At 41.8% G+C, this 144,179-nt stretch overlaps 2 protein-coding genes across 2 annotated transcripts; one reads left to right on the plus strand and one right to left on the minus strand.

The window, feature by feature from the left end:
• Window positions 1–13,466: 13,466 nt before the first annotated feature.
• On the plus strand, window positions 13,467–90,541 carry LOC126249539 (guanine nucleotide-binding protein G(f) subunit alpha). Its single transcript, XM_049951202.1, has 11 exons — window positions 13,467–13,627; window positions 20,673–20,798; window positions 50,247–50,319; window positions 50,904–51,078; window positions 53,505–53,602; window positions 53,685–53,739; window positions 57,835–57,981; window positions 68,549–68,679; window positions 84,602–84,729; window positions 87,696–87,754; window positions 90,019–90,541. The coding sequence occupies exons 2-11, from the start codon at window positions 20,687–20,689 to the stop codon at window positions 90,220–90,222; spliced, it is 1,182 nt and encodes a 393-aa protein (XP_049807159.1). The 5' UTR covers window positions 13,467–13,627; window positions 20,673–20,686; the 3' UTR covers window positions 90,223–90,541.
• A 25,473-nt stretch (window positions 90,542–116,014) lies between these two features.
• LOC126248125 (uncharacterized) lies at window positions 116,015–129,670 on the minus strand. The gene is made up of 2 exons (XM_049948811.1): window positions 129,509–129,670; window positions 116,015–118,552 (listed from the first exon to the last, which is right to left on the minus strand). The coding sequence occupies exon 2, from the start codon at window positions 118,535–118,537 to the stop codon at window positions 117,608–117,610; it is 930 nt and encodes a 309-aa protein (XP_049804768.1). The 5' UTR covers window positions 118,538–118,552; window positions 129,509–129,670; the 3' UTR covers window positions 116,015–117,607.
• Window positions 129,671–144,179: the final 14,509 nt, after the last annotated feature.

A 144,179-nucleotide genomic window follows, 5' to 3' on the forward strand; every position in this document is an offset into this window, starting at 1 on the left:
TACAACTTTGAGGCACAGGTTGACTTCCTCATTTCCTGGTTTCTGAGTCTTTGTATTTGCTAGCTAGCATTGGTATTACACTGTTGGGCTAAGTGTCCTGGTTCTTCACAAACATAATATATCATGAGTCTCACCTTATCACACTGACCTGAAACCCTTTAAGATTGCATTGATGATACACCATCAGTTGCATGCTTCCAATTTTTCTGTGATGACCTCTGCTTAGTGTTTCATCAACCCTTTTTGTCAATGGTGGAGGATGGAGTACCTGTTTCTCTGCTCCACTACAACATGGATGCACGGCATCTATTTTCCTGACATTTTTCTACATAGTGCAGTTCCTTGCATGATGACCACATCTACATCTATGTGTGCATCTACATCTGCAAGCCATCATGAGGTGCATGGCAGATGGTACATCCCATTGAACTAGTTATTAGGGTTTCTTCCCATTCCATTCATGAATGGAGTGTGGGAAAAATGATTTTCTGAATGCCTCTGGGTGTGCAGTAATTATTCTGATCTTATCCTTACGATCCCTATGTGAGTGACACATAGGGGGTTGTAGTACATTTCTAGGGTTGTCATTTAAAGCTAATTCTTGAAACTTTGTTAATAGACTTTCTCGGAATAGTTTATGTCTGTCTTCAAGAGTCTTCCAGTTCAGTTCCTTCAGTGTCTCTGTGACACACTACCTTGGATCAAACAAACCTGTGACCATTCATACTGCCCTACTCTGTATACATCCAATATCACCTGCTAGTCCTGTTTGGTATGGATCCCACACACTTAAACAATATTCTAGAACTGGTGTCATGAGTGATTTGCAAGCAATCCAATTACATTTCCCCAGTATTCCATCTATTAAATGAAGTGTACCACCTGGTTTACCCACAACTGAGCCTATGTGATCATTTCATTTCATATCCCTGCAAAATGTTATGCCCAGCTATTTGTACGGGTTGGCCGATTCCAAACAGTGATGCACCTACACTTACACTACTGGCCATTAAAATTGCTACACCACGAAGATGACGTTCTACAGACATGAAATTTAACTGACAGGAAGAAGATGCTGTGATATGCAAATTATTAGCTTTTCAGGGCATTCACACAAGGTTGGCGCTGGTGGCGACACCTACAACGTGCTGACATGAGGAAAGTTTCCAACCGATTTCTCATACACAAACAGCAGTTGACTGGCGTTGCCTGGTGAAACATTGTTGTGATGCCTTGTGTAAGACGGAGAAATGCGTGCCATTACGTTTCCAACTTTGATAAAGGTCGGATTGTAGCCTATCGCAATTGCAGTTTATCCTATCGCGACATTGCTCCTTGCGTTCGTCGAGATCCAATGACTGTTAGCAGAATATGGAATTGGTGGGTTCAGGAGGGTAATACGTAACGCCATGCTGGATCCCAATGGCCTCATATCACTGGCAGCCAAGATGATAGGCATCTTATCCGCAAGGGTGTAACGGATCGTGCAGCCACGTCTCGATCCATGAGTCAACAGATGAGGACGTTTGCAAGACAACAACCATCTGCACGAACAGTTTGATGACGTTTGCAGCAGCATGGACTGTCAGCTCGGAGACCACAACTGCGGTTACCCTTGACGCTGCATCACAGACAGAAGGGTCTGCGATGGTGTACTCAACTACGAACCTGGGTGCACGAATGGCAAAATGTCATTTTTTCGGATGAATCCAGGTTCTGTTTACAGCATCATGATGGTCGCATCCATGTTTGCTGACATCGTGGCAAACACACATTGGAAGCATGTATTCGTCATCGCCATTCTGGCATATCATCCGGCGTGATGGTATGGGGTGCCATTGGTTACACATCTCGGTCACCTCTTCTTCGCATTGACGGCACTTTGAACAGTGGACGTTACATTTCAGATGTGTTACGACCCGTGGCTCTACCCTTCATTCGATCCCTGCGAAACCCTACATTTCAGCAGGCTAATGCATGACCGCATACTGCAAGTCCTGTACAGGCCTTTCTGGATACAGAAAATGTTCAACTGTTGCCCTGGCCAGCACATTCTCCAGATCTCTCACCAATTGAAAACGTCTGGTCAATGGTGGCTGAGCAACTGGCTCGTCACAATACGCCAGTCACTACTCTTGATGAACTGTGGTACCATGTTGAAGCTGCATGGGCAGCTGTACCTGTACACGCCATCCAAGCTGTGTTTGACTCAAAGTCCAGGTGTATCAAGGCCGTTATTGCGGCCAGAGGTGGTTGTTCTGGGTATTGATTTCTCAGGATCTTTGCACCCAAATTGCATGAAAATGTAATCACACGTCAGTTCTAGTATAATATATTTGCCCAATGAATACCCGTTTATCATCTGCATTTCTTCTTGATGTAGCAATTTTAATGGCCAGTAGTGTATATTATAGTCATAGGATACTATGTTTTTTTCATTTTGTGAAGTGCACAGTTTTACATTTATGAATATTTAAAGCAAGTTGCCAATCTTTGTACCAGTTTTAAATCTTATCAAGTTCTGACGGAATATTTATGCAGGTTCTTTCCAACAGTACTTTGTCTTAGGTATCTACATCAACTGAAAAAAGGCTGAGTTACTATTACTATTGTCTGCAAGGTCATTGATATACAAAATGAAGAGCAAGGGCTCTGATGTGCTTCCCTGGGACATACCTGAAGATACTTCTACATCTGATGACGACTCTCTATCCAAGATAACATGCTGCATACTCCCTACAAAAAGTCCTCAGTACAGTCACAATTTTCACTTGTTATCCCATTTGATCATTCTTTTGACAATAAACATAGGTGTGGTACCGGTTTAAATGTGTTTTGAAAATCAAGAAATACTGGATCTACCTGACTGCCATGATTCAAAGCTTTCAGTATGCCATGTGAGAAAAGTGCAGTTGGGTTTCACATGATCAATGTTTTCAGAATCCATACTAGCTGGCACTCATGAGGTCATTCTGCTCAAGATATCTCATCATGTTTGAGCTCAGTATATGTTCTATGATTCTACAACAAATTGATGTCAAGGATACTGGATAGTAACTTTGTTGATCACTTCTACTACCCATCTTATAGATGGCATGTAACCTGTGCTTTCTTCTAAGAACTGGAAAGGATTTTTGTTTGAGGATCTATGATAGATTATAGTCATAAGAGGGAGATAAGTCAGTCACATATTCAGTTGGGAACAGATTCAATCAGTTTTTAACAATTTCAGCTGTTTCTCAACACCTCTGATTTCATTCATATTTCCAGTGGTCCAAAGATTAAGTTGGGGCAATTTTTCTCAGTTTTCCTTTGTAAAGGAACATTCGAAAACAGAGTTAAGTATTTCACCTTTTGCTTTTCTACCCTCAATTTCAGTTCCTGTTTTATTCGGTTGGGACTGGACATTAACTTTACAATGACCAGAATTTCTTTGGGTTTTTGTGAAATATCGTTTGACAATATTCTGCTACAGTGGTCACTGAAGGCATCACACATGGCTCTCTTGACAGCCAAATGTATTTCATTCAGCATCTCTCTATCTATAGCCCTACACTTTGTTTTACACCTACTATGCAGTAATCTTTGTTTCCTTAGAAGTTCCATAACAGTAACTGTATGCCTAAGAGGTTCCATCCCATTACGAACTGTTCTTCTGGGTACATATCTATCCAGTGCATGGTCAACTATTCTTTTAAACTTGAGCCATAGTTTCTCTACATTCTGATGCCCTGTGCTCAAAGGTTCAAGTTACTCATTGAGGTTTGACACTATTGACTTTTTATCTAATTTACTGTACATATATATCTTTTTGCTTGTTTTAGTTGAAGGACTTATTTCAGTAGTGGTAAAAGTCCATTTTTGTTCATATTCAAGTACATACACTTGAATATTTCTGGTATCTCAACTGCAGATTTTTCAGTGCTCTTTTAACTTTAGGACTCTGTATCTTAGAATGAACAACAATGGACTTGTGCCACTATTGAAATAAGCCCTTCAGTTGTCCTTTGTAAGATGGTAATCACAACTGCATCATAGTCATTGATGCCAATTTAGATGTGGACATCCTCAAAGAGGTCAGGTCTGTTTGTTGCCATTAGATCCAACGTATTTTCATCATGAATGGGGGTCTTCATTATCAATTCTAGGTTGTTTCCAGAGAAGGCATTTAGTAATGTTTCACAGGATGTGTTGTCATATCCACCACTAACAGAACTGTAATCTACTCAGTTAATAGTTGGATTTACTAACTAACTAACTCACCACATCTTTTGGTCAGGTGGAGCCCACTACTGTCTCATGCAGACATAACATTGAAACTTTGTGTGGTCAGCATGTTCAGGGTGCTGATTCAGCTATCGATAGTGCTGGAAAAGTGTCGTCTCTTCTTACTCATGGCAGTCCCATAACTGTGCGATATGTGATTCTGGATGACCTCCCAACTTCTTTCTTCCTTCATCACGCTTTGCTCCTGCTGCAAAACAAAAAGAACTGCTCTGCCTGTTTACTGTACTTGAAAGCTCAAGATAGTTCATTCTAAGACTACTGCCTTTCAAATTCTAAAGCAGCTTACTTCTTAGTAAAGGTACTCAGCCAAGTATCGAAGGCTGGACCCCACATCTGACACCAGTTTATATGTTATAATCTGACATGGGTCACAACATACTTAGTTAGAAGCTTACGCTCAGATCAGAGGTGATGCGGGTTTTGATGTCATCTGTCATTTGGAATTGACTTCATGAGAGGTGAGATGGTGATGGGATCAAGCTGAGATTTTCCACTTCTCTGTGGTTGGTGACAATATGGAATAACTTGGATGTCAGGCTAAGGAGGTAAATACAGTGATGATAAGGAAATGAGACTGTGTTCTTCCTTACTTACTTCTTCATATGTTCACAGTGAACATGCTGAAGAGTATAGACACTGGTTTATAACTTCAGTAAGTGTAAAATGTGTGTGGGGCTTACCAGATTTTACAGTCAATTACCAGAACAAGTAGCAACCCCACCCTGAAATGCTGAAACCGGTTGTCAAAATAAAATAAAATAACTTATTTTCCTTGGTAAATATTTGACCAGCTGCTGTCCCACATCCACAATGCATCAGCAGAGATAACTGCATGCAGCTAGATGTACAATGGAAACCAATGTCCCTAGTCCACAGGTACATAATACCAAGCTTTACAAATCCTTTTTAGTGTACAAACTTAATTGAGTATAATGCTTACTCACATAGTATCTACTATAGGCCACTCTCCATTGAAGACTGCTGTCTAGAAATCTTCTCTATTTGGAACTTATGTCTGTCTGGAACTCTGCTTGCCTGAAGTTTAAGGACCTCTATATATGGCATTTGGTGCTGTTTGATTATAGATGCTAAGTGACTATGTTGCCCTTTACCTGAAATTCACAATCAGTGAGTGTGAAATCGACAGTTCCTCAATGTGAATGACACATTGAATGGACAAAAGTTGTTTGCACTGTGTGTCTCTAAGTTAAAAGGCTTACTGCTAATATTAATACCATACTTAGATGATTTTTCTGACAACTCTTTATGATTAGGTTATTACAGTATTTATAAAATTCTTTCCAGTATTCACTGCTCAAGTAATGGAGGAAGCAATCTACATTTTCATCACTGTAGCTCCTACTGGTTGATGCTAAGCAATGGTTAGGGTGCACTTGATTCCTAGTTGAGAAGTAACTTTTTGGCTGTGTGATCTCCAAAGCTGAGTTCAGTGGTTCTGTGGTATATTTCATTTGTACATTTATGTGCATATGAGAATGGATAGGTGAAGTTTTTGTGATGTGTGTTCCTGTTTATATGGTAGGTTTCAAGTTAAAAGTTGACAAGGGATTCAATAAATCAATTGTTTGCTTAGAAGCCTTTGCAAAATTAATATTAAAATCACCACATTGAATAACCCTTCTGTTTCTTTGTATTGATCTGGCGAGTGATGTTTCCTAACCTTTCAGTAAAATATTGGCCCAACAAGTTGCTGCTCTGCATAAGCAAATTATGGCTAACTTTTCATCAGGTATTTCAATTCCTGACAGCTCTGTACATTTTCCCTTGGTTCTCTCTTGAGGAAAATATATATTAACTAAATATATATAATTTCTTACAAAGATATGGGTATTGCCATATTTATAATTGCCGTATGCAATTTCTATTCATCATGCTAATGTTATTTTAGGAACAATTTTTCATTAATTTTCTAGAAAAATCTGAATTTCACTTTGTTTATTTGGAAAGGGTTGTAAATTCTGATGAAATAAAAAACAGGTTAGTATTTAATTTTGAGATCTGCAACATACTTGTATTTGGAACTGCTGTGCAAAACTTCTGGAACTGACTATTAGCTTTGCTGATTGCAGTATTTACATACAGAGAGGATATGAGGTCATAGTTCTTTCATGGTGTAGCTATTTTACCAAAATAAGTATAGGGAAGATAGTGAGAAATTCTGAATGGAGTGTGAACAACACAATGAGTAAAGACATCACTCACTATACAGTTCAGATGCTGAGCATGTGATACAAAAATAGTAAAGGTGAGACAAAGAAGCCAATGGCAGGTCATGTCACTCAGTCTGTGGTCATCACAAACGAGGATGGGGTGACATCCATAAAAACTGCACCTGATTCAGGATGAGGAGGAAGGGGTGAAGCCCCCTGGGAAGCTGGGGAAGTCTCAACCTTTTACTTGCATTGCTTCTTCTCCGTCAGATGGAGGGAGGAGGCATTATCAGTAATGAAATAGGTGGCAGTGATGTCAGGATTGGATAGAGAGTGAGTGGCTTTGGAGCCCTCAGAGTGCAGGTCTCTTGTCTGACCTGAGGATGCACTCCCCCACAGGGGGTAGTGTGCACTGAAGTCACCAAGAAGGAGATACAGGAGCAGGAGTTACTGTATTAAAATAGACAGTTCAACATAAAGAAGTGGCCTATATGGAGGGAAGTAGATTGCTATTCCCAAAATACATAAATGACCTTGTGGATGACATCGAAAGTTCACTGAGGCTTTTTGCAGATGATGCTGTGGTATATCGAGAGGAAAATTGTACTGAAATGCAGGAGGATCTGCAGTGAATTGATGCATGGTGCAGGGAATAGCAATTGAATCTCAATGCAGACAAGTGTAATGTGCTGCGAATACATAGAAAGAAAGATCCCTTATCATTTAGCTACAATATAGCAGGTCAGCAACTGGAAGCTGTTAATTCCATAAATTATCTGGGAGTACGCATTAGGAGTGATTTAAAATGGAATGATCATATAAAGTTGATCGTCAGTAAAGCAGATGCAAGACTGAGATTCATTGGAAGAATCCTAAGGAAATGCAATCCGAAAACAAAGGAAGTAGGTTACAGTACATTTGTTTGCCCACTGCTTGAATACTGCTCAGCAGTGTGGGATCCGTACCAGGTAGGGTTGATGGAAGAGATAGAAAAGATCCAACAGAGAGCAGCGCGCTTAGTTACAGGATCATTTAGTAATTGCAAAAGCGTTACGGAGATGATAGATAAACTCCAGTGGAAGACTCTGCAGGAGAGACGCTCAGTAGCTCGGTGCGGGCTTTTGTTGAAGTTTCGAGAACATACCTTCACCGAGGAGTCAAGCAGTATATTGCTCCCTCCTACGTATATCTCGCGTAGAGACCATGAGGATAAAATCAGTAAAGTCCACACAGAGGCATACCGACAATCCTTCTTTCCACGAACAATACGAGACTGGAATGGAAGGGAGAACCGATAGAGGTACTCAAGGTACCCTCCGCCACACACCGTCAGGTGGCTTGCGGAGTAAGGATGTAGATGTAGATGCAAGCTTCCTGTCCTGAGAACACTGGGCAGGGGCATTCTGTGAGAGAGCCCCATCCCTAGCAGGAGCCAAAGAAGAGGATATCTTCCCTGGCTGAAGAGGAGGAGGAGGAGGAGGAGGAGGAGGAGGAGAGGTTTCTGCAGGGGAAGGGACAGGGGCTGCTGAGTGTGTGGAAAGGGAAGGGAGGCAGGATGGTGATAAGGGTGAGGGGTGAGGAGGGGAAAGACGTAACTGAGGCAAAGGTAGAGGACAGATTTACAGGGTGATGTCTGTCAAGCTTTTTACAGGCCTCAAAGTAGCTGAGACAGTCAAGGATTTGATTTCCTGAATTATTTTTTCATTCACATACACTAGACACTTGGGTGAGAAGGGAGAATGGAGAGCAGATCAGTTAACACAGTTAGGTGGTGTGGTGTAAGGGCTGCCCACATGAGTAGTGTGGCCACAGTCACCATAGATGGGAGTGGCACCACATTGTGAGAACATGTGGCCAAACTTGAGACAACGGAAGCAACACATGGGAGTTGGAGTGTATGGTTTCAAGTCCCATCTGTACACAATTGCCTTGACCTTCTCAGGCAGGATATCCCTCTCAAAGGCCAGGATGAAAGTACAATCGTCCTTAGCGTCTTTCTGGGCACACCAGATAAAATGAACACCACATCATCCCAGATTAGCTCAAATTCATATCGAACTGGAGGAGATGGTCCTTATGGAAAGTTACACCCTGTGTTACATTGAGTGACTTGTGAAGAGCGATAGTCACAGGGATGGCTCCTAAATGGTTGCAGGCACAGAGGGAGGCTGAATAACTGGCAGAAGTTGTCTTTAAAAGGAGAGAGCCAGATCTCATCTTGCTTAACGACTCAACTTCACCAAACTTATCCTCAATATGTTTCACAAATAAAAAGTCTCCCTGTCAGTCCTGGTACAGACCAGGAACTGTGGAAAGTATTTCACCCCAAGCTGATGGGTCTGGCCCTCCTCCCCAGGGGTAGCCAAGGAGGGTAACACCAGGAAGGCAGAAACAGGAACTGAGACAGAACTGTGTTGAGGAATAGACACAGCCACAGAAGAGCAGATAGAGAATTTAACATGTTTCATGTGCAAAATGTCCACCCTGGCAGCACAAACTCTGAACAGAGGCTAGCCTTGTGGGTGCCACCCAGCTGCAGCAATGGCCACCTGGCAGGGTGCTCTTTGCCAGGAGTTCCAATGGCCCGAAAAGATGGGCAACCACTCTTAGGCTTGCACAAGGCATTCACAGCACAGGTACCAAGAGTGTGATCCCTTTTGTGTCAGGGAGCTCAGCCAGATGGGTATATAACAGCCCCACCACATAGACTGGCTGGGGAGGGAGTTCTTCCCCATCTGGCTCACACTACAGACTTTAAATTTAGAGATGGATGTTAAACCCCTGAGGGACACCAAAAAAGAAAAGCCAAAAAGAAGGAGGAAAAGCGACCAACCAAAGCCCAAGAAAAAGCAAAGTCATGAGGATAGCTGGGCCAATATAAAGAGGAAAAGGAAGGAGCAAAGAGAAAGGAAGAAGGACAGGGAAGGAGAAAGAAGGAGAAGGTAAAGCAGCCCAGAAAAGAATAAATGCTGGAATAGCTTGGGGACCTGCGTGCACTGCAAAAGTACCCACAAAAGAGCTGTGGGCCCAATGGGGCATAATTATGAAGCAAAATATTGCAAGAGTTACTAATGAAGATATAGTTCAAGACAAAGTTTAACAGTGTTTTTACTATACAAAATAATTACGTTCACACATGGGGAACAAGTATTTTGGGTTTAGTTTAAGACTTCCAATTGATCACTGTTCCATACCTAGCATTGAAGCTCCTATTCCAAGTTAAACAAAAATATTTTGTAAGCACCAAATGTCACTAATACTGCTTGTTCAGTACAACCAAAATTATCAGATTGCGTGTAATGTCCTGCTGCTGATTTGGAACACACCAAAAAGAAAAACACATCAGAGTAAAAGGTGCCCAAACACTCAATCAGTACATATTGTACCCCTTTCTGGCAGCAACACAGGTGTGTATTCTCATATACAAATAATCATAAAGGTGCCGAATGACATCCTGTGATATTTTGTCCCAAGCATCTTGGCCTTTTGTTGCAATCTGACAATGATTCTTAGGGACCTGGAGAATGAGAAGTTCCCACTCCACCATGTCTCATACATGTTCAGTTTGTGAGAGATCTGGTGACAATGTTGGTGCGAACAGTCATTGTACACCACAAAGAGCACATTGCGTGGCAGTAGCCATATGTGATGTGCACTGTCCTTCTGGGGGGGGGGGGGGGGAAAGAAAAAAAAAACGCATCAGGTTCCTGTTGAAGAAATGGCAGTAGCACAGGGATAACAGCCTGTATTATATAGCAGGCACTGGCTACTTTACCCTACAGAAACACCAAATGTGACTACGACTTGTAACTGGTGGCCACCACACCGTAAAGCCTGGGATGGGCTCTGTGTGTCATGGGCAAATGCACTCTGGAATACGCAGCTCCCCAGGTCTGTGCCATACAAATGTACATCCATCACTCACATACAGACAGAACCTATCCTCATCACCGAAGACAACAGAGTCCCATTCCACTTTCCAGTCTACTCTTTCATGAGATCAGAATAGCCACGCTTAGTAGTGTCATGATGTCAGTGGTAGACTGGGCAGTGGCACAAGTGATCTTAATCCTTCTACAGGCAAACAGTTCCAAATGGTTCCTGATGGCACGACAGTTGAAACATGCACTGTGATTTTGTTCCTGGATGATACTTGATTGGCCACCACTTGTTGCACAGTGCATTGATCTTGATTTGTGTCTGTACTATGCGGATGTCCGGAACTTGTTCTACGGGTGTAGGAATATTTCATACCACTGTTTAAAACAGTGACAAACCACCAATACACTGTGTCCAAGATGTGCAGTGACCAGTCAATGCATCCATCCAGCTTCCCACAGAGCCACAGTGTGACCCCGTCAAATGGCTGAAGCCGTTCAATAGGAGGGCATACTAGACACTGGGGCAAGGTTGTTCCCTAGAATTAATATTGAAAACACTGTTCACATCTAATCTCAGCACAGTTATTTCCTGCAGAGCCAAAAAAAAAAAAAACGAGGGTGAACAGACAGGCCTCACTGATGACCATGTCAAATTAATCACTGACACTATAACCTATCAGTATGAACGTATTGTACCCTGTTGTGTCAGAACACAGTCCTTGAGGGTGTTACATTTTTTCTGGATAGTTTATGTAAATGTTACCTCTTGTAAAAGTGTAAACTTTGCATGCAACAGTATGTAAATGACACATATGAAGTTATTTGACATTGGTTCTGTTATGAAGTAGGGAGGTAATGAGATGTTGCTGAATTATGCTAGTCCTAAAGATGATACTTTTCAAAAGAGTTACAAACTAAAAACTCTGCAACTGCACATTTACAGAGTCCATACAAATTTATGAATAACATTTCCTGTGATACATAAAGCTAGTGTCCAATATTGCTGAAAACTATCTGGTGTAGAGCCTTAGAACATATTCTAAGCTTAAGTGTAATGAGGTACCTTTAACAGAATAGTCTCCTCCATGCCAATAATCATGGGTTTTGTAAACATTTGTCATGTGAAACCAAATTCGCGCTGGCCGGAGTGGCTGAGCGGTTCTAGGTGCTACAGTCTGGAGCCGCGCGACCGCTACGGTCGCAGGTTCGAATCCTGCCTCGGGCGTGGATGTGTGTGATGTCCTTAGGTTAGTTAGGTTTAAGTAGTTCTAAGTTCTAGGGCACTAATGACCAAAGAAGTTAAGTCCCATAGTGCTCAGAGCCATTTGAACCATTTTGAACCAAATTCGCACTTTTGTCACATGAGGTCCCGAAAGTCATAGATCGAGGGAATAAGGTAGATGTAGTATTTTTTGACTTCAGAAATGCATGTGACTCATTAAAATATCAATACTTATTAATGAAATTATGATCATATGGGGTATCAAATGAAACTGGTGACTAGGCTGAGGATTTCATGTTAGGGAAGACGCAGCATATTAACTTGGATGTAGAGTCATCCACAGATGTAGAAGTAATTTCAGGTCTGCATCAAGAAAGTGTGTTGGATTATTGCTGTTGATGTTGTATATTATTAACCTGGCAGACAATGTTAATAGTAACATCAGTTTTTCATTGATGACACAGTTATCTACATTGAATTAACATCTGCAAAGAAACTGCACAATTTTTCAGTTATATTTTTATAAGATGTAAAAGTGGTCCACAGCTCAACAAATTGCTTTAAATGTAAAATTACGTGCTTCACAAAACATAAAAGCACAGTATCCTATGACTATAATATCAATGAGTCACAACTGGAACCAGTCAATCATACAAATGCCACAGTGTGATAATTTGTGATGATATGAAATAAAATGGTAATACAGGCTGAACTCTAGATAAAGGTGGTGACAAATTTTGGCTCATTGGTAAGATTTAACCACTCTACAAACAAGATTGCTTGCAAAGAACTTATACGACCCATTCTATAATATTGCTCAAGTGTATAGGATCTACAACAAAGAGTACTGATGGGGGATATTGAATGTGAATGAAGAAGAGCAACACAATGGATTTATTTAACTCACAGGAGAGCACCACAAACATGATGGAAAACTTGAACAGACAGATATTTGAAGAACGACATCAGCTAGTGAACAGAATCTCATAATATATTATAGCCACCAATGTACATGTACTGTTCCTGCAGGATCTGGAAAGGGAAAATAAAACTAATTATGAGGGTTGGAACTTAAATAGTGGCAACTATTTATTCACAAATGATACAAAAGAGTTACATGTTTGCACCTGTTGCTGTCTTTCAAAGTAGTCACCAGTGTTGTGTAGAACCCACTGTCAGCGATGTGGAAGGTGTAGTATACCGTTAGCAGAGCCTGTTTTGTTGATGGTGCTGACTGATTTCTCACTTCTGAAGATTTGTAGTGATTCTGAGTGTAAATGTGAGTGAACTAAGTTGTGTAAGGAGTTTTCTGTCACACACTATCATTACATACTGCAATGATGAAAAGAACATTGAATAAATGCACCTGTGGTCTTTCAGTTTATAGGAAACTGTCTAATAAACTGGTACACAAATGGAGAGTAAAACTAAAACTGCATTTCCTGTCCATTATGCAAAGTAGTAATTTCCAGAAACAGTATTAAGATCAGTTAACCATGTGATCGAATGACCTGAAATTGGTACATGTTTTACATTAATTTGTACCTAGAAACTTACCATTAAAATAACTGAATACAAATCAAAGTTTAAAAAATTTTGTTTCTTAGTGAAGTTCTGTATGGTTGTAAGTCCATACAGAACCATTATGAAGGTGCTGATAACATTCAGTTACGCAGCACCTTAACTTATTTTATTCTTGCATGGTTGTTTTTCACCTGATATTTAATTTATTACTATTGTTATTTTCAGTAACTATGACTTAATGGAATACACTTCTCTTCTTATGACTCATTATTGGCAAATGGCTGTTATCTTTGTATGGACTTGAGGCTTATATCTTTAGAGAAACATATCTTATCTTTTATTCTACTGTCATCTTATTTCATTTAAGGAGCAACACTGCAGATAAGAAAGAAGTGTGTGAGTGATTGCTCCAACTGTTTCACTACTTTCAGAGTTGTATGTGGTGTGTGTTGTGAAAATTGGTACTGATTTATGAAAGAGATTGGTATTTTGGCTCTAATTTTGCCCATAGTTTGTCAATGTAAATGCACTAAATGAATCCAGTAAGTAAACTTATATGGCATTAATTTTTGGTAGAGCTTTTTTTATAATATTTATGTTTGTATCTTTGACTAACTGATCACATTTATCTACATTAATCCATAACACTACAAATTCTAACATGATGAGATGATTGATGGAGTAGTACATTTTTAAAAAAAAGATTACCACCTTACTGTATGCATAAATATGTCACAAACAAATACAGATATATAGAGCCAAATGTTACTGATTATATTAGAACAGATTTTTGCATCTTGCTTTATAAAAATCAAAGTAGCTAGGGATAAAAGTGCCAGGGATCAGAATTTCTTGGATGCTTTTTATTGCAAACTGCAAATTGCGATGGAGCAAAATGTCAAAATCAAGTGTTAAAAATACTCTCAAGACTGTTTTGAAGAAGAGAAAAGTGTATGAAAAGTTTATCCTGTACATTTTGATTACAAAACATAAACAAAAACTGATGATGCCTGCAGTAACTTGATTGAAATGCAGAAAATGGACAATTATTTTCTGAAAAAAATCATCTTGAATGATGAGACCTTGTAATAATACTGTATGGTCACTGGCCTGTAGCAAATCATTTGGATGCCACCTGAGCAACTTTCATTTCCTGAGTCAACAGCACTTGACATCCATCCAACTACTAACCAGGCCCAACATAGCTTAACTTTGATAATTGGAAGGGAACAGGTGTTTCCAGCGTGGCAAGATGATTAGTCTGAGACTAGGTGTTATAAATAGAAACCTATCACAAATGAGAAAGTCCAAAAATTCACATGAAGAGTCAATCTTTTAACGACACATCTGACGCCCAGCCAGTGTGATGCATGATTTTAAAATATGCCCAAGAAGGACTTTTTATAGCTTTTGATAACAATCAAAGTCAAAATATGTAAGTCATATTGGAAGAATAAAATTGCGGTCAAGACATCTCAAAGTGTTTAAGTGGATCCGGTGACTGCTTTTTCTCAAAGTGCTTGTATGCAAATTGTAACTTTTATGACCGTTTCACATGGTTGTATGAACATTCTGTGCACTGCACTCAAGTGGGGGGTGACTACGCAGAACATCTGGGGAATTAAAACCACCATCTTACCTGTTTTCACTGTTTAAACTTTTTAAAGTAACTGAGGTAGCTTAATAAATGTTAGATGGAAGCAAGGCAACTGCTTCAATAGAAAATTACACTGTGATACTCATACAGAAAGACTCTGTGGTAAATTGGCAGGAATTTTATATCCCCTAAGTAAACTGAAGGACTGCATGAGTAAAGAGCTCATTATTAAGGTATACTATGCCTTTTTCCATGTACGCATACATTATGGAATGTTCCTTTGGGGAAATTCTGCCAGGGTAAAAGAAGTGTACCTCTTACAGAAGAAAGCCAATAGGTATAATGTTAGTATAAGTAACTTAAATTCTTGCAGCCAATAATTTATTCTGCACAAAATAATTACAGCCCCTAATCTGTCATGTATTTAATACTATACTTTACCTAACTTTGTTGATTCCATATACTACACAAGAATACCAATAAATTTTTATCTTTCAACATTTAATATTGATTGACTCATTTATTCAACTTGATGAAATTGTGTCAGATTTGTAAGTGAATGTGATGAGCTGTTTGAGATATATTAACTATCAGCATTAGAATATTGTGGAAAAATTTAACATTGAATACTTTTCATCATTTCACAAGAGATGTCTCTGTAAAAAGTTTGCTCACCAAAACTGAAAAGAAACAAAAATCTGTGTCATTCTCATTATTTTTGCCAGAGCTGTGAGTAACCATAAAAATAATTTCAGTTTCTGTTTGCATTCTTATGGGAAATTATGAAGCACTTGTATACAAGTCTATTTTTATAAGACCTAAAATTTTTAGTTTCATTCCGTAAGTAAACATTTTGGTGGAAAACATGTAACAGGTCATCTGTCCCAGTAAATTATATAATAGCAAAATGTTTAAAACGTTAAGGCCACCATACAGACTATGGCAATGATAGATCTAAAACAGAAACTTCTGGAGAACCCATTTAGAAAATGAATAATTTTTTGAGGTCTCCTCCTGAGAATTTCCAGGACTGCAAATGCTATACATGTATTTTATGGGGAAAGATCATTTTCATAGTGTTTTAATATTATCAATAATGCATCAACTAACCTGATTTCACACACATCCAAACATGAACTTTGCAACAGATATTTCGATATTTTGAAAAGAAAATGAGCACAAACTTTAAGTAGTTAGAAAGAAACACAGATTCTTCCAATAGAAATTTGATTACTGAACATGTATTACATAGCTTTTACTAACTGGATGTCTAAAATCCAAAAGCCTATCATCATCACTATACTTCTCTGCTTACCACAACAGAAATATGACTCTATGCAGCAGTAGAACACACTTCACTTAGAAAAATAAGGAAAGCTGTAAAAATATTTAGTTGGAATACAGTTTATGCTTTAGCAGTGTAATTATAAATTGAAGTATAATACGAAAAAGCTAACAGTGATGTTTATCTCAGTACAGTAAATAAATTTTGGAAAGAGGAGTTCCTCTATCTGAAAGATGGAAGATCAAACAGCTGTGATGCTTGTTATATTTTACACATCTGGTATCTGAGTAGTTATAAACGATTTTCAACTGTGTATTCAGTACAAGTTGCCAGATTCCTCAACTCTGCCTGTAGTATGTATTTTATGAACACCATCAGTACAATAAATGTTATGTTAATTGTAAGGAGTTAATGCAACAGACACATATGAATTTATATGTCAATCAGCCATGCTCATATTTTACAAACTTCAAAACCAGACGCTACTCTTCTGCCTTCAATACTGACCATACAAACTTATATCAAGACTGACAATGGAGCAAACTTCACAAGAAGAAAAATGAAAAAGAAATTTCAGTTTGATGAATGGGATGTAGTAAAGAAAATGTAAACAATGTGTTAACAGTATATTTGTTACAACTTTGACAGTTGAAGTGAAAAGCATAATAATAATAATAATCAGTCACTTGATGCATACAGTCTATCCCACAGAATTAGCAGTCAGTTGTTACATATTTTTGTTGAATGTCAACATGCAGGTTTATTTCACTCATTTGGTACTTCTTTTTTTCACTCACAGTTATGCCCAAGTCAGCAAGTGTATATATTGCATGGCTTGTTGCTCAAAAAATTAAGATGTATAAAACATTCTAGAGACAGCACAAACTTTAAGTAGTTAGAAAGAAACACAGATCCTTCCAATAGAATCTTCTGGAGCCACATACAGAATTTTGTCTCAGCTAGTAATGTAAGAACTGCTGGACAATTTTCTTCATAATATATGTGATTAATCAACTATTTCCAGAACCATAGTGAAGTGACATTCGCTTGCCAGGTTTGTGCAGGAAAATACAAAAAACAAGACTCTATTTTATATTTCAAGCAAACTTACAGTGATTTTTGGTTGAAGCATGACATGTGGGTTAACACCCATACTGGCATGGAATGCTCAGCAGTAGCAGTGAAACAAAACCTAAAGTGGAAGATGAGTGTCGATGTTGGTGTCATCCACATGACAATAATGTTTGTCTTGCTCCTTACAGAGTACCCTGGATATTATAAAATTAAGCAGAACATACTGTCAGTGAGATATGGATAATATTATGTGCTGTCTTTGGAAAGGGTAAAGACAAGAGAAGCTATATCAACAAACATTACAACATATCAACTGACAAAAAATGTTCTCATTTTAAATCTAAAAAAGAGAAAAAATGTCACTTTTTTTTGGTAGCTGGCACAACAATTTGTAAAAATCAGTTAAAATATGTGGATATTTCACATAAAATTTTGCATGTCAAAAAAATCAGTTCTATGGTATTTTCAGTTATAATTTATATGCAAAGGTGTTGTGGGTCAGTCTGTGTGGTTGTTTGGTTCAGAATGCTCCTCGTCTCAAGATGTTACAGTTTTAGCTTGGTGGACATCAAAATAATCCTCTTGCAAGGCAAGGCTGCTAGGGGTTCTTAATAATTGCAAGAAAATTCAGTGTGATGCAATTTTTATTTCTCATTTTAACCAAAGGAGGAACTTATCTGTATGTTAAACCTCTTGTATACAGCCATATTGTAAAGTATATTGAGATATGCAGGAAGAATAATACCATGATTCATTTTCCAGAGGCCTTGCCACAGTGGTAACACTGGTTCCTGTCAGATCATCAAAGATATGCACTGTCGGGCTTGGCTAGCTATAGGTTGGGTGACTATCTGGGTTCTGAATCTGACGAGCACTTTTGGCAAGTGAGGGGCACTCAGCCCTTGTGAGGCTATTTGAGGAGCTATGTAACTGATAAGGAGCAGCTCCAGTCACGGAAACTGACAATGGCTGGGAGAGCAATGTGCTGATCAATTCCCTCTCCATATCTGCATCCAGTGAAGCCTATCTGTTAAGCATGACACGGTGGTCAGTTAGTACCACTGGGACTTCTGTGGTCTGAAGTACTATGATTTGTCCACATTCAGTCAGAAATATGATTTGTTTAACCAGACAGCACATTCAATATCCCCCATTGACCAATACTTATGTCTCTCCAATCCACTGTAATGAATAAATGTCATAGGTAGGAATGGCCTGGGTTCTCTTATCTGCAGCTCTATTTGAAATAACTATGCAGTGCAATTCTCTCTGGAGTAATCATTTCAAAATGAGTAAGAATGTTCAACAATACAGGAAGGATAGATTGATACTTGCTGAATAGAGTACACATTCAGTTACACAATGAAAAAGTAACACTGCAAATATTTTCAGCTTTTGGACAAAGTTCTTCTTCAGAAGAACACAGGAATGTTCAAAGTTGATTTCCTGCTTCATATCAAAACAATTTTCTGCAATGAGGTGAGATACAAGAAGGTGGTATTAGTCTGTCATTAGCATCTCTTCACCATATATCTGATGCCTATTATGTATCTACCACTGCTGATAAACCAGTAGCAAAGAGAGATCTGACACTATTACAAAATCTGCCAGATCTCTCACAGACTAATACACTTGAATTCTGTAATCCTCTTTTGCTCCTGTGTCGCCTTAACCTTCCACTCCAAGCTACATATAGTGAAAATAAATGGCACTGCAGTACCCTAACTCTGCTGACATCATGTGTATTAGGGTACACTTCTGAAATTTGTGGTCACTGTTGTAGCTTATTCCAAACAGGTTCTTGCAGCTAGTAATAACCCCAGTGTATCATGTGGCTAATTTTTTGTCCAACAAATGTAGGCCATTTACTGTACAATATTATAAACATTAATAACAAATCAGCTTTTACAATGTGCAATGAAACATAATGCATCAGCCATATGCCATGAATTCATAGAATAGTACATGCTATGTTGAGTAAAATCCTTAAGACATCCTGACAGCCATAATATGAAAAGATTCTTATCTTGACAAATATAATGATGAGAAAAAGATGGTCTGACTCTTGCAGATATTAATTTCTAGATTCATCCCAACATTTTCATGTTATGCAGTAAAATTATTAGCTAACACTAATTTGAGAATGGAAATAAACACACTATTTCACACTTACAGTAAAAATAAAAAGGTACACTTAAGACTGAAACCTACTGAAAAATATCTTAACTGCTCTATCACAAGGTTAAAACAAACTCCAATAAACAGTCAATAATGCATCTAATATGAGAACAACATTTAAAGAATACTCCTGTAGATGAAGATTTACTAAGACCAATGGAGAAGTAGGATAACTTAATGGATTGTGTTATGCAACAAAATGTTCTTTATCCATAAATTTCATCATCATCGACTTCTAAATGCTATGTCTTATTGCTGCAAAACTCATCTCTATTTTGTGATGTCCACTTCATTTCTTGATTTCATTCCCAGAATTTTTCCTTCAGATGTAGTTATCATGTCTAAACAACCAACCAAAAAATATTCTATATTTTTCAATAGCTATGTGGTCTCTTGGCACACTGATTTATTTCACAACATCATTAAATTTTCTTTGTGTCCAGCTTATCCTCATTAACCACATCTAAAACTACAATTCTATCACTTAGAAGCTCAATCTGTGCTCAACAGTGTCCAGGTTTCATAGCAGTAAAGGATCACATTACAGTTAAAAATACTGGCTTTCATTGTTACAATACCCAATAAAGCACAGCACTCCATATACAGTGAACACAAAGAACTTACACACAAAGGCACATGAGCCGTATTGATATTAAACTTTACAACAGACTGCCAGTATGCACAGAAAATTTGAATATGAAAAGAAATTTCAAGCAGAATTTAAAACAGTTCCATTTAAGCAATGATTGTACTGTGTAAGTGAATATGTTGACCAATAATATTTTGTAGATATGTTTATGTAGAGCCAAAATGGAAAAGGCTGTCCTTTGGCCCTTAATTATTTTGTCATGTTTACATACCTAATGGACAACTGTTAGTGATGTAAAACTTTTAGATTATCATTGTTGTATATAAAAGGATTTGATGCTTAAGGAGGGCAAGACTTATGATGAACAGACTATGAATCTATTATGTTATGTATATATTTGTATGTCCCATTAACCTTGGAATGAATTGACATAAAATTTGTATGTATATTTGTTCAACATCCATACAACATTTGTTGCCTACAGGTAGATAAATAAACAGAAAGAATACAATTAAACACCACAGTATGTATTGGTTCACCACCAGCATCTTCTGTATTAGGCATTTTGCTTACCATTATAAGCTACTGTGTCTCTCCGGTTACTTGATATTCATTTACTCCATTAGCATCTGAAAAGCAGTTGAAGGTATACTCTCTGTATACTGAATAATCCAACAGAACTAAATAAATAATCAAAATCACATTAAGCACATTACATTCTGGAAGTTTCCTTGGATTTTTTTCACTTCTAGGTGATTGGTTTCTTATATTTGGAACTGTTACTGTCATCAGAAACATGAATATAATTATTCAAGCTATAATACTTACAAGTATAATTATTTTTATTTTTATTTTTGACAACAGGGACATATACCACTATGGCCTGTGTGAAAAAAGTTAACGAAGCAAAAAAACACAGTGATGAGCTGGATAAGCAGCTGAAAATATGGCACAGAAAGTATGAAAAAATAGTGAAGTTATTGCTTCTTGGTGAGTGACCAAACTATTTCAGATAGAATCAACCAATAATTACAACAAAATGTACCTTAGTTAAAAAACTGAGCCTTCACTGGAGATGTTTCACCTTCAAGTAACATTTAATGTGACTTATGTCCTGCACTTTATTTATAATTGCTTATTGGATCTAGTACAAACACTCAAATTCGTTTCCACCATAATTAAATACCTCTGGTAAAACAAATGCTTTCTTTAGCATACACAGGATTATTTTAGTACATGTGAGATGACAGTAATAGAAAAACCGTCACTGCCTGAGGGAGCCATTTATAGACTGCAAGAAAATTTTCCCTACACAGTGAGTTTCTTGCTGTGAACATACACTTCCCTATAGTAAATGAGCAATGCAGTTATGAGAAGTTTCTTCCTGTGAGACTTTGACTTTATATTATGGCAGAAAGAATGAATATATCAGATGTGACAAGTGTTTAACTGTGTTTTTATGGAGCTTTCATTCAAAACCATTATTGCTTTCCATAAACTGTATACTTATTTACTTGTTTTTTCTGAGCATGTTTCTAGAGTAGTTTCTTTAAAAGAAAATATGACTAATTCCTCTATTAGAGTGTAGCAGTCCTCGGAGACATCTTTTACATAAAATAATTAAAAAAGGCAACACACTGATATGCTGAGTAAAGAACCTAATTTTTCTTGCTTCATACTTGCATATATCTGCCAGTATATCAACATTTAGTAAAAACATCTAACATGTGGTACCCTAAATCTTTTCATTTGTTGCTGTCTTATGGGATAATTTCTTTGGATGAATACACTATATACTTAGGAAATGTTGTCCTGAAAGATGTGAACAGTAAGATATTTTGTAAAGTTGATAACAGATTGGTATGCAGAGTCTTTTTCAAAGAAATCTGACATCTGAATTGATACATCCATACATTTACTCTTCAATGACATTTTCAATACATGATATATACAGATAATCAGTTGCATAAAGTTTATTTGTAATAAGCCTTGACCAGGTTTTAATACCACTAGGGATAGCTTCTTCTGAAGGAATAAAGTCACAATACATTAAAATTATATGTGTAAATATGAGCTAAAATTCTCAAGTCACACATGGTCAGGTGGCTTTCGGAGTATGGATGTAGATGTAGATGTAGATAGATGAAGTCCTCCATGAAAAACAGCAAGAATTATTACACAGATATGGCTTGTTATAAGAACAGACATTGTACTTGATGCTGAATGTCTGTTCTTATAATAAGCTGTATTTGAGGAGTAATTCTCGCTGTTTTGCATGGCAGACTTACTCTATGATTTCTGGTATCTGACTTGAGCATTTTCTCTCATAATATTTGGAAATGAAATGAGCGTATGGCATCATTGGCCAGGAGGCCCCATTCAGGGATGTTCGGCCGCCAAGTGCAAGTCTTATTTCAGTTGATGCCACATTGGGCAACTTACGCATTGGTGATGAGGATGAAATGATGATGAGGACAACACCCAGTCCCCGAGCAGAGAAAATCTCCAACCTGACCGGGAATTGAACCCGGGCTCGCTTGCATGGGAGGCAAGCACGTTACCACCCAGCTAAGCAGGTAGATGTAATATATGCTTATAGTTTTGACAAAAAATGTGACTGTATTCCTTCTGAAGAGATACCCCCAGTGGTATTGTAAACTGGTCAAAAGGTATTACAATAAACTTTCTGCAACCGAATGGCTGTAGGCCATATTTAAAATTATCTTCAATGACACTTGTGACTACTAATTGAATTGCACAATTAGGTAGTCAACTGCTGAGTACTGAGTAGTACAACTGGAAATGAAGACCTGTGTGTCTGTTGGGTTTTTAATGTAAGATTTAAGATATTCTTTATGCTCACTTTATTAAAAAAAGAAAATACTCATGTTTGATATCACTGAAGCAAAACTGTTGTTAATTGTGGTAGGATGTAGCAACTTGTGTACAGTGCTCTCCAAATCCAAGGAAAATATCTGGTTTCCACAATTGCCATTTGTTGCAGCAATTTATCTGAATAAAGTGTCTGACAGAAGATACACACAAGTAATCTAACATTGTGCTACATACAATAGCATTTGCGGTGAAAACTTACCAGTAAATTCTCCTGAATTCACCTTGAAGTTGGTCTTAGTCATTGTCGATTATGAAATGTGTGAATAATCACTTTTAGTGAGGTGAGATCACCTATAAAGAATATACATGTTGGAGGATGGCTACATGGCATGATATCAGTGAATATTATAGTGGGAAGGCCACTGGTTGGTCTTGAGACAGGCCTCTCGTTCACCATAGTTGCAAATATAATATGATTGGAAAAAGGGTAGTATCACAACAGAACAAAGCTGTTCTTATCACAAAACTAGCTGTGTTTGTCCACTGTGGAGGTAATAGGAAATGTGTTGTTACAACAGTATTCATTCAAATGCTGAATAGAAAGAAGTTTCCTACTCTTGCTCAAATTACTTCAGAACTTGCTAGTGCTCCAGATGTGCAGGAGTCACACAGAATCAATTAATGATAGTTGCACAGTATAGGTCTGCAAGCCCCAAAAAATGTCGAATGCACTCTAATGACTCACTCCAGCTGTCATGTCAAAATATGATGCCATACCTGTATTGTGCATCCACAGCAGTGCATTAGGGTGATATTTTCAGTTGAACCCATACAATTGTATACTCTAGTTGCTGAAAGTAACACAAAGACAGTAACTTGGTCTGACAATATGACTCTGAACAGTAATAAGGTTGTGGGAAATGAGGACTGAAGTGGGTTCTGTTCAGATTGCCCTCTCTGTGTAGAAATCCACATGTTTGTCAAATGGCACTCCAAACAATCACACCTGTCATTTGTCCACAATGTCATTCAACAGTAAAAGAAGTCAGATTCTGGTCATCATAGTAACATCCAGTCATGGAAGGGCCATGATATTAGGACATGCTGAAGCTACATCATGCAATGCAGCATGCCTGAATGGCATTGCCATGCCTATTGTGCCCACATGTTACACAGCTCCTCCTCGATCTATGAGAAGACGAGTGGGTAGGATCTTGTCTTTGTTTCTGGAAGGAGGTACACCATAGACATGTTGTGACTTCAGTATTAACAGTTTTTTGTCCATCACTTTCAGCCCCTCTTCTTTCCCTCTGTACCTCAGCAGCAAGGTGACGGCAGGTAGCAGGGGGAGGAGGGCGGCACACTGACACATTAGGTAATTTGTTTCTCTGAATTCTTGAGATTTTTTAGGTGGAGAAGGGCGTTCTGCATATTCTGGATTACTATAGTTTATGGGTATAAGTGCTGTAGAGATTGGAGGGCCCTCAGGGCTTCGGAGGTGAAGAGGCAATTGGCAGTCTGAACAAATTTCATCTGCTCCAGTGCCCTCAAGATTCCGCATCAAACACAGTGACTTCTCTAGGTATGCAGAGCAGCCACTATTTTTAGTTCCTACTGAGTAAAAAAGAAGCGCTGTGTCAGTGGTTACAAGAGGGCATTCTGAGTAGGCACTTCGATTTCCACATGGAGAGACCAGCTAGGGGTCAGCAATGCAAAAATGTTGGTGGAGCAGAAAGGTAGTGAGATGGTGGGGCCAGCAGGCCAGTTACTACAACCCTGAGCTAAAGGCTTTTTTTGGTGTATGTGTTTGGAAGCGGTGCTTTGGCAAAGCAAGAAGACACTGAACCTGTATAAATACCCAAAGGGATCTCAGCCTGACAGCACTATTTACAAAGGGAGAACTACACCAGGCACTTTAGCTACATGGATCCGCCAGAATCCACCACGAGACCTGATTCCCATCAACAATGCACCGAGTACTTGTTCCAAGCCCATCACAGTGGACATAGCGCCTTCTAGTTGATAGGTCACCTCTAAACTGACTCCACCCACAGCCAGTCTTCTGCACTGAGGGGGAGCTTCTTTACAACCTATGCCTGGGTGGGCATACCGATGCTGTACACCTCCGCTCACAAGGGGGACGAGGGAGGGATGCCAGTACCGTGGGTGGTCTACTGTTACAGAATCACGGCGGGTCTCCACGTCTATCAGCACGTCCTCATCATGTTGCTGAGGTGGTACACATGTGCCACGGACTCCACATGCCAGCATTCCCAACCCCACCACACAGGTGCTGTACGCCTGTGTTCCCAAGGGTGGGCACCACTGTTGATGCCTGTTTTCCATTGTAAGAATCACAGCGGATCTTCGCACCTATCTGCACTCCGTGCGTGCCTGCCCTAAATTGCAGGCCCAAGCTAAGAATGTACTTACATATCACTGACTCTGCATGTCAGCATTCCTGCCCCATCACTGACGTCAACCCGGCCACTGGCCACCCGTTACATCAGTGCCGCTGTGCTCACTGCTGACAGCACGGACCTGGGGGGGGGGGGGGGGGGGGGGAGCGGCGGCGTTGCTGCTGCAGAGCATCACTACAAGAAATGTAAATTGCAGTTGTTTGCTAATAAAATGTATGACTATTAATCACGTTTCCTTACAATTACCAGTCATCATTTCGATGTCAACCCACTGCCTCGCTGGCCGGTGTGGTCGTGCAGTTATAGGTGCTTCAGTCTGGAACCGTGTGACCACTACGGTCACAGGTTCGAATCCTGCCTCGGGCATGGATGTGTCTGATGCCCTTAGGTTAGTTAGGTTAAAGTAGTTCTAAGTTCTAGGGGACTGATGACCACAGACGTTAAGTCCCATAGTGCTCAGAGCCATTTGAACCAACCCACTGCCTCAATTCAACACTGCTACCATAGCGGTTAACCACCCACGACCTTTACATTGTTTTGTCTGATGAATTAACCGTCACATAGAACCACCTTCAAGTTTTTTCCCTATCGTTCCACTCTCTCACAGTGTGAGGGAAAGAGGAACTGTTCAATCTTTCCATGTGAGCTATGATTTCTCTTAGTTTATTATGATCATTTCTCTCTATATCGATGAGTGACAAGAAAATATTTTCATACTATGGGGAGAAAGGTGGTAATGGAAATATCATAACAAGATCTTGTTGCAACGAAAAACGCCTTTGTTTTAATGATTGCCACCCCATGTCGCATATCATATCCGTGGCACTCTCTCCCCTATTTCGTGATAGTACAAAGCGAGCTGCACTTCTTTCTTTGAACTTCTTCGATGCCTGTCTGATGCGGATCCCACACCGCACTACAATATTCCTGTAAAGCGCAGACGAACCTAGTGTAAACGGTCTCTTTAGTAGGCCTGTTGCATTTTCTAAGTGTACCGCCAATAAACAGCAGTCTTTGCTTCGTTTGCCCCAACATATGATTTATGAGATTGTTCAATATAAGGCATTCGTAATCACAATCCATAACTAATTAGTTGAATTTACAGCCTTTAGATGTGTGTGATTCATCTTGTAGCCTAAATTTAGCGGATTCCTATTAGCGAAAGACTTCATGTTTTTCATGACTGAGGATCAGTTGCCACTTTTCGCACGATACAGATTTTTGTCTAAATCATTTTGTAATTGGTTTTGATCATCTGATGACTTTAGAAGATGGTAAATGACAACATCGACTGCAAATTATCTAAGAGGGATGCTCAGATTGTCTCTTAAGTCCTTTATGTAGATCAGGAACAGCAGAGGACCTATAACACTTCCTTGGGGAACGGCAGATATTACTTGTGTTTTCCTCGATGACTTTCTGTCAGTTACTACGAACCGTTAGCACCGAGAGTTACAATGAGGTAAGTGGACGAACTGTTTTGTTTCCATTCTCCTGTTTTAGTGTCCAGGGGAGATGGGTTCAAGGTGGGACTCCCATCGTAATCTGAAAGTAACATTTATGAAGCTAGAGGAATTGGCTGATTTGTCGCAATTTCTTGGTAATAGTAAGGAGCACTATTTTCGGCCAGTACCGGTACGTTGCTCACAGTACAACCTACTAGACTAAAATCCACCAAGTGTGTGTCGGAATTGGTGGAGTGTTTCACAGAGCAGAAGTTAGTAATGATTTGCTGTAAGGTGTAAGTCAGTATCCTACGGCTGTGAGTGTTTAAGCCATTAATATTTCTTTTTGTTCCTGTTCTTAGTGTACTTGGTTGTGGACTGAGGATAAAGTTTGCACAATGACAGAGTCTGGGACGCATATTGTTTCTGGACAGGAGGCGATTCAGTCATCAATAAATCAGATAGCTCAATTGAAGGCAGTTGCTACGAAGGACGATGGGGCATCATCCAGTGTGGCTACTCCATTGGTGGGTCAGCTGCCGCCAGTTTAGTTACACCCTTTTCTGGCAAATCAACTCAGGATACACACTGAGCTGACAAGTCAAAAAAAAAAAAAATGGCTCTGAGCACTATGGGATTTAACTTCTGAGGTCATCAGTCCCCTAGAACTTATAACTACTTAAACCTAACTAACCTAAGGACATCACACACATCCATGTCCGAGGCAGGATTCGAACCTGCGATCGTAGCGGTCACGCGGTTCCAGACTGTAGCGCCTAGAACCGCTCGGCCACCCCGGCCGGCTGACAAGTCATGGGACAGCGATATGCTCATATACAGGGGGTGGTAGTATAACATAAACAAGGCATAAAAGGGCAGTAAATTGGCGGAACTGTCATTTGTAGCCACGTGATTCATGTGAAAACGTTTCCGACGTGATTATGGCCGCACGACGGCAATTAACAGACTCTGAACGCGAAATGGTAGTTGGGGCTAGTCGCATAGGACATTCCATTTCGGAAACCGTTAGGGAATTCTGTATTCTGAGATCCATAGTGTCAAGAGTGTGCCGGGAATACAAAATTTCAGGCATTACCTCTCACCACGGACAACGCAGTGGTCGATTGTAGGGCGTACGACGAACGCGTCTGTTGGGAAAGTGCGGCGAAATCTGGCGTTAACGAGCCCCGGCAGCAGACGACCGACGCGAGTGCCTTTGCTGACAGCAGTACATTGCCTACAGTGTCCCCCTAGGCTCGTGACCATATAGGTTGGACTCTAGACGACTGGAAAACCGTGGCCTGGTGAAATGAGTTCCGATTTCAGTTGGTAAGAGTTGATGGTAAAGTTCAGACCCCACGAAGCCATGGACCCAAATTGTCATGGCACTTTGCAAGCTGGTCGTGGCGCCACAACGCTGTGAGCTGTGTTTACACTGAACTGAGTGGGTCCTCTGGTCCAACTGAACGGATCATTGGCCAGAAATGGCTATGTTCGGCTACCTGGAGACTATTTACTGCAAAACATGGATTTCCTGTTCCCAAACAACCTTGGAATTTTTATGGAAGACAGTGCGCCATGTCACCGGGCGAGAACAATTTGCGACTGGTTTGAAGAACATTCTGGACAATTTGAGCGAGTGGTTTAGCCACCCAGACTGCCCGACATGAATCCGATCGAACAGTTTGGGATGTAATTGTGAGATCAGTTTTTGCACAAAATCCGGCACAAGGAACACTTTCGTAGATATGGACGGCTATAGACGCATCATGACTCAGTGGTTCTACAGGGGACAGGACATCCAACAACTTTTTGAAACCATACCACGTCGAGTTGTTGCACTACGCTGGGGAAAAGGAAATCCGTCACGATAATTGGAAATATGCCATGACTTTTGTCGCCTCAAGTGTACAGGGTGATTATAATTAAAGTTTCAGTTTCAAAACACTGTAAAAAGAACTACTGCTCAGAATGACATCTAATCTGAACAGCATATTAGTAACTCAGAGGAAAGCATTATGAAAACAAAAACAAAACTAAGGAAATTTTCGCACTAGATGGCGCTGTAGGCGTCGTAAGGTAAATGAGTTCGACTAAAAAGACAGATGAATCACAATACGTTCAATGAGTTGCACATTAAACCAATCGTACTATGCAAATTTGGCGTTCAACAGTTGTGGAACTGTTAGTGATGTAAGCCCATTCATCATGGCGGGTTCGTATCACATCGGATAGGAAAAATCGGTTTTTAATTGTTTTGCGGTCAAAACCTGCATAAAAAGCAGAAATGACATCGTATTTTAGCTGCACTGAGGCCGAAAATAAGAATGTAATCATTTTTTAACTGTCGTTGGTTTGGCGCAAGACATGCTCAATATGCTGCCCACCGTTTTCTGCAACTAATTGAAATAGAGGCAAAGCATGTTCCACAACAGATCGGAGTCTCTCAGGGGTCACGCTCGGAATGCGTTGTGCAATGCGTACATTCATTTCGTCAACGTTTGGAATCGGAGAACAGCATCTTTCGTATAACACCAGAGCCAGAAGTAATTCGGATTAAGATCAGGTGGTCCGGACGGCCAGGCTGTAGGGGAATGGCGACTGATAATTCTAACATTTCCGAAATGCCTCTGTCGCACCGCTTCAGTGGGTGCGCAATGTGCGGAGGAGTGCCATCTTGCATAAAAATGATCCTACTCACTCAACCACGTTGTTGAAGGGTTGGGTAACATGATCTGCAGGACCAAAAAAAAAAAAAAAAAAAAAAAGTGTCCCTACGATAAACGACTCCGTCAACCCACACCACACAGTGAAGCGGCACCGGTTGATGTACAAGAGGGTTTCCGTTGCCCATATTTTACTGTCTGCAGCTCGTGGTTTTGCAGTATCATTCTCGCTTCCCACGCACGGGGTCCCGCGCTCGATTCCCGGCGGGGTCAGGGATTTTCTCTGCCTCGAGATGACTGGGTGCGTGTCTTTAATCATCATTTCATCATCATTGACACGCAAGTCGCCGAAGTGGCGTCAGCTAGAAAGGACTTGCAAAAAAGATGAAATGGGCTTCGTCTGATCACAGTTCATCATCATTACATTATCATAACTGATTATCATTGATCGGCCGGCCACTGTGGCCGAGCAGTTCTAGGTGCTTCAGTCCGGAACCGGACATTGATCATCATTCCATTGCTTTTTATTGTCCATTTCCACGCCAGCAAGAAATTCTAGAGCAAGTGTTTGTCTTCCTGGCGGGTCAGCGTCAAGCAACTCCTGAACATGGGAGATCTTGTAAGAGTAGCAATGCAGGATGTTTCGTAGAAAATTATGCATCGTTCTCACAGACATGTCCAAAGTTTGGGCAATTTCGCGTGCACTGCATATCTGCACACCACCGCTCGATCTCTCGTGCTATGCTGTGGCCATATCTTCCACTGACGTCGGATCAATTGTCCCCCCCCCCCCCCCCTTTCCCTCTGCCACATTGCACTTCAAAAGAAAGTGTCTTTTCGAATTCGTAATCATTTTCTCCAGACCACTAGCAGACATCGGACCAATACCTTTTTTCACACCCGTGAGCGTCCGGAACTTTTGCACAGCTTGTGGTGCACAGTCACCGTTCGTGTAAAAGAGCTTTACCAGCAGCACGCAAACCTGCATTGAGGGAATCATGCCGAGCGTCTCAAGACTCAAAATGAGGAACAGCCAAGTACCCTGTGTCTTTTATTTTGGATATTCTGCCGCTTACAGTACCATCAAGTGATAAAGTTTTCGTTAATTTTCTTTTGTTTCCGTGATGTTTCCCACTTCTTCGATAATATTACGTTCAAATTTGACGCCATTCTCAGCAGTGGTTCGTGTTTTACAGCGTTTTGAAAGTGGATCTTTAATTTAATCACCCTGTATTAGCTGGAAGCAGCAGCAAAGTCTAGGTGTTGCAAAAGATGAACAGCTGTTGCAAATGGCTAAGTTACGATTGACAGGGAGGCAAAAGCATTTGTTACATATAATGAAGAGTCGAGAAGTGCACTAATATATGAGCAATTAAAACAAGGTCTCCAGCAACGCTGTAAGTAGTAGAATGGCGTGAAGTTTTTCCGGGAGCATTTAAGTGGACTATTACAGAAGCACAGTGAATCAGTGGAAAGTTTCATTGATATGGTAAGAAAAGTCAGTGTACGTACTTACTAGTTAACGGGGAGTGATGAAATGAATAAAACTATCCTCCAGGAGGCCGAGCGTAGAGTACTAGATGCCTTGCTGAGGGGTCTGCTGCCTGATACGTCTAGGAGGGTTTGGGCAGGTATCCTGAAAGACCTGAACACTGCCAGTAGGATAGCAACGAGGCTGGAGGAAATAGATATAGTGACAGGGTTACACAATAGGCGAAGTATTTTATCTACTGGCATCAGGCATTACAGGTGTGAATCTTCAGGGCACATCTAGAGGCAATACTGCCACCCACAATTTGAGATGTGTGATGTGGTTGGGCACTGATGGAAGGATTGTGGAAATAAGGGAAGGAATGGACAGTGGCTAAACAGTCAGATGTTAAATGCAAACGGTAAACCCAAGACCACCGAGTGGTGTTCCCATTAAATTTTAATGCTACAGAGATGTACGCAGAGGTAGAGTGTGGCACAGTAGGAGTTGTAAGTGGTAAAGAACATAAACTTTTATCGGACACAGGGGCACATGTGTCAGTGGCAAGTCTCGACCTCATAGGCGGGAAACAGTTAAACCCATCGCTATGTAGTTTGTGTGGAGTGGGAGTCAGATGTGGAGTCACTAGGTTCGGAAGTATTGAGTTTCCAGGAGTATGAGAAAGTAGTGCCTCGTGTAAGTGAAGGTTGCTGAGCAATCCTGGGACTAGACTTTCTGTTCAAGCATCATGCCAAAATTGTCCTTCGACGATTATGGTGGAACTCACTTCTCGATATCGGTCACTTTCCACAATTTTTAGCCCCAAAAATCGTGTTATACGTTCCCTCCAGATGCGAATCCGTCGAGAATCATTCTCCAAACCAAACCGGGACTCATCTGTGAAAAGAACATTGGCGCACTGTTCTACTGTCCAGGTGGCGTGTTGACGACTCCACTCGAGACGTTCCCTTTTGTGAAGACGCGTCAGAGGTACACATACAGCAGATCTCCGACAATAAAGGGCACTCTCCTGAAGCCTTCTGTACACCGTTTGCGTCGATACAACACGTCCAGTGGATGCTGCGACGTCAGATGCCATTTGCCATGCAGTACTAGGTGGGACTCTCGCGTCCTTACAAACAACAGTCCTCTCTTTCTGATGTCACACGTGGTCGTACTGGTATTCGGGGTAGAGTTTCGGTCTCGATACTCTGTCGACACATCCGAGAAACAACAGAACGATTCACATTAAGCCATCAGGTCATATCAGTTTGCGACTGTCCTGCTTCCAGTCTTCCTACGGTCCTCCACGGCAGAGAGTCTGGCAGGCGTCTATAACACCTCTGTCTGCTGTTATTACTGCACCATAACCTCAATGCTAGAAACAGGTTGTGACATAAAACTATTTTGTAAAAGCAATTATGGTACAAAGCAGCAGAGCAGTGTTACCCTCTGGGAGGAATTTTGTTAAGTTGACCGTGTTGTACCTAACGGAAGTGGCTTATCGGAAATGAAAGTCAGAATTACGTAAATATTTGAACAGTACCAAACAAAATTTTGCTTATCTGCACTGTTCAACGGATAAAGAAAACGGCCGCCAGCCTAACTAGGCAAGAGAATGATTAACATTCTCGTTTAAGAAAGTAGGTATAAGTAACTACAACGGACAAACACAACCTAAACTTGGCCACACGCGAGTGCAATGAACTCTGACACACACATATGTTTTAAGATTGAAGCTAACAACTGGAGCAACACAAACTATTTGCAAAATTATAGGAGATACCGAAACACCCTATTACTTTCAGGCTTACATAAAGTGAATGGTCTTTATACTGTTAATATGCACACAAGAGAGACAAACACTTAGTAATCATGAACATATAATTTCCTACTATGCAATTTTCCACTTTTACTACCATGAGACATAAAATTAACATTTATGTAAGATACTAACTCACTTTCTGCGATTAACAACAGGTAGTAATGTGATCACTTACTAAGCAAAACTTTATAAGCCTCAGTCTTGAGAAATTTTTAATTTGAATTTGGCAACAACACATTAATAATCAGTTTTACTAGGAAAATTATTACAGCAAGCATCATTAACTCTAACTCACTCTCTTGCCACATTAACTTTAACTTTCTCTTTACTATGTTCAAAGGGCATCAATTATAAAACTGAGTTTTAATGTACTTTCAGTAAGGACACTCGGTAATCACTTTAGTTAAAACGGAGAGGACCCTGAGAGGTGTTATGATGAGGAGAAAAGTCAAGGTAGGTACATAAATTCAAATATAAATTACCTTATATTTCAGCACAATAACACATCCATTAAGCTGATCCTTCACTGTACATCATTATAGTGTTACGTTGCAATGATTGCGCAATGTGGTGGCAACTGCATGTTGGTAGGTGGAATTGCAGGCAGAATTGCTGGACTCTGTCATTTCTTGGTGGCGATGATAGATACAAATTCCAGAATAGCCCAGCTGTTTATCCATCCATCCGAGGCATTGGAAAATAACAGAAAAGCCTCTCTCGAAACCAGCACTATGCAACTTTTACACGGCAGTGCACGGACTCGTAGCTCATCTCTGACTGCTGGCTCGTCCCCGACTGACTATCAGTTCCACCTTTTCCACCTAGGCCAACCACAATTTGCGCGCGCTACACAGTTCCGTTCCCGGGGGGAACCACAACAACTTTTACACATAGAATAACTAAGAGCCCTAAGTGAGGATCAGCAATTTAAATAACAGCAACCAAATACATTAAATAAAACAGAACATTTGCACATATTGACATTTCTACCAAAAATTATTCACACAAAATTACAATCATATACAGTAAGTTTTATTCCCTCCAAATGGGACAAAGCATTTAAACGAGAGATATGCTACACAGCATACAATCAGACCATGACTCAAAGTTTGTGCAAAGAAAGACATATACAGTTTTATGTTATCGATTCAATCGCACACAGTTACAGGAGCTCAGCGATTTAACATTAAATGAAACAAAAGTAAAAATAAATCAGCATAGCAGTAGAGCTATGGTGTTACACGTCTTCTCTGTGTTATACTGCACCGTCTGTGACTGTGGACGTGGGACTACCCAACAAACATTACCCCATTGGTAGGTGCCCTGGCATCATCGTTGGCGGGTGGTTATGCGTCAACTGGGATGCTATCTTCCGCCCAGAACACGATCGTTTGGCAGTTTGTATGATCTTGTCGCGAATTAGACAGAGGACGGGGAAGTAAGGGTTTGTTGCTTTAATTTTGGACGCCAGTATATTCAGGGTCGTCTGTTAACATCTGTATGATAGAGCCACTACAGTAGAATGATATACTGAATGCATCGCGATGTTTTTACACAGAGAAGTATTGTACATGTATAAGAAACGTACATTGAGCGAGTATACCCATCAGTTTCAATAATTTCGACACCAGTGAGAGAAAGCTAATCAAAAGATTGTTGGAAGCGAGTTTAGACAGTTTGGACAAAGATGATTTGGGCATGTCATATGTGGTACATAGTCGTACACAAGCCAACACTACAGCTGCGTTAAATGCAAAGGTAGAGCATTTGAAGGGAACAGAATGTGTAGAAATGGAGAAACTCTTACCGAAATTTGAAGATGTCTTTAATCCTCAGTGTCCAATATCAGGACACCCATAATGTAACATAGAATTCCAACAGAAAACGAAGCACCTGTACCGGTATATTGAAAACCGTATTCTGTACCTTGGCATTTGCCCGCAATTATGGATGGCTTCATTAACTAACAACTGAAAGATGACATAATACAGGAGAGTGCTAGCCTTCGGGGAGCAGCTGTCTCTGTCATACCAAAAAAATCAGTAGTTGGAACAAAAAAGTATAGATTTTGTTGCGAATATCGACATTTGAATAGTAACTCGATAACAGATTCATACCATATACCAAACATTACGAAAACCTTCAGTAACTTAGAGCAGTACCAGTAATTCTCTATGATAGATTAAAGGAGTGGGTATCATCAATTGGAGGTGGTCCCAGGGGACTGGCCAAGGACAGTGTTTTCAGTCCCCTGGGGGTCATTACCAGTACTGATGTCCCCTTGGTGTCATTACCAGTACTGATGAATACAATTCAGATTAAAAAATGCACCAACGCGTTTCATCGATTGTTAGATGGAATATTGACAGGGCCTGAAACCTCGTCAATTTATAGTGTACCTTAATGATATCATTATGTTTTCAATGGACATGAAAGAATATCGACAATGGTTCAGGGAAATTTTGAGGAGATCACATTTCACACAACTTATGTTAAATGGGGAAAAGTGTCATTTTCCCTGGAAGACGTGAGTTATCTCTGACATGTGATTAGTTGGGAGGTTGTCAAAATGGGCTCCATATTAATATAGGCAATGGGGGATTTTCCAGCTCCTCAGACAAGCAAGGAGCACAATTGCTCCTGGGATTGGCCAATTATTATAGAAAATTATTGAAGGAATTTATGGATATTGCAGAGCCCCTTACGCAGTAGTTGAAGAAGGGTGTAAAATGGCAGTGGTCAGCGGAATGTCAAGCCACATTGGAGAGGCTGAAAGGGGCTTTGACATCAAGTCTAGCGTTGATCTTTCGGGATTATGAGAAGGTGATTGTACTATCAAGTGACGCTTCCAACCAGATACAGTGGTGTATTCAGGTAACAAATAGAGAGGAACATTTTGTGACATACACCAAGCTGCTTGTGAGATAATCAATTTCTATGTAGTATTGTGGTGGGCAAGGAAGTGATAGGTTCTTGTGATGGTTAATGCTTTTCAGAGTTGTGACAGTTCCATGTTTGTAGCGTGGAATGTTTTCGCATTGTAAATTGTACGTAGTAGTCCACGTGTTCTGGCGAACCAGTGGAATGCCATGGGTGACTTATATGTTGACAAGTCTGTACAAATTTCGAGGTGCACCGCTCGCTTGGTAGCACATGCGAAAAGATCAATATGTGATTTGTGCATTTCTCTTCCCACTTTGATGAATAATGGTCCGGAAAGTCTATCACCATGACAGCAAATGGTATAGGAGGCATAGCTCGTTCCTATGGCCGTGGTGCTTCAATTTTTTGCCCTTGTGGGTTATTCAGGACCTTATACCCGAATCAAGAGTGTCGGACTCTTTCGATTGCCTGGCACTCTCTGGGGATCCAAAATTCAGTTCAGATTTAGGAAAGTACAGAACGAACGCCAAGGTGAAGGGGGCGGATGTGTGTCTCTATAGATACCAATTGTGTGAAATGGTTGGAACTGTCAAGGAGCACTAGATGTTTTTGTTCCTTGTCATGGATATCGCACTGCAGTCGACCCCCTAGGCGTATCAGTCCGTCTTCCACGAAAGGGTTGTACCATGTGGTCTTAGACTCTCTGATCAGTGGTTAAGTTATTCTGAAGTGTGTGTAGTTTTCCGGCGAAGGATTCTCTCTGGACTACTCGTATCCAATACATTAAGGCAGCTGATAGTTCAGTGGTCATAAGCTCTCCCGAATATTTCTCTTTCTGGCGAATGTCGTATAGAAACGGAGAGACCATGCTCCAGTATGGATGAGCCTCCAGTACGACCTGTATTTAGATAGGTTCATGAGGCTGGTCGGTATAGATATTTAAAAAACTTGGTTGTCGTTTTTCTTCGTCTTCTTCTCATGAGGCAGTCGGTCGACTGTCACATTATCAGATGGCCAGCACTCAGGAAGAGATGTGTGACAAGGCTATGAGTGAGAGACTATCTGTTTATTATTTGGAGGAATACCTCTGACTTGTTGATATTTGTCGATGTATGTTCTTCTGTTACAAGAACTGAAGTTATTGTTAGTACACTCTGTCATTACTACATTTTCAAGGCACAACACTTTTTGGTGCCGAAACCCGGGACGGAGCAAGCCGAGAAGAACAGAACTATAAATATGGGCTGGAGAACGCACGCATTTATCCTAGATTGCAGAAACGTAAAACTACAACACTGTAACACTTTTGGAGTACTAGCTACCAACAGGCTGGACTGTGTCGAAAGAGTTTGCCAAGAGGAAATACTTGCCTAGCATTGCTTTTAATTTGGTTATAACAGTTGGTTTGGTGTTACCCATGAGCATTTGATATGAATAGTGGTAAGAATAGTCTTTTCGGTGGCCGAGATGTTTAATGGATGAGAATGGAGATTCTTTTGGACTATAGCGCACCTGTGAGAATAATGGCAAAGTGCCATTAAGCGATTTATGTGTGATGCTAAATAGAGGATTTACGCAATTTACGGCATGGTGAAGCTTTGTCAGTGGTTACATGGATTAGTTGGAGTCAGTATTAGCATGTGGATTCTGTTTTGTGTAATTTTGTGGAAAATTTATTAAGACAATTTACTGTTAAATAGTTGTCAAGGGATGTTCAAGTGGAATTAACAAGTTGGTAAGAGTATTCAGTAAGTTTGTAAGTGGACTTTTGAGGAAGTTACTGACCATGTATAGATGAGTATGCAGTCAATGAACCCCTTGGTTAAAACTAGTTAATTTTAAGGAAAAGTACTGTATACAATCCGTTTCTGGAATCGATTGTCAACGGTAGTGAGTTACAACTACATCATTATTATCCTTAAGGAAAACGAGCCAGGACAGTGTGACAATCGCCAGGTTCTCCTAGACCAAAAAAGGTGAAAGTTGTTCCATCTGCAGGGAAAGCGATGGTGATAACACTATTTTGAGTATAATTACCAGCATGCAGTTCCCCCTCACACTACCTGTTACAGTAACGCACTAAACGTTAGTATTGGCTAAACTGAGGAAGCACATTGGAAGGAAACGACCAGAACTTTCTTGGACTGGATGGCAACTGCATCATGACAATGTACGACCTCATGTTGCAAATCAAGTCATGCCGTTTCTGGCTCTATTCAACATTACCAGTGTACCACATTCTCCTTAAAGCCTCGATCTCGTACCGTCAGTCACTAAAGGAAAAGCTTTGGGGCATTTGATTTGAGAAGTCTGAAACAAATACTCAAGAAATGTGAGGCGATCCTCAAGGTCCTGACAAAGAATGGCCTCCACCATGTGTTTTAGGACTGGCAGAGACGCTATAAAAAGTGCATACAAGCGGGAGATGAGTACTTTGAAAGTGATCATGTAAACACGAAGTCTGCGCTGCTGACCACTAATACAGACTCCATTGGTGGTGCCTTCCTTATGGACACTGAATTTATCATCCAAACCAGAAGCTTGACACAGGCAATTGAGTAGCATGGTTATACATCCTACTCGCTGTTCTCGCACCCTGCCGTTGACGTCATCTAAAATCATACTGTACGTTGTGCTGCAGTGATCGGATACTGAACCCGAATGTGAGGGTAAGTGTGTTACAAATCCCGGCCCGATCACCCAGATTTAGGTTTTCCAGTGCTTCTCTAAAACGATTAAAATGAATATTGAGATGATTCCTGTTTACAAGATTTTCCTCCCCATCTTTCTCCTATCCGAGCTTATGCTTTGTTTGTAATGACCTCGTCGTCGACGGGACGTTGGAACCTCATCAAAAAAATTGCTCTGAGCACTATGGGACTTAACAGCTGAGGTCATCAGTCCCCTAGAACTCAGGACTAATTAAACCTAACCAACCTAAGGACATCACACACATCCATGCCCGAGGCAGGATTCGAACCTGTGACCGTAACGGTCGCGCGGTTCCAGACTGAAGCGCCTAGAACCGCTCGGCCACTCTGGCCGGATGGAACTTCATAATCCTCCCTATTTACTAGAGTGCTATCTCAGCGCTCTGAAACAACCGCTTTCTAAAATAAAGGAGTGGTTTGATTTTTGTGTGGATCATCTGTCTCCTAAATTCTGGCTAGGGGCCAAGGACTTGTGGAATACCCGACTCTAAATAACGCCGCTGTTTCGGTTGCAAAGATGGAGGAACAAGCTGCTACATATGTGGCGACTTTATTTGGATAATTAGTGTAATATGAAACACCTACACTGCGCAAGCCACCTTACTGCAGCAGAGAGGACTTCCGTGTATCGTTATCACTTTCCCCCTTTCCCGTTCCAGACATGTATGGTGCACCGTATGATCGAGTGCTGGCAAGAATCCACGTGAGACCAAATCCCTCTAGTTTCACTTTCAAGGTTTCTTCGCGGGATATTGGTAGGAGAAAGCAATATATTGCTTGACTCTTCTAGGAAAGTACAGTCACGGGACTTTAACACTAAAGCACACCGTGATGCACAACGTGTCTCTTGCAGCGTCTACCACTGTAGCTGGATGAGCATCTCCGTGATCCCTTCGTGCGTAGAAAACAAACCTGGGACTAAACACGCCATTCTCTCTATATCTTTTGTCAACCATGTCTAGCACGAGTTCCAGACTGACGAGCATTATTCAAGTAGTGGTCAGACTACGGCCTTGTAAGCCACCGCCTCCGTGGGTCGATTACAGTTCCTGAGAATTCTTTAAATGAATATCAAGTCTGCGAACTGCCTTTCCTAGGGTTAATTTTACATGGTCGTTCTACTTTAATCCGCTCCATACACCTGCTACCAGGTATTTAATGTACACTGAAGAGCCAAAGAAACTGGTAGACCTGCTAACATCGTGTAGGGCCCCCGCGACCACGCAGAAGTGCCTCATCACGACGTGGAATGGACTTAACTATTGTCTGAAGTATCTACATCTACATCTACATCCATACTCCGCAAGCCACCTGACGGTGTGTGGCGGAGGGTACCCTGAGTACCTCTATCGGTTCTTCCTTCTATTCCAGTCTCGTAGTGTTTGTGGAAAGAAGGATTGTCGGTATGCTTCTGTGTGGGCTCTAATCTCTCTGATTTTATCCTCATGGTCTCTTCGCGAGATATACGTAGGAGGGAGCAATATACTGCTTGACTATTCGATGAAGGTATGTTCTCGAAACTTTAACAAAAGCCCGTACCGAGCTACTGAGCGTCTCTCCTGCAGAGTCTTCCACTGGAGTTTATCTATCATCTCCGTAACGCTTTCGCGATTACTAAATGATCCTGTAACGAAGCGCGCTGCTCTCCGTTGGATCTTCTCTATCTCTTCTATCGACCCTATCTGGTAAGGATCCCACACTGCTGAGCAGTATTCAAGCAATGGGAGAACAAGCGTACTGTATCCTACTTCCTTTGTTTTCGGATTGCATTTCCTTAGGATTCTTCCAATGAATCTCAGTCTTGCATCTGCTTTACCGACGATAAACTTTATATGATCATTCCATTTTAAATCACTCCTAATGCGTACTCCCAGTTAATTTATGGAATTAACTGCTTCCAGTTGCTGACCTGCTATATTGTAGCTAAATGATAAGGGATCTTTCTTTCTATGTATTCGCAGCACATTACACTTGTCTACATTGAGATTCAATTGCCATTCCCTGCACCACGTGTCAATTCGCTGCAGACCCTCCTGCATTTCAGTACAATTTTCCATTGTTACAACCTCTCGATATACCACAGCATCATCCACAAAAAGCCTCAGTGAACTTCCGATGTCATCCACAAGGTCATTTATGTATATTGTGAATAGCAACGGTCCTACGACACTCCCCTGCGGCACACCTGAAATCACTCTTACTTCGGAAGACTTCTCTCCATTGAGAATGACATGCTGCATTCTGTTATCTAGGAACTCTTCAATCCAATCACACAATTGGTCTGATAGTCCATATGCTCTTACTTTGTTCATTAAATGACTGTGGGGAACTGTATCGAACGCCTTGCAGAAGTCAAGAAACACGGCATCTACCTGGGAACCCGTGTCTATGGCCCTCTCAGTCTCGTGGACGAATAGCGCGAGCTGGGTTTCACACGTTCGTCTTTTTCGAAACCCATGCTGATTCCTACAGAGTAGATTTCTAGTCTCCAGGAAAGTCATTTATATTCGAACATAATACGTTTTCCAAAATTCTACAACTGATCGACGTTAGAGGTATAGGTCTATAGTTCTGTACATCTGTTCGACGTCCCTTTTTGAAAACGGGGATGACCTGTGCCCTTTTCCAATCCTTTGGAACGCTACGCTCTTCTAGAGACCTACGGTACACCGCTGCAAGAAAGGGGGCAAGTTCCTTCGCGTACTCTGTGTAAAATCGAACTGGTATCCCATCACGTCCAGCGGCCTTTCCTCTTCTGAGCGATTTTAATTGTTTTTCTATCCCTCTAAAAAATGGTTCAAATGGCTCTGAGCACTATGGGACTTAACATCTATGGTCATCAGTCCCATAGAACTTAGAACTACTTAAACCTAACTAACCTAAGGACATCACACAACACCCAGTCATCACGAGGCAGAAAAAATCTCTAACCCCGCCGGGAATCGAACCCGGGAACCCGGGCGTGGGAACCGAGAATGCTACCGCACGACCACGAGCTGCGGAATTTGTATCCCTCTGTCGTCTATTTCGATATCTACCATTTTGTCATCTGTGCGACAATCTAGAGAAGGAACTACAGTGCAGTCTTCCTCTGTGAAACAGATTTGAAAAAAGACAGTGCTGGTGGGAACTGACACCATGAATCCTGCAGGGCTGTCCATAAATTCGTAACATTACGAAGAGGTGGAGATCTCCTCTAAACAGCACGTTGAAGATATGCTCAATAATGTTCATGTCTGGGGAGTTTGGTGGCCAGCGGAAGTGTTTAAACTAGGAAGAGTGTTCCTGGGGCCACTCTGTAGCAATTCTGGACGTGTGGTGTATCGCATTGTCGTGCTGGAATTGCCCAAGTCCGTCGGAATGCACAATGGACATGAATGGATGCAGGTGATCAGACAGGATGCTTACGTACGTGTAACTTGTCAGAATCGTATCTAGACATACCAGGCAGCTCATATCATTCCAGCTGCACACACCCCACACCATTACAGAGCCTCCACCAGCTTGACCAATCCCCTGCTAACATGCAGAGTCCATGGATTCGTGAGGTTGTCGCCATACCCGTACACATGCATCCACATGTTTCCAGTCATCAACAGTCCAATGTCGGTGTTGACGGGCCCAGCGGGACGTAAATCTTTGTGTCGTGCAGTCATCAACGGTACACGAATGGGCCTTCAGCTCCGAAAGTCCATGTCGATGATGTTTCGTTGAATGGTTCGCACGCTGACACTTGTTGATGGCCCAGCTCTGAAATCTGCAGCAATCTGCGGAAGGGTTGCACTTCTGTCACGTTGAACGTTTCTCTTCAGTTGTCGTTCTTGAAGGATCTTTTTCCGCCCGCAGCAATGTCTGAGATTTGATGTTTTACCGGATTCCTGATATTCACGGTACACTCGTGAATTGGTCGTACGGGATAATCTCCACTTCATCGCTACCTCGGAGATGCTGCGTGCCATCGCTCGTGCGCCGACAATAACACCACGCTGAAACTCACTTAAATCTTGATACCCTGCCATTGTAGAAGCATTAACCGATCTAACAACTGCGCCAGGCCTTGTTGTCTTATATACGCGTTGCCGACCGCAGCGCCCTATTCTGCCTGTTTACGTATCTGTGTATTAGAATATGCATGCCTATACCGGTTTCTTTGGCACTTCAGTGTATGTGACAGCTTCTTCTTTTTTTGTGGTTTTAGGGCTCACAACTACAGTGGTCATTAGCACCCAGACTAAGTTATGAATGCACTGCGAGGCACAAGGTTAAAACAGCAACTATAAAGGACAACACTATAAAAGGCACATTAACAGGCAAGGGATTAAAAGAAAACAGCATAATCAAATGCCCTTAGACAGGTTTGTCAAGTGGATAAAACGAAGAACGCGAGCAGCTGCTCCTGGGTCATCCGCTAAAATGTCATCCAGAGTTCATGGCAGGCCAAGATCAATGCGCAGTGTATTAAAATTCGGACAGGACGTTAAAATGTGGCGTACCGTCAGCAATTGCCCACATGGGCAGAACGGTGCCGACGCAGCCATCAGCAGATGGCGATGGCTGAACCGGCAGTGTCCAATCCGTAACCGGGCCAAAACGACCTCCTCCCGCCGAGAAGGGCGTGGAGAGGTCGTCCAAGCCGTGGGGAGAGGTCTCAAGGCCCGAAGCTTGTTTTCAGTAAGTGTAGACCAACCGGCATGCCACAGCGATAAAATGCGCTGACAAATGACCGTGCTAAAATCAAATGAAGGCACACAACAAGAAGCTGTCCGAGGCTGGAGGACCGCAGCCTTGGCCGCGCGATCTGCAGCTTCGTTCCCAGGGGTACCGATATGGCCAGGAACCCACATAAAGGTAACCGGAGAACCGTCGTCCGCCAGCTGCTGAAGAGAGCGTTGGATCCGGTGCACGAAAGGGTGGACCGGATACGGATCACTGAGGCTCTGGATGGCGCTCAGGGAATCAGAGCAGATGACATAAGCAGAATGTCGGTGGCGGCGGATGTAAAGAACAGCCTGATAGAGGGCAAATAGCTCAGCTATGAAGACCGAACAATGGCTATGGAGCCGGTATTTGAAACTGTGTCCCCTAACAATAAAAGAACACCCGACACCGTCATTGGTCTTAGAGCCATCTGTATAAATGAAGATCGTATTAATGAACTTCGAACGAAGTTCGACAAACCGTGAGCGGTATACAGAAGCTGGGGTAACTTCCTTTGGGAGCGAGCTGAGGTCAAGGTGAACGCGAACCTGAGCCTGGAGCCAAGGTGGCGTTTGGCTCTCGCCCACTCTAAAGGTTGCAGGGAGTGAAAAATCAAGGTGCTGCAGGAGGCGGCGAAAGCGAACTCAGGGGGTAGCAGGGCAAATACATGCAACCCGTATTGACGGTAGAGACAGTCGTCAAAAAAGGAACGATAAGACGGGTGGTCGGGCATTGACAATAACCGAAAGGCATACCGACAAAGCAGTATATCGCGCCGGTAAGTTAGTGGCAATTCACCGGCTTCAGCATGAAGACTCTCGACGGGACTAGTCTGGAACGCTCCGATCGCAAGACGTAACCCCCGACGTTGTATAGAGTTGAGGCGCCGTAAGATGGACGGCCGTGCAGAGGAGTATACAAAGCTCCCATAATCCAGCTTTGAGCGTACGATCGACCGATATAGGCGAAGTAGGACGGTTCGATCCGCTCCCCACGACGTACCGCTGAGAACACGGAGGACATTTAGAGAACGGGTACAACGGGCAGCCAAATATGACACATGTTTAGACCAGCTAAGTTTCCTGTCAAATGTAAGACCTAAAAATTTTGTTGTCTCCACGAATGGGAGAGCAACGGGACCGAGATGTAAGGACGGTGGGAGAAACTCTTTGTAGCGCTAGAAGTCAATACAGACCGTCTTCTCGGCAGAAAAACGGAAGCCATTGTCGACACTCCAGGAGTAAAGACGGTCAAGACAACGCTGAAGACAGCGCTCCAGGAAATGTACGCTGCGCGCTGCAATAGATGGTAAAATCGTCCACGAAAAGGGAGCCTGATACATCAGCTGGGAGGCAATCCATTATTGGATTGATGGCTATGGCGAAGAGAGCGACGCTCAAAACTGAGCCCTGTGGCACCCCATTCTCCTGGCGTATCAGCTTCGGTAAAGAAGGGTATTTCTGCCAACTTATCGCAATACATTAAGTTTTTTTATGTTTAGTGCCAACTGCCAATCCCTCGTCAACCGTCGATCGTTTTCAGCTATTCCTTCATTGATTTATGATATGGTTGCATACAGCAGCATAATTTGTGAACGTCTTCTTACAGTTTCCGGCATACGTCACTAGGTCATTCGTGTAAATTGATGAACTAAAACATTATGGCGACCTGCTTAGTAGTGTGTTGCTCCATCTTAGGGAAGCAATACTTAGTTATCCTGCCAAAAGGTGTCATCGCCGTAGGAGAAGACTTCAGACATGGAGGACTACTGGTGGTCCGCAATAATACCAACATAGTCCACAGCAATCGTGCTGACTTCGATGCAGCTCCTATGGAGTCCAGGTGAATGCCACCCATAACATATAAGAGGCAGTCAAATGAAAAATGAACACCCGCCACAAAGGGACCATGGAATGGTTCCATTCTAAAATCACCGCACGCTTTAAGACATTTTTCCCCACTGAGAGACGAGAGATGAATTACTGTTTTGTAGAACGCGGTCTGCTGAAGACGGATCCACAACCGCATCCACTCTTGCACTTCCTCTATCGTCTGAAACAGACGTGCACGTATGTCTTGCTTCCGATCGCCGAAGACGTGAAAATCACACGGAATAAAAATCCAGGCTGTGAGGAGGATGTTCCTGTGTTTTCCAACCAAATCGCTGAAGCCTACCTTCGTCCGATTGACAGTGTGGGGGCGGGCATTATCGTGCATCAGTATGATTCGGTCCGACAACATTCCGACAGCTCGAGGGCAAACCGTGAGCCAGCAGTGGAAACATTCCATTTCTCCCACGCCGTAGGAACCCAAAGCTGTTCACGTCCTCCCCCATACAGCCCGGATCTTTCACCGTGTCATTTTTACATTTTGGCAACCTGAGAAAAGACATGCGTGGACGTCGGTTTCAGTAGGACTAGTAAGTGCAAGAGTGGGTGCGCTAGTGGATCAGTAAGTTTCCGGCCGCGCCTTCGAAACAGGAATTGATGGTCTCGTCTCCCAGTGGAGTAACTGGCTTAACGTGTATGGTGATTACTTTGAATGACACCATTCCATGGTCCCGTTGTGGCGGATGTTTTTCATTTGACTAGCTCTTATAATGCTGTCTGTGGCGCAGTGCATGCTTCAGCCATTCTACATCTACATACATACTCCGCAATCCACCATACGGTGCGTGGCGAAGGGTACCTCGTACCACAACTAGCATTTTCTCTCCCTGTTCCACTCCCAAGCAGAACGATGGAAAAATGACTGCCTATTTGCCTCTGTACGGGCCCTAATCTCTCTTATCTTATCTTTGTGGTCTTTCCGCGAAATGTAAGTTGGCGGCAGTAAAATTGTACTGCAGTCAGCCTCAAATACTGGTTCTCTAAATTTCCTCAGTAGCGATTCACGAAAAGAACGCCTTCTTTCCTCTAGAGACTCCCACCCGAGGTCCTGAAGCATTTCCGTAACACTCGCGTGATGATCAAACCTACCAGTAACAAATCTAGCAGCCCACCTCTGAATTGCTCCTATGTCCTCCTTCAATCCGACCTGATAGGGATCCCAAACGCTCGAGCAGTACTCAAGAATAGGTCGTATTAGTGTTTTATAAGCGGTCTCCTTTACAGATGAACCACATCTTCCCAAAATTCTACCAATGAACCGAAGACGACTATCCGCCTTCCCCGCAACTGCCATTACATGCTTGTCCCACTTCATATCGCTCTGCAGTGTTACCCCCAAATATTTAATCGACGTGACTGTGCCAAGCGCTACACTTCTAATGGAGTATTCAAACATTACGGGATTCTTTTTCCTATTCATCTGCATTAATTTACATTTATCTATATTTAGAGTTAGCTGCCATTCTTTACACCAATCACAAATCCTGTCCAAGTCATCTTGTATCCTCCTACAGTCACTCAACGACGACACCTTCCCGTACACCACAGCATCATCAGCAAACAGCCGCACATTGCTATCCACCCTTTCCAAAAGATCATTTATGTAGATAGAAAACAGCAGCAGACCTATCACACTTCCCTGGGGCACTCCAGATGATACCCTCACCTCCGATGAACACTCACCATCGAGGACAACGTACTGGGTTCTATTACTTAAGATGGATGACAGCGTAACTGGGCTCGATCGTCGACCTAATGTAGCAAAAATGTGAATCATCTGACCAGGTGACACGTTTCCATCGATCCACGGTCCGGTCTCAAAGGTACCACGCCATCTATAATCGCAGTTGACGAAGTCCTTGTATCAAACATGGGTACATGTAGGGCTCGTCTGCTGGGGAGCCCCGTTTTTAACAATGTGCGCTGCACGGTGTGTTCGGAAACACTTATGTCTGCTCTATCGTCAGATGCCACTGATGGCCGTCCATCCGACTTCACAGAGCGGGGAAACCTCCCATCTGCACGTCCTGTGTTGAGCTGTGGACGTCCAACGCTTTGTCGCCTGCTCGCGTTCCCCCTTCTTGAACATATTTCCAGAGATGCTCACGAAAGTAGCCCGCGAACAACCGACCAACTTTGCCGTTTCCAAGATGATTGTTTCCAGGCACGGAGCCATAACAATCTGCTTTTTGTCAGATTCACTTATGCCAGTGGATTGTCCCCTATCTGCGGTCACGTCGTCGCTAGAATGATTCCCCATCCGTCCCTGATCCGCTTATTTGCTTCCGTTACCACGTTACGTTCCCGAAACGCCACCAGGTGACGTTTAATTTCGCAGTGGGCAGTGGTCATAATGTTTTGTCTCATCACTGTATATAGTGAATAGTAATGGTGCTATAACACCCCCTGTGAAGGTTGTAGAGAGTTTCAGGGAGAGCATTAGGGAACGATTGCGAGGAATGGGGGAAAGAAATACAATAGAAGAAGAATGGGTAGCTTAGAGGGACGAAATAGTGAAGGCAGCAGAGGATAAAGTAGGTAAAAAGACAAGGGCTAGTAGAAATCCTTGGGTAACAGAAAATATATTGAATTTAACTGATGAAAGGAGAGATATAAAATGCAGTAAATGAAGCAGGCAAAAAGGAATACAAACGTCTCAAAAATGAGATCGACAGGAAGTGCAAAATGGCTAAGCAGGGATGGCTAGAGGACAAATGTAAGGATGTAGAGGCATATCTCACTAGGGGTAAGATAGATACTGCCTACAGGAAAATTAAAGAGACTTTTGGAGAAAAGAGAACCACTTGTATGAGTATTAGGAGCTCAGATGGAAACCCTGTGCTAAGCAAGGAAGAGATAGCAGAAAGGTGGAAGGAGTATGCAGAGGATCTGTACAAGGGTGATGTACTTGAGGACAGTATTATGGAAATGGAAGAGAATGTAGATGAAGATGAAATGGGAGATATGATACAGGCGAAATACCCTCAGATTTCAAGAAGAATATAATACTTCCAATCCCAAAGAAAGCAGGTGTTGACAGATGTGAAAATTACCGAACTATCGGTTTAATAAGCCACGGCTGCAAAATACTAACGCGAATTCTTTACAGACGAATGGAAAATCTGGTAGAAGCCGACCTCGGGGAAGATCAGTTTGGATTCCGTAGAAATGTTGGAACACGTGAGGCAATACTGACCCTACGACTTATCTTAGAAAATAGATTAAGGAAAGGCAACCTACGTTTCCAGCATTTGTAGACTTAGAGAAAATTTTTGACAATGTTGACTGGAATACTCTCTTTCAAATTCTGAAGATGGCAGGTGTAAAATACAGGGAGCGAAAGGCTATTTACAATTTGTACAGACACCAGATGGCAGTTGTAAGAGTCGAGGGGCATGAGAGGGAAGCAGTGGTTGGGAAGGGAGTGAGACAGGGTTGTAGTCTATTCCCGATCTTATTCAATCTATATACTGAGCAAGCAGTAAAGGAAACAAAAGAAAAATTTGGAGTGGAATTAAAAGCCATGGATAAGAAATAAAAACTTTGTGGTTCGCCAGTGACATTGTAATTCTGTCAGAGACAGCAAAGGACCTGGAAGAGGAGCTGAACGGAATGGACAGTGTCTTGAAATGAGGATATAAGATGAACATCAACAAAAGCAAAACGAGGATAATGGAATGTAGTCGAATTAAATCAGTTGATGCTGAGGGAATTAGATTAGGAAATGACACGCTTAAAGTAGTAAATGAGTTTTGCTATTTGGGGAGCAAAATAACTGATGATGGTCGAAGTAGAGAGGATATAAAATGTGGACTGGCAATGGGAAGGAAAGCGTTTCTGAAGAAGAGAAATTTGTTAACATCGAGTATAGATTTAAGTGTCAGGAAGTCGTTTCTGAAAGTATTTGTATGGAGTGTAGCCATGTGTGGAAGTGAAACGTGGTCGATAAATGAGATGGCTCTGAGCACTATGGGACTTAACATATGAGGTCATCAGTCCCCTATAACTTAGAACTACTTAAACCTAACTAACGTAAGGACATCACACACATCCATGCCCGAGGCAGGATTCGAACCTTTGACCGTAGCAGTCGCGTGGTTCTGGACTGAGGCCCCTAGAACCGCGTGGCTTCCGCGGTCGGCAGACGATAAATAGTTTGGACAAGAAGGGAATAGAAGCTTTCGAAATATGGTGCTATTAAAGAATGCTGAAGATTAGATGGGTAGATCACATAACTAATAAGGAGGTATTGAATAGAATTAGGGAGAAGAGAAATTTGTGGCATACCTTGACTAGAAGATGCGATCGGTTGGTAGAACATGTTCTGAGGCATCAAGGGATCACCAATTTAGTATTGGAGGGCAACGTGGAGGGTAAAAACCGTAGAGGGAGACTAAGAGATGAATACACTAAGCAGATTCAGAAGGTTGTAGGTTGCAGTAGGTACTGGGAGATGAAGAACCTTGCACAGGATAGAGTAGCATGGAGAGCTGCATCGAACCAGTCTCTGGACTGGAGACCACAACAACAACATGAATACGTCCCAAGTTCTTTTGCTCCTGCAGATTTCTCCCCGTTAAAAATGACGTACTCTGTTATATTTGCAAATTTGCAAGGAATTCTTCAATACAGTCACTTAGCTGGTCTGATATGTCGTATGCTCATACTTTGTTTATTACACGACAGTACAGAACTGTGTCGAACGCCATCTAGATCTTATGAGGTACGGCATCAAGTTGGGTGCCGGCATCTACTTCCTTTAGGAAGTATACGCCTATAGTTTTGAGTGCCTGTTCGACGAACCTTCTTGAAAACGAGAATGATCTGCGCGTTTTTTCAATTAGTAAGAACGCTTCGCTCCCCATACGACTGTTCTTTCACATGAAGTGAAGGAATTTAGCTCGTACTCGACATAGTTGTAGTTGCCCCTCTTTATCTAGAAAAAAAGGAGCTGGTGTGGTAGATTGTTGACCCGAGACAAATAGAAATCCTGGAAGTAAAAATTGGCGGCACGGAAAAGCAAAATATTTGTTGGAGGAAACCTGCTTTTACTGGCGTGTCCTTGCACAAAACCGAACCATGTGGGATCGTGATTGAAGCATTTACATGGTATACGGAAGGAGAGGGGTTGAAAATCCCTTGTGGTCTTCCAATTTAGGTTTCCTGTGGTTTCCCTAATTCGTTCGAGGCAGCTACCGGATGATTTCTTTGAAAAACACACGTTCAACTTACTTCTCTGTTTTTGCCTTATCTGAGCTTGTGGTCTGTCTCTAATGACCTCGATGTCGACGAAATGTTAAACCCTAATCTTCTTACTTTGCTCTCGTTGCCGAGAGGACTAGTTATGGATTTATTCGCGATTAACAGGCCACTGAACTGTTTTTTATAACTTTTTACACTTTTCCTTGCCCTCCTTATGTTTAAAGTCATCAGTTTTTATGAAAAACATGTTTGTGCCACTGACTGCTACTGAAAAGTACAGGCAGTTTTAAACGTTTATATTAGTCTAAGATTTTATTGCCACTGAAAATCTGTAAAACGTGATAATAATGTCTTAATTTGGTTTCATAATTTTTGTTTTCTGATTTGTGTCAGGAACTGGCGAGTCTGGAAAAACAACAATTTTAAAGCAGATGAAAATCCTTCACATCTCTGGCTATACTGTGAGGTATGTTATATAATGTGTTTCCTAAACTGACTAACCATTTTATGTATAGTACTGCGTGTAAACGATACATGCCTGATTATTTATTCACAAAATCTGAAACCTTGTGAGTAAGCTGCAGTTTCAGAGCATCGTGTACATTGCATAAACACATAAAAATCATTGAATAATGGTGGAAGTACTCACCTGAAGAGAAAAATTGTGGTAGGACTAAAACCTGTGATTCGTAATAAAATAGGAGAAGCACACTGTTGTATCTTTAACGTTTTGGTGCTTTTAAAAGAAGTAGAAACAATCACTGTTTTCGAAGATTTTTGATGTCTCATAAGAGCAATTTGTTAAAAGAATATTGTAACAGATTAGTGAAGCAAGGACCTATTTGTATATTTAACTTCCCAGTTTAATATCTCATACTGAGACTTATATAGGAGTAGAATCGTTTATATTATTTTGTGTCGCTCATTGTTTCTGTTATACTTGTCGTTACACTATGTGCAGTGTGTATTAATCGTAGCACTATTGACATTCATTGCGACTGGGTCCAAGTAACAAAGTAAACGTAACGTACTCGTCATACTTCTGTGCAGTGAGCGACGTGAAAAAGTAGCGGAAATTCTGCAGAATGTCCATGAATCAATTTATGACATCGTGAGAAACATGAGGCTCTTGAATCCGCCACTGGATCTGGAAAATTCGAACAACGAAAAGAGTTTAAAATATATAGTACAACTTGGTCCTGATGGCCCATCTACTTTTTCTGAGGTATGTATTTTTATAGTTATCCTTGAAGCCAAACGTGGAGAGCGTTCTTTGTGTTATATGTACTTAATTATTTTGAAAACGTGTGTTACGTGGCGTATGCATCAGCGTACGTTTTGATCAATGTCATACTACTAACAAATGCATTAAATCGTTACAGCTGAGGTTCTCTGCTTCTAGATTGGAATACATTCCATTTGACAGAATACTCAATGGTAACTGCGTATATTTTGCCCCAACAGGTCAGCAATATCGGATGGGAGTGTAAGTAGGTAATAGGCTTTGGAATTGTTTCAAGCGGCCTCACTCATTTCAAATGTCTGCAGAGGCTACAAGAAAGGAGCTGGCATAGCCTGTGCCTCCCCGGATCAAACAGGAATTTCAGCACAATCATTCCTTTTGTAAAATGACAGCAACTCACCACTTATCACTCTCAACTTCACGGTTTATAATAAAGCGTTGAAATTACGGAAAATGTTTTACAGATGTGCATCTACTTAGTCTCAGAATTCGGAAAAGAATTTTATGTTGAATTAGATAAAAAATCAGAATCAACTGTTCCCTCGACGACAGGCAGCTAATTTACCTGCAGCAGCTGGTAAGGGGCGCTAATGTTTTTGTTCCATGAGCGTAGCCGGTTACTGTAAACCGCCTGAGCAAAACAGTACCGCCAGCACGACTACATACTTCTCTCTCACATATAAATTTAAAAGCGGCTCGAATTGTTTCTGTAAGGGACACCTTAGCCGTGGACGTAATCATGTGGCGAAAGTACGCGATGACTTTCTGTGACATATCTTGGTCAACGATAATGGAAATGCCGTGTGGCTAGGGCCTCCCGTCGGGTAGACCGTTCGCCTAGTGCAAGTCTTTCGAGTTGACGCCACTTCGGCGACTTGCGTGTCGATGGGGATGAAATGACGATGATAAGGACAACACAACACCCAGTCCCTGAGCGGAGAAAATATCCGACCCAGCCGGGAATCGAACCTGGGCCGTTAGGTATGACATTCCGTCGGCTTACCATTCAGCTACCAGGGGCGGACTCGGTCAACAATAATCCCTCGATACATCACACCACATGATGACTCCTTCGACCAACTGAGAAAGGCTCTGAGGAGCTATGTTTAGTGGATGTTATATGTAGGAGACAAACTGATTCACAAATGACAATGTTTACTTGTTATTCTCATGAAAGACTGATGTTTGATACCAACGTTGGCTGAAGAAGCAGCGTGTATTCCCTATGTTGTTCCCTTCTCTTTCCTCAGCCAATAAATTATTTTCGTGCATTTTTACAGTCTTGTTTTTATGTAGGTACATTTCGAGACGTATTAAGCATTTCATACGCTTATGACACAGGTCAATCACTATCGTCTGCTTAATTTAACGAATTCGAAAGAAGCACTGCCGTTTTTGAAAAAATTGCAACTCAAAGGATATCTGTGACTGAAATCAACGTCATACCACAAATTAAGCGTACGGCAATAGATAAATAATTAGGATTACCGAACTGCACACAATATCTGATTTAGTGATATGGTGCAAAGCTCCCACTTGCTGCGATCAGAATCTCTAAATGTCGTGGCGTGTGATCAAAGTTGGGCCTGGATATGTTATTGTGGAGTCTCCCTTCAGGCGATTTGTATGCGAACCCACAAAGTAAGAACAGTTTTTACTGAAAGGACCGAGACGAACAAGCTGACGACCGACAACTTGTTGGATCTGTGGCATGTCAGTCGGAAGTGTATGCCAGGAAAGCAGTGTTCCTCGTCTTTTATTAAAGAAGGCTTTCAGTTTGTTCTCCATGTGTGACTGGGTATTGTCCTACTGAAATATGATACTTGAAGTTGCTTGAACTAGAGGCAATAAACCGGGCAAGAACCTACCTTATGTACCAGCATCATGTATTGCACACATTGTGTTGTACCGCAGATTTAAAACACGGAACACTGGCGTAGCAACATGCCTTATACGAGGAGAAGTGTTACAGAGCGACTAATCAGGCTCCCAAATACAGCTAACTCATTAAGCTCTGTTCAAACTTACTCACACGCTAATACTGCGTCTTTTGGTGTCGAAGACGCATGCAGTCAATTACCTTCATGTTTCCACTTCGTCTGATAGCTCTTCATGACTTAGCCAGGCGTAACACTGCCTTCTGCAGTCAAGCAAAAGAGGATGCTGTTGGGAATATACCATCGCAATCTCTTTGAAGGCCTGATCATTTATTGCTGGTCAACTGATCTACGCATCCTCAAAGATTGACTTCATTCAAGCCATTGTTTCTGTCGTATATGTAGTTTCCCCCATACTGTCATTCAGGGATACGACTGGTTGGATACCTACGCTATGTAACTTGCGAAATAAAATTGTTCTTCAATCAGTCTAAAGAAGAGTGCAGATATTTTGTAATATGTTCGTAACAGGAATACTTCCAACACGTTGTAGCGTTGTGGAAAGACCGCGGTGTCCAGATGAGCTACCGCCGATCAAACGAATACCAGCTTATCGACAGCGCAAAATAGTAAGTAACAGACATAGGTTATTCTCTTCATGTCTTTGCTGCTATAATGTAGAGTGTCTTCATACAGTTTTCATACTTACAGCTTTCTTGATCAGCTGGAAACTCTGAAGCGGCCTGACTACGTCCCTAGCGACCAGGTATGTTACTTTCAAAATTCATGATTTCTTATTTATTCACAGAAAATTTTGTATAAATTAACTTCTTCGAGAACCTTACGGCAAAGGACGGTTCATAAACATTGCGTGATGTGGGTGGTTAGAAATTAGGAACATTTATGAAGAAAACTACCTGGAAATATAGAATAAAAATTTCAAAACCGTACAAAAAAATCACTCTCTTCGCAGCACAGTAACTATCTTTCAGTAGGCACCACTGAGAACTTAATCACAGTGTTCTTATGATCGTTGTCAGCAGTAACTGAGTCTTAAGGTTGCCAAATCTTGTGTTCAGTTTTCAGCAAGTGTGTCACATATTCATTAAAATCCTTAAATTCAAGATTTTCTCTGTTTTCTCTTTGTTTTTTTACCTGCGATAACTGTTTTATCGTTCGCTTTAAGGCGTCAAACTGTGCCTTCCTTATTTCTGGATGCAGTCTCAAAACTTGGCTTTTCTTTCAGCCTGTCAACTAGGTAAAGTTTCGCGTTCTGACCCTAGACGGGTCTCTCGGACCCGACCGACGGCAGTCATCCCCTGCCAATGGCTTCATTGGATGAGGTATGGAGGGGCATGTGAGCTGCACACCGCTCTCTGCTCGTTGTCGGGTTTCTCGACCGTGGAACCGCTACTAATTGTTCGAGCAGCTCCTCAGTTGACCTCACGAGGCCGACTGCACCCTGTACCAGTCCTCCCACCAAAGAAATTCCCTGGCAGTACAGGGAACCGAATTCGCGTCTCCAGCTTTAAGTCAGCCGCGCTGACCACTCAGCCACGGAGGCAGACTACGAATTTACAGAGTTTATGGTAATTACTGGCGAAAACTGAAACAAGTTTCTACTTTTACCTATGTAGAAGATGTAGTCTTGTGAAATCGGATGAATATGTTTTAAACACCCGGTACTTTGCGGGTGGCACTTTGAACGAGGCGTAGTTTCTTTTTACGCCGACGCATCCTCACAGGAATTATCGGAATGGGACGAAAATAGGTAGACGTGACGTGTATGAAGAGTCAAACAAATGTTTACAATTTCAGAAAAATTGGATTATTTATTCAAGGAAAGACCTTCACAGACTGAGCAAGACAATAACGGGTCGGTCCACCTTCGGCTCTTATGCAAGCAGCTATACAACTTTGGCATTGATTAACTAACGCGTTGGATGTCTTTCTGACTGATATCGTGCTAAATTCTGTCCAACTGGCGCATTAGATCGTTAGAATCCCAAGTTGGTTGGAGGGCCCTGCCCATAATTGTCCAAAGGTTGTCAATAGGGGAGAAATCCGGCGACCTTGTAGTCGAGGTAGGGTTTGGCAAGTACAAAGACAAGCGTTAGAAACTCTCTCCATGTGCGGGCGGGCATTATCTTGCTGAAATGTGAGTAAGAAAAATGGTTCAAATGCCCCTGAGCACTACGGGACTTAACATCTGAGGTCATCAGTCCCCTAGAACTTACAACTACTCAAACTTAACTAACCTAAGGACATCACACACATTCATGCCCGAGGCAGTATTCGAACCTGCGACCATAGCAGTCACGCGGTTCCGGACTGAGGCGCCTAGAACCGCTCGGCCACCGCGGCCGGCGAAATGTGAGTCCAGGATGGCTTGCCTATGGAAGGCAACAAAACGGAATGAAGAATATCGTCGACGTACCGGTGTGCTGTAAAGCTGCCACGGATGACAACCAGAGGGGTCCTGCTATGAAATGAAATGGCATCACACACCCGCACTTCTGGTTGTCGGTCCGTATGGGGGGCGACCGTCAGGTTGGTATCCCACCTCTGTCCAGAGGTCTCCGGACACGTCTTCGCTGATCATTGGGAATCAATTTGAAGCGGGACTCATCTCCGAAGACAATTCTACTCCAGTCAACGAGATTCCAGGCCGAAGACTGTCTGGAGACGCCCCGGACGGCAGTGGGATACCAACCCATCATATAGCTCCACAACCTGAGTGGTAGTCTGAAATTGTAATCATTTGTTCGTCTGTACATGTATATCAGATCTACCGATTACCGTCCCATGCAGATAATTTCCACGTGCTACTTTTTTTTTGCCTTAGAGTGTATGTTTAACATTTGGAGAGATCGTTTTGCTGCTGTTTCATCACTATTAATTGATTTGTTTTATTTACTGTACAAGGTAAGTTACACTGAATCAAATAATTACATGTAGGTATTACTATAGTTAAGAAGTTTCATAGCACATTTTTACAAAGCATATTCGTCAGTTCTTCATTTGGTTATGAATCTTTATTCATTGTTTGCTGGAACTACTGTCAAATGATGTCTACTTGTAACTGATACATTCATTTACGTCTTCATTTCAGTGACCACTTTACGAGCTTTTATGCATACAACCTGAAAGAAAATTTTTTATCAGTTCTCTCGTGCTGACAACTATTGAACTGTCATGACGTTTGCACAATGTTCATCTCTGCACGATATTTTGTTTCTTTCTAGCCCAGATTTTTTTTTTTTTGACAAGTGACTTTATAGGGATCCTTAACATGCTCACTCTAATGTAGATGTGTTCCTGTGTGAAGGGTTGTATTTTGCTGTTCTCTGTGAACTCTTACAGGACAGACCGAGCGAGGTGGCGCATTGGTTAGACACTGGACTCGCATTCGGGAGGACGACGGTTCAATCCCGCGTCCGGCCATCCTGATTTAGGTTTTCCGTGATTTCCCTAAATCACTCCAGGCAAATACCGGGATGGTTCCTCTGAAAGGGCACGGCCGACTTCCTTCCCCATCCTTCCCTAAACCGATGAGACCGATGACCACGCTGTCTGGTCTCCTTCCCCAAAACCAACCAACCAACCAACCAATCTTACAGGGCAGAGAACAGAGGCCCACTGCAGAGATCTGTGTACTCATACAGTAATTTTTCTCCTGTGGGGACATTATGTGTCAAAATTTTCAGCGAAATGTATTAATCATAACCGTGATTATAAATATTTATTTTTTCAGTAAATAAAACAAGCTTATTGGTGACGATGCAGCAGCACTGAAAGGTTTCTGTGTATAAAAAAGAAAAAGACTATTGTTGTTTGCTCTAGGCGGTAGCCTCAGAACACTTTCTCGTTAAACAGACGTGGAGGTAAATGGCGACCTGAAGAAACGAAAACAAACCAAGTGGACAGAAACTTATATTACTAGAGGACGTGAGACTGTTCTCGCTCGCTTTAGAACTTTCGTATGTGGAAACACCAGTGATAACGTTAGAGACAGGTCTGTAGGCGTGTTCTGATAGGTTGATGGTTTAGGCGACTCACGCAGTAAGGAATAAATCATGGTTCAAGTCTCGGATGTCAGGCTATTGTATCTTCACTGATTTCATCCTCATCAATCCATTCATTTCATGACAATTCATTTCATTCAGTTATAATTTTCAAATAGTTTTGAAGCCAGACGAAATAGGAATGTCGAGTAGTCAAGATGGCTACACTGGTTCCTACACAGGGGATGATCTGCTCACTGTATCTCTACTCTGCTGCGCTGTGCGGGTCGCGGGATCTCTCCATGTAGTGTCTCTCTGGCATGTTGGCTGGAGGGAGTGTGACAGTCGAGAAATGTAGCTGCGATGCACCCAGCGTTACTCTTTCGATTCATAGCTGATCTAGGTGAAGCAACGGTCAAATCACTGGATTCGTTCCTAAATCGTTGAAAGCACCTTCCTTTGAAAAGAATACGGGCGATTTACTTCTCAATCATTGCCCGATCTGAGCTTCCATTTCGTCTTTAATGACTTCGCCATTGAATTAAAGTTGAACCCTAAAGTTTCTTCCTTTTTTCTTTGGGGTTCGAGGGAAGATTCAACAGATCTGTTTCCTTTTCAACATTCGTGGTACGTGTCACTTGTTACTCGAGCTAGAGAAATAAATATGATTCCTGAGTTTTGAGATAAATAGGTTACAATTTTTTTATTTACTGAAAAAAGTTAACGAAAACTACAGAAATCTTCAAATTTTTATTTATATTAAAATTTGATGGAGACAAAAATGAAAGGTTATTTGTTATTTATCGTAAGATGACAGACGTTTTCCTTTCGACTTTTAACTAACAGATTTGTTTCAGGATATTCTTCGCAGCCGTAAAACGACTACGGAGATCCAGAAAATAGAATTCTCCCTGAAAATTCCGAAAAGGTATGGTGGGGGATCTCAGACATTTTGGATGTTTGACGTCGGCGGACAGCGAGGGGCAAGAAAAAAATGGATACAGGTAAATATATTGTAATAATTATTTTATATTGCTACTTGTTCAGAAACAGATAAGCCGTCTGCAATGTCTCTCACGTTCTCTTGATATAACATAAGAATCATCATCTGTAAAAGTGCGAACCGTATTGATAATTTAAAGGTCTATCGCTGGCCATAAAACGATACTGAATTTGTAAGTGCTATATGGTTCCAAAAGCTTTAAAGTCTCACGTCTATCAAGACATACACTGATGAGTTAAACAATTATGACCACTGCCCACAACGAGACAATGTAGCTGATAGTGTTGGGGGCACTAATGGAGAATTGTTCTAGCGATGATACGGGATACGAATGGGAAAATTCACTGAGATAAGTGACTTCGACAAAGGACAGATTTTTATGGCCCAGAGCTTGGCAAGTAGCGAAACTGGACGGCTGTTCGCGATCTACTGTCGTGAGAATCTATGGAAAGTGGTTGGACCGGGGAAATCATGAGTGGACGACAAGGTGTTGGACGTCTACACCTCTTCACAGAACACTTAACCAATGATAAGATATTCTCCTAAACAAATTGAATCACTCGTGGCGTGCTAGTATCTTCTAATGTAATGGCAGATCATACACAGCACTCGTGCTTCATTGGTACAGCGCAATACTCCACATGAGATTAAATGCAAAACAATGAAACATGCGAATGCGAATAAACACTTGCAAACTACACAAATAAAGAAACATTGGAAATTAAAAGCAAATGGAAAGGAATAAAACTAACTTTTACTTAATTAGCATTAATAGGAACCGTTTGCAATTATAAGAACTGTGTCGTAAGTTTATGAGGCCGGCCACTGTGGCCGAGCGGTTCTAGGCGCTTCAGGCCGGAACCGCGCTGCTGCTACGGTCGAAGGTTCGAAACCTGCCTCGGGGCCGGCCGGAGTGGCCGTGCGGTTCTAGGCGCTACAGTCTGGAACCGAACGACCGCTATGGTCGCAGGTTCCAATCCTGCCTCGGGCATGGATGTGTGTGATGTCCTTAGGTTAGTTAGGTTTAATTAGTTCTAAGTTCTACGCGACTGATGACGTCAGAAGTTAAGTCGCATAGTGCTCGGAGCCATTTGAACCATATTTGAACCTGCCTCGGGCATGGGTGTGTGATGTCCTTATGCTTAAGTAGTTCTAAGTGTAGGGGACTGATGACCTCAGTTGTTCAGTCCCATAGTGCTTAGAGCCATTTGAACCAAGTTTGTGAGGTTGCAACATTATTATGATTATGGAAAGAAATTGTTCAATGAATGAAAACCAATTTTAACGATTGTTCTGAATGTTATCGAAAACAAGAAAGAATAGCATTACAAAATGACAATTTGCGATTAAGTAAAATAAATGACCAAAAAAAGTTACTGTTGTTTGCATATAAAGTGTTTTCGCATCACTAATTAGAACAATGTTGTTCGCGGTATCTCTTAGCCAATTATCTCCACCCAGCTGATGCACTAGGCAAGTCGTCGACGTCCGCGACGTTAGGCCATGATCCTAGAGCGTGTAATCCCATGATTGTCATTGTCATGATGAGCTCCTTGGACGTGGGCACCTGTTGTAAATTTAACAGGACGTTTGCAGAATTAATTCCAGTTTGCGTATCTGCATGCAACGAAGAGCACAAGACACGCTTCTTTCCATTAGCGCGTAACGTAACCTGACGCCATAAAGTTTGGTTGGTCTGGGGGAGGAGACCAAACAGTTAGGCCATCGTTCCCATCGGTTTAGGGAAGCCTGGGGACGGAAGTTGGCCGTGCCCTTTCAAAGGAACCATCCCGGCCTCTGCCTGAAGCGCTTTAGGGAAATCACGGAAAACCTAAATGTGGGTGTCTGGAGGCGGGTTTGAACCGTCGTGCCGGCCGGAGTGGCCGAGCGGTTCTAGGCGCTACAGTCTGGACCAGCGCGACCGCTACAGACTCAGGTTCGAATCCTGCCTCGGGCATGTATGTGTGTGATGTCCTTAGGTTTAAGTAGTTCGAAGTTCTAGGGGACTGATGAGCTCAGAAGTTAAGTCCCATAGTGCTCAGAGCCTGAACCGTCGTCCTCCCGAATGAGAGTCCAGTGTGCTAACCAATGCGCCACCTCGCTCTGTCATAATGTTCGGTACGCAGCTTAACCACAATACTTAGATCTATGGTTTACTATTCGATCGCGGCGCGACACTTCCCATAGTATATCCGTCTGCTCTACGAAAGTAAATCAACGTAATTATTCTGTCAAACACTAGCACGCGGTTGATACTGAACAATCAGTGTCGTGTACAATTGTCTACTTAATCATTTCAATCACGCGGCTGTCAGCACATCGTACATTCACAGTTAGAGCTATTCGTATCAATATACTATAAGAAAATGAGTTACCATATTTTCTGTTTGATTTCACAGTCCGTGGTACACACTAGACTATTACTGCTGTCTACGATCGAAAACGGTATATTTACGACGTCCACACAGCTTACCGCTCTGCAGATCAAAGTTTTATGCTTAGTGATTCAAAACGCAGTTCCGGGTAACCAGAAATTTGACACGTCAAGTCACTAGTTCTTTAACAGCGGTATACAGCGAAATCATAAATGTAGCGTTGTTAAAACACTAATATTTTTCGCCGGTCACGAACACAATGCGTACCGTAACTGTAAACGCGCGACACGACAGTCTCCTCTACTCCGTTATTCTCGCTCAAGACTCTTTGTTGGTGCTCTCCCCTGTCGACCTATCCATATGTTTCTACACTTCTCATACATCTCGCTTCATATAATATTCTCAAAGATTCTGATTACATCCATTCACAGTTTCATAGGAACAACAGCTTCATATTATTCTGTTCGTTGAAAATGATTTCAAACGGCATGTCAATAAACGTGAAAACATACGCCTGAATAAATGAAAATGGCAATCACATTCCTAAAAACTACCTTACGTAAACAGAAACATAATTATACAAAGAAATAACCCTTTCAATGTATCATAAAAATAAGGCAGAAAAAAGGAAAATTTATTACAGAAAAAGGAAAAATAAAGTACAGAAAAAGAAAAAAAATCCATATCGGTCTGTGTTATCTATACACCCTCCACAAGCTCAAGGCATACGTCGGCACACTGGACTCACATTCGGGAGGGCGACGGTTCAATCCCGCGTTTGGCCATCCTGATTTAGGTTTTCCGTGATTTCCCTAAATCGCTCCAGGTAAATGCCGGGATGGTTCCTTTCAAAGAGCACGGCCGACTTCCTTCCCCATCCTTCCCTAATCCGATCCGATGAGACCGACGACATTGCTGTCTGGTCTCCTCCCTCCACCCCCCCCCCCAAAAAAAAAAAAAAAAACAACAGCATACGTCGGCGCGACTCCGCGATCCTAGGCAGCGGCCTGATGACGTTACGAAAGGACCGTTGCGTGGATTCATACTGGTTTGTTATAAGTAAAGTGCAATTACTTACAGCGGTCCAGCGTTGCCTGTAATTACTGTATCGTAGTGAAATTTGGTTGATATTCTAATGTGTTAATGCGGAACCGATTTACGTTGGAAAAAAACATTCGTTCTAGTTTTGGCCACTAGGAGCAAATATGGTGCTGTGAATGCAAGAAATACGTATAGAAATGTTTCTATATGTAATGGATTAGTAATGGGACGTGGGTAGAAAAGGACGAACAAATGAGAAAGGCACAAAATTTATTTTATTATTCAAATGGCTCTGAGCACTGTGGGATTTAACATCTGAGGTCATCAGTCCCTTAGACTTAGAACTACTTAAACCTAACTAACCTAAGGATATCACACACATCCATGCCCGAGGCAGGATTCGAACCTGCGACCGTAGCAGCAGCGCGGTTGCGGACTGAGCAGCCTAGAAGCGCTCGTCCCAACGGCCGGCTATTTTATTATTAACTGCCACTTACGCAGTCTGTACAGTAAGAGCACCGCCCACGTGATCATCACTTGCTCGAAGCAGTTCTGTTGGAATCTGAGCAATGTGCTACTGTATACTGGTCTTCAGATCAGGTAGAAACGGGAAGTGTCACATGGATACAGATCAGGCGATCTTGCATGCCATGTGTCTGGAAAAACCTCTGTAGATAACACATTCGTGGAAGGTTGCGTTAAGCACATCTTTCACTGGGCGAGTGACATGAGGTGTTGTCCCATCTTGCATGAAAACAGTGGTTTCCACAAAGTTGCATTCTTCTAAAGCAGGAATCACATACCGTACAAAGGGGTCTTGATAACCTACACATATTCTGTGGGTATATTCTCTTCAAAGTAGAACTGACTGAGAATAAAGGTGCTTGTGAATCCAAACCACACAGCCACATTCGAAGAATGCAGTGGCTCTTCGTCCACAACACACGTTTTGACAATACACCAAATTCGGCAGTTTTGTGTATTCTCTGCGCGCTGTAGTGTAAAATGTGCCTCGTCGCTCCATTGAATAGTATCCGGCCACATGTCATCAACTTCTACCAATGCCAGTAATCGAATAACAAATTCAGAACGTTGCTGCGCATCATGAGGTTTCAGTTGCCGCACTGTCTGGTACTTGTCCAGGTACCAGTGTAAAATAGACCGCAGAACTTTCCGTACTGTTGACCATGGGATGGACAATTCTTGTGATACTGCACAAGTACTAGCACTGCCTGGGGCATGTGCTATTGGTCAGTCACAGTAACAGCAGCCTCGTTAGTAACTTCAACCGGGATGGGATGCCTTCCTCTTCCAGATGTCACATCGAGCTCATCCGGATTTTCGAATGTCATTACACTTTTGTTTACAGTATTTAATGAAATCGGACGTCTCCTCATACTTTTCAGGCGTTGAGAATCTCACAGTCCTTCATTTTAACTGGTGCCATTCACATAAAACAGTTTCACTAACAGTGCACGATCTTTCTTAACAGTAATCAATACTATTCACTCATGGTATGGTTCAAATGGCTCTGACCACTATGGGACTTAACTTCTGAGGTCATCAGTCCCCTATAACTTAGAACTACTTAAACCTAACTAACCTAAGGACATCACACACATCCATGCCCGCGACCGTAGCGGTCGCGCGGTCCCTGACTATAGCGCCTAGAACCGCTCGGCCACTCCGGCCGGCTCACTCACGGTATGGTTTGTCAAATGACGCCGTGGGTGTCATACTGGCATAAAAACAGTGTACAACGCCAAGTTTGCACCTGGTGGCCACAGTTGGAACTAATTGTTTTTCCAGCGTAAACCGGTTCCGCATTAATGCATTAGCATATCTGCCAAGTTTCCCTGCCATACGATAATTACAGCCCACACTGGACCTCCATGAGTCGTTGCATTTTAATTATAACCACCCAATATAGACAGTTCGACTTGCTGATGAAGTTTTGAGGCTGTAAAAGCTTTCTATAGTTAAAGCCTGTTACAGGGTGACAATTATTGAACTATATGAAAAAAATGTAAATTGATAACAAACTACGTCGTGTACACACTTTATTCAACATGTAAACGTCACTACAGATATTCGGATTTAGGTTATGACATGTTCGATATACCTGCCATCATTGACGATGATGTGGCGCAGGCGAATAGCGAAATTCTGCATGATCACTGAGGTGTCGAACATCGATGGTGTAGATGATCCCCTGAATGACTGTTTTCAGTTAGCAATGGGTTTGGGGTTAGCTGTACAAATTGTCTTTAGTACAGCCCCACAAAAAAGAGTTGCATTTGTTCAGATTCGGAGAATATGGCGGCCAGTCGAGGCCCATGCCAGTGGCCTGTGGGTACCCCAGAGCCAGAATGCGATCCCCAGAGTGCTTCTCCAGGACCAGGACATCAACTCTCTCCTGCTTCGATGGGGTCGAGCTCCGTCTTATATGAACCACATCTTGTCGAAACCAGGGTCACTTTGGATAATGGGGATGAAGTCACCTTCCAAAACCTTCACGTAGCGTTCGGCAGCCACCGTGCCAGCAAGGAATATCGCACCGATTATTCCGTGACTGGACATTCCACACCACACAGTCACCCGTCGAGGGTGAAGAACTTCTCGATCGCGGAATGCGGATTCTCAGTCCCCCAAATGCACAAATTTTGCTTATTGACGAACCCATCCAAATGAAAGTGGGGTTCGTCGCTGAACCAAACCATACAGCGCATACTAATTGACATCATGCCCCGCAGCCAACCGTGCAGTTTGAACGTCCTAACGCAAACCGTTCAGAAGTTATAACGATTTTATTTCATATGGTGCAATAACTGTCACCCTGTATGAAGACTGCAGCAGTGGAAGACGATACGTTAAGCAGAGAATTATGCCTTGGACCACGGCCTTATGCCTATAAATCAAATAACAGTAAAATCGCAAATACCGTCCATGAAAGCCTACATTGCATTAATTGAGTATCAGCTTGGCGTCCGGTCAAGGTGTTCATGGCGTAACACATTCCACGTCCTTTGGAATATTTGACTGTTAGTATGGTAATAACTGTGTTTCTGCATTCGAAAGAGCCCTAAAGCAGATATCAATTTGCAACCAAGGGTGCAACTGAGCTACAATGTTGCAAAAAATATAACCTGTGGTGGTGGGTACAAAGTGAATCAGAATCAGTTTTCCTATTCCATTCGCAGATGGCATGCGGGAGGACAGTTTATATCGTTGTAAACCCAATTTTTTCAGAGTTTACCATCCTAGTCATTTCGCAAGAAATGTGATGGAGGACGTAATACATATCTTGACTCTTATTGGAACGCGGTGACTTTGTATTTGGAGAGTAGCGCTCTTTACGATTCGTGGAGTCTTTCTCGTTGTGTCTCCCATCGAATGCTGTTGGGCACTTCTATTACTCTTCTGCCGTTGATAAAACCAGCACAGAACAAAGTGCCATAATAGCTTAGCTGATGCACATGCATTCACGAGGAGGGGGTTCAAATTTCCTTCCAGCCATGCAGAATTTGTTTATATTCGGTTTCCCTCAATCAGTAAGGCGAATGCTCGTAAGGGACACAAATGCTTTCTGCCCACAACCTTGTCCTATCCAGGTTTGTGCTCCGTTTCTAGTCAGCTCGTCAGCTTCCTTTCTCAAATCTGTAATTCTCACAGATCTTGTTTCAATCTTCAGCATCTCCTCCGCCAATCCAATTTACAAAAAAAAAAGTTTTTAAAAAAATTATGGTAAAATCTTCTAAAAAATTGTAGAGTCCGCTTGTAGATGCTAATCCTCGTTTACAGTGGAATCAAGGTACAACCGGTTACGCGATAGTGAATCGCATCTTCAGGAAAAATCTACAACAACAAAGAAGTCAAAGAACTAGTAACGCCTACTAATGAGGAGATTAAAAACTTAGCTAGATTAGAGTAAGCCATTAAACGGGTACGATTTCCCAACGTTCTGTAAGGCACATTCCTGGCAACATCAAATGCAATGAATGTTGAAAATCCATTAATAATCTTAGATACTTATCGGTCACCACTGAGGGACATACTAATTTGGACCTGAAAAATAGGGTGGATAAGAGGAAGAACACGAAACTGGATCATAAGAATCCAGTACATATTGTTTGTTAGCGACTTACAAGTGTTTAATTCCTGATAGTACCCAGAGAAATGGCTATCTCGGCTGTGATGAAGAAATGATAACATCGTGTACTGACGCAACCGGTAGGAAGTCGTAGCAGAAACTGACGCGGTCGATGGGCCGTACTGCTGCACAAGTGACGATAGATGCCGGTTAAGGGCACGAGGCTTATATAAGGCCGTAATACCCTATTTTGCCGGGTGTTGCTTGTCGTTGGTGACATTACTAACACTTTTAACACAGTGGTGTTTGCTTTTTCAGTTTTAATTCTTGTATAAAATCCTCTAATTAAAAACTAAAACTCATTAAAATACGTGTTATTAAAAACGGCTTTCGGTCCCAGAAACAACTAGTTTAAATTAGATTAACAATTACAAACGCAAAGTAAATCAGGAAAATAGCTAAATTTAGTAATGGTTATAAACTGACAAACAATAAAAGAGATATCTTACTTCTCGTTCGAACTCTTCAGATGAGTCAGATGGACTCTGACAATCACGAGGGGGTGGGTCCATCTTAAATTATTCCGAGCAGATGCTCCTCGTCATTTTCTGGTTATGGCAGACTCCAGTTACTGAACAGTAATATTTTTGTTCTTGCTACACCAAGAAGAAATGCAGATGATAAACGGGTAATCATTGGACAAATATATCATACTAGAGCTGATATGTGATTACATTTTCACGCCATTTGGGTGCATAGATCCTGAGAAATCAGTACCCAGAACAACCACCTCTGGCCGTAATAACGGCCTTCATGCGCCTGGGCATTGAGTCAAACAGAGCTTGGATGGCGTGTACAGGTACTGCTGCCCATGCACCTTCAACACGATACCACAGTTCATCAAGAGTAGTAACGGGCGTATTGCGACGAACCAGTTGCTCGGCCACCATTGACCAGACGTTTTCAGTTAGAGAGTGATCTGGAGAATGTGCTAGCCAGGGCAGCAGTAGAACATTTTCTGTATCTAGAAAGGCCCGTACAGGACCTGCAACATGCGGTCGTGCATTATCCTGCTGAAATGTAGGGTTTCGCAGGGATCGAATGAAGGGTAGATCAACGGGTCGTAACACATCTGAAATGTAACGTCCACTGTTCAAAGTTCCGTCAATGGGAAGAAGAGATGACCGAGACGTGTAACCAATGGCACCCCGTAACATCACGCCGGGTGACACGCCAAGATGGCGGAGACGAATACACGCTTCCAATGTGCGTTCACCGCGATGTCACCAAACACGGATGCGACCACCATGATGCTGTAAACAGAACCTGGATTCATCCGAAAAAATGACGTTCTGCCATTCGTCCACCCAGGTTCGTCGTTGAGTACAACATCGCAGGCGCTCCTGTCTGATCCAGCGTCAAGGGTAACGCAGCCATGGTCTCCGAGCTGATAGTCCATGCTGCTGCATACGTCGTCGAACTGTTCGTGTACATGGTTGTCTTGCAAACGTCCCCATCTGTTGACTCAGGGATCGAGACGTGGCTGCACGATCCGTTACAGCCATGTGGATAAGATGCCTGTCATCTCGACCGCTAGTGGTACGAGGCCGTTGGGATCCAGCACGGCGTTCCGTATTACCCTCCTGAACCCACAGATTCCATATTCTGCTAACATTCATTGTATCTCGACCAACGCGAGTAGCAATGTCGCGATACGATAAACCGCAATCGCGATAGGCTACAATTCGACATTTATCAAAGTCGGAAACGTGATGGTACGCATATTTCCTCCATACACGAGGCATCACAACAACGTTTCACCAGGCAACGCCGGTCAACTGCTGTTTGTGTATGAGAAATCGGTTGGAAACTTTCTTCATCTTAGCACGTTGTAGGTGTCGCCACCTTGTGTGAATGCTCTGAAAAGCTAATCATTTGCATATCACAGCATCTTCTTCCTGCCGGTTAAATTTCGCGTCTGTAGCACGTCATCTTAGTGGTGTAGCAATTTTAATGGCCAGTAGTGTATAAACTTTACAAAGAAATTCCTTATAACGTATTGTTTATGTAACTGGAATATTCCATATATTTGCGGTGTTTATTCTTCAGCGTTTTGTTCTTTTTACCTTAGTCTTCAATAAAACAAACGAATAACACGTGTTTATTTAGATTAACTGATTTTTTTGTATAAAACCGTCAAGATAGAACTTTTGCAGTCCGTCGCTCTTTATGCTCCTATAATCTTTGTGGTGTCACCGCCAGACACCACACTTGCTAGGTGGTAGCTTAAATCGGCCGCGGTCCATTAGTACATGTCGGACCCGCGTGTCGCCACTGTCAGGATCGCAGACCGAGCGCCACCACAAGGCAGGTCTCGAGAGACGTACTAGCACTCGCCCCAGTTGTACGACGACGTTGCTAGCGACTACACTGACGAAGCCTTTCTCTCATTTGCCGAGAGACAGTTAGAATAGCCTTCAGCTAAGTCCATGGCTACGACCTAGCAAGGCGCCGTTAGTTACTTCATGAATCTAAAGAGTCTCACTTGTATCATCAAGAATGCCGTATACCAAAGGACGATATAAAAGTTAAGTGTTCTAGTAGCTACGTTCTTTTCTTTATCACATTCATCACGTATCCTGTTCCAGACTTCGCGCCAGTCGGCGTGTGTGTACGTGTGCCCTTTCGGCTACCCGTCTCTGTGGACTGGCTGCCTTGTCAGTCCACTACAATCTTAACTGCAAGTATCTGACGATGACAGTAGCCGAAACGGCGTTACAAATAAGGAACGCTTTAATAGCAATCTGGACGGTTTTGTACAGAAAATATTCGCATTTATCACAAACTCATACAGCAAAAGCATTTCCTTTATTAAAAGTTGAATAAATGTATTTGAGGTCCAGATCCAAACTATGCGAACAACTGTGATGTGCACAGCAGTGAGTACACCCTATTGTACGAGTTTCTTCCCCTTTCTGATCGCGAATGGAGTGCGGGATGAACAACTGTTTGAATGCCTCTGTGTGCTCTGTTATAAGCCTAATCTTGTTATTGGTTTGCAGGTTTTCGACGGTATTCGATCAGTACTGTTCCTTGTCGCATGTAGTGATTTTGATCAAACTTTGCGTGAGCAGACATCTACTAATCGGCTGAAGGAAGCTTTGATTCTGTTCGAGAACATGTGGTACAGCAGGTACGTAACCATCTCGGTTGATATTTAGACACAAATGTTTCGATTTTTATTTATACGAGGTTACAATTGATTAAATTGATTACCTACAGAGTATATGACAATAAGATGAAAACTGTTGGTCTGGCACACAGATGACGTGAATGATACCATCCAAATTTTGTGTTTTGTTATGTTTTTATATGCTGTGCAGGAATTCAGTGAAAGTTCAGTGATATAAGAGGAATTTTGAAATTAAATTTTTAAATTAATAGTGTTGCACGTACTTCGTTGAAATGGATAAACTGGAACACCATGCCGTCATAAAATTCTTTGTTCATGACTGTTCATAGCCAGCGGTAACTAACCAGAGTTACTGAGGGTTTCCAAAATTTCTGTGCCCTTTTTTCAAGAGTTAAGTGAGGATGGATGGATTCAAAACGTGAAGTACTTCTGTTGAAAGTAGCCGCGTGATCCATGAGCCGAAACTGCATCCTCAGATGAAAACATCTAGAAAATACACTATGGTATTGGATAACGGGTGATTCCTGGTTAATGAAACAGTAGACGCCATAGGCGTATAAGAAAAAAAGCGTGATACATTTTACATGTAAAATTATCTATGAAAAAGCTTTGTGTAAAATAGGTTCCGCATTTGCTGAATAGGGCAAAAATGAAATGCAAAAACAGGTCGCAGTAATATCGAGGCCGTTTCGAATAGAGTGTTACTGATTTTGTGCACTGATTTGTTACTATGGATGAGACGTGGAAGGCCATAAGTGAAACAACGATCAAAACAGTGGACTGAACCTATACGCCCTGCTCGGAAGACGGCCACGATCTCTGTTGCTTGCCGGAATACTGACTTACGCTCCTGGGAACATTCTATATGACTAAGGAACAAATACAGTTTGCGGTGCTGTATTTCTTTGAATAATTTGTAGAAGGAAATCACGCATTATATAGCAAAGTACCTAGATGCTGCATCATGACTGTGCAGCCCTTGAATTCCTCTTTGTTTTTCGACCCTTCCCTATATCTCTTGAAAGAGGCAACAAAGACATGGGTAAAGCAGGTCTACATATGTAACATGTCATTTGCCATTTGTCTCTGAAGACAGGAAATGAGCCATGAAATCCCGACATGTATCGCCCACATGAAATACCATTCACTCAAATTCTTTTGTTACGGCTGTCTTAAAGTTCAGTTCTACTCCTTTAAACTAATACCAAAGAATAAATTCTTGCTCTCCCGTTTTACAGTTTATGAGTTCGGAAAAACAGATCTTATCACTCTTGCGGGCAGCTCAATGCCTGAAACAGAGATAGTGGTGGTATAAACTCAAGAGGCATTTGTATTCGGATTAATCCAGACATGTAGGGTTTGTTTATCGAATACAAAATCTACACATCCGGCTTAATGCACTTCTGGCCATTAAAACTGCTACACCACGAAGATGACGTGCTACAGACGCGAAATTTAACGACAGGAAGAAGATCCTGAGATATGCAAATGATTAGCTTTTCAGAGCATTCAAACAAGGTTGACATGAGGAAAGTTTCCAACCGATTTCTCATACACAAACAGCAGTTGACCGGCGTTGCCTGGTGAAACGTTGTTGTGATGCCTCGTGTAAGGAGGAGAAATGCGTACCATCATGTTTCCGACTTTGATAAAGGTCGGATTGTAGCCTATCGCGTTTGCGGTTTATAGTATCGCGACATTGCTACTCGCGTTGGTCGAGATACAATGACTGTTAGCAGAATATGGAATCTGTGGGTTCAGGAGGGTAATACGGAACGCTGTGCTGGATCCCAACGGCCTCGTATCACTAGCAGTCGAGATGACAGGCATCTTATACGCATGGCTGTAACGGGTCGTGCAGCCACGTCTCGATCCCTGAGTCAACAGTTGGGAACGTTTGCAGGACAACAACCATCTGCACGAACAATTCGGCGATGTTTGCAGCAGCATGTACTATCAGCTCGGAGACCATGGCTGCGTTACCCTTGACGCTGCATCACAGACAGGAGCTCCTGCGATGGTGTACTCAACGACGAACCTGGGTGCACGAATGGCAAAACGTCATTTTTTCGGATGAATCCAGGTTCTGTTTACAGCATCATGATGGTCGCATCCGTGTTTGGTGACATCGCGGTGAACGCACATTGGAAATGTGTATTCGTCATTGCCATAGTGGCGTATCACCCGGCGTGATGGTATGGGGTACTATTGGTTACACGTCTCGGTCACCTCTTGTTCGCATTGACGTAACTTTGAACAGTGGACGTTACAATTCACGTGTGTTGCGACCCGTGGCTCTACCCTTCATTCGATCCCTGCGAAACCCTACATTTCAGCAGGATAATGCACGACCGCATGTTGCAGGTCCTGTATGGGCCTTTCTAGATACAGAAAATGTTCGACTGCTGCCCTGGCCAGCACATTCTCCAGATCTCCCACCAACTGAAAACGTCTGGTCAATGGTGGCCGAACAACTGGCTCGTCACAATACGCCAGTCACTACTCTTGATCATCTGTGATATCGTGTTGAAGCTGCACGGGCAGCTGCACCTGTATACGCCATCCAAGTTCTGTTTGAGTCAATGCCCAGGCGTATCAAGGCCGTTATTACGGCCAGAGGTGGTTGTTCTGGGTACTGATTTCTCAGGATCTATGCACCCAAATGGCGTGAAAATGTAATCACATGTCAGTTCTGGTATAACATATTTGTCCAATGAATACCCGTTGATCATGTGCATTTCTTCTTGGTGTAGCAATTTTAATGGCCAGTAGTGTATACATACTGATATCTTTACTCAAGGACAAAAGTCGATATATCTCCTTATGCAAGGAGGAAATGCAAAAGTTAAAGAACCCCTTTTTTACGCGCGACTGTTTACACATAGAGATCTGATGGACTAAATCGTAATCAATACTGTATTCAGATAGGAAGGTCTATCGAGGATGGAATACATCTGGCGCTGAAACTACTCGAGTCTAAGACGTCTCGCCCTGCCGTTGCAGTGATGATCGACATTTAGTTCGTTTTTAATTACTTGTGGTGCCCCCTACCCCCCTTTTCGCCAGCCTCATGGAGGCGGGAGTTATGAGGTATTTTTAGCTATGTACAATATTACTACAAAATTCGGAAGGTAGAATAGGTCATTCTGACACAAGCATTAAGAAATATCACAAATGAGTGGTTACAGGTGTGCGTCTGTAGGGCTAAATTTTGGATCATAGTGATAATGCCTCTTCTTGAAATATCAGAAAAAATATCATTTTATTCATTATGGAGTGGTTGATGAAATGCTGCGAAAATCGTGACTCGCAGCAGGACATGTTGGTTTACAAAAAGCAATCTCATTGTTAGAAGAATGTCAATAAGTTATCAAAGCACTAAGCTGATTGTTGATTCAGTGGATTACAGAGCACAGATAGAAGAGAAATGCAAAGAAGCTCTCAGCCTGATACAGAACTGGTGTTGAGCAAAAGCTGCAAGTGGCAGAAAATAAAACAACTTACATGCTCCTGAAGGTATGTGAATATGCCATATTGCTCTGTGAAAGTAGGTGTACAAGGCACTAAAAATTCTATCCGTGCACTCCTACTTTTCGGATAAACACTTCTCAATATTTAACACCTCCATCTCACTCCCCCCCCCTCCCTGTAAATATAGTGATATCACTATATCGTTTGTCATACCCGCCGTTGTCCCATGTCACCATGACTGGGAGCAAACTGTGGGATGTGATCAAGAAGGCAGTGGCCTCGCATTCTGACGTAGACGGTAAATAAAAGTATAATATTGCTCTTTTTTACCCTCGTGAGATACTTCAAATCTCCATCCATTCATCCACATCAAGGATTTCTGTAGTTTCATTAACTGACTTAGGACGAACGACAGAATGATTCACTTGTGTAGTTCTCGGCCATTTACCGGTCCCCACCTGTTCCAATGAGAACTTGTGCTTTGGCTCTAATGACGTCACCAAGGGATCATTCATCTCTATGTTCTTTCTGCTTTGGAAAGTAACCAACGCTAAATTTCCGTCGTTAACATCGCTATACAAATGGCTCAAATGCCTCTGAGCACTATGGGACTGAACTTCTAAGGTCATCAGTCCCTTAGAACTTAGAACTACTTAAACCTAACTAACCTAAGGACATCACACACATCCATGCCCGAGGCAGGATTCGAACCTGCGACCGTAGCGGTCGCGCGGTTCCAGACTGTAGCGACTAGAAACGCTCGGCCACCACGGCCGGCATCGCTATCCACATCGACACACCATCCACATTATCATCACTAGTGTTTTCAAATGAACGTTATCAATATTAATTATATTTTATTATGTTTTAATCCTTTCAATTGCAAAATCTTTTTTTTTTTTAATTTGTTAAGTTCGGCTGAAAGGAAAAAGTTGCTTGTACCCATCACAGGCATATGGCAGAATAAAATAATCAGTAATGGGAAAAGAATCACCTGAGCGCATTTTGCTCATTGCTTTCATGACTGAATTATGCGATTGATTTGAGTTGCAAAAAGGGATGATCACTGGCTTTTGGGCCACGGGAGACAAAATTATCCAAACGACGAATTATTGAAACTCTCCATATGGTACGTTGGTCTAAGTGTATTTTGTGAACACTATTGGAATGGAATATTCTAGGGATTTACAGGGTGACAATTGTTGTTGTTGTTGTGGTCTTCAGTCCTGAGACTGGTTTGATGCAGCTCTCCATGCTACTCTATCCTGTGCAAGCTGTTTCATCTCCCAGTACGTACTGCAGCCTACATCCTTCTGAATCTGCTTAGTGTATTCATTTCTTGGTCTCCCTCTACAATTTTTACCCTCCACGCCGCCCTCCAATACTAAATTGGTGATCCCTTGATGCCTTAGAAGAAGTCCTACCAACCGATCCCTTCTTCTAGTCAAGTTGTGTCACAAACTCCTCTTCTCCCCAATTCTATTCAATACCTCATCATTAGTTATGTGATCCACCCATCTAATCTTCAGCATTCTTCTGTAGCACCACATTTCGAAAGCTTCTATTCTCTTCTTATCCAAACTATTTATCGCCCATGTTTCACTTCCATACATGGCTACACTCCATACAAATACTTTCAGAAACGACTTCCTGACACTTAAATTTATACCCGATGTTAACAGATTTCTCATCTTCAGAAACGCTTTTCTATCCATTGCCAGTCTACATTTTATATTCTCTCTACTTCGACCATCATCAGTTATTTTACTCCCCAAACAGCAAAACTCCTTTACTACTTTAAGTGTCTCATTTCCTAATCTTATTCCCTCAGCATCACCCGACTTAATTCGACTACATTCCATTATCCTCGTTTTGCTTTTATTGATGTTCTTATATCCTCCTTTCAAGACACTGTCCACTCCGTTCAGCTGCTCTTCCAAGTCCTTTGCTGTCTCTGATAGAATTACAATGTCATCGGCGAACCTTAAAGTTTTTATTTCTTCTCCATGGATTTTAATACCTACTCCGAATTTTTCTTTTGTTTCCTTTACTGCTTGCTCAATATACAGATTGAAAAACATCGGGGAGAAGCTACAACCCTGTCTCACTCCCTTCCCAACCACTGCTTCACGTTAATGTCCCTCGACTCTTATAACTGCCATCTGGTTTCTCTACAAATTGTAAATAGCCTTTCGCTCCCTGTATTTTACCCCTGCCACCTTCAGAATTTGAAAGTGAGTATTCCAGTCAACATTGTCAAAAGTTTTCTCTAAGTCTACAAATGCTAGAAACGTAGGTTTGCCTTTTCTTAATCCAGCTTCTAAGATAAGTCGTAGGGTCAGTATTGCCTCAAGTGTTCCAATATTTCTACGGACCCCAAACTGATCTTCCCCTAGGTCGGCTTCTACCAGTTTTTCCAATTTTGCAGCCGTGGCTTATTAAACTGATAGTTCGGTAATTATCACATCTTTTCAGCACCTGCTTTCTTTGGGATTGGAATTATTATATTCTTCTTGAAGTCTGAGGGGATTTCGCCTGTCTCATACATCTTGCTCACCAGATGGTAGAGTCTTGTCAGGACTGGCTCTCCCAAGGCTGTCAGTAGTTCTAATGGAATGTTGCCTACTAGCGGGGCCTTGTTTCGACTTAGGTCTTTCAGTGCTCTGTCAAACTCTTCACGCAGTATCATATCTCCCATTTCATCTTCATTTACATCCTCTTCCATTTCCATAATATTGTCCTCAAGTACATCGCCCTTGTATAGACCCTCTATATACTCCTTACACCTTTCTGCTTTCCCTTCTTTGCTTAGAACTGTGTTTCCATCTGAGCTCTTGATATTCATGCAAGTGGTTCTTTTTTTTCCAAAGGTCTCTTTAATTTTCCTGTAGGCAATATTTATCTTACCCCTAGTGAGATAAGCCTCTACATCCTTACATTTGTCCTCTAGCTATCCCTGCTTAGCCATTTTGCACTTCCTGTCGATCTCATTTTTGAGACGTTTGTATTCCTTTTGGCCTGCTTCATTTGCTTCATTTTTATATCTTCTCCTTTCATCAATTAAATTCAATATTTCTTCTGTTACCCAAGGATTTCTACTAGCCCTCGTCTGTTTACTTACTTGCTCCTCTGCTGCCTTCACTACTTCATCCCTCAAAGCTACCCATTCTTCTTCTACTGTATTTCTTTCCCCCGTTCTTGTCAGTTGTTCCCTTACGCTCTCCCTGAAACTCTATACAACCTCTGGTTTAGTCAGTTTATCCAGGTCTCATCTCCTTAAATTCCCACCTTTTTGCAGTTTCTTCAGTTTTAATCTACAGTTCATAACCAATAGATTGTGGTCAGAGTCCACATCTGCCCCTGGAAATGTCTTGCAATTTAAAACCTGGTTCCTAAATCTCTGTCTTACCATTATATAATCTATGTGATACCTTCTAGTATCTCCAGGCTTCTTCCAGGTATACAACCTTCTTTCATGATTCTTGAACCAAGTGTTAGCTATGATTAAGTTATACTCTGTGCAAAATTCTACCAGGCGGCTCCACTATCTGAATAATTTCTTTTATCTCATCATACATTTCTTCAATTTCTTCGTCATCTGCTGATCTAGTTGGCGTATAAACCTGTACTACTGTAGTAGCCGTGGGCTTCGTGTCTATCTTGGCCACAATATTGGGTTCACTATGCTGTTTGTAGCAGCTTACCCGCAATCCTATTTTTTTATTCATTATTAAACCTACTCCTGCATTACCTCTATTTGATTTTGTATTTATAATCCTGTATTCGCCTGACCAAAAGTCTTGTTCCTCCTGCCACCGAACTTCACTAATTCCCACTATATCTAACTTTAACCTATCCATTTCCCTTTTAAAATTTTCTAACCTACCTGCCCGATTAAAGGATCTGACATTCCACACTCCGATCCGTAGAACGCCAGTTTTCTTTCTCCTGATAACGACATCCTCTTGAGTAGTCCCCGCCCGGAGATCCGAATGGGGGACTATTTTACCTCCGGAATATTTTACCCAAGAGGACGCCATCATCATTTAACCATACAGTAAAGCTGCATGCCCTCGGGAAAAATTACGGCTGTAGTTTCCCCTTGCTTCCAGCCGTTCGCAGTACCAGCACAGCATGGCCGTTTTGGTTAGTGTTACAAGGCTAGATCAGTCAATCATCCACACTGTTGCCCCTGTAACTACTGTTTAAGGCTGCTGGCCCTCTTAAGGAACCACACGTTTGTCTAGCCCCTCAACAGATACTCCTCCGTTGTGGTTACACCTACGGTACGGCTATCTTATCGTTGAGGCACGCAAGCCTCCCCACCAACGGCAAGGTCCATGGTTCATGGGGGGGACAGTTATTGAACCGTATGAAGTAACATCATCATAACTTCTGAATCGTTTGCGTTAGGACCTTCAAACTGCACAGTTGGCCGCGGGGCATGACGGCAATTAGTATGCTCTGTATGCTTTGGTTTAGCGACGAAGCCTACTTTCATTCTGTTGGGTTCGTAAATAAGCAAAAGTGGCGTATTTTGGGGACTGAGAATCCGCATTTTGGGTTGGGTTCGTAAATAAGCAAACTTGGCGTTTTTGGGGGACTGAGAATCCGCATTTCGCGATCGAGAAGTCTCTCCACCCTCCACGAGTGGCTGTGAAGTGTGGAATGTCCGGTTACGGAATAATCTGTATGATATTCTTTGATGGCACGGTGACTACAGAATGGTACGTGAAGGGTTTGGAAGATGATTTCATCCCCATTATCCTAAGTGACCCTGATTTCGACAAGATGTAGTTCATGCAAGACGGAGGTCGACCCCGTCAAAGAAGAATAGTGTTTGATGTCCTGGAGGAGCACACTGGGGACCGCATTCTGGCTCTGGGGTACCCAGAGGCCACTGGCATGGGCTTCGATTGGCCGCCATATTCTCTGGATCTGAAGACATACGACTCCATTTTGCGGGGCTATATTAAAGACAAGGTGTACAGCAGTAACTCCAAACGCATTGGTGAGCTGAAAACAGCCATTCAGGAGGCCATCGACAGAATCGATGTTCCGACTCATCAGCGGGTCATGCAGAATCTCGTTTTTAGTCTGCGCCACATCATCGTCAAAGATGAAAGGCATATCGAACATGTCATAACCTGAATCCGAACATCTGTAGTAACGTTTGCATGTTGAATTAAGTGTGTGTACGCCGTAGTTTGTAACTAATTTACGTTTGTTTTCACATAGTTCAATAACTGTCACCCTGTACATAGTAGTGGTTATCAAGTTGAACTTCGACTGGGTGGCCGCTGTGGCCGAACGGTTCTAGGCGCTTCAGTCTGGAACAACGCGGCCACTACGGTCGCACGTTCGAATCCTGCCTGGGATATGGATGTGTGTGATGACCTTAGGTTGGTTAGGGTTAAGTAATTCTAATTTCTGGGGGACTGCTGACCTCAGATGTTAAGTCCCATAGAGCTCAGAGCCATTTTTGAACTTCGACCCCGACTGTATGTGGAATTCAATCAAATGATGCAACAGATTACAGTCCAAATGAATCAGTAGCAGCCAGATTCTTGCCACCTGCAACTGTGCAGTTAATAATGTTGGGTGTGCTTCTATCTTGTAAGTTATCCTACCTCTTTTTCATAATACTACAGTTCATTTAAATTGAGGCAATCGGATCTTTTGATGGAAGGCAGCAGACAAAGGGAACACGCTCGGAAAAATGATGAAACAGTGTGTCTACTTGTAGTGGCGGAGCGGTTCCAGGCGCTTCAGTGAGAAAAGGCGCTGCTGCAACGCTCGCAGGTTCGAATCCTGCCTCGGGCATGGATGTGTGTGATTTGCTTAGGTTAGTTAGGTTTAAGTAGTTCTAAGTTCTAGGGGACTGATGACCTCAGAAGCTGAGTCCCATAGAGCCATTTGAAATAGTGACGACAATGATTCTCTGGAATAAAAGACGATATTCCTTGACTTAGTTCATTAATCTTCGACCGATAGAATACGCCAATTACACACAACAAAAAAAGATTTGCATCACCTCGGTTCCGAGAGTTCCGGAACCTATACAGAAAATTGGAACAGAGATCAACATAAACATCATTTCCGCCCTTTTTATTGCTCATGAAAACCACACATTGCATATTGTACCATCACACAGCGAGACCTTCAGAGGTGGTGGCCCAGATTGCTGTACACACTGGTACCTCTAATACCCAGTAGCACGTCCTCTTGAATTGATGCATGCCTATATTCGTCGTGGCATATTATCCACAAGTTCATCAAGGCACTGTTGGTCCAGATTCTCCCACTCCTCAACAGCGACTTGGCGTAAATTTCACAGAGTGGTTGGTGGGTCACGTCGTCCATAAACAGCCCTTTTCAATCTATCCCAGCCATGTTCGATAGGGTTCATGTCTGGAGAACTGCTTGCCGCTGTAGTCGAGCGATTTCGTTATCCTGAAGGAAGTCATTCACAAGATGCGTACGATGGGGGCACGAATGTCGCCCATGATGATGAATGCCTAGCCAATATGCTGCCGATATGGTTGCACTATCGGTCGGAGGATGGCTTTCACGTATCGTACAGAAGTTATGGCGCCTTCTATGACCGCCAGCGGCGTACGTCGGCCCCACATAATGCCACCCCAAAACAGCAGGGAACCTCCACCTTGCTGCACTCACTGGATAGTATGTCTAAGGCGTTCAGCCTGACCGGGTTGCCTCCAAACACGTTTCCGACAATTGTCTGGTTGAAGGCATATGCGACACTCATCGAAGAAGAGAACGTGATGCCAATACGGAGCGGTCCATTCGGCATGTTGTTGGGCCCATCTGTATCGCGCTGCATGGTGTCGCGGTTGCAACGATGGACCTCGCCATGGACGTCGGGAGTGAAGTTACGCCGGTCGGAGTGGCCGAGCGGTTCTAGGCGCTACAGTCTGGAACCGCGCGACCGCTACGGTCGCAGGTTGGAATCCTGCCTCGGACATGGATGTGTGTGATGTCCTTAGGTTAGTTAGATTTAAGTAGTTCTAAGTTCTAGGGGACTGTTGACCTCAGACGTTAAGTCCCATAGTGCTCAGAGCCATTTGAGCCCAGTGAAGTTGCGCATCATGCTGTCTATTGCTCATAGTTTGAGTCGTAACACGACGTCCTGTGGCTGCACGAAAAGCAATATTCACCATGGCGGCATTGTTGTCAGGGTTCCTCCGAGCCATGATCCGTAGGTAGCGGTCATCCACTGCTGTAGTAGCCCTTGGGTGGCGTGAGCGAGGCATGGCATCGACAGGTCGTGTCTCTCTGTATCTCCACCATGTCTGAACAACATCGCTTTGGTTCACCCCGAGACGCCTGGAGACTTCCCTTGTTGAGAGCCCTTCCTAGCACAAAGTAACAATGTGGACGCGATAACCGCGGTATGACCGTCTAGGCATGGTTGACCTATAGACAACACGAGCCGTGTACCTCCTTCCTGGTGTAATGACTGGAACTGATCGGCTGTCGGACCCCCTCCGTCTAACAGGCGCTGCTTATGCATGGTTGTTTACATCTTCGGGCGGGTTTCGTGACATCTCTGAACAGTGAAAGGGACTGTGTCTGTGATACAGTATCCACAGTCAACGTCTATCTTCAGGAGTTTTGGGAACTAGAGTTACGCAAAACTTATTTTGATGTGTGTATTTCTTTCTCATTCACACTGATTTAATTAACAAATCAAACCTCGTTTATTCCATAGATCCCGCGTTTCCTTAATGTCGGCTCAGTACGAATATTATTACAGGACTTGTTGAGTCCATGCCACGTCAAGCTGATGCACTACGCCGGGACAAAAGAGGTACAACGCGATATTAGGAGGTATCCTGTGACTTTTGTCACCTCTCTGTATGTAGTTGGTTGGTTGGTTTTGGGGAAGGAGACCAGACAGCGTGGTCATCGGTCTCATCGGATTAGGGAAGGATGGGGAAGGAAGTCGGCCGTGCCCTTTCAGAGGAACCATCCCGGCATTTGCCCGGAGTGATTTAGGGAAATCACGGAAAACCTAAATCAGGATGGCCGGACGCGGGATTGAACCGTCGTCCTCCCGAATGCGAGTCCAGTGTCTAACCACTGCGCCACCTCGCTCGGTTCTCTGTATGTAGTACTAGCACAATGGGTGTCTGAGTTAATTACTTGATAATGGCTAGGAAAGCTTTTTCCTGGTATTGACCCCAATTTTTAATACAGACTCAGATTAAGAGTGGTGGTAACTTTTTTCACTGTCAACAGGCTGTATTGGAAAAAGAAAGGCTCCAATGGAAATGAAAGAGTTTCATGCTTCATAGCGAGCTTTGCAGCTGCACAGAGAAGTGTTAATCCTGTTAGCTACAATTATAAAGGGATTACTCATCTACATAACAGATAGATTAGTAAAAAGATTAAAATTAAATCAGATAGAAAGAGGAAAACGCAGTTAAAAATTTATGTGAAATTAATCTAAATTTATGAAGACCTCACTGTAGAAAGAATCTGGAAATGAAATAGTTCGTAGAAAGATCTGATTATATGAACAGCAAATTTCCTTTCTTCAAGATAAAAGAAATTACAGTTAGTGGTGGAGACTATTGTTACGTAAGTGGCAGTATACCTAGGAACACATTATGTTTTTTGGTCGGTACTTTAGTATAGTGACTGCTTTTAGAAACACATGAAACAATTTGCAGTAGAAACCTTCATAAGCAGTTTTCGCCATTTTTCAGAGTTTTTATAGTTATTGGGCATGAGATAGTGTTTCGCACAAGAATTCTAACTACTTCGCGTTCCGCATATTTAAAGGCTGTATAATGCAGCCTTTTCCCCACAACTTTGCCCACATATGCGTTCCACACATATATAAGACACATCTCCTTCTCTTCCTCTCTCTGCCCATCTGTTTCTTCCCCATCTCTCTCTGTTCATCCCTCCCTGCCCGCTCTCTGCCCAAGCCCTCCTCTCCCGCTGTCTCTCTGTCCATTTACTTCTCTCTGTCTCTCTCTCTGTTCATCTCCTCCTTCCCCTTTTTCTCTGACTATCTTCTCCTTCCTCCTCTACTCCTCCTCCTCACACCTCTCTCTCTGTCCATCTTCAGCTGCCTCCACTCCTCTTTCCATCTCCTCCTGCCCTACTCTACATATCAATCTCTCCCCACACCCTCTCTTTATCCATCTTGTTCTCTCTCTTTCTCTGTCTCTTTCCTCCTCCCCCTCTCTCTGTCTATCTCCTCTTCACCTTCTCTCTGAGCATCTCCTTCTGCTCACTTTCTATGTCTGTCTCATCCTCCCCACCTCTCTCTGTCCATCTTCTTCTCCACTCTCTGTCCATCTACTCCTCTCCTTTTTCTCTCAGTCCATCTCCTCCTCCCCCTCATATTTCTGCCCATCTCCTGTTGCTTCCCTTTGTGTCTACCTCCTCTTCCCATCTCTCCCCCTGTTAATTTCCTCCTCTCCCCTCTCTCTGCTCAGCCATGCCCATCTGCATGTGAATCCCTCACAAAAAATTGATAAAGCCGGTCTGTACTACTCCCACAACAGGCCTGTTGTCCAGGGCAGCCTACATGTTGGGGGTTGGAAAACAGTTCCTTGCTCCTGACATAGAGCCTGCGTTCTTGCAAAGCAAGTCGACAAGGAAGGACAATATTACTCAAACTCAACATGCCTCTCGTGCAGGGCATCCTTCACATCAGGGACTGAAAAATATTTTTTTCCCAAATCTACATTCTTATGGGAGCTAGGAGATTCTAACCCCACAGTTCTCATATTCCTCAAGTGTGCTGTTTGTGTGCCTAAGTTTGGTTGAAAACGATTCAGAGGTTCTGGAGGAGACATTGGATATACACACATACACATGCTGCTTTATACATTAAAAAATTATGTGGAGTACGTTGTTAATTCTTCAGGCACAGAATTTTATGGAGAGTAAATTACTATATGTTTTAGGAGGCTTAATATAACATAGGGATAGTGTAGCCACACTTTACTATTCGTGCATGATCTTGTACCTTGATACAGAAGAAGGATTTTTTCCCCACAGAACTTGTGACACTTGCAAATGAACTAAGCTTCTTTAATGTCTTAACAATTTAGTCTGCCTTTAAAATGAAAATTGATGTTAGTTTTCAGTATCTTCAATTTCAAAATTTATTTGACTTGTATGTGGTTTTTTGTAATACTTCTGCTTAATTTTATTTCATTTACTGCTAGTTGGTGTGTATTACAGTAATAATGTAACAGATAGACTCTTGAATAGTGACCAGATTTTCTTGACTGCAGTGTTTTTAAAATGTACTAAATTTATATTACCAGACTGGCTAGAGGTGAATGTCTGAAAAATGTAGCAAGGTACAACATTCTATCCTACTTCAGATATTGCAAATTGTGAAATTTAAGACAACATGAAAAGCGTTGGAACACAGAACTGTAGGGTCTACAGATCGCTCACAGGGTTCAGTAAACCAGTACAAGAAAACCACTTATACTCATTGGTAACAAAAACAATCAATTAATGAAATAATTCCATAAATTTGCTGTGAGGCCTCTCATGCATGTTTTAATTGAAAATTGGAGCACAGTAGCTAAATTATAATGTGTATTAACAGTAAAGAGCAAAACTAATAGGTTAGAAGATATACCAGAAAAAAATTTGAAAAAGATAATTTGATATAACCTACTATATATGTATGAAAACATATGTGGAAATGCAAGTCATTTGATAACGTAAAACAGTTTCTCTCATTAAATACAAAGGTTTACTTATATTTTAAATGCAATAAGGCTATTCCAAAGATTGTTAGCTACGTCACACTCATATATGAGGGTCGTCCACAAAGTAAGTTCCGTCCACAAAGTAAGTTCCATTTGGTTATATAAAACAGACGTGTACACATACAGAAAAAATTTTTATTGTACAAAAATCTACAGCTGTTAAACTACTTTTCACATAGCTCCCGAAATGTTTTAGGCACTTGTCATAGCGTGGTACAAGTTTCTGTATGACATCTTCATTGAAGGTTGCCGCCTGTGTATTCAACCAGTTGGTAATATGTTCTTTCATCTCGTCGACATCGTTGAAGTTTTGACCACCAAGGACAGATTTTCGGTGTAAGAAGCGATGAAAGTTGCTAGGAGCGAAATCCGGGCTGTACGGATGATGATCAAACGCGTCCCAGTGAAATTACCGGAAGAGTTGTTTTTTCATATTCGCCGTGTGAGGTCGGGCATTATCGTGGAAAAAAAACACCTTTTGACAGTAATCCTCAGCGCTTGTTCTGTATTGGGCGGCGCAATTTCTTAATAGTCTCGCAGTAACCATGCGTATCGATTGTTTGGCCTTGTGGTAAGACATCAATCAGCAAAATGCCTTTTCTGTCCCAAAAAACGATGCATATGACTTTTCGAGGTATCAAGATTTACTTACGCTTAACCTTCGTTGTGGATGACGTGTGCCTCCATTCCACTGATTGCCATTTTGTTTCAGGGGTGTCGTACGATACCCAAGTTTCATTCGGCATGACTATCTGAGAAATAAAACAATCGACTTCTTCACTGTAGCATGTCAAAAACTGAAGTGCACTGCCCATCCGTTGTTTTTTGTGTTGTTCAGTAAGACGTTTGGTTACTTAACGTGAGCAAAGTTTCCGAAATTTCAGTTCTTCAGTAACAATTTCATGAATTAGTGATCGTGAGATCTGCGGAACTTCCATAGCAAGGGCACTAAGTGTAAACTTACGGTTGTGCTTAATCCTCTGTTCGGTTGTGTGAAACAATTCATCAGTAACCACAGACAGGCGTCCACTTCGCTGTTCATCGAGCAGTTGATCACATCCTTCATTGAACAGTCTGACCCATCTTCCAACCCTTGAATCACTAATAGTATTTTGACCATAAACCTCACAGATTTGCAGATGAATTTCCTTTGATATAACTTTCTTTGCATTTAGAAAGAATCAGAGATCTGACTTCACATGCGGTGGCATTTTCAATTACGGCTGACATTATAAAGAAGCACTACAAAGCACACGTCGGCAGCAGCGATTTGAAAATGGCGTACATGTCTTCTCCTTGAGTCAGAGTAACTGCTGCCCATGCTCGGAACTGCGATCGTAGCGCTGCTGCAGATAGAAATAGAAACCGAATTTACTTCGTGGACGACCCTCGTATTTGCTTATAATTTCGGAAAACAGAGGAAAATGCTGATTCATTTTAATTTACTTGGGAAGACTGTTTCTCTTATTGAGAAAAAAATTAAGTGCAATGTCATTTCAAAGGGTTTAAAAATGAATTAATGGTTCGAGAAAATTATGAATGGGGAGAGGTAGTATAAGTGATCTATAACACAAGTATATTATGTACAACTGAGCTACATGCTTCATGAAAAAGTAAATCTTCAATTTCATGTTGAAATTAAGCTAGCGAAAATATGGTTTAAAAATCTATGATTTCAGGTTTCTGCAAGAATCAGGAATTATACTGTTTCTGAATAAGCAAGATGTGCTAATGGAGAAGATAAAGCAGGGGAAGAGCATTAGAGACAATTTCCCTGAATATGACAGCTATATAATGAATCCTAAAGGTAAATCACTTAAAACTTTTGGGTAGACAGTTTAAAAATTGCTTGTAGCAAACCAAGCATTGTTGAAGTATGTTATTCTTATATTTAAAAAATAATTTTTCTTGTATTATATTTAATTTTTGTTTCCTGACATTCATACCAGATGTTGGTCTTTTTTTTAATAATATGACCTTGTTCAAGATATTTATGCTAGTAGTTTTGTGCAATATCGAAGTGAGAATAAAAATATGAAAAAGTATTTACTAAAAAGAAAATGATGTACACAACTATAACAGAAATTAGCGTAACCTGTATGCTTGCTGTACAATGAAATCAGAATTTCACAGATAGAAATTGCATCTACAATTTTTGCTTGGCTCTTGCCACTCACCTGGCCTCAATTATACTAATTTCTCCTTTCATTGTTTTACTACCCATGCCTCTCCTCCGGTACACATTCAGTTGTTCATCATTTTTTACTTTTCTTTTACTTATTTGTTTTTAAGTTCTCTTGTACAATGTTGGTTGATCATTTCTACCATTTGTAACTACTTCTTTCTTTAGGTGCTGCTGCTGAGTTTTATTCATCAATGATTCTATTTCTTGTCGATGTTTCTTGCATCTCTCACTTGTTAAATGCCCTGTCTGTTGCTGTTAAGTTCTCAATGTTCCCGAAAGGATTCCTCTGATTTCCATCTGTCATTTCACACAATGGCAGAAAAAAATTAACGGTTATAAGAACATTATTGTTACTTAAAATGAGAAAAAAGTTCATTCAGTTTACAAAAATTGTCTTTAATATAATATGTTTCTAGCTTTCATCCTAGCTGGTGATGCCTTTTTAGATTGTCTCTTCATGTTTAATTAGTCAGAAGTCGTAATTTGTTACATCAAAATGTGGAATTCTTATTCACCAAACTTAAGTACTGCACTGTTTCTAGCAACTGGACAAAATGTTCAGGATTGTGTGTAGATATGATATCAGGAATGCAGTCTACTAGTATGGTCAAAGAAAAATCCCTTACAAGTATTTTTCTGGAAATAGTACATCCAAAGCTACACTTTGTTGGTTTCATTTGTTCATATTTCATTCAGAATATTCACTGTATCTAGAAAAACACCTTCGGTACAGAACAGTTTGATAAAAACAGACAATAACTAAGTGATCACAACGTCGGTTTTAGTACCAACACATGGTACTACACAATGGCAATGATGATCTAACTAATTGAAAAAAATCTGAAATATTTAGGTTCCATAACCATTCAAGTGCGTGATACAATAAATGTTCTCTTTCAGTGAAAACTGCAATAAATTCAATACTGGAAATATGATAGGTTTTGTAATCCTATAATCCATACATATCTTTGTTACAATATGTATGATTCAGAAACAACCAAACATCCAGTATACAACATACAGGCTTTTCGTTAAGCATGAAACACAAATCTACTGTTCACCTTCAAACAGCAAGGGTAAGCCATTTATTGTAAAGTAGAGGTATTGTTCTATTGTTGAGGAATGAATTTTGACGGCTGGAAATACAGTTAATTAAAAAGGCACTGATGCTGCCACAATGTGGAATATTGTAAAAATGTTTTTAAAGGAGAGGACTGAGGAGGGGCAGGAAATTCTTGGTAGGAAATTTGCTGTTATGTATGTTGATCATTTCATAGATATTATCTTATATCAGTTTGTAGTGTATGCTGTGTTACATGTTCCCAGGACAGGAAGGACTTCGGTGTTAATCTTCTGTTGTACAATTTCTTAAAATCATGTCACAGGAAATGCCTTATCAGTGTTGGTCAGTATATCATGACTATCCTTTTTCTGATACATATTCATCAATACATATTCAGCACTTTATGCACTTAACTACAGAACATACTACAGCCCAGTGGTTTCTGTAATACTACAGAAGTGATAAAGGGGATTATCAGAAAGAAAAAAGGAAGAAAACTGGCATTTAGTTTCCTTTGAATTTTACCTGTTGATAGCGTGATTAAAATCCACTGACAAAAATTGTATAATTGTTTGAACAACAGTGCTACATGTACGTGAACACACACATTATTAGAAAACAGTAAGATAGTAATTTTGGTTATCACGTCTGTTTATTAGCTACTCTGGCAGTGAAAAAGCTTTCCTGTTGTATCTGAATCTACATCAAAAGTTACAGAGCTTGTACCAGTACATTTCAATAAATTATGCTCTGTTCGCAAATTTATTTTGCTATGTATAGTACCAGAAAGAGTTAAACTCTTATTGTAATTTAAGGAAATACATCTGTGTTGGATTTTCACAGTCCAGGCGATACAATAGTGAATAATTACACCCATGTTGCGTTCTGTACACATGTTTTATTTCTACCTAGTACAATACATAGCACCTATACGACATGAAAGCATAGTGTGTACTACCTATGGCTCCAGAAGAGCGTGTGTACATCGTTTCTCAGCGAAATTATTGTTCAGTGTACTCCGCACATCTTTCCAAGAGGGTGTATTTTAATATATATAGGCGTATTTTGTAGCTATGCATGACACATAATCAACATGTGATAAGTTATCACTATATTTAGTTCTTCAGTAATGTGAGCTGATATACAAAGTTCTTTCAATAATTAGTTATCATTGTTATAACACAGTACTTCCTGTCATACATACAGAAAGTTTAAAAGACTGCAACTGTTCGAATTGTAAAGTGTGAACTGCCCAGATAGCACCAGATCACAGAGAAATAAAATTAACACTTTTGTGGGAGACCATATTTACTTTTTTATAAGTTAAATCAAACACTCAGTCAATCACCCAACCACTAATGGAAATTTAAGAGTTGAAAGAAGTCTACTTGTGGTCTTCATTTTATTTCAGAATTATTTCAAATACTTCCATTTTATGTGAAAGTAAAGTTGTATTTTAATTATTGTGAAGAGAAGAACAGTGTGTACTTAACACATTTTGACAATGATTTTATTTATCCAACAGATGGCCGTTCTGATGATGAGTACCTTCGGACAAGATCTTTTATAAGAGACCTTTTCCTTGTAAGTGATGCAGTGTATAAAACGTAAATTGTTTAAATAATGTTACTTATTAACTTCAACACTACTTACTGAGTTCAGAAATTAAAAACTTTACTTAAATATATTAAAAGCTGCCATATTTTTAAGAAAATTCTCCACTTTGAATATATACTTTGTTTTAGGGACAACAAAGCCTATTACTTAGTTTTTGTGATTCAGCTGATTTGCATTTATGTGTTGCACTGTGTTCATAAGAAGTAATAGAATGTAATTCGATGTTTTTGTAAAATAGTATTACAGTTTACACAACATCAGATACAATATTCAAGTAACTTGCTGCTGGAAAATAATTATCATATTGAGAAAGTGGCATGCATCAACGTATTGTTCTCTGATCTTCCCACTAATGTGTTCCTCACATGCTGTGATATAACACTGTCTTCTACACTTCGCAATGGTTGCAGTACTATTCTGTCTTCAAGTAACTGAAGTGTATAGCGTTGATGGCAGGAATAACTAATAATTAAACTAATAAATCAATAAAATTTCAGACTAATAAAATTGCATTACTAGCAAAAAAATCAGAATTTCGTTTACCCATTACTAAAATCATAGCAGAGATGATGTAAGTGCACTTTTGATACATTTCATACGCTTATGCTGCCATAAAAAGCCTTAGGTTATTAGTACTGACAAGAAAGCCAGATATGATTTGTGATCAGGATATTCTGGCTTTACTAAACAAACATTGTGTTTTGCTTTGTTTGACATATTTGATTATGGCAACTGCACAGCATAGGTTTCGGGTTATAGGCTCATTTTCAAGTACATTTCTCAGTACTTATAACACAAAATCTAGGTTGTGCAGTAACCATACTAAAATTTGTAAAACAAGGCAAAAACAGACTTTGTTTAGTTAATTTTCAATATTTCAGCTAGAACCCACAGTTGATTCAGTTAAAATGATATTCTTGTTGTATTTCTTGTGCAGCATGTTTGAGTTTAATTCTTTGTAGCTTCCAATACAAATGCAATAAAAATAATATGTGTCTGTCACAATGGCATCTTTGATGAGAAGGTAATATGTTGCCATGAATTGTCATTGTTGAATAGAATGTCAAGGCAAGATTGAATGAAGGTTACATGTTTAATCCCCAGTATTTCTTCAAGCAGATGGCTTGTGTTGAGAATACCTGCTCATTATAGCCACTGAAGTTATTAGTAATGCTACATGGTTCATTCAGACATCATCATGCCTGTAAAGCATCTAATAGGGTATTAAAACGTATTCTGAAATGTGTTGTTTCTTGTTGCCCAGAACAAACTACATACCAATTTTTTATTTCAGCTAGTAGTGGCTCTAATGGTGTGAAACTTTAACCATGTCTTGACTGATTGCAAAAGAAAATGCTTGCTGGTATTAATTTATGATTAGACCTTTTTACAGTGAATGCTCTACTACTGAGTGAAATATTCATTCCACAAACAAACCCTAGAGTATGCCCCTAGAATAAGCCATTTTCTGTCATTTTCTCATTTCTTTATCTCTGACCCATCCACACAATTTCTGGTGGAGTATGTTCAAAATGCATAGGTTTTGGAATTTTAACTGTTGCACTCCATTCTGTTTCACTCCATTCTGTTTCTCTATGCTTGCTTTGTCTCACTTGGGGTAGTATATTGCTTCCACATAGTGAACTGGCACAATGATTAAGTCTCTTATTTTGCAGGACTCCCACTTAGCCTTCTTCACTCAGATTTTCGGAGGTTTTCTTAAATGTTTGATGCTTAAGATCATTCCTCTTGATATCTGTGGTAGATATATTAGCACATCTTTTTTTTTTGTAAATCTGTATTCTGTATTCTTGTTTTATGGCATGTCATATTTCCTTGACGAGCTCTTCACTATGGAGCTATGGAACAAAGAACCATTCACTCTGATCTAAATAACTTTTGGGCATAATTTCTTCGACAGTAGCATTGGCCAATTCCGTATCTGGGTAATCCATGGCTTTGTTTTTAAGAGGTGTATGTCCCCTTCCCACCTACCTACCTACCCTCTTGTTTGGGGAAAGAAATCCCTGTAGGCAATCTAGACACATGAGTAATATTCATGTATGACCCTGAAGCGACTGTAATACTTAATACTGGTAATCAACCTTTTTTAGGCATGTTTACATGATCTAAATTGTTTTCATATATATTATTTAGGTAACACATCTTCAAAGAATTGTAGTGTCTGAAATGTTATCGAAGAAGAATTTTAAGAGTTTTTGTTTTTTCAGGGAATTACAACCAAAAAAACACCTGCACATCATGAATATGTTGTCTTCCATAGAGTCTCATTACCTATAGAGGACGTTATTAGGAAGAGAGGTTTCTACTGCCATTTTACAACAGCTACAGATACTAACAACATTAAAATGGTTTTTGAAGATGTCCATTCAATGATATTAGCTGAAAATTTGAGTGTTGCTGGACTAGAGTAAAATGACACTGTGTATTAACATCCAGAAAAGATTTTGCTGTTGGTCTGAAATTTTTTAAATATATGCAAATAGATCAAAGTGTCATATGATGATACATGGTTCAAGATTTAATGTGACTATACTGTATACGATGGAAATCATAAAAGTGGGCTCAGCACATTACAGCAAGTTTATTATCACTTATGCTAGTATTGTATCCACCAAAAAATTTGATTAACAGCATTAAATTGTAATGGTTCATTCATTTGCTTTCAAATAACCATATCTTTAGAACAATCAAATCCTCTCTTTGAGAATAAGCAGAAATGAAAAGTGATCTGAAACCATTATTGTGTTTAAAAATGATAAATCTTTAAATTTATTTAAATTTTTTCCTTTTAATGTATGTGCATGTACATGGCTATTTGTGCTCATCCTCTTAAAATGTGTTATGTTTGAAATTTCAGCATATCAGTTTAAGCATTTATTTACTCTGAATTGTGCTAAGATTGAAATAAACAAAAACAAGCGCAAAAATTGCATTTTTAGCCTATTTTGTTCTGAATGATACTATAAGATAAACACGAAATTTTATGTGATGCACATTAATTGAATGTAAGATTTTTTGATTTTTATGCTTTTCTCATAAATTTGTAATACTACTGGCCTGTATGTTTGCACTCATTTTCAATTAGTGGCATACATGATCGTAAACCAGTCAACTTTCTTGCTTGAGCTTACATATGCAAATCGTGGTAGACAAATATATATATCAGGAATCTCAGAAAATGGGCACTTGACAAAAAAGTGCAAATTTAGTTGTTTGGAGTGAAGGGAATAAATTTTCATGTATACAAAACAGAAAAAAACCTCAAGATGAAGTATTAACAGCAAGAAATATATGTAAGTAAACAAAGACATTCTTTTTGTAAGTAACTATTTGCATTTATTAAAACATCAAAAATGTTTATTTATCTGCAATTGCAAAATAATTCGAAAAAAATTGCAAGTAAAGCACATTTCATATGACTATCATTAAATATAGTGAAATGAACTAATAAATAATGATAATGATGATGATGATGACCCTGAAATGCAACAGTGGTATACCTCCACAAATGGGGGAAAGATGATGGTATCCAATTTCTGAACACTATTCTGTGTATCATTGCCATGATCCATTTTCCAAACCTCTCTAATGTATTGTGGAACTTGTGAAAGTTGTCTGTGTGTTGACTGTTTTTGTGGCCTTACTGACAGTCTATTGAAATATAGTTCTTGGGTTTAGTTTCTGCTAACTTGTTTTAATTCTTCTGTTGTGGTGAGTTCCAATATGAAGTATAGTCAATCTCATGAGGTCAACTTGGATTGAGTTACATAAATAATTTATTTAAAATAAGTCACTGACACAAATCATTGATGTTAATTCCAGTTGAAGGGCTGTGGGGTGCATGAAATTATATTGAGGTATTGTTAATGATTCATACATTTTTTAATTATTACATGAACAGTGTATATGTTGGCAAGTGTGGAAAATTCTGCACTTGCTGTTTAGAAGACAAACATGGTGATATATAGGGCAAAAAACTGCCCTGGCTATTTGCATGTCACAATAAACATTTAGCATATCGTTCATTGGTAAAAAGACTGCAACAATAAACTACTTGCACTACAACCTTACATATATATAACATAGGTTACAGATTGTTCCCTAACACCATCAGTGGGTGATGAACTTTCCATTATTTCGTTTCATACATTGAGTATATTATCATAAGTACCACATATATTTTAAAATATTTATAGGAGAGTGTTTAACATCAATGGACATCTCATCTAAACTGATTTTTAAAATATGGGGCACCACAAATATATTTGTTTTAGAAATGCAAAGAAATATATTTACTTATTTTTTGTGGAAAAAATCTGATACAAAAGTGCACTGTTTCTCAAACAGTTGTTTGCTCAAAGTAACAGGAAAATGCACTTACAAAGCACAATAACGAAGAAAGAAGAGAAGGTAGACACAAAGAAAGGTAGAAAATGGTACAGGACAGAAAAGATAGACGATCACAAATTATATGTGTATTTTTATGGCTATGCTTTCTTCGCAGTCACTGTATTAGCCACATAAGATATGGTCGCATTTGATTATTTCTTCAATTTCTTACTGCCTTTTTAACTGATTTTGGTAAATTCCTCCAAGTCTGATTTCCTATTAAATTAGAAGGATAACTTCCATGCCACAAATTGACAGTATTAAATTTGCTAGGATAGGTTCATTGCAAAGGTATCCCAAGTGCTGACATCATCTTCTTACACAGTTATCTTAATATGTATGGTAATCGTTCAGATTGAAGTTGTGGAAACACTAATACGCATATCATGTAAGTCTAGCATTATATCCAAACTAGTTTTTTTAGCTTTGTTCCCTCACTTTAGTTGTTTATCCCATTCACCAACAACAGAGTTAACAGCTTTTAACAATCTATCATTCACCTTTTCTTGGATAGTTTTTACAGTTTTACATAGTTACCTACAGGGTAGGTATGGAACAGCTGTTCTCGCTAACTTATTAGTGAAAGCTCTAGATACTGTCACAGCAATCTTCATTAGCTATTCAGCTAAATGCATTTCTCGTTAACTGATTCTTCCATCACTTCTTGGCAGAACAGCTTTGTAATTGTAAATGAATAGCACAATGTTGTGTATGTTCTACAGAATTAATTCATTTTTGTTAACTGCTAAGCAGGCTATCATCAGACTATAATTGATTATTGTCATCAACGAAGATAGAATACCTGTGACAATATCAGAAAAAAGTAGTACACATCAAGAGTGTGGTATGAACACAGAGTAAATGGGATCCTCGACAGTGCAGTTGTAATGCAATTAAAAACGCTAAAGTGAAACAGTCAGTAAGTATGACGAGAACAAAACAGAAAAATGTGAACACTAAACTTAGATAAACAGAACCAATGCAAAAATTTAAATTCTGATATCAATTCCAATAAAATAAAATCATTATATAACAAGAATACTGAAGAATAGCTTGAAATGGTATTACATATGGATGGAGATACAGAAACTATAAGAGATGGATCTGCAAATTGTTACACCTCTAGGCATATATATATAGAGCACACGAACAATCACAATAGAAAGAAATGAAAACAACAAAAATGGAGGAACAGACAAAGTGGGAAGCACTAGAAATCTGTGAAGATTAAGTGACATTTAGAAAAGGGGAGGTATTAAGTGTGTTCGGTTATTTAACATTAAATGAAGACTGTGGGCAGGATGTTTGTTGATTATTACTGTGCTGTAGAGATCATGTTGTGACACCAAAGTCTGCAAAGCAAATCAATACCACAGACATTAGTGACGGCATGTTGCAATCTGCAACAATGTATGGGAGGTGCTCCTGAAGACCACACCTTCCCTCCCAAAGCAGCACCCTCATGCTCAGGTCAACATAGTGTCGAGCTAGCATGAGCTCTTCAACTATAGCAGCCAACATCATAGTATAAGACCAACGTAATAGTTAAAATATTCTCATGGACTTGTTCATTTAAATGTGGAACACTGTACTGTAAGAGAACAGTTTGTTAATCTGTGCATCAAGTGATGCATTAATAGTAACTTATCAAACAATTGTATTGCAAAGTTCTGTATCAAATTTAAGTAAATCTTTTATTCATTCATGTAATAATGTGAACTAGTTTAATGTGCCAATTCACTGAGCAATCAAAGAACCCACAGTTTTGGCTAGACGATTGCAGTTTTGTCTGGTCACAAGAATTAGGGTGCCTAGCATATTGCGTTTTTGGCCTTTGTTTGTTAATGGGAAGACATGACAGTTTGACTGGCAACGGTGGTCCTCATAAAGTACATCCTCAGGAAATCTGAAGTCATAATTTTGCAACCTCCAGCGATATTCATGTTCAGCCAACCGTGTTGCAGTGTCTCTGCCTGATTAACCAATATGAAACTTATAACAGTCAGGACAAGTAATTCTTTATACCTCACTGTTGCCTAGTAGTTGGGTCTTATCTTTAGTATTGAAAATTTACTGTCAGTGGTGTTCCTCACATAGTAGGAAAAATTATACTTGCAGTATTTCAGTGTTTTGTCTACGCTCTGTAGTAGTTGTCCTAGGTATGGACCTAGTCATACTCCATGGACCTTATGGAAGTGGCCTTTTGGCTATGAAAAAAAAATGAAGAACGTACATTAAATTTCGCGAAAGTACAACACAGTCAAATGACATTACAGTGCTAATTCTAATAATGAATTAAGCTAAAACGTTAAGAGTTTCTGAGAAAATGTTCTTCAGTGAAGCAGGAGTGGCCCAACAGAAAGTTGTTTAAGTAAGTCTTAAACTTCACTGTCAGCCACATGACATTTAATGTGTTATTCAAATGGTTCAAACGGCTCTAAGCACTATGGGACTTAACATCTGAGGTCATCAGTCCCCTAGACTTAGAACTACTTAAACCTGACTAACCTAAGGACAGCACACACATCTATGCCCGAAGCAGGATTCGAACCTGCGACCGTAACAGCAGTGCGGTTTCGGACTGAAGCGCCTAGAACCGCTGGGTCACAGCGGCCAGTTAGTGTGTTGTGGTACGTTGTTGCGTGCTCATGTATGATGGGACTTCAGAGAGTTATTATTGTTATGGGAGATCACGTAACCTTTATTGAATGCTACACTACTCTTCAAAATTACGTAGATGTATGAAACTACCTCCCAGCAGTCACCAACTCTCTGTAAACAACGGTCAGAAAGTTCTACCAGTCGTTTAATTTCTCGACGACAGAAATGTGCTCCTTGGTAACGGATCCATTCGAGAAGCGCTATGCGCTCATTGCTGCAAAATCTCCTTCCCACCAGACGTTCTTTTAGTTTGTCGAAAAGATGGAGACCTTATGGATTAAGATCTTCCTTCCTTTCTGATCAGTATCGGCCATGTCTGGGCGGCTTCGGTCAAATTGTTGGTACCATTCCAGTGCGACTAGACGCGGCATTTCACTTCGTCTACATACGGCCAGAACTTCACGGCTTATGTGTGTAATTTCAATGTTTTTCTCGCTGGAACCGTATTGTTCTGCGTACTTCAAATTTGGAGTACGTTACCAACTGCCGCATCGTTTTACTCGCATACTGCAATGTACCTGTTAACCGTACCTCATTGGAACCGTCCCTGTAGAAAACCCGGAACATGTACTCTCTTCCGGCAATGTGTCAGTCGTGTTGCACAATGAAATTAATGTGAGACGACATGTGTAACTTATTTTATGAAGTACCTACGTATCTGACTCCTTTCATGTCATCGCTCGTATGTAAAGCTTCAGCAGATGCGACAGGAAAACTCGATGAAGGAAGCAACCTGTCTGTCTCATTGTACAACAGACAACGGGGATACCTAGAAGATGTAGTGCCGTTATGAGACTAGAGGTGGCCAGTTTGAACAGTTCCTATAATTTCAAGCTGTTGCTGTAAGCTGTCAGATATTTATATCACCAATCGGATAAATATTCATTTCTTTATTTCAGATATTTATTTCTAGGTATTGAGCTTAGGATCCTCTAGCACATATAAAATGTAGACTCTTCAGTTTTGGGACACCCTGTGTAGGCTACCACGTTGTGTTCCCTAATGCTATACAAATTAATAAAATATCCGGTGAATGGCATCTACCGCCATTAAGTGTGTCTAGAGCGAAATCTGAGATTGCACGAGTTACAATGTGGCCATTTCTCAGTGAAAGTAGTTGGGGATATTGCTTCTGTAGGTGTAAATACAGCAGAAAATATCTACATGGCTATGTAGATTGCTTAATCACTGGCCTCGACTACTTCAATGTAAAATGAAGTTATAGTTTTAGGCCTATACAAATTTCTTCGTTATCTACTAAACTGACGTACTGGAAAAAAATTTATTCTGCAGTACAGCTGACAAGTGCGCGAGGAAACAGTGAGCAACGCTCATGCAGGTCTAGATAATATGGTCAACCAACAGTGGCTCTGATTTCGGGTCAAGACCGATGTCCACTCTGCTACGTGTAATGACAGAGCATAAGAATAATGTACCTTGAAGAGATTGACAGTGCGATGAATCAGATATATGTAAAGGATTTAACAATCATTTTCTGAGGGTTGCTGGTGAAATAAATGAAAATTTAGTTTCTACAGAGAATCATATAACTCTCATAGCAAATGCGTTTCCGAGATTGATCTGTGAAATACTCCTCTGTGATACAGACAAGGGGGAGATTGAGTCAATAATTAAATCGCTGAAGACAAAGACTCTCATGGATATGATGGAGTGCTTAGCAGAATATTAAAGTACTGTGCTGCACATGTTAGCCCTGTGTTTAGCCATATTTGTAATTTTTCCTTTGGGAATGGTCAGTTTCATGAACGATTAAAGTGCTCATTAGTAACGCTGCTTTATAAAAAGGGAGAAAGGAATAATGTAGACAATTTTAGACCAATTTCTATGCCATCAGTGTGTGCAAAAGTTATTGAAAAGGCTGTGTATGTAAGGATAATTGATCAATTTATATCACATAATTTTCTATCAAATGGCTAAAATGGTTCAAATGGCTCTGAGCACTATGGGACTCAACTGCTGAGGTCATTAGTCCCCTAGAACTTAGAACTAGTTAAACCTAACTAACCTAAGGACATCACAAACATCCATGCCCGAGGCAGGATTCGAACCTGCGAACGTAGCGGTCTTGCGGTTCCAGACTGCAGCGCCTTTAACCGCACGGCCACTTCGGCCGGCTTATCAAATGTACAGTTCGGCTTTAGAAGTCGTTTAACAACTGAAAATGCTATGTCCTCTTTTCTCTGTGAGGTACTGGATGGTTTAAACAAAAGGTTTCGAACGATAGGCATATTTTCTGATTTAACTAAGGCGTTTGATTGTGTTGATCAAAAAATATTGCTCCAGAAGTTGGACCATTACAGAATACGGGGAGTAGCTCACAATTGGTTCACCTCGTACGTTAGCAACTGACAGCAAACGGTCATTCATTATTCACAGTGTTGAGAATGGCTGTGGTGTGGGGTCTGAGTGGGGTATGGTCAAGTGGGGGGTGCCCCAGGAATTAGTGCTGGGGCCACTCCTGTTCCTTATTTATATAAATAATATGCCCTCTAGTATTACGAGTAGCTAAAATATTTCTGATTGCTGATGACACTAGCTTGGAAGAAAAGGATGTTGTGTGCAATATTGGCTCTTTTTCAAATAGGACAGTTCCTGACACAAGTTCTTGGCTTCTACGAAATAAACTAAAGCTAAATCACGGTGAGACTCAGTTTTTACATTTTCTAACACACAATTAAACAAAACCTGACGATTTAATTTAACAGAATGGGCATGTGATTAGTGAAGCTGAACAGTTCAAATTTCTAGGCGTTTAGGCAGATAGTAAACTGTCGTGGAAAGCCCACGTTCAGGATCTGTCATTTTTACTATTCGAACGGTATCTGAAGTGAGTGATCGTTCGATACGAAAATTAGTATACTTTGCTTATTTTCATTCGCTTATGTCGTATGGAATTATATTTTGGGGTGATTCTTCCCATTCTAAAAGGATATTTTTGACTCAGAAAAGGGCGGTTCGGGAAATAAGTGGTGTAAGTTCACGAACCTCTTGTCGACCCCTGTTAACGAATCTGGGTATTTTGGCATTGGCCTCTCAACATATATATTCCTGACTGTCATTTCTTGTTACCAATATTAGCTTATTCCCAAGAATAAACAATTTTCAGTCAATTAATACTCGGCAGAAATAAAACCTGCATTTGAATCGGACTTTCTTAGCACTTGTGCAGAAAGGTGTGCAGTATACTGCTGCATTCATTTCCAATAAGGTACCACTAGAATTCAAAAATCTTAGCAGTAATCCACGCGCTTTCAAATCGAAACTGGAGAGTTTCCTCATGGGTCACTCCTTCTACTCTGTCGAGGAGTTCCTTGAAAAATTAAACTGATCCTTCTTGTATTGTTGCTTGCGTTTACTTAAATTTATGGCTTGACTTTTTTTCGGATTCATAAACATTTTATTTTATCTGTTATTACTTTTATGTTGTAATTTCATGTACTGGAACGTTCCATGACCTTGGAAATTTGCTCCTCAATTTGGTCCTACGGAACTTGACGTGTAAATAAATAACTAAAAAATGAAATGAAGAATCTGGAAGAAATATTTTAGTGCTATTGTATTTGCTTAAACAGTACTTGCGCTCCGTCGTCAACCCCATCATAGACAAATCAATAAAACGATAAAAAGTTAAATGTACACAAAGTGACAAAGCATTGTCGAAAGTCTGTGTGAAACAGCTTAAAATGTTGTCATTCGTTTATGATGAAATCAAGACTATATTTGGCTGCATTTCGGATTCTCAATCACAATACGATACTCCAGAAAATGTGGCAATAAGGCAACCACTGTACCTCTAGCGAGAAGAAATATGAAGAAAGAAAAATGAAAGAGAAACAGAAGCTCTTACAAGTGCACCATATTGATTTTTGTCAACGTTTCTGCCGCTGTGCCTGGGTGTTCCAGTGATGAGTAACGTTCCACCCAATTAAGTGGTTCTAGTTCTGAAGTGGGATGTCCGTTCCGCCACCGCTAACGTTTTTAACTTCAAGGAGGAAAGTCCTGTGTAAACTCTGCTCTGTAAGTAATCGCGTTTCCACGCGTATCGTGTCTCTGGGGTTAAGATGGATAACAAGGTCGGAACATTCTTAGAACGTCGAAAACGGCCTGAAAACCATTGTCAGGCTAGTAGCTATAGAAGACCAACCTAGCGTGTGGGTTCGGCCCTAGTCTTGCTCACCTCCACATCCCGCAAGCTAGTACTCTGCGGGTTCAGCTACACGATGCAGCCCAATGCCCAAGAAAACACCCTCTTATAATAGTGATTATTTTGAGTACCATCGTTTCATTTAATGCATTCAGTTCAATTGTGCGTCCACTGTTCAATGACGTACAAACAGGCGCTAGTATAGTGTACACTAGGTATAAATGAGCAGTACATTGGCGGAGCTGTAATTTGTTATCAGGTGATTCATGCGAAAAGGTTTCCGACGTGATTATGGCCCCACGACGGGAATTAACAAACTTTGAACGCGGAATCGCAGTTGGAGCGAGACGCGTAGGACATTCCATTTCGGAAATCGTTAGGAAATTCAGCATTACGAGATAGACAGTGTCATGAGTGTCCCGATAATAATAAATTCCGGATTTTGCCTGGCAGTGGTATAAAAAATGAAATGATCGTATGGGATTGGGCGACTTGAGGCCGATGATGAGGACAACACAACCCCCGGTCCCCGAGCGGAGAAAATCTCCAACCCGGCCGGGAATCGAATCTGGGCCCAGTGCATGGGAGGCAAGAACGTTACCACCCAGCTTTTTTTCCCTTTTGTTGATCGTTGTGTTTGGTCGTTGCGGACGTCACATGACATCCATTCAAGTTAGTTTGTTAATTCTTCCACTCAGTTTTTTATTACAGAGGCCAACCAGCTCTCTGACCGAACACGCTGAGCTACCGTGCCGGCTCCCAGCTAAGCAGGCGGACAACGCAGTGGTCGAAGGCCTTCACTTAACAACCGAGAGCAGCCGCGTTTGTGTGGAATCTTCAGAGCTAACAGGCAAACAACACTGCGTGAAATAACAGCAGAAATCAATGTGGGATATACAACTAACGATTTCGTTAGGACAGTGCGGCGAAATCTGGCGTTAAAGGGCTATAGTAGCAGCGGACGCATGCAAGTGCCATTCTACATCTACATCTTAGTGATTACTCTGCTATTCACAATAAAGTGCCTTGCAGACGGTTCAATAAACGACCTTCAAGCTGTCTCTCTACATTACACTCTCGAACGGCGCTGGGGAAAAACGAGCACTTATATTTTTCTATGCGAACCCTGATTTCTCTTATTTTATCGTGATGATCATTTCTCTCTACGTAGGTGAGTGCCAACAGAATGTTTTCGCAATCGGAGGAGAAAATTGATTGAAATTGAATGAGAAGACTCCGTCGCAACAAAAACCGCTTTTGTTTTAATCATAGCCACTCCAATTCACGTATCATGTCTGTGCCACTATCTCCCCTACTTCGCGATAACACAAAACGAACTGCCCTTCTTTGTACTTTTCCGATATCATCCGTCAGTTCCATCTGATGCGTATTCCACAACGCACAGCAATACTCCAGAATAGGGCGGACAAGCGTGGTGTAAGCAGTCTCTTTAGAAGACCTGTTGCACCTTTTAAGTGTTCTGCCAGTGAATCGCAATCTTTGGTTGGCTCTACCCACAACATTATTTATGTGATCGTTCCAATTTAGGATATTTGTAATTGTAATACCTAAGTATTTAGTTGAAATTACATCCTTCAGATTTGTGTGACTTATCGCGTAATCGAAATTTAGCGGATTTCTTTTAGTACTCGTGTGAATAACTTCATACTTTTCTTTATTCAGGATCAACTGCCACTTTTCGCACCATACAGATATCTTATCTAAATAATTTTGCAAATCGTTTTGGTCATCTGATCACTTTACAAGACGGTAAATGACAGCATCATCTGCAAACAATCTAAGACGGCTACTGAGAATGTCTCCCATGTCGTTAATATAGATCAGGAACAGTAGAGGGCCTATAACAATTCCTTGGGGAACGCCGGATATAATTTCTGTTTTACTCGATGACTTTCCGTCTATTACTGCGAACTGTGACCTTTCTGACAGGGAATCACGAATCCAATCGCACAACTGAGGCGATATTCCATAGGCACGCAGTTTGGTTAGAAGACGCTTGTGAGGAACGGTGTCGAAAGCCTTCTGGAAATCTAAAAATATGAAATCAATTTGACATCCCCTGTCGATAGCACTCATTACTTCATGAGTATAAAGGGCTAGTTGTGTTTTGCGAGAACGATATTTTCTGAATCCGTGCTGACTACGTGTCAATAAATCGTTTTCTTCGGTGTACTTCATAATGTTGGAATACAGTATATGTTCCAAAACCCTCCTGCAAATCGACGTTAGTCATATGGGCCTGTAATTCAACAGATTACTCCTAGTTCACTTTTTGGGTATTGGTGTGACTTGAGCAATTTTCCAGTCTTTAGGTACGGATCTTTCTGTGAGCGAGCGGTTGTATGTAATTGCTAAATATGGAGATATTGTATCAGCATACTCTGAGAGGAACCTGACTGGTATACAATCTGGACCGGAAGTCTTGCTTTTATTGTCATTTAAGCTGCTATCATGATTGCAGTTGGTAAGAGCTGATGTTGAGGTTCAAGACCCCACCAAGCCATGGGCCCAAGTTGTCAACAAGGCACTGTGCAAGCTGATAGTGGTTCCATAATAGTGTGGGCTGTGTTTGCATAGAATGGACTGTATCTTCTGGTCAACCGAACCTATCATTGACTGGAATTGGTTATGTTCGGCTGCAGGAAAACTATTTGCACTCATTCATGGACCTCACGTTCCCAAACAACGATGGAATTTTTACGGATGACAACGGGCCATGTCACCGGTTTGAAGAACATTGTGGACAATTCGAGCGAATGATTTGGCCACCCAGATTGTCCGACATGAGTCCCATCGAACATTTATGGGGCATAATCGAGAGGCCAGTTTGTGCACAAAATCCTGCACAGACAACACTTTCGCAGTTATGGACGGCTATAGAAGCAGCGTGACTGAGTATTCCTATAGGGGACTTCAGCGACTTGTTGAGTCCATGCCACGCCGAGATGCAGTGCTACGCCGGGCAAATGGAGGTCCGACACGATAATGGGAGGTAACCCAAGATTTTTGTCACCTCTGTGTATACACCTCTCATATTGTAGCTTATCATTAATTAAAGCGCGAAGGTGCTACTGTTATTAATAAGTAACTTAATCTCAGCTAATAGAAAATACGTATTTCGTATGATGCTAACGTGATTCAGTCTCAAAATTCAACCTGCTATATCGTCACCATAAGCCACTACTATAGATAAAGAGCTCCTCTAGACATTTTTGTGCAATACGTCCTTAATCTAAAAGCATGCGTGTTGTTACTAATGTCCTAATATTTTCTAATGCCATCCATCCGCACTGCATTAGATCTCTTGATCTTTCTCATTTCTTTCAATCCAGCAAAGAGAGATGTTGGTTCATCCACCAAACAGTCACTTGGGTGCATGTCATCTCACCTCCATTTCACAGTTAGGTCTTCCTATATAGTTTATATAATTGATCAACACTACTGGCCATTAAAATTGCTACAGCAAGGAGAAATGCAGATAATAAACGGGTATTCATTGGACAAATATATTATACTAGAACTGACATGTTGATACATTTTCAAGCAATTTGGGTCCATAGATCCTGAGAAATCAGTACCCAGACCAACCACCTCTGGCCGTAATAACGGCCTTGATACGCCTATGCATTGAGTCAAACAGAGCTTGGATGGCGTGTACAGGTACAGCTGCCCATGCACCTTCAACACGATATCATAGTTCATCAAGAATAGTGACTGGCGTATTGTGACGAGCCAGTTGTCCGGCCACCATCGACCAGACGTTTTCAATTGGTGAGTGATCTGGAGAATGTGCTGGTCAGGGCAGCAGTCAAACATTTTCTGTGTCCAGAAAGGCCCGTCAGGACCTGCAACATGCGGTCGTGCATTATCCTGCTGAAATGTAGGGTTTCGCAGGGACCGAATGAAGGGTAGAGCCACGAGTCGTAACACATCTGAAATGTAACGTCCACTGTTCAAAGTATCGTCATTGGGAACAAAAGGTGACCGAGACGCCTAACGAATGGCACCCCATACCATCACGACGGGTCATATGCCAGTATGGCGATGACGAATACACACTTCCAATGTGCGTTCACCGCGATGTCGCCAAACACGGATGTGACCATCATGATGCTGTAAACAGAACCTTGATTCATCCGAAAAAATAACGTTTTGCCACTCGTGCACCCAGGTTCGTCGTTGAGTACACCATCGCAGGCGCTCCTGTCTGTGATGCAGCATCAAGGGTAACCGCAGCCATGGTCTCCGAGCTGATAGTTCATGCTGCTGTAAACGTCGTCGAACTGTTCGCGCATATGGTTGTTGTCTGTTGTCTTGCAAACGTCTCCATGTGTTGACTTAGGGATCGAGACGTGGCTGCACGATCCGTTACAGCCATGCGGATAAGATGCCTGTCATCTCGACTGCTAGTGATACGCGGCCGTTGGGATCCAGCACAGCGTTGCGTATTACCCTCCTGAACCCACCGAGTCCATATTCTGCTAACAGTCGTTGGATCTGGACCATCGTGAGCAGCAATGTCGCGATACGATAAACCGCAATCGCAATAGGCTACAATACGGCCTTTATCGAAGACGGAAACGTGATGATACGCATTTCTCCTCCTTCCACGAGGTATCACAACAACGTTTCACCAGGCAACGCCGGTCAACTGCTGTTCGTGTATGAGAAATCCGTTGGAAACTTTCCTCATGTCAGCACGTTGTAGATGTCGCCAACGGCGCCAACCTTGTGTGAATGCCCTGAAAAGCGAATCATTTGCATATCACAGCATCTTCTTCCTGTCGGTTAAATTTCGCGTCTGTAGCACGTCATCTTCGTGGTGTAGCAATTTTAATGGCCAGTAGTGTATAAGTTAGTTTTAACCTCTGCCGGCCGTTGTGGCCGAGCGACTCTAGGCGCTTCAGTCTGGAACCGCGCGACCGCTACGGTCGCAGGTTCGAATCATGCCTCGGGCATGGATGTGTGTGATGTCCTTAGGTTAGTTAGGTTTAAGTAGTTCTAAGTTCTAGGTGACTGATGATCTCAAATGTTAAGTATCATAGTGCTCAGAGCCATTTGAACCATTTTAACCTCTCCTAGCAACTGTTAGTTACAGAGCAGGACATCGAAACAACAACCTCGTGGATAAAACACGACAGCAGCCACTGTAATGAGAAAATTATGTACACTGTGACTACTGATTTCTTGCAGAAATACGAAGAAGTGAGAAACGTTCAAGGTTAACGTTCGTCGTTCATGATTAATGTGTGAGCGGTAGCTCCATTGAGAAAGGGTAGGGACGGAAATAGGACGTGAACTTGATGAAGGACTTATCCCTATATTCGTCTGAAATGATTTAGGGAATCAATGACAATACTACACCAGGATTGCCGGTTGTGTATATGAAACGTGTTCCTTCTACAAAAATACGCATTATCTGCTAATGGAAAGTTTAATTTTCTTGTTATTTTTTATTTAATTTATTACTCTCTAGCTTGAAGAAGTTTTGAAACATTATGATACGATCAGAAACAATATTAAACCTGTTCCATTCATCTATATCTATACTCGGTAGCATCTATAGTTCCTTAAAAGAAAGTTAATCTAGAAAACTCGGAGAAAATCTACAAAACACTGTCCATGCAGGTTGATCCAGATAAGAATCCGGATGTCCAGACACTTTCTCAATAAGCCTAATTAGAAATAAAAGATGTTGAGTAAAGTAAGAGACGAGGAGAATGTGTCTTGATGTTATTGATAAAGCAAAAGCTGTAGCTGATCATACACTTTCAGAACAAAAGAATGGTATCTATTTCAGAGAGACGGAGGAGGCACCTCACTTTGAATATCACCATGTTCTGTTAGAATGTGATGGTTGTATGTACGAGAAGTAAATGGTTTAATCGTTTGATATATGTATTTTTTAAAATTAATTTTTCACTTTCAGCAACGCCGTCGGTCTTTTGGTGAAAACCGTCAATACCTACTGATACTGATTCACGTTAGTGATCCAGCACACCAGCAGATTTAATGAACTGCATGAAGTCACCAATCGCGCGACTTTATCGTTTCATGGAGGAAGCTTTATTATTAGGTGTTAGGGAGTTGCGTTTCGTTGCTTATTCTTATCAGTTAGCTGATGAATGGCACTGATCGTTTCTTTCCAGAATGGCTACAGGTTTTGGTAAATGAAGTCTTTGCGTCAGCTTTAACGAATGGAGGTAAATAATTTATTGATAATAAGGGAGAAGGAGATAAAAAATAGAACAAATGAAACAGATGAATGGGAATGCATGTGTGCAAAACATGAGATTGACGAAAAATGCAAAATGGCTAAGCAGGAATGGCTAGAGGACAAATGCAATGCCGTAGAAGCATGCATAACTAGGGGAAAGATAGATGTCGTCTGTAGGAAAATTAAGAAGAGTATTGGAGAAAAAAAGCAGCTGTATGAATATTAGATGGCAAGCCAGTACTGAGCAAAGAACGGAAAGCGGAAAGCTGTAAGATGGAAGAAATACATAGAGGGTCTATGTTATAGAAAGAAAAGAGGAAATAGGTGAAGATGCGATGTGAGATATGATACTGCAAGAAGAATTTCATAGGGCGCTGAAAGACGTAAGAGGAAACGAGGTCCCTGGAGTAGACGACATTCCCTCAGAATTACTGAGACCCTTAGGAGATTATTTCACCTGGTGTCCAAGATGTATGAAACAGGCGAAATATCCTCAGACGTCAGGAAGACAGTAAGAATTTCAGTTCCAAAGAAAGCATCAGTTTAATAAGTGATGGTTGCAAAATATTGACGCGAATTATTTACAGAAGACTGGAAAAACTGGTAGAGGCCGAGCTTGGGGAAGAACACTTTGGATTTCGGAGAAATGTAGGTAGACGCGAGGGAGTATCGACCCTACAACTTATCCTAGAAAATTAGGCTGAAGAAACCAAAACTACGTTTGCAGCATTTGTAGATTTAAACAAAGGTTTTGACAATGTTAACTGGAAGGTATAAAGCATAAAATAAAGGAAGCGAAAGATTATTTACAATCTGCACAGTTACTAGACGACAGTTATAAGAGCAGAAGGAGATGGAAGGGAAACCATAGTTGAGAAGGGCGTAAGATAAGGTTGTAGCCTATCCCCGATGTTATTAAACCTGTACAATAAGTAAACTGTGAAGAAAATGAAGGAGAAGTTTGGAAAGGGAATTAAAGTTCAGTTATAAGAAACATGCCGTTGTAGCTCTGTCAGCGTCGTCTAAGAGATTGGAAGAGCAGTTCAGCAGAGTGAATACTGTCTTGAAAAGAGATTATAAAATGACCACTAATTAAAGTAAAACAAGTAGTTGAATTAAATATGGCGGTTCTGAGCGAGTTAGATAGGAAATAAAACACTGAAAGTTGTAGATGCATTTGTTATTTGGGTAGGAAAATAACTGATGATGGTAGAAGGATGGAAGGTATAAAATACAGACTGGCAACAACAAGAAAAGCATTTATGGAAAAGAAGAGTTTATTAGCATCTAATATAAGTTTAACTATTAAAAAATATTTTCTGAGGGTATTTGTTTGTAGTGTAGCCGGTATGGAGGAGAAACGTGGACGATAGGTAATTCAGACAAGAAGAGAGTAGAAGGTTTTGAAATATTGTGTTATAGAAAAATGCTGAAAATTACACAATTAGATCTAATAACAAATGACCGAGCGAGGTGGCGCAGTGGTTAGACACTGGACTCGCGTTCGGGAGGACAACGGTTCAATCCCGCGTCCGGCCATCCTGATTTAGGTTTTCCGTGATTTCCCTAAAACACTTCAGGCAAATGCCGGGATGGTTCCTTTGAAAGGGCGCGGCCGACTTCCTTTCCCATCCTTCCCTAATCCGATGAGATCGATGACCTCGCTGTTTGGTCTCTTCCCCCAAACAAGCCAACTAATAACAAATGAGGAGGTACTGAAGCGAATTGAGGGGAAAATGTACGGAATACCTTGACTAAAAGAAGAGATCGATTGATAGTACATATCCTAAGGCATCAAAGATTGTCAGTTTGGTAATGGAAGGTTGTATGGGGATAAAAATTCTAGAGGGAGGCCAATGCTTGAATACAATAAGCAGGTTTCGGTGGTTGTAGATTGCGGTAGTTATGCTGAGATAAAGACGCTCGCACAGATAGACTAGGACGGAGAGGTGCTAAGTCAGACCAGTTTGTGGACTAAAGACCACAAGAGCAACATAACAGAGAAGTAGGGGAAGGCGGGCCAAGACGGGGAGGTGGGGTAAGACGGGGAAGGGCTATAAGCTACAGTTAGAGTATTGCCATCTGTGGATAGCTACGTCAACATCATCAGTATACAGGTCCCAGTGTGTTGACATTGCTGAACCTTAGTTTCGCGGCGATTTCTGTGAGCTTTGCAGGGTACGTACAATTGTTATACTGATTTGCAATGTTTTACACCTTTCGAGGTCGTAAAACATGTGTTTCGTGAACATCTGTACAGACGGTATATATAGCACTGAATAGCACGTCTTATTAACAGTAAAGTGCTGTGTCAGTAGTCAATGTTCACTACATAGTGTTCATGTACGCGTAATATAACCTGACAGAATGGTAGGGGGCAAGACGGGGTGGGGCAAGATGGGGAGCTTCCCCGTCTTGCCCATACTATTTGTCCAACCATTACGAGCCGGCCGAAGTGGCCGCGCGGTTCTGGCGCTGCAGTCTGGAACCGCGAGACCGCTACGGTGGCAGGTTTGAATCCTGCCTCGGGCATGGATGTGTGTGATGTCCTTAGGTTAGTTAGGTTTAACTAGTTCTAAGTTCTAGGGGACTAATGACCTCAGCAGTTGAGTCCCATAGTGCTCAGAGCCATTTGAACCAACCATTACGTTCTTATCATCTCGTCTGTTTACCTCGCTGCGTGTTTTGAACACGTACATTATACGTTTAATACAATTGTAAATATAATGGTATTCGTTATTCCAACGTTTCCTAATTAGTTACAAAGTATGCCTTAGGCTATATGGTGAATAAAAATACACAAGACGTGCAAAGTCAGCATTCTTGCCATGCTTTAACGACTGACTATTGGAAATATGGTATTTACTGTATAATATATGTTGTGTCTAGACCATACAGCCCAGACACAATGCTGTAGCCGATAGGGCACGCAAGGCTAACGCAGACGGGCGTGAAGTCTGGAACATGAGACTTATAAATGCACTAAAGAAAAATACGTAGCCTTTTTAATACTTAACTTTATTCTCTTGTTGGAATACATCTCTCCTGCATACTCGTAAGCTATTGGCACTGATACAAATGGCGCCTTGCTAGGTGGTCGCCATTTAACTTAGCAGAGGGCTATTCTACTGTCTATCTCTCGGCAAATGAGAGCAAGGCTTAGCACGTCCAATCGCTAGCTATGTTGTCCGTACAACTGGGGGCGAGGTCTCCTCAGTCTCTCGAGACCTGCCTTGTGGTGGCGCTAGGTTTGCGATCCCACAGTGGCGACACGCGGGTCCGACATGTACTACAGGACCGCGGCCGATTTAAGTTACCACCTAGCAAGTGTGGTGTCTAGCGGTGACACCACAATATAGATTACCAGGAATGATCAGATTCCATAGTACGTTCCACGTGTTTTATATCAGATGGTTCGCAAGTATCGGCGACAAACGTCTAGGCAAGAGTGGTCATTGGAGTCAATGGAAGGTGCTGTAAATGCTGTTATGGAAGGTCATATGGGTTCATTCAGGGCTGCTCGACAGTTCAACGTGCCACAGAAATATGTGTTTCAGCGTCGGGGTGCCCACGACACTTGTGCAGGGACAGAAAGTGATGATGACGAGGCTGTCCACACTTGTGTACTATGTGAAAGTAAGAGGCCTAAATAAAACGTAATACCTGATTCTACAATTCGCAGAACCATGTTTCGAAACCTTACCGTCACATGATTTCGTTATTCCAGTCCTTATTTAAGCTTTAGAGATGAATACATGCTAGTTCCCCATCTTACCCGGCATATGGGCAAGACAGGGAATTGGTAGTTTATGTTTCAAATCGAGATATTTCTAATTTAACAAGTTTGCAGGTTTCTTTGCATGCTATTGTAATTCAATGGTTAAATAAACAAATGATAATCAAACCTACTTGAATTTGTTTATTTTCGTCCCTTTTGTAAGGGTTTAAAGTTAGCTTCCCCATCTTGCCCCGCCTTCCCCTAGTTCTCTCGGTAAAACTTGGCATCGAACCCCACGAGATAATGCTACACGTTTGACGAGACAAAGATGTGTAATGTTGCGGACATCGGTTCTCAGATATGTAACCATTGCTATCAAGATTTATTGATAACGCAGCTAATGTCGTAATGTCTGGGAAGACCGCATGAAGTGTTTCTGCTAAACGATAACGCTCGCAACAAGTCGAAGTCCAGCTTTTTGTCAACGCTGTAGAATTTCTTCTTTCCTCTTTACAGTCTACGCGATATAGTTCTGTATGTTCTCATTTTTTGCATAGAAAAGAAGATTGTTTGGAAGTACAGGAAGTGGACAGAAATATGGAAACACCACCAACATTACCATGCCTGATACGTTGTAGGTAAACCGTTGGCATTCGAAACAGCTTCCAGTCGCCTAGGAATAGATAATTACAGGTACTGTATGGTGCCGGCCGGGTTGGCCAAGCGGTTCTAGGAGCTACAGTCTGGAACCGCGCGATCGCTACGGTCGCAGGTTCGAATCCTGCCTCGGGAATAGATGTGTGTGATGTCCTTAGGTTAGTTGGGTTTAATTAGTTCTAAGTTCTAGGGGACTGATGACCTCCGCAGTTAAGTCCCATAGTGATCAGAGCCATTTGAACCATTTTACTGTATGGTTTTCAAGGGAATCTTATACTAGTCTTCCTACAAAATAGTGGCAAGTTCACATAACGATGATGTAGGTGGATAGGGATCATCTACATCTACATCTACATTTATACTCCGCAAGCCACCCAACGGTGTGTGGCGGAGGGCACTTTACTTGCCACTGTCATTACCTCCCTTTCCTGTTCCACTCACGTATGGTACGCTGGAAGAACGACTGCCGGAAAGCCTCCATGCGCGCTCGAATCCCTCTAATTTTACATTCGTGATCTCATCGGGAGGTATAAGTAGAGGGAAGCAATATATTCGATACCTGATCCAGAAACGCACCCTCTCGAAACCTGGACAGCAAGCTACACCGCAATGCAGAGCGCCTCTCTTGAAGAGTCTGCCACTTAAGTTTGCTAAACATCTCCGTAACGCTATCACGCTTACTAAATAACCCTTCTTTGGATCTTCTCTATCTCCTCTGTCAACCCGACCTGGTACGGATCCTACACTGATGAGCAATACTCAAGTATAGGCCGAACGAGTGTTTTGTAAGCCACCTCCTTTGTTGGTGGACTACATTTTCTAAGGACTCTTCCAATGAATCTCAACCTGGCACCCGCCTTACCAACAATTAATTTTATATGATCATTCCACTTCAAATCGTTCCGTACGCATACTCCCAGATATTTTACAGAAGTAACTGCTACCAGTGTTTGTTCCGCTATCATATAATCATAAAATAAAGGATCCTTCTTTCTATGTATTCGCAATACATTACACTATTCTCTCCAAGCAGACCACAAAGGCTCAGTAATATTGAGATCTAGTGGCTGTGGTGGGCAGGTGACATGCGACAGTTCATCTCAGTCCTCACAAAGCCAGTCTGAACGATGCGAGCTGTGTGCGCAGCGTCCCTGTCGTCTTGAAACACATCATCTCCTTTAGGTGGACAAACATTGTACCACGGGATGGACCTGATCAACCAACATGGTTACACAATCCTTGGCAGTAGTGCGACCTTGCATTTTAACCACGGGGTCAATGGAATATCACAATACGGCTGTCCAAATCATCACCAAACCCCCACCATGTTACACTCTTGGGACGTAAATTCAGCCAAAAGTTGGAAACAATGTGAGGCAAGACTCATCCGACCAAATGACATTTTCCATTGCTCCATAGTCCATGTTTTATGGCTTCGGCACCACTTTTTCCTGCTACGGCCATTTGCATTACTGTTGAGTGGTTTTGGAATTCCATCGCGCCTGCGATTCCCTTCTTGTTGTTTTGGTGGCAGTAGCTTTTTGCAGTTGTCTTTCTTTAATTTTTCGTCAAATGGTTGAAATGGCTCTGATCACTATGGGACTTAACTTCTGAGGTCATCAGTCCCCTAGAACTTAGAACTACTTAAACCTAACTAACCTAAGAACATCACACACATCCATGCCCGAGGCAGGATTCGAACCTACGACCGTAGCGGTCGCGCGATTCCAGACTGTAGCGCCTAGAACCGCTCGGCCACTCCTGCCGGCTATTTTTCGTCACAATCCTCTTCAATGAGTGGCCGTTACGATTACTCGACACTCACTTTCTTCCGCGTTGTGACCTAGCGGATGATGTTTTTGCGATTTTCCTGTACGCTGTATAAATCTTCTTTACGACGTCTCGTGAGACACCAAACACTTCGGCTGTCCTGATTGTGGAACCACCCACCATACGGGCACCAATAGTTTGTCCACGTTCGAATTCACTTAGGTCCGACGTAATGCATTCACAACTACACAAAGCATTGTTCTGATCACGATTGACACTTGCAACGTATTGAGGACATTGCACAGGCGCCGTTCGTACTCAAAGATATCCTGCAGGCTTGGGTAGCATCTGCTTTTATGTTCAAACATGCATTTCTTGCGGTGTTTCCATATTTTGTGCAGCTTATAATATATTCATGAAAGTATTCACAATGATGTTTTTAAACCAAAAGTTTCAGTCTCAGTGATACGGTATAATTGTCGGAACAAAACAGCACGGTGAATGTTATCTCGCATAGTAACGCAAATAATTACGTCGAATCTTAATTTATTAGTGGGTTCAATGTCTCGAATCTTGGAGAATTTTGATTTCACGTTAGAGGAACATGCAACGGCCTTGCCGCAGTGGATACACCAGTTCCCGTCAGATGACCGAAGTTAAGAGCTGTCGGGCGTGGCCGGCACTTGGATGGGTGACCATCCGGGCCGTCATGCGCTGTTGCAATTTTTCGGGGTGCACTCAGCCTCGTGATGAAAATTGCGGAGCTACTCGACCGAACAGTAGCGGCTCCGGTCAAAGAAAACCATCGCAACGACCGGGAGAGCGGTGTGCTGACCACACGCCCATCCTATCCGCATTCTCAGCTGACGATGATACGAAAAATAGCCGGCAGGAGTGGCCGAGCGGACGAAGACGGAGTGCATTTTTTAGAGGAATATACTGAACGCAAACTATGTTGATGCTCAAAAAAGAAATACACAAATACATTACATGTAACAAAAACTGTTGACATGATGATGGCAAAGGCCGAAAAAGTTACATCTCTGATGACTGTTACAAACGTATGCCGATACTATCGGGTAAGTAGATGAAAACAGGAGGAAGAGAAAGCTGTGATAAATTACCAGAGCCATTGATGATGCATGGTAATGAAGGAGCTCCGCATCTGACTACAATCACTTTCAGTGCAATATGTAAGAGCTATAACATAGTTAATAATTTTGAAAAGTTATTTCGACATAAGTGGCCACCAAAAAGAAATAGCACTGCTGGACGATCTACGTCTGCATTTGCTAGAGAGACGACACTTTGTAAAACAAGGTTCATACGAAAATGTGTGGTGAGACAGCTTTGTCGCAAACTTTCCTGTACGTCTGCCGTAAGATGCCAGCACCATATTCAATATATCTTGATCTTAGGTTTAAACGACGAATCATTCCTGGTTTAAAATATAATCTGTGAACTTACTGTGGTGGAAACTGCAGGAGCTAAAGCACCGAATTGATTTATTTGTTATTTGAATGCGAAAAATAGTTAGATACCAGGAAGCAGATCAGAGCCACAAGGAATTTTCAGCTGCGCCATCTTGAGCAAATATTGTTTGTTAGTTACAACGATTGTTGTGAGCGCTGAATAAGTTCACCCTGTGTCAGTAGATGATAATCTAAGAACAACCAATACAGTACTGATACCTGACTAAGAGTGTGACAAAACTTGCCGACTCGCGAAAGATAGTAACGTCTTTGCCTAGTGTCAGAGCGAACAGCATACCAAAGACTCAAAAGATCTGTTCCCTATATCATGTGTCCAGTAATGCGTCTGTCGCTTGCTCGAACTCAGAGGGACCAGATAAGCGAATGAATCGTGCCCACATATTCTCAGGGCCAGTGCTACAATCTTGGAATGCGGAGGGCTTGGGTTTTTGTCCCGTCTCGGATATTAATGCGCTCTTTACATGTTACATGACTGTTACAATGACAGACATAGAGGAACCATCTTGGCATACATGTGAAACAATTTAGGAAAACCGCAATGAAGTTAACTCAGGATACCAACCAGTGATTTGATACCCACGCATTACAAAAACCTGTCCAATGTCTTATCATGATTACCATTTTGCACAACATCTTCCCCAAAGGTATAATTATTACACAAAGCAATGTACAGAACTGGACCGTGTGACAACGTCTGAGACTTTTGTCAGAGGCACATGCGTTTATTTTAATTTTTTTCTGGTGTAGCGCAAAATGTATTCCATAATTTTACAACAAATTAACGGGCAAATGGCTCTGGAATTTTGTGTAAAGTCAGTTAATACTCTGATTTTCATTTCTTACCCGTCTTATGAATGGCTGTGTGGTATAGAAAAATTAACTGAACTATTTCAAAAGAAAAAGCGATGTCGCACGATTTCACATATTCAATTGTGTCCTTATTTGATTCGAAGGTGGAGAAATTAAAAGCTTGTATGAGTTTAACATAACATCCAGTACAATATGAAAGATTTTTCAGTTTTACTTATTAGTGATTTTTGTTTTTTTTCTGTCTAGATCATTTATCGCCCCGTGTTGTTGCTCCAATGCTTTTCCCAAAAATTTTGAGAAGATATAGCCACGCACTCTGGTAATAACAGTACGTTTAGCAAGCAACTTTCATTCGTACGTAGCGCAAGCCGCAAACATGAAAAGTGCGCGAGAAGACATTACAAAATAAAAAAATGTCTCTGAGCACTATGGGACTTAACATCTGAGGTCATCAGTCCCCTAGATCTTAGAACTACTTAAACCTGACTAACCTAAGGACATCACACACATCCATGCCCGAGGCGGGATTCGAACCTGCGACCGTAGCAGTCGTGCGTTTCCGGACTAAAGCGCCTAGAACCGCCCGGCCACAGCGGACGGCTGAAGACATTATAGTAGGTGGATCTATTAGAGTTGTGGGCGATTGGTTTGCTTCGTTTTCTACAATAATTAATGAATTAATGTAGGCAGTCCGGATAGTTTTCTGCAGTTTGTCAGGCATTCTTCACGAATCCACAGCGGCTGATAATAGGACTTTCGTTGTTACTGGGTGCTTGAATGTCGCTACGCTGGGGGTGTAACACAGAGAATTAGTTCTTCAGGGTACTGCTGGTGAACAAACAGTAAGAGAGAAAACCGAAAAAATAAGTTTTGGAAGGTACGTTCAGTGCTATCCCACACCTGTATTCGTCCTTAAATTTGAACAGCACACACACTTACACATACACAAAGACAAGTAAAGAGACACTCATGGATATAGATATACTGACAGACGCAAAGAGCCATTCACGGATACTGATACACCAAGGGACACAAATAAACAAGCCAAAACACACAAACTTTCAATTCAGTGTTTATGTATCTAGATGTACCATAATTGATAATCGTAGTACGTGAAAAGTCGCTTGTTAAGTATGAAATTTTAAAATATTTGACTAAATGTATAGATGACAGTTTAGAATGGGTGAAACTTACTTAAAACCCTCTCGAAAATCAAAGCTCTTTAACATTCCACAACCTGCCATTGTCAGTTTCAAGACAAATAAATTAGTAATTTAAGAAAAACTGCCTGTTTGAACTGAGAAAAGCATCTGGAATTATACAGTGAGTAACTTATTTCTTATACAAGACGCCTGTGGCACAAAAGCGTGGAGCAAACATATAATGAATACTGACAAACATTTGTAAGCATTTGGTGTGTGTGTGTGTGTGTGACATTTGGATTGAATCTCTGTAGTATATTTATTGTGTTATGAAATTTGCCTCTAGTAACCCAGTCTGAAAGGTACAGTGGTGACCGCAAATACAGTATCAGAGATAAAAATGTCTACCGTTACGTTCAGTAAAGCATTATTTGATTCACGCAAAGATGAACAAAGCTGCTACAAAAATCTTTGGCCACTTATACAGCAGCATAAGAGTCTTATAGAGAGAAAAAGGTCTATGCAGGGTGATCAAAATTTATTCGTACATGACAATTTACTTAACCTCACAAATGAAATTTTCAAGTGGAAATTAGTATAAACCATAGAGCAAAATTGTTTTACTACGGTTACCAAATTAAAACATTATTCTCCCTTTAGTATACTTACCTGGCAGTACTCGACATGCAGCAGTGCGCTTGAACGACAAGTTGTCGTGTTCCATACGATTATGATGAGTCGTGTATATGCTGTATGCAAAATAAAAATTACCGTTCAGTTTCGTTTCAGAGGTCAAGGAGGGCATCAGCGACAGGGAACAGGTAAATGAGTGGAAAAAAATGTAGAATTTTAATAAGCACATAATTAGGCGTTTAGGAAACGCTAAAACAGCAGTGCGAGAGTAATCACTTCATTAGTCTAGCTAATGTCGATGAAGTAATAAATATAAGCATTAAATTAAAAAAACAATAAAAGCGTATCAGTGCCATCAGCTGTACAACTGTACATTTATTCTCTATCGGTTTCAGTTATAATAACCATCATCATAGGAGAAAGCAATATACGTCAATGCATACTATTTTTTTCCTGTGAAGATAGTTTTTATAACTCAAACCGGTAGATAAGAAATATCTATTTGTAAAACTGTTGGTGCAAATATGCTTTTTTCAAAATACTTAACAGCTGTAGACAGTAACCTAAGAAAGGTTTTAAAAACAGTAATAATTATTAACATCACCTTTAAAACTTTTTAAGGTTCTATTTTTTCATATCTATGTCTCCGATCCACAACGTATTCGTCTTTCCACATCATGTACTCTGTATCAAAATTATCCTTCTAAATCATGCATCATCACAATCACATGTCGTTATTTGAATGCATTCATATACTTTTTATTTGAAATTCACGGATACATTCAATGAAAAGTGAACAAAATAAAACTATAGAGTCTGTCAGCATCTTCAATGAACGTCCATGGTGCAGCGATAATGTTAAATAAGTTTTTGTTTGCAAGTACATAAATTTTAGGAACACATATATTTTGTGAAGCTAACTTTATACATGCTGATAGGTATTAGTATGATATGCTTCGTAATGAAAAGATACGCAAAATAGCCTACTCACGATAATTTTAAACAATTTCACAGTTCAAATCTTCGCGTTCCGTACACCTAAATTATTGCTACAACAAGATGTATTTGTTTAGTTCAAGTGCACTCAGTAAAAGTCACGTGTAAAGTTACAGACTGTGGGACCGTTGTATAAGCCCTATATCAGCGACACGATGTTCTGATAACGTGTGTCGTGCCTTCGACAGTAGCTGTATACAACACTCGTTATCAAGAGCAGAGCATCTGAACAAACTGTAATATTGTATCTTTCTCGTTCGAGTCTTGTCACAAACATATTACAGCAGTGTCATATCACGTAATTCTATGTATCACTGAGTGCAGAAATTTGAAAATATCTGAAGAAGTTTGTTGAATTTTTTAAGGGTTCCAGGCTATGTATGGAAGCACGGCATATATTTAGCGCTAAAATTATGAATGTCGTGTAGGTATTAAAATTTATTGGGGGGGGGGGGGCTGTTTTCATGTGAGTATATTTCTGTAGTAGTTGACATACCAAATTTTACAATGGACGCTGCACTGCTTGACTGTACTAATAATGGAGTCACCATAAAAACGAATTTTATACGTGAAACTACGTAACACCAACATTACGGTCCAGAGTTTACTGATATTTACAGATGAAGCTTTTCCAGTTCTGCGATGTACTGACTGCACTGAATTACATGTTTCGCATCTAACGAGTAGAAATGGCTGAGCGAAACCTCTGGTGCTGCTACTAATTTCAATTCGCCAAAGAAAGATGCACATTTACCTTGTAATCACCTTTCTTCGAGTAAAGTAAAACAAAAGAAAATAGGGAGGGGGTACAGCAAAACAGAGAATATGTTCGATTTGAGACTACAGTTTGATGCGTCTCCAATAACTGAAGCACAGCAGTTAGAAAAGACTGTCCATGTAAATGATTTAATTCAGTCTTCTCTCAAAACTATACTCGAGAAACGAATCACACGGTTGATTTGGCAGACTGTGGGAACCGGGTGAGAGTGGGGAAAGTTCCACAGTAATGCCCGCCATACACACTTTTCCACCACCATAGAAGTGACAACAGTACGATAGTAGCATCGGAGATTGTTTCTGAGGTGCTGATGCGGCAGTGGCCTCACGAGAAAGTAATAGGCAGCTTACGCTTCGGAGTCGGGCATCTCCTGATCGACTTCGACAATCTGCTCCGGCACTCGCAGGTCGATGGCGAAGCGCTTCTGCGGCACCTTGCCTTGGCCTTTAGCGCTCCGGCTGTAGGCCTGGAAGGCGGCCGCGAGGGCGTACGTGATCTTGCGGGCGCCGAACCGGCTGTCGCAGACGAACGCGTGGCACTCGAACGGGTGCTGCGACTTGCTGTCGGTCACATCGCGCACCACTATCATGGAGAAGACGCGCGTGTACACCAAGTCCTGCACGCCGTACGAGATGGTGTCCACCGGGAAGAACCCGATGACGTCGTCGTGCTTCTTGTCGGCCGTGATGGTGAGCCCGTCGATAGAGACGGTGACGTTGACTATGGGCAGCACGGTGCCCTGTTTGAGCGACTTGGCGGCCGCCACGAGCGCGTCCACCGGCTTGCGCGTGTGCTTGATGCCCCAGAGCCCGCTGGCGTCGCGGAAGCCCAGGTACTTCACCTGGAACTTCTGCGGCAAGTCCTCCTCCTTGACGGTGGCGTCGTCGGCGTCGCTGGCGGCGGCGGACATCTTCTTGCGGCTGCGCTGAGAGGGCGCCGGCGGAGTCGGGCGCGCCTTGCGCTCTTGCTGCTGCTTCTGCGTCGCCGCACCCAGGTCGGAGCCGAACGAGCTGCGCCTGTCGTCGTCGTCCGGTCCGGCGCCGGTGGAGCCCGTGCTCGAACTGAGCGACAGCCGCTGCCCGGAAGCGGAGAGGCCATCTGTGGCGTCCGCATCCGCGTCGGAGCGCACGCTTCCGCTGTCCGCGTTGGCATTGGCGCTGGCGTCGCCGTCGCCGTCCTGCGGCAGCGTCTGGCTCGACTCGATGCTCTGCAGCAGGCGCGGGTCGCGGTGCTCGTACCCGTACTCGTCGTCTGCCATCTTTCCCTTCTCTGGCATCCGGTATCGCGCTCACTGAAACGAACACGACAAACGTTTCAGTACATCCGTGAAGGAAGAAACACCTTATTTACTATATTGCAACAGTAAGAAATACATAAAGAAGAATCTGCCTACAATGAAACCAGAAAACAGAGCAGTATCACTTATTAGGTTACTCGCTGATCGTAACTTTAACGATACGGAAGATGATAAAGTTAAAGCCGAACAAACAGGTCCGAATCTGCTACAGACAATCGCATAGCATCAAAATTCGATACCTCCTTACTGCATATATACAAATAACGAACTGATCCCCAAATCTGTAACTACACTACTGGCCATTAAAATTGCTACACCACGAAGAGGACGTGCTACAGACGCGAAATTTAACCGACAGGAAGAAGATGCTGTAATATGCATATGATTAGCTTTCCAGAGCATTCGCACAAGGCTGGCGCCGTTGGCGACACCTACAACGTGCTAACACGAGGATAGTTTCCAACGGATTTCTCATACACAAACAGCAGTTGACCGGCGTTGCCTGGTGAAACGTTGTTGTGATGCTTCGTGTAAGGAGGAGAAATGCGTACCATCAAGTTTCCGACTTTGATAAAGGTCGGATTGTAGCCTATCGTGATTGCGGTTTATCGTATCGCGACATTGCTGCTCGCGTTGGTCGAGATCAAATGACTGTTAGCAGAATATGGAATCGGTGGGTTCCGGAGGGTAATACGGAACACCGTGCTGGATCCCAACGGTCTCGTATCACTAGCAGTCGAGATTACAGGCATCTTATCCCCACGCCTGTAGCGGATCGTGCAGCCACGTCTCGATCCCTGAGTCAACAGATGGGGACGTTTGCAAGACAACAACCATCTGCACGAACAGTTCGACGACGTTGGCAGCAGCATGGACTATCAGATCGGAGACCATGGCTGCGGTTACCCCTGACGCTGCATCACAGGCAGGAGCGCCTGCGATGGTGTACTCGACGACGAACGTGGGTGCACGAATGGTAAAATGTCATTTTTTCGGATGAATCCAGGTTCTGTTTACAGCATCATGATGGTCGCATCCGTGTCTGTCGACATCGCGGTGAACACACATTCGAAGTGTGTATTCGTCATCGCCATACTGGCGTATCACCCGGCGTGATGGTATGGCGTGCCATTGGTTACACGTCTCGGTCACCTCTTGTTAGCACTGACGGCATTTTGAACAGTGGACGTTACATTTCAGATGTGTTACGACCCGTGGCTCTACCCTTCATTCGATCCCTGCGAAACCCTACATTTCAGCAGGATAATGCACGACCGCATGTTGCAGGTCCTATACGGGCCTTTCTTGATACAGAAAATGTTCGACTGCTGCCCTGGCCAGCACATTCTCCAGATCTCTCACCAATTGAAAACGTCTGTTCAATGGTGGCAGAGCAACTGGCTCGTCACAATACGCCAGTCACTACTCTTGATGAACTGTGGTATCGTGTTGAAGCTGCACGGGCAGCTTTACCTGTACACGCTATCCAAGCTTTGTTTGACTCAATACCGAGGCGTATCACGGCCAGAGGTGGTTGTTCTGGGTACTGATTTCTCAGGATCTATGGACCCAAATTGCTTGAAAATGTAATCACATGTCATTTCTAGTATAATATATTTGTCCAACGAATACCCGTTTATCATCTGCATTTCTTCTTGGTGTAGCAATTTTAATGGCCAGTAGTGTATATTGCAACAATAAGAAATACATACAGAAGAATTTGCGTAGAATGAAGCCAGAAAACAGATCAGTATCACCTATTAGGTTACTCGCTGATCGTAATTTTACCGATACGGAAGATGATAAAGTTAAAGCCGAATAAACAGAGTCGAATCTGCTACAGACAATCGCATGCATGGTATCCATCAAAATTCGATACCTCCTTACTGCATACATACAAATAACGAACTGATCCCGAAATCTGTAAGTAGATTTAGGAGGGTATGCGTGAACACATAAACTCAGTAAAAAACACTTGTTAAATCCGTGCATAGAAAGCATGAAGGTATTCTTGAGAACCACAGGACAAGTTCTCCAAACATTCTGCACCTACGTACTCTGCAAACCACTGTATGGCACATGGCGGAGGGTACCCTGTATCACTACTACTCATTTCCTTTCCCGTTCTACTCACAAGTACAGCTAGGGAAAAATTACTATCTATGTACCTCAGTATGAACACTAATTTCTCGTAGCCTATCGTCGTGGTCCTCACGCGAAATGTATGGTTCTGGCAGTAGAATCGTTCTGAAATCAGCGTCAAATGCCAGTTCCGTAAATTTTCTCACTAGTGTTCCTCGGAAAGAATTTCACCTTCCCTCCAGCGATTCCAATCTGAGTTCCCAAAGCATCTCCGTCACATTTGCGAGTTGTGCGAACCTACCGGTAAAAAATGTAGCGATTCACCACTGAATTACTTCGTTGTGTTCCCTTAATCAGACCTGCTACGGATTCCAAACACTCGTACTCAAGAACAGGGTGCACTAACGTCCTATATGTAGATTCCTTTGCAGATGAACCACCTAGTATACAATGTATGTCCCGTATTTTCGTATTATACATTAAATGTACTTGCTGTTGCGAATATGGACAACCATCAGCTGTAGAATGGAATAACAACGTTGGAAATTTCTGCCTGACCCGGACTCCAACCGGGATTTGCCACCTATCACAAGTGGCTGCCTTAATATTTAGCCGTCTATGCATGACTCAAAGCCAGACCCAACCTTTCACATGGCGGCCAACATGCATCTACAATCTATACTCGTAAATCCATTATACATATTCCCGTACAGGTGAGACATTTTGCCTGAAAGTCGCTTGTGTGATGTCGATAGATAAATCCGATAATAACTCTTCCACCAGATACTGATTCTATGCCAATAATGAAGATGTTACGAACTGAAACATTTATCATTTTTATGACAATGGCGAAAATATGTGACATAAATATCGCCTTTTTATGGTGTGGTGTTTTCTTTATCATGAGATACTTATCTCACACCCGTTGTTATTATAATTATTACTATCATTATTATTATGGTTAAATGGGATTTTCCAACGGGAAGGGCAACTAGCGACAATAAACAGCATAATATCTAGATAAGAGAGAGATAGAGTTTAACGTCGTTTAGGTGCCAGCCAGGGAAATTGCTTTACTGGTTAATAAGTAGTGCTGCAAAAGGATAACGAAGGAAACATTCGGCAGCAGTAAATTTCGTCTGAGTCGGGATGACCAGACAGATTTAAATCCCATTCACTTCTATTTGGCCGGCATGTGTGGCCGAGCTGTTCTAGGCGCCTCAGTCTGAAATTGCGCGACCGCTACGGTTGCAAGTTCGATCCTGCCTCGGACATGGATGTGTGTGATGTCCTTAGGCTAGTTAGGTCTAAGTAGTTCTAAGTTGTAGGGGACTGATGACCTCAGATGTTAAGTCCCACAGTGCTCAGAGCCATTTGAACCAACTTCTAATTCGATTCAACATGGTTTGTGATTCGCACTCGAACGTGGGCTCTCGGAATTTGCCTCTCTGCGCTGCACGACGCCTTTCTTGTAGTGCCTCGCAACAGAGTTTGTTGATTATTTCTTTGTCTTTGACGAGTTGACTAAACAAATCTGTGAGAGATCACTCACCTCCTGATTTAGCTGCTAATGGATATCTTCTCGACTAGATATGCCAGTGAAGTTTGATAGATGGTAATGCAGATATTTTGAGCTGGAAACAGTCTTTGATGCCAAATTTTTTTCTTTATTTTATGACGAGTTTCGATCTACAATATGGGCCTGTGTTCTCAAATTAGTAAACAACACACAAAAAGCTTTTAGCCGAGGCTGCCACCTTCAACACATAATAAAACTGTGATAAATTACTATACCGTGCACGCAGCTGCAATGGAAGCAACAGAAAGAGCTTGGCTGCTAGGTGGAAACTGTGGGTGCAGGAAGCGATACCTAGTAGCCAAGCCCTGTCAGTTACTTGCACTGCAGTTGCAAAATGTTCAAATGTCTATGAAATCTTATGGGACTTAACTGCTAAGGTCATCAGTCCTTAAGCTTACACACTATTTAACCTAAATTATCCTAATGACAAACACACACACCCACGTCCGAGGGAGGACTCGAACCTCCGCCGGGACCAGCCGCACAGTCCATGACTCTGCAGTTGCAAACAGAATATGCTGACAGAGAACCTGCTCTACAGGTCAGCTGTGTTGTAGCACAATTTTGTCACGTCTTTAGGACATCAGAGGATGTCTACCTTGGCTAACAGTTTTTTATGTTTTGTTTACTAGTTTAGGAAGACAGAGATATCTGATGATGAACTCATGGATCGAACCCGGTCATATAATAAAGAAAAAAATCTGCGATCAAGAATGTTTTCAATTCCACAATTTTTTAAACTTTGGATCACTATATATACCTCAGTGTGATCATATCACGCTTCAAAAATGGTTCAAAGGGCTCTGAGCACTATGGGACTTAACTGCTGAGGTCATCAGTCCGCTAGAACTTAGAAGTACTTAAACCTAAATAACCTAAGGACATCACACACATCCATGCCCGAGGCTGGATTCGAACGTGCGACCGTGGCGGTCGCGCGGTTCCAGACTGTAGCGCCTAGAACCGCTTGGCCACCCCGGCCAGCTGTCACGCTTCAACTTGTAGGTATGTCACGTGAATACTCAGTCTTTCCTTGGACGAGACGTATCCAGAAAGTTAGCTTCCCTATTTCTTTAAAATAAAGACAACATAATTACATAAAAAACTTTGCTGGCAACAGGTACAGCTATTTTTCGACATAGTCACTAAAACAATAGTGGTTCTTGTCATAACCTAGGATCAACTTTTGTATTCCGGTGTTGTAGAAGTCTGCCGTCTGTAAATGGAACCTGCGTATGACAGTCGTCATCATCTCTTCGTCATTGTCAAAACGCTGGCCGGAGCAGCAAGATTACGACTGTATGCTGGATGATCAAACAGCTCCCACGCTGGCCGGAGGAGCAAGATTACGACTGTATGCTGGATGATCAAACAGCTCCCATCTGAACTTTTGCAGGACAGTTGCTGTGCGCCAAGCTGTACGGGGACGAGCATTGTCATGGAGCAGCACAACACCTGCGGAAGGCATTCCACACCTCTTATTCTGAATGACACGATGCAGTTTCCGCATCGTTTCACAGCAACGGTGAGCGTTCACTGTTTCACCTCTGTGCAGGAAGTCAATGAGCAGAATACCCTTCCTATCCCAGAATACCGTGCACATTACTTTTTACACCGACACAGTCTCTCTGAATTTCGTCTTGATCTGAGATCTACTGTGACACCAATGCATTGACTGCTGCTTGATTTCCGGGGCCATGTGAGAAATCTGTGTCTTGTCGCCCTTGAGGATCCTGTCGAGGCACTCGTCGCTGTCATCATCATACCGCCGCAGAAACGTCAGCGCTGCTCCAAAGCGCTTCATTTTGTGCTGTGGTGTCAGATTTTTTGGCACCCCCCTGGCACACAGTTTCTTGAACAGCAGGTGCTTAGTGACAATTTCATGCAACAAACGATCGCGATATCTGCGTAAAATACTGCTGAGCTCCATAATCGTGAAGCGACGGTTCTCCAGGATGCGCTGCCGCAGCAGGTCAACAAGGTGATCATTGATGAAGGACAGTCGCTAGCTGCGCTCTTCATCATGGATACTTTCACGATCTTTGGGAAAAAGCTTACACCAGCGACGCATCATCTGTTTGCTCATGATGTTCTGACAGGAGATCTGATAGTGCTGACGATGAATCTCGATGGGCGTTACGTTTTGTGCCTTATCACTGACCGAACCTCGCAAGCGGAGTGAGAACGAATAACAGACGTCATTCGGTAGTGGCACTAGGTGGGACCTCTCCGGCCGGCACGTCACGTCATGGATCTGTTGCGCATGCGCAGTATCCCTGTTAAATACGTCTACTTTAAAGGAAATAACATCGGGTACTTACTTTTCGGATGCGCCTCGTATAAATAGTCTTGTTTGTGTTTTGATGTTTCAACTGCTAGCTAATTATGCGTAAGAATCGGAAATGTTGAACTAGGAGAACGAAGTCGTGGATAGGCTACAAGGTTTATCAGATTATCAGTGATTCGTTAAGTCGCTATTATGAGATAATGCCTTTCTAGGGCCCAAACACACACTGTATGACGTAGGGAGAGCATGACATCATCATACTATTATTTTATTATTTAAGTCACTATGTGTATGAAGTTGGAAAATAAAGTTTAATAAATTTCCAACAGAAGATGGCTATAACGATGTATGCAAATCAAACAGGTAAAAATAATTTAAGTCATCTATTCTTCAGTTTTGTGGCCATTGTGTGCGTAGTTACTCTAAAATTATTAAAGATATTTGAAGTACTTCTTTGCAACTACTAACAGTGCGTATTTACGCCAATAAGTGACGCAGCTCATTTTTTTACTCGGCCAATTTCGGTTGAAAAAGTACGGGATTTGTTGTGGGTCATCTGCCCCTATAGTTTCATGAAGTTCCGACAGATGGCAGCGGTATACGTAGTCTTCAAAATGGCGTCTGGAACGGAGGTGTGTTACAAGCAGAGAGCTGTTATTGCGTTTCTTTTCGCGGAAAACCAAAGCATCGCAGATATTAATAGGTGCGTGCAGAATGTCTACTGAGACCTGGCAGTTTGCAAAAGCACGGTGAGTCGTTGGGTGAGGCGTCTGTCATCGCAACAAGGTCGCACTAACCTGTCCGATCTCAGTTTTCGGGAAGAAGAAATAAGGGCACCAGCACAAACTGATAAAATACAACTGGATTTCACTAGAGAAGTGCTGTTCAGTTGTAGACGGATTATGACACTTTACTGGAAGGAAGAGCACCAGCTGGTCTGTGCATTGATCTTTTAGGAAGTGTGCTGTCTAGACAAAACACACAGAGCTTCCTAATTCAAAACGTCCGTCCGGGTTGATGAATAAATTTCAGAATCTTAAAAAAAATAGCAGATACATAAACAGTGCAACGAGGTTAATGGGGAATGCTGCTTTTCAAAAAAAAAATGGTTCAAATGGTTCTGAGCACTATGGGACTTAACATCTGTGGTCATCAGTCCCCTAGAACTTAGAACTACTTAAACCTAACTAACCTAAGGACATCACACACATCCATGCCCGAGGCAGGATTCGAACCTGCGACCGTAGCAGTCGCGCGGTTCCAGACTGCGCGCCTAGAACCGCTAGACCACCGCGGCCGGCTGCTGCTTTTCTTTTCATTTCATAGCTGTATTGGTAAGGGTGGAATGATACACGCACTTTTTTAGTTTGTATTAGTTCGATCGCCGTACAGGTCTGCATTCCCGATTGTGGCCTGCTTGAGTTTGACTTCCCCTTTCCTTAGTAACAGCTCGCTGGATCTGTCTCAGCGCCATTTCTGAAAACTTTTAGGAACTGTTTACTCTAACATGTCATACGAGGGGAAGAAACAGACTAAACGTCTGTACATGTATAGCACAGTTTTCATTGTATGGGCCTGGGTTTTGAATGGTCATGCAGTGGCTACCTGCAGCAGACAGAGGAACAGACACAGAAATTGTTGGTAAAGATAATGTGAAAGACAATTAGCAAACTACGTCGAGTTTAGAGGCATCGTAGTGCCTCTTAGTTACTTTGTTAGTGTGCATATGATTAGTAGTTCACCAGTCTGGGAGATAATTACTTAACATGCTTCTGCATGAGTAGAAAATTGCAGGTGCAGAACAGAGTCAAACTTCCTTCGTTTACCAAACCTTTGGGCCAGTAAATCAAAGTGAAACTATCATAAGCGTTACTTCTTAGCAACATATCTGTATTAATTCGGGAGCTGTTGGAGGTTGTTATTTAATCTAATAATGTTATTTGACACCCTGTTTCACTGAACCTGTAACTTTAATGTCTTTATCTAGAAAATATTTACTTATATTACACGGCGCAACTTACTTGGCCGACGATATTGTCAGATTTAGATTGCGATTTATAGATGACTGAAGATGAAACTTTTAAGCTCGATATGACATAGACGACAGTTTCTTGGAGAAATAATTTTACAGAATATCGCTCACGGCACGTTACAACCGAATTAATTAATTAAAATCATCAAGTGGATACAACGCCACGAGTATCTTGCTCTTCTAGGCAGCCATCAAAACTAATTTCTGGGACATTCAAAGGAATAATGGTGGTCTGATGAAACCTTTTATTGTCTTTGTAATGGCTGTGAAGCTTCATCCGTTAAAGGAAAGTAACGCACGTTATCTGTACTCTGTGTGCGCGGCTTGCTTTGCGAGGCGTCTTGTACAAAGCAAATTCAGCTGACGTAAAGTAGATAACACAATGCTCAACATCATATCGTAGAACCCTTTGTGCTTGTAAAGGCAAAACCTGCGCATCCTAGAAGCTCTCAGAGACCAGTGAGCCTTTTTTGGTTAAACTATTCTGTTTTGCATCTTTTGCATCTTGGTCAAGGTTCTGTAGGAAGCAATTCATCTTTTTCTTCCACAACTAAAATGTGATTACTAAAGTGGTATGAGGCACGAGCCAACTACGGTGAGTTTGAGACCAAAGTTACCCACAATTCTGACTTTCCTTTCCATCCGTAATGATGTAAATGACATACCACTGCAGTAACTTCTGTCATCGAAGAGATTACAGTTGTGCAAAAATGTTGCCCAAGATGTGAAGTCTGCTTGCTTTTTGTTGGTGTAGCAAGTGTCCGAACAAAGTGACTCAGTCGTAAAATAACGAAACTGTTCTCATCAAGAGAGAACTTCGAATCCAGTAAGCCAACGTAGCATATTTTACGAGTGCTTTTCCGTATTATTTTCCCGCTAAGTCGTCTTTCTGCGAGGCCACCGACATTTCTTTCTCTATCCTTGTTCAGCGAGGTAATCTTCTGTCTAACGAAGTAATACTATAACTAACGAAACTGATCTCGGCCGGTTAAAAATTGTGATGAGGAAAAAAAGCACAGCATTTAAAATGCTGGACTTGTATTTGAGAGTGCCTGGTTTCATGTCTCTGCCCATTCCACCTATTTCGGGATTTTCCATTATTTGTCTAAATCCCTTCAGGAGGATGATTGATGGATCGTTCAACAAGACCAAGCTGCTTTAGTTCCTCGACTTCAGGGTAGACGCCATGAAACAATCTAATTTCCTTGTAAGCTTAAAACAATAACAGAAATAACAAGTTTCGGCAACATTGCACAACGCGAAATATCAGACAGATAATTCAATATCCGCGCATCTCAGCCAGCCAGAAACTCGAAACGTCTGTAGTGATAGCAAGAAAATGAATACGTGGATAACAAGTATTTTACATCGACGACATGATAAAGAAACCAACAACGAAAGAGCGACGCAGAAGGATCGTACTACTGGTTGAATTTCGGAAACATATTTCCAGTGATCGAGGTTTTCTTGCTGGCGGTACAAGGTCAATTAATGTTGACAGAAAACTATTTGGAGTGCACTGCAAAAGAACCACAGTATTAGGAGAAAGTACAGTAAGTATACGGAGTTTGTAGAGCCTGTACACAGATAATAGGTCGTTAACGTTATCATACTATATCGACATTAATTTCAAGCAGCCGGGTCACACCACACACTCTGTGTGAAGCTCCGAGGAAACTGGAAATACGAACAGAACTCTAAAGTTTCATACAGAAAGCTGTGGTACTTGCAAGGACATGAACAGTGGAGAAATTCCTGGATAGTAGAGACTAAACGTGACAATATTACCTCTTAGATTTCGATTGTTTGCATATTATTTCCTGATGTAAATGATAACATTGAATGTCAAATGATAATAAACATCATAATAATAAAATGTCATCAAAACCTCAAACAGAATTGAAGTAGCACGAAGGGATACAAACATTTTATGGAAGAATACAATTTTAAAAATGACACTTTATCAGATAGGGTATGTTACAACATCCATCAAGATCTTTATTTTGGTTCTGCTGCGTAATTTGACTCACGGTTGTGGGTAATTGCTTTTGGAGGGCGAGAGTATCGCATAGACCTCACATACAAGTGCTAATTTTGTGAAAATGTTTGGTTTATTAGGTTTAGAATACGTAATATTAGAAAGTTTTTTATATGTGAAGTAGAATATGCAACATAGGTACTCTTAAGCCCATTTAAAAATAGTTTTCTGCTTTCAGTTCCATGGGAAAAATATTCAATGGGGAGTATACTCCAATGGAAATTTTAAATTTCGTAAACAATACATCAATTTTTGGTCGTATGGAATGACTCACGTCCTACCAAAATAGAGAAAAAAGTAGACGTACTTGACTTCGGTCTGTGCAAAACAGCGCAAAATATTAGTTCCTGTTCTGCTTCTACGCAGCTACTACAATGTGTACCTAGGAAAATGGATTTAAATATCAGGAGGTTACATTTATTAGCAACTTTTTCATTTACATCGCATATGTTCTAAATTCATTTTCTCTGGTTATGACAACTGACAAAACGTGACAATAACTTTGATCTGGGACTGGAAATTTTTGCCCCTGAGAAATGTGTAAGTTATGGAATAAGTTGTAATACATTTATAACAGTTGAAAACTAAAGGTTGAAGCATTCGCAATAAATTATGAAGGGATCAGTGAATAATGCCCAGGTTATATGCTGTTTGTGAGAGAAGTGAATAATCGTGACTATATAACGCAGATTAGAACGAACGAAAGTCACAGAACGAGAACCACATCCGATTACGGTTTCAAGTGAGCAAAAGGGAGTTCTGTACATTGAAAATTTATTTTCCTCGTAGTTAAGTTGAATTATTGGCTTCCAGTCATACCAAAACCCGCTCGATTTGATAACAAATAGTGTGGACTGGGTAGAGATGTCATTTTTATAAAACCAGCAGCAGCGCCAAACTGCTGTGCATAGAGAGAGAGAAAGCGCACTCACCCGACAGGCAATCACTTCTGGAAGGCTTCGACAGCTTCGGTGCTAACGCATGAAGACAGCTGAGAACAGTGTTGGCACCGCGCGGGCAAGCGACGGCCGATGTTCCACTCGGCTGCGACGACTTTCTTGCGCGCCCGCTCGCTTTCTACTGCTCGCTGGCCGTCACCTGCCCGCTATCTGCCTGATAACCTATCTTAGCCAATCTCGCATTATGTCTGCCGCTGCCTTCGCCCGCCTGTCTCCAGCAGCTTACAGTGTTTCCATCCAAGGGCATTAGAGGAATAAAGAATGACAAATGTGTTACACGCACTTAAAGAAAAACATCGACACCCAGAACGGCATTTTGAAGTGTAGAGAAATCGAGAAATCTGGGATATGACGAGAAAATGTAAATTGTAACAAATTACTGCAGTTTCAGCGAGCAATCCACAATTCACGTGCATTGTATAGGTCTCCTCCTGTGCTCAGTAGATAGTGTTAAATTCTTCGGCAGCAGCCCGCTAGGTGTCGCAGCATGGTCTCACGCAAGAGTCTGATTAGCTGATGACGTTCTGCCATCAATCAGTCACGACAGCCGGAACCACTGCACATTATACTCGAAAACTTTACGATAGAGTTGCATTTTTTTTAGTGTGCGGCTAATTGCAAACCAAATATTTTATCATGCAGTGCGGTAATATTCTTTGTAGAAAATGTATTCGCAGATGTGAATATGAACCACCATTGGCTGTATACTGGAATGACGACAATGAAAATTTGTGCCGGACCGGGAGTCGAACCCGAATTTCCCGCTTTACGCCAGCGGTCACCCTAACAACCTCGGCTATCCCTGCAAGAATCAGACACAAACTTCCGTATGTCGTCGTCCGTACGTCACGGCCTGCACTCGTAGGTTGAGTATATTCCCGTTCAGAAAGGACATAATTATTGAGAGCCGAGAGCCTGGTATTGACGAATAAATACGAAATAGCAGTGCCTGTATTATTGAGAAGTACTATGCAATGTTTCTTCGGGCATGCGTGCATGCATGCCTTTGTGCCTAGGAATAAATGTAACTCGCTTGCAGACGTACCCATCGTTTCACACCTGTGAGAAGTAGGGCTGTGTCTCTTTGGAATATTACCGCTGGAAGAGAGACAATAACGTGAGACCAGTGAATGAGTATGAGATGCATCTTGGTAGCTGCACATTCCATTAACAGCAGTGTGATGTGATGTCAATGACTGTGGTACTCTCCTCAGACGGATTCGCCGGTAATCTCTGCTTTTTTATTATGCTAATAAATACATTAATTTATTTGGTACTGAAACAGTTAACAAATAAATCTATTCAAATACGTCGAAACTTCTTTCTTCCTCTGCACGTGGATTCCTTCTGATTGTACGTGTCACCGTGCGACCGCTACGGTCGCAGGTTCGAATCCTGCCTCGGGCATGGATGTATGTGATGTCTTTAGGTTAGTTAGGTTTAAGTAGTTCTAAGTTCTAGGGGACTGATGACCACAGAAGTTAAGTCCCATTGTGCTCAGAGCCATTTGAACCATTTGTACGTGTCAAAGTAAATGAGTTCCATTTTGTCCGTTGAGTGTTCTTCTCCTCTCATTATTTTGCATTCGCTAACCACACCCTCCAGTAGCACCATTACTTTTTTAGTTCTGGAACAAACAGCTTTATCAAACTACTTGTATATATTACTCATAGAAACGAATAATTTTATCCAGACGACTGTATTGCTTTAACTAAAAGAAAAAATTTTCTCTCATTGTTTATGTGATCTTGACATTATGTAAAAGAATATTCGTCAGAGACATAATATCAGAATTAGAAAAACGTCTTGAGCTATACACTTCTCGGCAATTTACCTCTGTACTCAGTAAGAAACGAGATTTATTGACGATTATCAATTACTATCACTCTGCTTTTGTGTACCACCTCAAGACCGGACAACGTGCAGAAAGTGACAACCTCATGAATCAATGGACCCTGCATGTCAGCAGGGATCTGTAATGGCGTAGATGATGATGATGCTTAGTTTGTGGGGCGCTCAACTGCGCGGTTAGCAGCTCCCGTACACATTCCCAATCTGAGAACAGTCCAATCTCGTCACTTACTTGAATGATGATGGAATGATGAGGACAACACAAACACCCAGTCTCCGGGCAGAGAAAATCTCCAACCCGGCCGGGAATAGAACGCGGGACCCCGTGATCCAGAAGTAGCAACGCTAGCCACCAAACCACGAGCTGCGGACGTAATGGCGTTGAGCGTGTACAGTTTGAGTGATAAGGGACCTCTGATACGTCTAGATACGACTCTGACAGGTGACACGTACGTAAGCATCCTGTCTGATAGCCTGCATCCGTTCATGTCCACTGTGCATTCCGACGGACTTGGGCAATTCCATCAGGAGAATGCGACAACTCACATGTCCAGAATTGCTACAGAGTGGCTCCAAGAAAACTCTTGTGAGTTTAAACAATTCCACTGGCCACCAAACTCCCCAGACATGAATATTATTGAGCATGTCTGGGATGCCTTACAACGTGCTGTTTAGAAGAGATCTCCACCCCTCGTACTCTTACGGATATATGGGCAGCCCTGCAGGATTGATGGTGTCAGTTCCCTCCAGCACTACTTCAGACATTAGTCGAGTCCATGCCACGTCGTGGTGTGGTACTTCTGCGTGTTCGCGGGGTACCTACACGAGGCAGGTGTACCAGCTTCTTTAGCTCTTCAGTGTAGTACGAGAACCATAGATTCGATGGGAACTAATGAGGACCTGTAGTAACTTGGGCTCGACAGTTGGTTGGTCTGGACAACTTACACCATGGGTTCACACTGTCTGTGCGGAGGTGTACAGGTGGTTTGTGGACACAGCGAGCGAGGTGGCGCAGTGGTTAGTACGCTGGAGTCGCATTATGGAGGACGACGGCTAAAACCCGCGTCCAGCCATCCAGATCTAGGTTTTCCGTGATTTCCGTAAGTAGCTCCACGCAAATTCAGAGATGGTTCCTTTGAAAGGGCACGGCCAATTTCTTGCCCCATCCTTGACACAATCCGAGCTTTTGCTCCGTCTCTAAAAAATGGTTCAAATGGCTCTGAGCACTATGGGACTTAACATCTGTGGTCATCAGTCCCCTAGAACTTAGAACTACTTAAACCTAACTAACCTAAGGACATCACACACATCCATGCCCGAGGCAGGATTCGAACCTGCGACCGTAGCAGTCGCGCGGTTCCGGACTGAGCGCCTTAACCACGAGACCACCGCGACCGGCCACGCTCCGTCTCTAATAACCTGATTTCAGCGAGACGTTAAAGTTAATCTACCTTCCTTTGTTTTTCTTCCTGTGCACACTAGACGGCTGTTCTCACTGCTGACTAGTACCTGCAGAACGTCCTCTTCGGAGGATCCGACCCTTGACCAGAGTGTTTTCTTAGGCTACTCTCCGAGACGATGTGTGAAAATGGTTGTGGGTGCCTCTATGCTAGTACTCCACAGCTTTCTCAAAGGAACATTCTTGTGTCCCTACCCGACAGCGAATCAGACAGCACCGGCCGCTGTGGACGAGCGGTTCTAGGCCCTTCAGTCCGGAACCGCGCTGCTGCTACGGTCGCGGGTTCGAATCTTGCCTCGGGTATGGATGTTTGTGATGTCTTTAGGTTAGTTAGGTTTGAGTAGTTCTAAGTCTAGGGGACTGATGACATCAGATGTTAAGTCCCATAGTGCTCAGAGCCATCTGAACCATTCTGAATTAGACAGCCTGACGAGGCACATGGAGCTGAGCGACAACTTACGCGGTTACCCCACGCCCGCAAGAAACATGACGTGGCAATCCCCTTGGTCAGCGCCAGCACATAAAGCTACTGACACAGACGAAAACATTTACTTCATTTGAATTTGCGTGAATAAGCATGACGGACAAAAAAAATAATAACACCTAGAAGACGTCAGGCTAATACTGTATAACACCACCTCCAGGCTTGATCGAGGGTCATTCAGTAAGTAATGCAACGAATATTTTTCTCAGCCAATTTCTACCGAAAAAAAACGCGTAATTTGTTGTGGGACATGGTGGAATATTCTCGCTTCAGCTTCTACCGAGTTATTCATAACGGTTTGAAAAATGTGTGCGGAGACATGGTAGTGAACAAACTTACGGTGAGTCGTTGGGCGGGGAATGTGTCGACATTGCAACGAGATCGCACAGTTGTGTCGGACCTCAAGCGTGACGACCGCCGCGCACAGCTGTGACTCCTGCAATGTTGGAACGTGCCGACACTCTCATTAGAGGTGATCGACGAATCACAATCAAACACATCGCTACTCAACTGGACTACCTTCAGCCAGTAAAACATTGGCTTCGGTCTTCTGGGACTCTTAACGAGTTATTCTGTTTGAGGCCGGCCGCGGTGGTCTCGCGGTTCTAGGCGCGCAGTCCGGAACCGTGCGACTGCTACGGTCGCAGGTTCGAATCCTGCCTCGGGCATGGCTGTGTGTGATGTCCTTAGGTTAGTTAGGTTTAAGTAGTTCTAAGTTCTAGGGGACTGATGACCACAGCAGTTGAGTCCCATAGTGCTCAGAGCCATTTTTATTCTGTTTGATGCTCTCCCTCGCGGTGCAACGGCAACTCTGAAGTGTATTTTTCTGCCCAGTGGAAACTGAAAAAACCGTTTCAGCGTGTTAGTCGCCGCAAAAATGCAAACGAACTTCTCCTTCTCCACGACAACGCAAGGCGTTACACAAGTCTGCGCACCCTAGAAGAGCTCACAAAACTTCATTGGACCACTCTTTCTCATCCACCTGTAATCTCTCCTTTCCTTTCTGTAATTCCAGCTATTGTCCACAATAAGCAAAGTCTTTTATGAAAAATTTGAGAGGAGCGAGGATTGCAAAACTCCTTTTAGTTTACTTGGCTTTTCGTGTAGAGATGGCTCCAGTTCTTCTTGTTTAGGGGTCTGATTCTTGAAGCTCACATTCTCACATTTTAGATCCTCACGGTTGAATTGCTCTAAATAAATTTGAAGATTGTTGTTGCAGAATTTTTGTTGTTGCGTTAATATATTTTTTCACGTTTTAGTCTTTTGAGTTTTTACATTAACAAAGCCGAAATTACGAGGCCTGTTCAGAAAGTAAGCTCCGATTGATTCCCAAATTGAAACCACAGTGAACATCAGAAATGTTTTACTTGTAACAATTAGCTACACCTTTCAGCTACTTCTCTACGTAGTCGCCGTTCTGACTTAGACTTTTGTCATAGCGTTGTACCAACTTTTCAATAGCCTCATCATAGAAGGCAGCCGCCAGTGCTTTCCGCCAATTCTCCACGCTGGCCTACACCTCGTTGTCTGTGTCAAAATGTTGTCTTCAAAGACAGCGGTTCATGTGACCAGAGATGAAACTCAGGGGGAGACAATTGCGGACTGTATTGTGGGTAATCTCACATTTCCATTTGAAAACGATGCAGGAGCATCTTCATTGCCCCTGCAGAATGCGGCTGAGAATTGTCTTGAAGAAGAAACAGCATGACAGTTATGTAATGTTAGCTGCATAGCTTCAGGCGAAATTTCTCACCAGGCCCTCGTACTTGGCGGCAGACACTATTTTCTAGACATCTTTACGCACTCACTGCGAGCTCAGAAATGAGAAGAGCGACGTGATGCTAACTGGGGTTATACTAGAGACACTACCCAACACATCTGTGCAAAGCTTTATCGAATTTTCATAGTCGTTTCCATTTCGCGACCGATCGGAGCTTACTTTCTGAACGCCCCTCGTAGATTGTTCGTCCAAAATACAAAAATACGTCCGATCACATTAGAGGCATGCTTACTAGCATTTCACTCTGCGGTAATAACCATATTCCAAAGAGTTTGCAGTTTCTCTTGATAAATGTATTGGATTCGCCGAGCGGTCTAAGGCCCTGCTGTCATGGACTGTGCGGCCTGTTCCGGCGGAGGTTCGAGTCCTCCCTCGGGCATGGGTGTGTGTGTTTGCCCTTAGGATAATTTAGGTTAAGTAGTGTGTAAGCTTAGAGACTGATGACCTTAGCAGTTAAGTCCCATAAGATTTCACAAACATTTGAACATTTTTTGATAAATGTAATTCTATTAATTTCGATTATTATTTCATAAATGAATCCAGAAATAAACGTAGTAAACAGTACTAGATTGCGTAATTAGTAATCGAAATTTGAAGTGTGCCAAATAATTCGTAATTTCAGATGTTTCTAAAAAATATTTTTAATGTTCATTCCGAGCTAGAACTTCTCGACCGAGCGAGGTGGCGCAGTGGTTAGACACTGGACTCGCATTCGGGAGGACGACGGTTCAATCCCGCGTCCGGCCATCCTGATTTAGGTTTTCCGTGATTTCCCTAAATCGCTCCAGGCAAATGCCGGGGTGGTTCCTTTCAAAGGGCACGGCCGACTTTTTTCCCTGTCCTTACCTAATCCGATGTGACCGATGACCTCTCTGTATGGTCTCCTTCCCCAAAACAACCAACCAGAACTTCTCGATTGTAACATCGAAAATAAAGTAATTTCTTTTCATAAATTTTAGCTTGAAATATAACATATTGTATATAAAACTATATGAAAGTTTTCAGAAAAGCAGCTGAGATAATACTGACCTGCCAAAATTCGAAAAATAATACTGGTATCGACAACTACTGTTGAGGAAAAGTAATTCTAGAGGAGAATATCCCATTACAGCCCGGGTCTCGCACCTTCTGACTTCTATCGGTATGGCCTAATGAAGGATACACTCCACGATAAGCAGTACGTGGATGGTAGGATGGTTGATGATGCAGTAAGACGTTGACCCTGACGTCGACAAATTTAGGGCATAAACGCCCTCCCAGTAAGCCAGCGTAAGGCTGTCGCATTAAATGGAGATAATTTTGGAATATAGCGTCTTGTAGCCAAAAGAGTGGGAACTAATATGAGGTATTAGAATCCGAAATGAAAGCAAGTTGCTTTCAGATAAAAAAGTGTTGCATTACTTATTGGACGCTCCTCGTATTTACTGCCACTTTTCTTATGCCGTATTACATGGCTGGAAGTCGTACATGATTTGTTGTAGACGCGTTAGAGAGGTCGTGTTGATACTAAACAAATGGTGTGCCTTCATTCATTGAGTGCTCATGTAATGTCTAAACTCGAGATCTGATTTCTACCACTCTGTCACGTTTTCACATCGACTTATTTTATTGTACTGATGCCATATAACCAGTAGGCACACATAAACGACTTCACTGACAGGACTTACGTCAACGCTGGAGGATCGCATGACTCGCCTGTTCTACACCTTGAGACGTGCTGTCGGTTCGTTTCATATAACTTGACGAAATTTGTCACTTATGTGTCATGTTTGTGCGCCGTTATCGAGTCTGCTACTCTAAATTATTGCCCTGGCTATACTGCACTAAAATCTCTGGGGAAAAGATGGACGGAGCTAGGTGGTTTATTTCATTTGTTTCAATGGATGTAGTAAGGGGCTAAACCCTCAGGAAGACATCCAACAGCTCTATCAATCAGTGCCAAGCCGAATAACTGCTTTCATAAGGGCGCGAGGTGGTTCAATGCTTTATTGACTTTCTCAGTTTGTGAAGCTCTTTCTCTTGAATAAATCATCCAATTCTTCTGAATTTGTTCGTCCGTACATGCACATCACATCTACCGATTTCCGTCTCTTTCGGATAATTCCTTCTTGGTGCGTCTGTTTTCTTGTCTTAAGAGTATATTACTGGTTTAGCCGTATCCAGCATTTAAAAGTAATCATTACCTTCTGACAAAGCTTTTGAAATAGTGATAGTTGGTTCGTGCGCTAGCTTGGCATAACAGAGTGTTGATAGTGAGTCGACACAGGCTGGCCGCTCTTGCTAAATGTTCTCGCGTGAAACGTTTGTGAATAAATTATGTATTCGGGCTAATTATTCGCCCTGTGTTCTCATGTCATTAAGCACAGTCGCAGTAGTCTGTGTGAGTGTATCATTGTCGTTGGGAGGCTGCACTCACGTGGGATGTGCGTTTTCGGAAACAACGGATTCGGGATAATTATTCGCTCTGCGTTCTTAAAAGTTTCAGAGTGAAGCTACTGATGTTGTAATGTGGTATTATGGATGTCTCCAAAACTAAGTGTACTTGGAATGCTTTGAGACGAGTAATAACTTCAGTAATAAACCATACTTTCTGAAATCCGTCAATAACTCTTACCAGTTGCATCTTTCATTGTCCGCTTCCTAAAAATTATAAGCAAAAGAAAGTAAACAATTAGATCTTTGCAGTGAAGAGACGTAATGCAGCATGTATTAATATGACACGCCAGCGGTCGTGTTATAACAAGTCATGAAGGGTATGACAAGAGGTTCTACCATTCTTGCAACATACTGGCGAGTAAGCTTTCCTTCTACAATTACCAAATCAGCTCTGCTTTTGAGAAGCATTCTGTCTGACAAAAGGAGCCAGATGGGTAAGTGATCACTTTCTTTCAGGCGTGAATCTGTCTTCGACGGCAGGTGAGCAGAATGAGAGGACTATGGCAGTAGAAGACCCTGTAGCAGTGCTGAAACGAGTAACGTGACACACGTTCATCAATACGATGTCCTCAGTTTGTGTGAGACCCTAGCCGGCCGCTGTGGCCGAGCGGTTCTAGGCGCTTCAGTCCGGAACCGCGCTGCTGCTGCGGTCGCAGGTTCGAATCCTGCCTCGGGCATGGATGTGTGTGATGTCCTTAGGTTAGTTAGGTTTAAGTAGTTCTAAGCCTAGGGGACTGATGACATCAGACGTTAAGTCCCATAGTGCTTAGAGCCATTTGAACCATTTTTGTGAGACCATAAATTACTCGACCTCGAGGGCAGGTTGTCACAGAGCCCAATAGTGCACTTCGTGCAATGAATTCCTCTTGAGGCGAAAGGGACGGAGGGACGGAGTAGTTCAGGAATAAGTCGTTTGAGGATCTCTCTGTCAATCGACCCGTGCGGCAGTAGGTATACAGTGCACGTAGTGACGTTTATACGGACAACAATCATGACAGCCTCTGCTTGCAGCCTATGATTGCAGTCACCAGTAAAATTGTCTTTTTTGTGGACTGTGCTCCCGTAGACATGTACGGGGAGCGAGGAGTCTTTCCTCCATTAGGAGTTTTAATTACTCCACGTGCGTACTGAACGTTCTGAAATTCCTCTGGAGTATGAACACCATTTAATTGTGAAAGTTTTACTACACCTTTCTGCTTCTCTCTCTGTGCACACTTGAGGAATTTCTGTTTGTAAACTACTGGGAAAGAAATGCTTTGTCATTTAATCTTGAAACTCATTCATTGGTCCGAGTCTGCATAAAAAAAAATATGCAGCAACACACTACTTATTGCTCTAAGCGAACTGATGCAGGACACAGAACGGGAACACATGCACACACACTCATACATACACACACACACACACACACACACACACACACACACACACACACACGCACACACGCACACACGCACACGCAAAAAACCACTCCCGCATTACACACAGACTTAAATAAGGAACAGAAGTCGTGAGAATACCTGCTATGATTTTCCAAACCTTCTGGCAAAATGCGATACATTCTCGCGACACACGCGAATAGCAAGATGGCGTAACGTTTTGTATTACGAACAAGGTGCAAACGTTATGTTTTTCTGTATTTAAAACATCTGCAAGCCCTCCAACGAATGTGAGTACATTAGAACTACATAACAACATAGTACACACCAAAACTACATCCACAACACTAACGCAATGCCAATAGTATAAAGCTGACTTATATAAGTTCACTTTTTTCGTAATTGTTTACTAATAGCCACTCATACAGTTGGAGAGGACATGCTGTATTCCGAAGAAACGGCAGCAAAAACACAGGAAATGTAGTAGAAAAAATCGGCAACAAAGTAAAAACCATGTTGTGACGTAAAGGAAATATGGTATTATGAAACTATTCACAGAGTAAAATATTTGGAACCAAACAGTATAAATGTAATAATACACACATCAAAAAAAAGTTTTGCATCAACACTGTTCCTAGAACTCCTGAAGATAGACGTTGACTGTCGATATTGTATCACAGACACAGTCCCTTTGACTGTTCAGAGATGTCACTAAACCCGCCCAAAGGGATAAACAACCATGCATGAGCAACGCCTGTTAGACGGAGGAGGTCCGACAGCTGATCAGTTCTAGTCATTCCACCAGGAAGGAGGTGCCCGGCTCGTGTTGTCTGTAGTTCATCTACATCTACTTCGATACTCTGCTAATCACATTTAAGTGCCTGGGAGAGGGTTCATCGAACCACCTTCACAAGTCTCTATTATTCCAGTCTCGTATAGCGCGCGGAAAGAATGAACACCTATATCTTTCGGTACGAGCTCTGATTTCCCTTATTTTATCGTGGTGATAGTTTCTTCCTATGTAGGTCGGTGTCAACAGAATATTTTCACATTCGGAGGAGAAAGTTGGTGATTGGAATTTCGTGAGAAGGTTCCGTCGCAACGAAAAACGCCTTTCTTTTAATGATTTCCAGCCCAAATCCTGCATCATTTCTGTGACACTTTCTCCCATATTTCGCGATAATCCAAAACGTGCTGCCTTTCTTTGAACTTTTTCGATGTACTCCGTCAGTCCTATCTGGTAAGGATCCCACACCGCGCAGCAGTATTCTAAAAGAGGACGGACAAGCGTAGTGTAGGCAGTCTCCTTAGTAGGTCTTACATTTTCTAAGTGTCCTGCCAATAAAACGCAACCTTTGCTTAGCCTTCCCCACAACATTTTCTATGTGTTCTTTCCAATTTAAGTTGTTCGTAATTGTAATACCTAGGTATTTAGTTGAATTTACGGCTTTTAGATTAGACTGATTTATCGAGTAACCGAAGTTTAACGAGTTCCTTTTAGCACTCATGTGGATGACCTCACACTTTTCGTTATTTATGGTCAACTGTCACTTTTCGCACCATTCAGATATTTTTTCTAAATCGTTATGCACTTTGTTTTGATCTTCTGATGAATTTATTAGTCGATAAACGACTGCGTCATCTGCAAACAACCGAAGACGGATGTTCAGATTGTCTCCCAAATCGTTTATATAGATAAGGAACAGCAAAGGGCCTATAACGCTACCTTGGGGAACGCCAGAAATCACTTCTGGTTTACTCGATGCCTTTCCGTCAATTACTACGAACTGTGACCTCTCTGACAGGAGGTCACAAATCCAGCCACATAACTGAGACGACATTCCATAAGCACGCAATTTCACTACCAGCCGCTTGTGTGGTACAGTGTCAAAAGCCTTCCGGAAATCCAGGAATATGGAATCGATCTGAAATCCCTTGTCAATAACACTCAGCACTTCATGTGAATAAAGAGCTAGTTGTGTTTCACAGGAACGATGTTTTCTAAACCCATGTTGACTGTGTGTCAATAGACCGTTTCCTTCTAGGTAATTAATAATGTTCGAACACAATATATGTTCTAAAATCCTGCTGCATATCGACGTTAACGATATGGGCCTGTAATTTAGTGGATTACTCCTACTCCCTTTCTTGAATATTGGTGTGACCTGTGCAACTTTCCAGTCTTTGGGTACGGCTCTTTCGTCGAGCGAACAGTTGTGTATGATTGTTAAGTATGGAGCTAATGCATCAACATACTCGGGAAGGAACCTAATTGGTATACAATCTGGACCAGAAGACTTGCTTTTATTAAGTGATTTGAGTTTCTTCACTACTCCGAGGATATTTACTTCTACGTTACTCATGTTTGCAGCTGTTCTCGATTCGAATTCTGAAATATTTACTTCGTCTTCTTTTGTGAAGGCATTTCGGAAGGCTGAGTTTAGTAACTCCGCTTTGGCAGCACTGTCTTCGATAGTATCTCCATTGATATCGTGTAGAGAAGGCATTGATTGTTTCTTGCCGCTAACATACTTCACATACGACCAGAATCTCTTTGGATTTTCTGCCAGGTTTCGAGACCAAGTTTCGTTGTGGAAACTGTTATAAGCACCTCGCATTGAACTCCGCGCTAAATTTCGAGCTTCTGTAAAGGATAGCCGATCTTGGGGATTTTGCGTCTGTTTAAATTTAGCATGTATGTTTCGTTGTTTTTGCAACAGTGTTCTAACCCGTTTTGCGTACCAAGGAGGATCAGCTCCGTCGTTTGTTAATTTATTTGATATAAATCTCTCGATTGCTGCCGATACTATTTCTTTGAATCTAAGCCACATCTGGTCTACACTTATATTACTAATTTGGAATGAGTGGAGATTGTCTCTCAGGAAGGCGTCGAGTGAATTTTTATCTGCTTTTTTGAATAGGTATATTTTTTGCTTATTTTTCGAGGATTACAATATTCAATCTCGCTACGACAACCCTGTGTTCACTAATCCCTATATCGGTTTTGATGCTCGTTATTAACTCAGGATTATTTGTTGCTAAGAGGTCATGTGTGTTTTCACAATCGTTTACTATTCGCGTGGACTCATGAACTAACTGCTCGAAATAATTTTCAGAGAATGCGTTTAGCACAATTTCGGATGATATTTTATGCGTACCTCCGGAATTAAACATGTATTTTCGCCAACATATCGAGGGTAAATTAAAGTCACCACCAACTATTATCGTATGAGTCGGGTACGAGTTTGAAATCAAACTCACGTTTTCTTTGAACCTTTCAGCAACTGTATCATCTGAACTGGGAGGTCGGTAAAAGGATCCAATTATTATTTTATTCCGGTTGCCAACAATGAGCTCTGCCCATACTAACTCACAGGAAGTATCTACTTCAATTTCGCGACAAGTTAAACTACTTGTGACAGTAACCAACACGCCACCGCCAACCGTGTTTAGCCTATCTTTTCGGAACACGGTTAGGTTCTTCGCAAAAATTTCGACTGAGCTTATATCCGGCTTTAGCCAGCGTTCAGTGCCTATAACGATTTGAGCATCAGCATTTCTATTAGCTCTTGGAGCTCTGGTACTTCCCCAACACAGCTACTACAATTTACAACTGTTATACCAATGGTTCCTGTATCTACGTTCTTCCTGTGTTCATCCTGCACCCTTTGTGACTGAAGCCCTTCTTGTGTTTTCCCGAGACACTCTAACCTAAAAAAACCGCCCAGTCCACGCCACACAGCCCCTGCTACCAGTGTAGCCGCCTCCTGTGTATAGTGGACACCTGACCTATTCAGCGGAACCCGAAACCCAACCACCCTTTCGCGCAAGTCGAGGAATCTTCAGCCTACACGGTCGCAGAACCGTATGAGCCTCTGATTCAGACCCTCCATTCGGCTCTGTACCAAAGGTCCGCAATTGGTCCTGTCGACTATGCTGCAAATGGTCAGCTCTGCTTTCATCTTGCAAGCAAGACTGGCAGCCTTTATCACTTCCGATAGCCGCTCGAAACCAGAGAAAATCTCTTCTGATCAAAAAGTGGCACACATCATTGGTACCGACGTGAGCAACCACCTGCAGTTGGCTGCACCCTGTACTCTTCATGGCATCCAGGAGGATCCTTTCCACATCTGGAATGATTCCACCCGGTATGCACACGGTGTGCACATTGGATTTCTTAGCCTCCTTGTCAGCCAAGTCCCTAAGGAGCCCCATAACGCGCCTAACGTTGGAGCTCCCAACTACCAATAATCCCACCCTCTGCGATTGCCCGGATCTTGCAGGCTGAGTGGTTTCCTCTGAAACAGGACAGGCAACAGCATCTGACTCAGCGACCGTGTCAGCCACAGACAGCACCTGGAACCTGTTCGTCAGACAAACCAGGGAGGCCTTACGTGCGGCCGCCTGGGAAGTCTTTCGCCGCCTGCTTCGCCCCGGGGCGAAGTCCCATACGACCACAGGTGAGGGGTCGGCCTCAGTGCGAGAACTAACTGGGTTTGCCACCGGTGAGGACCGATCGGAGGACTCTGACGTGCTGGACGTCCGTTGGATCCCTGCGGCCGGCCCACAACAGTGGCGCCCATCCACTGCAGCCTCAAGCTGTGTAACCGAAGCCATCACAGCCTGAAGCTGAGAGCGAAGTGTCACCAACTCGGCTCGCATCCGCACACAATAATCGCAGTCCTGTCCATACTATGAAGACCGTGGAAAACTAAACTATTCACATAAACGGACTATCGGCACGTGCTGCGCAGCTCTACTGTAGATCCTGACGAAAACGCACGAACTGTGTCTAGTAATAAGCAGATATTCAAAAACCTAACTACCGAAGCACTCAAGTGAAACTAAATAATTTTCCCCTGATTAGGAACTTTTAATATGTCACAAAATCTGTTTACTTTCTGACGCAAACGAAAACGCGAGAACTGTGGCTATTAGATGTTAAATTTACACGCAGAAACACAAGAAACTGAACTATTAAAGCACACAGATGACACAATAAAATTCGCTCCTAGTTAGGAAGTCGAAAACGACACAGAAGTGCTTACTTATCTGTTGGTGCGTCTGTCGCGGTCGGCTACTGCTGCCTGACTGTTCAACCATACCTAGACGGTCAATACCGCGATTCAATCGCGTCCGCATTGTTACTTTGTGCAAGAAAAGGCTCTTAACAAGGAAAGTGTCCAAGTGTCTCGGAGTGCACCAAAGCGATGTTGTTCGGATATGGAGGAGATACAGAGAGACACGACCTGTCG

Source organism: Schistocerca nitens, chromosome 3, assembly GCF_023898315.1.
Source record: "Schistocerca nitens isolate TAMUIC-IGC-003100 chromosome 3, iqSchNite1.1, whole genome shotgun sequence".
NCBI lineage: Eukaryota > Metazoa > Arthropoda > Insecta > Orthoptera > Acrididae > Schistocerca > Schistocerca nitens.

Bases quoted from the DNA above. Each gene is read 5' to 3' on its own strand.
- LOC126249539 (XM_049951202.1), top strand. From the start codon at position 20,687: ATGGCCTGTGTGAAAAAAGTTAACGAAGCAAAAAAACACAGTGATGAG. The intron at 50,320-50,903 runs GTATGTTATATA...ACTTCTGTGCAG, and splicing joins ATCTCTGGCTATACTGTGAG to TGAGCGACGTGAAAAAGTAG. The intron at 84,730-87,695 runs GTAAATCACTTA...TTTATCCAACAG, and splicing joins CTATATAATGAATCCTAAAG to ATGGCCGTTCTGATGATGAG.
- LOC126248125 (XM_049948811.1), bottom strand. From the start codon at position 118,537: ATGCCAGAGAAGGGAAAGATGGCAGACGACGAGTACGGGTACGAGCAC.